The following is a 137181-nucleotide window of genomic DNA, read 5'->3' on the forward strand; positions in this document are numbered from 1 at the left end:
CCCTGTCTAAACATCAGCTTAGCGGTTGCTTTGGAGTCATCTTCTGTAAGACTGTATCTGCCTTTCATCTTCCCACAAGCACTCTTCCGGCCTCTGCAGGTAACTAACATACAGTGCGCTGGTTCCGGTGGCAGGGCAGGAATCTCACAGCAAGGACGTGAAACCTGAGGTGCTGACTTATGAGGAGGCCCTGTTTCCCATCAGCTGGCTGAAGGGTGGATGGCCTCGTTTCTGGAGCTCAACCAATTGCCTCACCTGATGGAAAATGCTTATGAACTTATAAATTACCTTTGAATATATTTTCTCAGTAGAAATAAAACAGATTGCTTAGCTCCCGATGGCCTAAATGTGTATATAACTTTAGATGACCCATTTAAAAATTTGAGATAATTAAGGACTAAAAACTGCATTGAAAGTTCTATTAAAAGAAGAGAACAGTAAAATGCTTTGTTTAGGATGATGAGTTCTGTAACATAAGAACTGCAAATAAAAATAATAGATAAATGGAATTTTGTTTTTGTCACAAAAAAATTGCAGACTGGAGTTAAACAGTGGCCCTATTATATTAGTGCAGTGGTTCCTAAACCTGGCTGCATGCTAGAATCACCCAGGGAGCTTTAAAAAAATTCCAGTGTCCAGGCTGCACCCCACACCGATCAAATCTAAACGTAGGGGTTGGGGAGAGGGTGAGGCCCAGGGCTCCACATTTTCAAAGCTCCCAAGTGATTCTAATGTGCAGCCAAGGTTGAGGACCTCTGCATTGGAGAATAATCCCTACCCTTCTGAAGCTTGGCCTTGCAATATCTACTTAGTGGACAGTTTTCCCTCTCTCATTTCTGCCAGTAAGTTCTTTACAGCTGAAATATGGCATTTAAAAATGATAGATTGGTTGACTGGTTGCTAGATACATAGCCACACACACACAAAAATACATGCACACATATTTTTATTTATTTAACTTAGGGCCCGATAATTAGCATATAAATCAGAAAAACTGAGTGCCTTAGAACTATATTACATATTCTCTCCAAATCTTTAAAGAGCCAAACTCTAAAAGACACACACACACAAATATTTAAGTCATAAAACACACAGACACACACACACACACTCAAACTAATCCCCTTCAGGAACCATGATCCAATAATATATTTAATAGGTAAGATCTCATTCATCAATGTACAAAACAAACAGACAAACAAAACCCCCCTACACTTTGATTAAGACGTGTGCCCTCAGGAAGGGCACGTACAGTTAGAAAGGTTTCTCGGTAGCACTTTGAGGTAGCATGTGTCATAAAGTAACAGAAGTCACAGAGCTGCTCTGCAGTCTCTCCTGGACACAAGAGATGGGCCACCCGCCGAGGCTCTTGGAAGAGGAGCGTGAATTTGTCTGTACTCATGGCCAAAGTCAGCCTGAACACACTTCCTACTCTCTCGCTGTGACCATTCCTCCACTATGCTTCATGCATTGTGGGCTTAGGAGAAGGTAAAGGCATTTTGATGCTTCTTTGCTCTTGGTGTGGTGGTGTCCCGGGCCAGGAGCGCATGTCCTCTTGCCTCATGCAATCCTCATGGGCGGGAGATGCATGCAGCCAGCGGAAGGCAAAGAGGGCGCCGTGGCACCTTTTTAAAATCAGCTCTAACAATTTAATTAAGATGACTGACTATGACGATGTTCATTTCTGAATGTCCCCTCTATGATCTGATCCTTAAAAGGCTCTCCCCTTTTCCTCCCCCCTGAGTACAATATTTTGGGGTATCATTAAGCTTTCTGCCATTTTCTTGGCAGGATGGTGAGCAGAAAAGCTTTAAAAAAAAATCTACACACAAAAACAACAAAAAACCTGGGTGCAGGAGCAACTCTAAGAACAGACTTCCTTTGTGCAAGTTGAAATGACTTGAGTTTACAGTTCAGGAAAACAGCCTGCTTCTTCAAAAAAAAAAAAAAGAGTAAGTAAATATTCAGCTCAGGTCTGCATTTTAAACACAAATATACAGTCCAAACAGTTAAAGGATTAAAGCTACAAAAATGGTCCCAACAGACCTTGGTGTAGGTCAAATTTTTGCCCAATGGTCACAGATTAAAGGGATGTCTAATCCCTAAAAGCCCTTTGTCCCAATGTACTACTTCCTGTTGGAAAGTTGAACCCTTAGAAGGAATCAATATACAACTGAATAAAAATAGCACATGTCCAGGCAAAAAATGGGCATGAGCTGGGCCTGAGTTGCCACTTAAAATTCTATCATTCAGTATCATATAAAATCCTCAAAGGCTGCCCAGAACCAGGGCCCAAGGCATCACTGAACATGCCAGCCACCCAAGTCAGCTGCTGACCCAAAGTCAATGACACAACTCAGCATTAGACTTCAAGTATCCAAGGTGCTACAAGAGCCGGTCCTCTCAGGGACTCAGGCTGATTCTCAGAAGCCCTCACCGCACCCGACCCCACCCCACCCCACGACATCCCATTATACGAAAGGTGAAGCACTGCTTATGGTCACTACAAAACACAGGGGTGGAAGGTGAGGAATAAGAGAACTGCCCTCTAAATATACCAGCCTAACAAATACAAATAAATTCTTAACATTTTGTACAACTACAAGGTGCATGAGCTGGTATTCAAGCAATCATTTTAAACTCTTTCTTTCCTTCCCTCTCTGTATCAAACAGGAAAATGGTTCCGTTGGGTTAACAGTGTCATTTTAAAATGCCATAAATTAAATAAGTTAGTTCACATTTTTCCCCCAGCACTTAAGTTACAGTTAGTCTCTAATGTGCTTTTGAAGTTTGCTTTAACAGCTCCAGGTCTCTCCTGCGGACAGCGCCGATTCTGGGACAACCATATTCCTCCAGCTGCAAAGGTATGAATTGTTCCAGCAGCCCAAGGCCCTGTCCAGCAGGACTGGTAAATAGCTTAGTCCATGATGGTTTAGAGTTTCCGCTGAATCCCAAAAATATGGTGCTCCCTAAAAAAAAAAACAAAAAAAAACAAAAAAAAAACAGAAAAGTTCAATTTGTACAACTCCTCGTTCTAGGCAAGATAATGTTGGAGGTGAGCAAAACAAAGATGGCTATAAAGCAACAAAACTACACCTCCTTACTCAGCAAATGAACTCTTACCACCCACCTCGTGTCCCAAATAACAAACCACATCCCAGCACGCTTCCTCTAACACAGTCTCCTTATTTAGAAAGCATCTTCATGAGCAAAAGAAGCTCAAGAAAAGTCTGGTAGCTGCATTTCACCATACAAATGTGACTGTTGCTGGCCTCCTAGGAACTTTGTAGAAGAAAACAAACACAAACCTTTGTTAGAAAGATGAGCTGGTTTGGCTAATCCCAGAGGTATTAATGAATCTGAAATATTCAACTGCTTTATTTCTCCTCTTGTGCTCAATAGAACAACAGACCTGTATGTAAAAGTTAGGAAAGTCAGAGCAAATTTCAATAATTCCGCATGTATTTGCTGGGTTACGTTATGAAGTATATACAGTAGAGCAGTGATTCCCAACCTTTTCACCTCATGGCACACATAAACTAATGACTAAAATTCTGTGAAACACCAGCAAAATGTATATTTTGCTGATCTGACAAAAAAATAGGTATAATTTTGATCATTCACACAGGACGGCTATTGTTCTGTTGGCTGTTATCATTTTTGCATTTGACAATCTAAGGGAAAAGAGGTCATGTCCCTGGCTCAACAGTCAGGCAAAGCACGCTTTAAAAATTCTTGTGGCACACCAGTTGAAAATGGGTGCAGTAGAGAATAGAAATACTAGATAAAAGCAGAACTCAAAACAAAACAAAACAGAAAGAACCCAGATGTTTTTTCATTCCTGCTATTACAAGTTCCCTGCCCCACCTAGGACCTATGTTGCTATTACAAGAGGTCTCTAAATGTAGGGAAAACAAGTTATTTTAGGTCAGCTGACCTAGTGGATGCTTGGGACACAGACCTTTTATGGAATAAACTATTGTAACAAGGGAAGTTAGTTTTGTTTGTTTCAGATGCTCTTTTTATCTATTTATTAAGTAAATAAATGAACACTAATTCTAAAAAGAAACAAAATAAAATCTGTTCCCCGTGGTTTGGTTTAAATTTTTGTCTTTATTATGCAGTATATCAACACAAATATTCAAATGTGTTTGTGGATTCTCTCTTCTCCTGATCTCTCCTCTGCCAATACCACACTAGCTTAATCACTATGACTTCATGGTTTATTTTAATATAAAATAAGCCCCTTGTATTAACATAATTTGTTTAAAATTTGTATTTTATTACTCTCCCACATTGATTCTTCCAGATGAACCGCACTGTCATATGTGAAATACAATGGAAAAGTGACCAACTGGGACACTAAAGGAAATGTATTAAATCTCTAATTTAGTTAGAATGAATCCATACAGTATTAACTTTCCATCCAGAAAAAGGGAATGTTTCTCTTTCTATTCAACTCTTCTATATCCTATAGTAAAGCACTTATTTTCTTAATATGGGTCTTGACATTTCTTATTACGATTCCTAAGTTTTACATTGGTGTGGGGTTTTGTTAAAGCCTTTCTAACAGCAGTAGTGACTAAACCCAGAATCAGACCACAGGTCTGACCATAGCAACCTTGAGGCCTGACCTTCTTCAATGGTCATAGTGACTCAGGCTGGTCCCATGATATCACCTACAGGTCCCCTCACCCACCTGCACCCCACACATACCCAGAATCCCTAGAAGTCACTGCCAGTTGCACCATAACTTCCTAACATTTTGTTAAGATACAACGTACACACAGAATAGTACTCCTAAGTGTGCAGCACATTCAACTTTTGCAAACTAAACACACTTGTGTAACCAGCAGATCAAGAAACAGCACTACAAGTAGCTCAAAAGCCTTCCTAATAACAACCTAGTGACATGTTAATGAGTTGGTTGTAACTCATAAATCTGTAGGATGTAACTCATAAATCTTACAGGACCTACTATATTGTCCTAAATATTTGTGGTGAGATTTATGTACTAGATTGTTTTAGGTGGAATAAGTGCGTTTCTTTTCAACATTAGGAAAAATCTTTAAATCCTTAAAGAAAATCGAGGCCTGGGAAAGGAATTCCCTGCAAGTGTCTTAAACTAGATAGAGCTACATGGACACATTGAAAATGACCCTCAAATAATCCAGTGATTTATGGGACTTACTGAGATCCGGTTCTGTGATGTGTGAAGAGCACACGTGATTAGACCAACGGAGGATGAGCCTAAAGTTGGATGGGCCTTTAATCCCTGGGAAGTGAATGTGCTTCCCTTTAGTGGCTTCACTAAATGAAGGCTCGTGAGTAAATCAACGTCTGCAGTGAAGCCAAGGGAGCAGGGAGGACTCATCTCCCGGCCTCCAGGCATCTGACCAACTCAGAACAAGAAAGGTTTCTCTCCTGTGCACCTTTCTTCAGAAATTAAACAAAGAGAAACTAATTAGACTAGGGCTCTTAAGAGAGAGACCACATACTCATCTATTGAAAAATCAAAGTACTCTTTTCTAGTCACTTCCAAGTGACCCAGGTGATGAGTTCATCTGCCACAGTCACTGCACGTTGCTGTCTGAGGTTCCATCAGAGGCACAGAGGGCTGCAAAGGTAAAACTGTCTATAAAAATTGTTTTAAGCCCTGGCTCTTGGACACAAGGGTCGAGGGTTCGATTCCCTGTCAAGGGCACCTACCTTGGTTGCGGGTTCGATCCCTGGCCCCAGTTGGGGTGTGTGGGAGAGGCAACCAATCAATGTGTCTTTCTCATATCAATGCCTCTCTCTTTTTCTCTCTGCTTCCTCCCTCCCTTGCACCCTGTCTAAAAATCAATAGAAAAAATATCCCCGGGTGAGGATTTAAAGAAAAAGTTTTAAAATGATGATGAGCTTTCTGAGTGAGTCAGATGCAATGTAGATAAATTTATTACTAAAACAGAGAGAGTAATGGTCTGAATATTGAGCTTTTCTCCTTATACGAACCTTCCCACCATCTGCAAACTCTTCTAGCATCCAAGCTCCCATTATTTTTGTCTTTTATTTCAGAGAGGAAGGAAGAAGGAGAGATAGAGACATCAATGATGAGAGATCCTCACACTGGGGATCGAGCCTGCAACCCAGGCATGTGCCCTGACCAGGAATCAAACCATGACCTCCTGGGTCATAGGTCAACGCTTAACCACTGAGCCACACCAGGCAGGCTAAGTCCCGCTATTGAGAAGCTGAGGTTTACAATGACAAGCAGCTCAGACTACACAGGCATCCATCTGAGATGAGAAAGGAATAAAAACCTTTCAAGAGTCCCAAATGCCCACAGTTGTAAGGGCAGATAAACAAACCAAAGCTCAGGGTGAACCAGGTGTCACCGATCATGTGACTGTCCCTCTGTGGAGCAAGTCTCACCTACCTTGGAGGGATGCCTGTTTTTAAATACACTCCCACGAGGCTGACATCAGCAAGAGGGAAAAACTTTTTTTCCGTCAACCGGAAGGGAACGCTGCAGGCATCCACAATGAGGAGAAGGACACCCGCACTTCGAAAGGTAAAGTCGGTGCCGTTGACCTGAGGACACAGAAACATCTGCTGTCATCACCATCTCAGTATCTCCGGAAGGACTCCTCTCTCCAGCCCAGCCCTCTGTCTTCTAAACCCACAAATCCAGCTGCACAGGATTCAGATGCTACGTTCCATTTACTCTTTCTCTTCCGATATTGGAAACTGTGCCGTGTGCTCACTGACTTTGCCTTGACTGGACTTTACAGACTGGATAAGATGCTCTGAGCACAGCGTGGCAGCCCGCACTCAGCTGAGCAGAGGGACTCTCTCTGCAGGTTCAAGGTCTTCATTCTTTTTTTTTTTTTAATATATATATATTTATTGATTTCAGAGAGGAAGGGAGAGGGAAAGAGAGATAAAAACATCAACGATGAGGGGAAATCATTGATCAACTGCCTCCTATATACCCCCTACTGGGGATCCAGCCTGCAACCCGGGCACGTGCCCCGATCGGGCATGGGCCAACACCTTCACTCTTACACACATACTCTCCCATTGGGGTCACAGCTTTCTAACTCAGCAATCACGTGGCAGCCTCTATCTGCAGCTCAGCTCACTTACTGTCACACTGATTCAGAAAAAATCTACACTCCCCCCCTCTCCTCCCGCAATGGAGTTCAGGTTTGGAACATCAGAGGAGCTAGATTGCGTCATCTCCATCATTTCATCTCCTTTGAAATCAAAATGGAAATATGGTAATTTTACCAGTTTTTAAGCCATGAGTATATTACTACACTGTATAATTTCCAGTCATCCCCTTTAAAAGAACGGTTTGATACCTTTTCCAAAAAAAATGAACTCTAAACACATCCAAATTCATTCATTCCTCAGCCAGAAAGGAATAAAAAGAACTTACTAGACTGAAAAATGATTCAATACTAAATTAAACACGTTTCTGTTTAAAATTTATAAAGTTATAAATTATACCAAAAGCTAATAAAGGAGAAATACAGTCACCACTATCCCTTATCCTCGAAGGGAGACATTATATTTAAATTTCATTTTAATCACTATTTCTAATCTGATCTGCCAGGAAGCAAAATGGCCTTTTCGCTGTGTTTAAATTTATCTAATCCAGAGAATGGTTCTGTAAATGCTTGAAGTAAATTAAGTACCATTTTAGATTTGGAAAGACTGGAAGTGATTCTCTTATTTTTAAAAATCTGACATGGACAACAGTGTGGTGATTGTGTGTGTGTGGTGGGGGAGTGGAGGTGGAAGAGGGCATGGAGAGTATAAATGGTGATGGACAATTCTAAATTAAATTTTAAAAAATACAACAAGAGGCATTTCTTATTTATTTCAAAAAAAATAAAAATAAAAATCTAAATACTTAAAATTGAGATATATTTGGGGGGAAAAATATAAAATGATCTTCAACACACTCAAACTGTCCCACCCCAAAACCTAAAACTTAAAGGAAATATAACACTTTCCATAAAAAACAAATGAAGCAATGCCATGTCCTAGCAAAGGCTCTTCAGGAAATGCATGTGAAAAGTACTACTGGTAAATATGACAAAAAAAACATGTCCTGTGACTTTTCTAGGGTCCCAGGCACCTCATGTATACAGCAAGAGTGAAACAGTGTTTTCAGACCCTGTGGCATAGCCTGTATGAGGTTTTTTGGGCAAAATAATATTTTCTTTAATTATCTAGTGAGTGTATAGAACAGGGAATATAGTCAATAATATATTGTTCAGTGACATGATTACTAGATATATTGTAGTAATCACATCATCCTAATATATAAAAAGCCAGGGGCCATCATGACCAAAACAACCAGACGGATGACCGAACAGCAGGCTGCGTGGGGCGACCAGGCTGGTGGGATGGGGGGGGGGGGGGGGGGGAGTAGTATTGGGGGCGACCAGGCCAGCAGGGGGGAAGTTGGGGGCAACCAGACCGGCAGGCGGGGACAGTTAGGGGTGATCAGGCCAGCAGGCAGGTGAGCAGTTAGGAGCCAGCAGTCCCAGATTGTGAGAGGGATGTCCGAGGAGTCCTGGATTGCAGAGGGTGCAGGCTGGGCTGAGGGGACCCCCACCCCGTACACGAATTTTGTGCACTGGACCTCTAGTAAGGTATATAAATGTAGAATCACTATGTTGTATACCTGAAACTAACATAATGTTGTACATCAACTATACTGTAACTTAAAAATTTTTATCTAGTGATCTAGTATTGCAGTGGGCACCCAGCTCTTACTTCCTTTATACAACTGAGTCACTCCAGACACCAAGCTGGACCTGGAGAGCTTACACATCTTACTCAACTGAAACTCTATGCCTGTTGATTAAAAAATACTCCCCATTTCACCCTCCCCTTTGGTGGGAATATTCTTAACTCAGAGTTGTCAAAAAGTCAAATTTATGTTCCGGAGATGGAGAGTAGTGATGGTTGCACAATATGAATATATTTCATACTACTGAACTGCACACTTAACAAAGATGAAGATGGTGAATTTTATGTTATGTATATTTTAACATGATAAGAAACTGAGAACGAAATAAAGACTAAGGTTGAATTTTTCCCACATTTATGTGGATCTGTGAATGTGTTGCCCACCACTTTAATAAAAAAACAGAGCTCCTAAAAAGACCACGTGAGACCGGGCCCAGGCCCTGGCTGGAAATAGCTGGATGGCTAGATATCTGCTTCCCCAAAGAGCTCTTTATATGGTGGCACTCAAGTCAGCTGGATTTTGGACAGGCCACCTGCCAAGAGCTGGTTAGCACTGGCTGGCGTGGCCCTTTGCCCAAATTCTAATGCTGACACTGAGGCTCAGGCCTGTACTTCCATTACCCCACTTAGCAAAGACAACCAACACTTTGCATCTTCACTTTCCTCCTCGGAAAACTGGGAGCCAGGGAACCTCATACTAAAAGGCCGAGGAAAAATTCTAAAACTCATTGCTCACATGTTAAACAAACAACTTGAAAGTTCCTTTTAAGTTTCAAAAACCAAGGTTAAACACAGTTTTCTACATTTTGATTGCCTGTGGCAATTATTTTTTAACCCAAGATGCCTTTTCTCTTATAAAAATGAAATCTGGGTCGCCTGTAACACTATTAATGAATGAAGAGTAATGTGAACAGTTTAACATTTACCTAAAAGTTATCGATAAACAGACAAAAATTTTTTTAATATATTTACCTAAAAACATAAATGTTTAGGAGATATGTATACCTCCATTGTATCGCTTGCCACCAATAACCAAAATGTGATCACAAACGAATGACTGTTGCCAAAAATAACTGATGTCACCGGGGTGAAACATGAAAGTGAGAAGCTGAAGTAGTGGACACGCCAGGTGGTACTTACAGAGATGACAGACAGGTCTCCGCGCTGAGTCTCCACTTTACTGGGTGACTGGAATTGCACGGGGAGGTAGCTTTTATGAGGATCACTAGTAAACACCACCTAAACAGGGGAAAAGTGCCATATTTATGTCAATTGCATCTGCCTCCAAAAGGATGCCTCAAAATAAACTCAATTATAACAAATTAGTTGTTTTGTTTTAAATGATTTTGAGAGAGAGAGAAAGGGAGGAGAGAAATATCAATGTGAGTGACAGTATCAATCAGCTGCTTCCTGTACACCCCGGGAATCGAGACCACAACCTGGGCACGTGCCCTGAGTGGGAATCCAACCAGCAACCTTTTGGTGTAGGGACGACACTCAATCAACTGAGCCACATCAGCCAGGGCAAACTATTTTTTTCCTGAACTTTTATACCTATTTCTAACCTGTAATTCTAGCTTTTGATACATGCTTAATATGAGAAGGTTTTGTTCCTTGTTTTCTGGAACAATAACAGTTTCAAATAATTGTGATCTTGTTAATAAAATAAATTCTACAAATGACTAAATAAAAGTGTTTTGTATTTACATCTTTGTAAACACTTTATGCAAACAGTCACAAATCTTTTTAAAGATTCTTTTCAGACCAGTATTCTGAATTGGCACTCAAGTCACCCCAGGACTGAGGAGAGTATAGAAGAGAAGTTTGAAAACCTTTAGTAATCTTGTGCATTATCAGGTCTAAATGCAGTATGTATATTTCTGTGGCAATTCTTGCTTTTAAAAAAATTCTCTAGCCCAATGAAATGTGGACACATATCAGAATCCCCTGCTGGGCTTGTTAACACCCAGACTGCCGGGTCCCACCCCCGGAATTTCTGGTTGAGCAGGACTGGAATTGGGCCCAGGAATTCCAATTTCTCACAAGTCCCCTGGTGCTTCTGTTGCTGCTGGTTAGGGGTCCGCAACTTGAGAACCATTTCCTTTAACCCATATTTGTTTATATAAAGATTAACTATTAATGAATGCTACACCTCTTTTGTACTTGGAATTGATCTGACTTCCTTCGGAAGGAACACTGTGCCTGATTTTTGGGTTTCCTTTCATTGCAATGCTTTTTCAAGATCCCTAATTAAAAATATTTCAGGAGAAGTATTTCACTTCTAACTAACTAAAGCCAGCTTTTCCTTTTAATTACAGGTAAATAAATAGCATTTGCTTCAAGATGAAGTGGGGGGGCTCTCCACCTTAAAAAAGAAAACAATTTCCAGGAGTTACATTTTCAGAAGAGAAATTTCACACTGCCAATAAAACAAAGAATTTTCTACATCCCTGACATGTAAACCCAGAAACAACAGAGCAGCAGAATTACATGTGAGAAAGAAAAGATGACAGCCAATAAATCCAGTCACACAGGGTAAACTGATGTATCAGAGAAGGAAGGTATCTTTGTTATAATTTTGACAAGGTTGCTTCTTATGAGCATCACATTCTATAATGGGCCAAAGTTCAGGAGAAACCATGCAACATTTACAAATTGGCAGTATAGATGTTTCCCCCAAAAATGCGCCTACTACAAAGAACCTTCCAACCTTTTTTCAGGCCACAGCCCACTCCTTTACCTGGCGGGTCCCGCAGCCTTGACAGGGTTTCGTGAGCATGGCTGGCATCCGCTTGAGGGCTGACGGCTGCCTGTAATACTGGGGATATGCTTTGGCCATGCAGTTACTGGTATCTTTTGAGTCTGTTGCCGCCTGGATCCTGACTCTTTCGCATCCCTGAGATGAACAGTAACTGTGGCCATCCCTGCGGCCTTGGGCTTTCAGATACAAAAACAGCAACCTGTACAAAACAGAAAGCAATCCATTGGGTGTTAAACTGCCTCCAGAAAACTTACAAAAATTCCTCAAATTAACTCATGGCCGAAAGGTATATTCCTCTAATAAGGTAAATTCTCCCTAAAAGAAAACTACATTATAAAACTAATAAAGTTGTTTCTCTTTCCTTTCTATCCTCCTAAGCCCCTAAGTCAAATTCAATACTCCTTCAGAAAATATTTTGATAGCCTGATTCAATCATTGTAGGAGATATGAAAGTTGATTTCTGGTTTGAATTAAGTTCAACAGGTGATTTGGGAGGATGGAATTTGGCTTGGCTCAAGAATTCCTTGGAAAACTTTATACTTGCATTGAGTTTAGAATTTGATAAATCAGCATGTTTTTATTTTCTTTTTTTTTTGGTTTATAAATCATTTTGGTTTATGGCACAAAATTTGAATAAGAACAGCAACTGTGTTTCGTTTGGCTTCAAGTTAATTCAAAAAGCAATGGTTTCAAATCAATTCCTGCGACATTTACTAAGAGCAGATGGGCCTGAGGTCCTTCTGTCTGTACTTTGGCCAAAATCAAATGAAATGAGCAGTCCACAGACTCTGAATTATCCTCCTACTGCCAAGATGAATGGAAAAGTAACTTCTAGGCAGCAGTCCAACATCTGTCAGCAAACCTAGTCCTTCTAGAGCAGTGGTCGGCAAACTCATTAGTCAACAGAGCCAAATATCAACAGTACAATGATTGAAATTTCTTTTGAGAGCCAAATTTTTTAAACTTAAACGTCTTCTAACGCCACTTCTTCAAAATAGACTCGCCCAGGCCGTGGTATTTTGTGGAAGAGCCACACTCAAGGGGCCAAAGAGCTGCATGTGGCTTGCGAGCTGCAGTTTGCCGACCACGGTTCTAGAGCAAAGGAAGTCAATGTTCTAAAGGCTTGATCAAATGTAATCAATTACTGAAGTAAAAAATTCACATTTTAATATGAGGTCAAGTAGCAATTATGAGGTAAAAATCAGCCATTGTCCCAACATCCAGTAATTTTAGCCTATATATGTAAGGAATGATACAAGCCTAGTTAGCATGGACCTTCTGACAATCAAAATCATCAAAATAAATGTAATTTAAAAAATTAAAATCCCAAAGACCGAGGGATTTTAGAAATACCCAGATGATGACACATTTCCCATCTTTTTACACATTTAATCATTAATTTGTGATCACCAGAATGTCCTTACAAATTTGGTTGTTCTGTTTATTTTTGTGAAAAGTCAACTGGGAATGTGGACGTACTGTCATGTATAGAGTAAAAGCCCAAGAAGGTTAAGTCTAATTAGAAATTGAAAATCAAAGACAACTATGATAAAAAAAAAAAAAAGATTTAAGCTGACCACACTGACTGCTGGAGGGGCCCTGGAGGGCAAATAAGTTGCATCTCATTCAAAGGCTAACAAGGCACTTGCCTGAACCCCCAACCTTGTTCCCCCAAATCAAACTTGCCATCCTCATCCCAGTTTGAACCTTTGTCTTCCCCCAAACATGCCATGCCACATTCTTCCATGCCTCCATGCATCCATCCACATTGTTCTTCACCCATCTCTTTTTCGTCTCCTCCTACTCATTCAAGAGTCTGTCCCAGTGTCACGCTCTTGGGATGTCACTGGTTACCTTAGGCTGAACTTTTGGGTCACCTCAAAAGGCACACTGAATATCCCACAATAGGGCTTTTAGCACTTAATTTCTTCACTCTCCAATCACCTGCTTTACATGCCCACATCCTTCAATGGACTATGCATTCACAGAAGAAATGCATCTTATTTACATTAGTGTCTTTACTAAGGTGCCTAGACAATGGCGTAGGAGCAATATCAGCTTAAGGAATGGCTAAGGAGCATGCTAGTTGCTGGAAGAGTACAGGAGATCGAGCCTACCATCACCCAAAGGCTGAGAGACTGTAACTGGATAAGAGCAGACAAAGCCAACAGGACCCCAGGTGAACAGGATTAGAATTAAAAAGTGGAAAGATGCAGCCTAGAGAAAGTTGAAAGCAAATATGCCACGGTTACACAGTGATTTTTAAAAACTCAAGGTCAACTTGAGAGAGAGCGCTTTAAGGAAGAGAAAAATGAGCTTTCACTGAAATATGAACTATATCATATGCAAATAATCATCTAAAAAGAGTTGTTATAGGAAAGAAATTAGTTTAAGTTTCTATTGGGCCTACTGGTTCTTTATTGACAAGGATAATTTCTCTTTCTAAATTGCCTTAATAGGTATACAACAAACATCTTCACTCAATTCCTACTGCCCAACTATAATTATGAGTCATTCTAGTTCTCTAAGCCTCTAATAGCGATGAGCAGAGAATTACCCACATCAGCTGCTTGTCTAGAGAGCCATCACATCATAGTCTATTCTTAGTTAGGCTGAAGAACCAGTAATTTCTCCATTAAAGAAAAACAGCAATAATTCTCATTTGCTGGTCGCACTGAATTACCCCGTGCCGGAGTCAAAATAGAATTTCCTCTCAGACTGCTTCCTCTGCAATTCTTCCAGTGAATTCACAGGCTCATAATCTTCCATTTTGGATAATGAGCCATTATGCCGCTGTAAAAAGCCAAAAGTAATCTGAAAAATTGTGTTTGATGGATAGCAGAGGCCAACTTGAATCCAGTCATTCCTATCAAGAAAAGAAAATTAAAACATGAATTCACATTTGAGCCAATATATTTGGGGCATTACAGCATATGTAAACACTAGCCATGATTTTCTCCTCCTTAAATTTCTGCTGTGCATTGAGCCACTAATGATGGAAGTCCTGAGCCCTGACCTTTAAATGTTTCCCCAATTTCTCTTATCAATATTTTTACAACAATCACATGGCTTATAGAAACTTCTTGGTTTTGACAGGACTTATAGGAATATGAACAGAAGTTGGATAAGATGGACTTTGACACTGCGAGTGAATAATAAAATTGAGATGGTTGGACATGTAGCAAGCTGGATGAAACACCACTAGCCAGACAGTAGAAGTACACACTAGTAAAATCTTTCCAAAGAATTTTTTTGTCCATAAATACATTTTTATCTTTTATTACTACATTAGGGTAAGTACTTAGTGATAAAATTTCTGAATATAAAAGTATGTGTATTTCTTTTTTTTTTTTTAAATCCTCACTCGAGGATATGTTTTTATTGACTTTAGAGAGAGAGGAAGAGAGAGAGAAACATCAATCAGCTGCCTCCCACATGCATCCCAACCAGGGACTGAACCCAAACCTGGGCATGTGCCCTGACTGGAAATCGAACCCACAACCCTTCAGTTCACAGGATAATGTTCCAACCAACTGATCCACATCAGTCAGGGCAAAAGTATGTATATTTTTAAACCTTTGATGTATATGACCAAATTGCCACTATGTTTTTTTCTTACCTAAGAATCGTTAGACATAAAATTAATATTTTTTATTATTTGCTTTGGGGGGGGGATTTTCTAATTGTGGTAAAATATGCACCATATAAAATTTACCATTTTAGCTATTTTAACTCTACAGTTCAGTGGCATTAAGTATATTCAAAAGTTGTGCAACCATCACCACTACCCATTTCCAGAACTTTTCAATCATTTAAAAGAATTTTTAAACAGTAAGTAACAGGGCCTTAAAATTGTTCACAAAGGTTTCACCCACTAAAACCACTAAAGAATAATTAGAAATGCAGACCAAAATGCATTAAAACATGTTCTCTGTGGTATATTTATAATAGCAAAGGGGGAGTGGGCAGGAGAAAAACAACCTAAATATCTATGGGGAAAGGCAGTAGTTAAATTTTGATATCTCTATATGCTCAGAAAATACTTGAGGGTGGAGAGAGACACTATAATTGTTTATAATGCCTCACCCTGTGTAAGAAAATTATAGGTTATTTCAATTTTCTTTATGTTTTTCTGTATTTTCCATATTTTGTTTAATGAATAAGTCTAGCCTTTATAACTTTTAAAGTGACAAAATCTATGACCTCTCTATAATTTATTAAATTTGGAAAATAAGATGGTCCATCTCTTCCTCTTGTCCATGATGTAATTTTTGCAAACGTTCAGCTAATTAAACAAGGAAAGTCTGACTGAGCTCCAAGCCCATGTGGATTTTTGTAACTTCTGGGTTCGGCCTTTTTTTCACTTTATAACGTTTTCACTTGGTATTTGTTTAAAAGTTACGCATGACACTGACCAGAACCCTATACACAGCATTTGATTGTAGTATCTCGCCTAAAATTCATAACCTGCCAGATATAAGTTTTTATATTTCTTGTAAGTCCTCTCCAACCTCATTTGTTTTTTTGACTGTTCTGCAGCTCACTGACGGGAGTGATAATACCAGACTGGCTTTCAGAAACCTCACCCTGGACACAATGTGGACTACGGAGTGGAGGTGGGGAGACCCAGTAGGACCCAGACAAGAGATGATAATGGCCTAAACTCAACCACAAAGAGCGGAGGCAGAAAAAAATGGAGTGATATCAACGGCATTAAAGACAGAACTGATGGGGTTTGGTCACTGACGAGATGAAGAAATAAGGGGAAAGGAAGAGATAGGGATGAGTCCTGGGACTTTGGGCTTGGTTGACTCAATAGGTAGAGGTGCAACTCTCCAGCAAGGACATAGAGAAGTAGCAACAAGTGTCACAGGGAAAACAGGAATGGTTCTGTGTGGAGCTTGTGCCAGAAACCTCACAGCTCAGAATAAGAGCATCCACCAGGTTCACCAGTCCTTGGAAGTGACCTACTTAGAACTGCATGTCCTAGGTCCACCTCTTCATTTCAGCTGTGTGTTTTAAGAGTGCTCAGAAAAGTCAGCACTTTATGACCAGTCAGGTGAATAAGCCATTTCAGTTTTTCAGGTACATATCTGAACAGTTTCATGGAGTCCCACTGGTTAACCACCACACATGTCTAGACTGATTTAACTCTGTCCTACCAGGCCAATCACTCCTTCCTGGTTTCACCTCCTGTCACACCCTACGCTCCCATGGCACTGCACCCATCGGTCCCCGAACAAACTAGCCCTTCTCCAATTCTGTTGCCTTTGTAACAAGACAGATCGTTTAGTATCGCTTTCTCAGCACAGCCAGGCCCAACCCCCCAAGGCTAGAATTAGGTGCTCTATTCTTTGTCCACTTAAAAACAGTATCGGGCCGAATCCGGTTTGGCTAGGTGGATAGAGTGTCGGCCTGCGGACTCAAGGGTCCCAGGTTCGATTCCGGTCAAGGGCATGTACCTTGGTTGAGGGCACATCCCCAGTGGGAGGTGTGCAGGAGGCAGCTGATCGATGTTTCTCTCTCATCGATGTTTCTAGCTCTCTATCCCTCTCCCTTCCTCTCTGTAAAATATCAATAAAATATATTTAAAAAACAAAACAAAACAGTATCGGTTTATTGATTTTCTTGAGTTTTTTTCTACCTGTATACTGTGAGCTCCTGGAGGGCAAGTACTTTTCTCCCTCATCATCTTCTGGTACACAGTAAACGCTTGAATAAATTAATGTACAAATAGAGCCTTCGACTGTAAATAGTATTATTAGGACAGACAACTGGGAAATCAAGAAGCGATAGAAATCAGGCAGGAGTGGCAAATACCTGGCATTCATGCCACTACTCTTCCACCTCTTACCATAGCAGACATTACTAATCAACCACACCTCTCTCTTCCGTCAAATCTAACGTTGGCCTCAAAAACCTTTTTCTTTCCTAGGTAACTCGGTGCTCAATTGGAACAACACATAGAACTTCTTCCCATCCCAACTAAGGGAAATTAAAGTATTCAGCAGACAATACGAGACCCTATTGTTAAATGGCTTTCTGCACACAATACCCTGACCACAGAGAAACAGAAATGCTTTCAGAAGGATTCAATTTGTGTAATCTTCTGATTCCATCCACATAAAATATACAGCCTGCCCTAACCCGTTTGGCTCAGTGGAGAGAGTGCTGGCCTGCAGACTGAAAGGTCCCAGGTTCGATTCCGGTCAAGGGCATGTACCTTGGTTGTGGGCACATCCCCAGTAGGAGGTGTGCAGGAGGCAGCTGATCAATGTTTCTCTCTCATTGATGTTTCTAACTCTCTATCCCTCTCCCTTCCTCTCTGTAAAAATCAATAAAATATATTTAAATATATAGATATACACATAGTCTCCCCATAAGAGAAATGTAGTACAAGAAATCGGCATCCTTACTTGCTACAAAGGTGGTGTGTTATTATTTTTCTCCACTAGATTCCTACTTGCTCAGCTATGTGAAATAACAGTATTGGGAACATACTTGTTGAAATTTATGAGGTATAGGAATACAGTCTTCGGCGCTGGCCCGTTCCAGTGGATGGTGTAGCCCTTCTCCAGCATGATCACTGGCTGGTACTGGGGGAAGGCAGCCTTCTGATTAATGCCCCGAAGCACCATCGGGTAGGATGGATACTCATCTCGTGTGATGGTCATTGTCAGGTTCTGAGTGCTCCATGTCTGCACATAGACCTTCAAAAAATAAATGAAGAATCATGGGGAAGAGCATGAACACTTAGAGAGCCAAACAAGCATTTCCAGCACAAAGCCAAGTGTCTCTAGTTTCAAGAGAGAGATTCTGTGATCTGTGCCAGACTGAATGAGGAGCAGCCAAATTCATCCTAAGCCACACATACAATGAAGCTTGCTTAAACTGGAATGGTAAAAGCAGACCATGCCTTCTGCTAGCCAAGACCGTCATCATCTCTTCCACCACAACGGGCCAGCTTATTCATCAGAATATAAAACCTTTGTGGTTTATGCAGCCTATCCAAAAAAATCTCTCAATCTGAAGAATGCACATATAAGAAATTAGTAAATTAATGTGAAAATGGATACCCTCTACTCAAATCCGAGAGACTTTCCTCGAACGCAAGAGAGGGGAAAATGTAAATACCTTAGAGTTTGGGCTTGCAATTTTCCATGACCTACATGAGCCCAAGAAGTCATTTTTCAAAGGAAAAAGGGTTATAAAGTACTCTGCAAAAACTGGAAAAACATATTAAACCGAGACAAATTTGAAAGTCCTGAATTTGTTCCAGTGGCATGAGCTCCTTGCTGTGCCAAAACAAAGCCTTCCCTCAAAACAAACCTCAGAACAATTTCCTAAAACAAATGAGTATTGCTCTGGCCAGTGTGGCTCAGTTGATTGGGCAATTGTCCTGTGCACCAAGAGGTTGCCTGCTTCATCCCTGATCAGGGCACATGTCCGGGTTTTGGTCTCGATTCCCGGTAGGGGACATTCAGGAAGCAGCCGATAGATGTTCCACTTTCACATGATCTCTCTCTCTCTCTCTCTCTCTCTCTCTCTCTCTCTCTCTCTTCTCTTCTCTTCTCTCTCCCTCTCCCTCTTAAAAAAAGAAACAAAAAAAAACCCAAAAAACAAATGAGTATCCTGTAACAGATTTCCTCAGAAGTATTAAAACATCTGCAGAATATTGTATTTAATCCACAATACTTCTCTCTGTTTTTCTCTTTTGGTCATTCCTACAGTTTTGTCCATAACTGATTCCTCAATTACACATCTTTTGAAACAGTAAATCTTCTAAACTCTCATTTATGTTTGACTACTTCAATATAGTCCTCTTCTCTACTAATACCACTTAAAAGTTTAGAATAAAGAGATAGGAAATATATATTTTGAGACTAGTGTCTTCAATATATTTAATATATTGTCCATGTTATTTATTTAAATAAATTTGTTATATATAACTAAAATGTTTATATTATATATAATTAAATATAGTTTACATAGAATAGGTTATATAAATGTTAGGTTATATAAATACATATATATATCCTGCCTTCCTCCAAATCCAACAAGGATTTGAGGTAGCACATGTAACCTCAATTCTCCTTATGTTACCATCTTTCGTCCTAAGCACCTTTACCCCTTGGGTCAGCAAAGAGCAGATAATCAATTAACATCAATTTACAAATAGCTAAATAACGTTTGTTTTGCCTTGAGGTCCAGGTGCTTCTATCTTTTGCCTATAAACACATAGTATTATCCATCAGCTCAGTAACAACAACAAATGGCTGCAGATCTGAGCTCCCAGCTCAAATTCCAAATTCTCAGGAGAAAATTTCTAACCTGTAGTCCTATCATCCCAGAGCCTCCTGGGAAGTATCAGATGACTTGTTTCTTTCTTCATCTCCAAATAAAATAGAATTACTACCCTGGTTTGTAAGACAGAAGGATCAGGTTCAAGTCTCAACTACATCATAAACCAAAGAGCTTATAGACCCATTTATAATAATTTTAAAATACAAAGTTTTCATTAGTGAGCACACCCCATTTTAAGACAGACACACAAATGTAACCTTGCATACACATGGCTCGCAAGAAATTTAAAACTGCAGCTACAAAGGACTAAAATCTTTTTTAGTTTTATTTTAATTCTAGAATTTCTATCGCTTCCTGGGTATTGATGAGTCAACTTAATTTTAGGGGATGATTATGACTAAAATGAATGGGAATAAGAAAGCCCACAACAATGAAGCTAATATTACATTAAAATAAACCAGAAAAATCTCTCCAGTCTTTATCCTTAAGTCCTTGTGTCTTATCTATCGATAAAAATCTTTGTAAAGTGTGTTGTTTTTTTTAACTTAAGAGTCATAGCATTCTTTAGCAGTCATGATTCAAAATCAGAAGAGCAATGAAAAATTCTGCTCCAAGAAGCTCCCATTCCAGGTTTTAGTGGTAGAAACCACAATAGCCTCAAGAAGTTGAAGTGCAGGAACCCATGAACACACCCTTGACAGGCAGAGTAGCCAGAGCTCAGGAAGGGCCTTCATCACAGGCTGGTCCTTCCCCAAGAAGAACCCTCCCTATAAATAAGAGCATTTAGCAGCAAACCAACAGGCAGGCTTCTTTCCTGCTTTGGGACTATCAGAGCCCAATTCCCCCTGGAAGATCCCTCGCTCTTCCCTAATTCTCCTGCCTATGCTCTTAATTCTCCTTTTCCTTTATCTTTTCTCTCCCTCAACCGTCTAGTGTTATAAAACTGCTTCCTTCAAAATTCTGGGCAACTGATACCCCCATCTGCAACCTCTCTATCTACCCAAATATCACTATTAAACGAATTGTCGCAACATAGAGTTCTGCTCCTCAAATAATACTCATTGCAGCAAACACTATACCATGTGCCAAGCCATTGGCTAAATGCTTTACATATATCCATGCATTCTATCTTCTCACCAGCATTACCCTCATTGTGCAAAGGAACAGAGTGGTTATTAAATTGCTCAATTCATATTTAAGGAAAAATGAAGCCAGGATTCAAATCCAGGCAGTCTGGCTCAAGTATCTGTGCTGTTAACGTACTACCTCCCAAATTAATCCATCCTCTTCTACTGGGCACCCAGTTAACACATGCACACTAGGTTAATGTTTCCAACGAAGTGTTTCACGGTCTATATCATCCCTTTCCTATTTTCATAAATATTATATCGTAATATAACTCAAAGAATTTCCTTGAATGTCTCCTTGTCCACTCATTTCCAATTCCTAGCTCTGTCTCTGGAAACATCTCACTTTCCATGTGATACTGATCTTCTTGCCCCACAAGTCAGATTCCCATACTTAGCAGTGATAATAACCCTGAATGGAAGTAAAGCTCCCTCTCTGGGGCAGAGCTGCAGCATGGCAGAAAACCTGGCCTAAGCCTCGGAAAAGATAGGTTCTCACCCCAGCTACATCCCAACCATATTTAACCAAAGGCAAATCACCTCACCCCTGTTGGACTCATAGTATTTCCACGTTGGTTTGAAGTGGGGGAGCTTGAAATAAAATTCTACGAGCCCATGGTTCCTACTGAATTTTTTTCTTTCACTTTTTAAAAAATATATATTTTTATTGATTTCAGAGAGAAAGGGAGAGGGAGAGGGAGAGAGAGATAGAAACATACGATGAGAATCATTGATCCTGCCTCCTGCACGCCCCTTCTGGGGACCGAGCCGGCAACCTGGGCATGTGCCCTGACTGGGAATCGAACCATGACCTCCTGGTTCATAGGTTGACGCTCAACCACTGAGCAACACCAGCTGGCTCTTTCGCCTTTTTGTTTCTAGAGAAAATCATGCTTTGGAGAGTGTCAATCACGCTGAAAAGCTGAAGAGCACTCCTCACAGAAGCAGTGATGTCAGGAGCTGGCGAGGAAGGAGGCATCCTAACGCATCCTGGCCTACCTGGGCATAGCTCCCACTGCAGATCACCGCGTTCCATTTGGTAACGTTCACACAGCTAGGATGGCGGATCAGGTAGTTGTCAATTCTTCCCACGTAAGCATCCTTGTATCCTGTCACAGAGCCATCAATGTCGTGGAAAATGGAGTTCTTGTCACCATCCAGCTCACAATCTTCAAACCAGGGGCCAGGCTTTCCGAAGAAGACATTCAGAGAGACCTGAGGGTGGTGAAAAACAAGGACATCACAAAATGAGGGCTCCTGCCGTCTTAGTCAGCACCCCCTGCAAGGATCCTACTGCATATCCATTCCAACTGCTTGGAGATTAAAACAGTCCTGAGTGACAGTTCATAGTTGTCCATCAAGGCACCCAGTCAATCAAAGATGTCCATTAGTTATGATATGCCTGGGGGGAAAATTTTTCCAAAGCCTTGTGGAGTTCAAGTAGCAAATGTTAAACTTCATCTTCGATGTTAAAACTATTCTTCCAGTTAAAACTATTACCTGCTTACCAGACAAAACTAATCTGCAATAAGAGAAATTAGAACTGTGGGAAAGGGAATTAAGCAGTCATACACATTTGTTAAAAATTATAAACTTTAGGGGGTGGAAAGAGATTAACCAAAGAACTTATATGCATATATACATTGCCCATGAACACAGACATTAGAGTGGTAAAGGCCTGGGGTGGGGCAGGAAGCGGGTGGTGGGAGCAAGGGGGGGGTGGGAGAAAGAATATCTGTAATACTGTCAACAATAAAGATTTTTTAAAAAATTATAAATGTTACACTTAAGATATGTTTATTTTTCTGTATATAAATTATATCTTAATTAAATATAAATCTAAGTTCTAACTTCAAAGCTAGTTAATCATTTTATTTTTCTTCAAGTGCTTTAGTTACCTGTTCAATATGTCTTCTCCTAGTTCCCAATTAAAACACAGTCTAAGTATTTTCTTAGTGCGAATAATAAAGTATTTAGAACAGGGTCTGCTATGTCCTAAGCATTTAATAAATGTCAGCTATTAAAATTCCGTGAAGTGCCTTTCCCAGTAGCTCCCATGGTCTTACAGGAGTCCTACACTGAGCCTAGCACAGAATGACATTCAATATTTCCCAACAACAGGCACAGGGGCAAGGAGCCAAGCACTAGGAAAGCCTCTGGATAAAACAATTTGTTTCACACCACCCAGTATTCCTCTTCTTTCCCCACGTTTCTCCTGTAGTCCCCAGCTGTAGACCCCAGACAAGTACAATTCCAGGCAGACCCCAAATCTCTTCTTGGATCATTACACTGAATTTCCCCAAACCATGTCCTTCTTGTTCTTATGAAATGCTACAATCCCTGCCATCAACTTAAGGTTATTTTCCTTTCCAAGATATCACTTGAATATTAAAAAATACCCCGGATCACCTGGGACTTCTCACCTTGAACTCAACGGGACGGAAAGAATAACAAATTTTAAAACTTTCTTTTGCATGTATTTCTGCCCCCAGTCATAAAGACTTGGTATGAATCCTTTGTTTCTGTCTTTGTCTTTGGGGATGTGCTACCCCTCCTCCTCCCACCACAGTAACTGTATAGGACCCAAAAGAACATACTCACATGTGGACCAAACTTCACAAGGGAGAGGTTATTTCTGGGGGTTATCTGCCAGGAATTCTTCATGAGGAAGCCAATAGCACTGGTATACCTATCTGGAGTTGGCACATATTTTTTGAAAGTGCACCTGGTGAGATGAATGGGCCCATCATAAATCTGAAAGCCTCTAATTGGGAATGTCCTGTTGAAAAACAAGAGTTTGTTTAATGCACATGGACCCGTCCCCTGAGCAGCACTTCACTGACTACTTGTTTTATAAAGACAGGTGACTATTCTGTATACACAAAACACAATTCTAGAATCCAGTGGTAACCACGACAAGATACCTGATCACCTGAAATGTACACAGTAGTGGGAAAGGCAAAAAGGCAAACAAAGGATAATTTCAGATAAGTGCTATGGAGACAACACAGAGTAATACGTTAAGTTGGGTAGGAGAGAAGCTATTTTAGAGAGAATGGAGGCCTCTCTGAAGAGGTGACTTTTGCTTCCTTGAGTCCACCAGTTAAGGCCTTTTATCCGGTAACTTATATACTTTAGTTTTGGTTCCAAAATCTCTAATGTGAGAACAAAAATGAATCTGTGCTTAAACAGAGAGAACCTCCTCTCAAGCCTCTAAATGACAGTAATAAGGTGAAATGATATACCTAAAAGTATGGAAGTATAATTCCTGAAGGCTTTTGATGTCAAAAAGGCTAGCTAGATTGAGAAATTGGTTTTATTCATTGTCCTCCTTTCTGTTCAAACACAAACTCCTTAATCATATATTATTAACCATAATTAATGTATAAAACCCATAATATTCTGTATCCCTTAGTTTTCTCCACTATTAAATTCTTTGATGGCATTGCAGAGGATTTCTATAGCAACGAATTAGATTACAACTTGGCAGTGTTTTACGATATACGCTAGCAACAACATCAAAGGGCCTTACTAAAAGTCTATGCATCTGCATGTATCTCTAAGGCTATATCCCCAAATGGTTCTCTTCCCTAGAAAAGGTTGTACACACACAGTAAAATAAAAACTGGATCCATTGACCAATGAGGAATCTGTTCTGGAGAATCTTCCTTAGCAAGGAAGCAATAAGCATTTTGAAATAAAACTGGAGGCCAACATGTAAAATAAAAAGAATGGAATTGACGCGGCTGCCATCATACTGCAGCCCACACCCCAGCCAATACAGCTCTTCTTTCTTTTATCTACACTTGAAAGAGGCAGCGGTAGCCTAAATGTGAAAAGCACAGCACTGAAGCCCAAGTAACAGGGCTGAAATCCCACCTCAGCTACTTTTATTAAGTTATTTATGAAGTGGGATGATAACAATGCCTATCCCATTGGGCTCTGTGAGGGTTAAGTGAATAATAAAGTATCCAGAAGAGGGCCTGAAACATCATAAGCATTTAATAAATGTGAGCTATTAAAATTCCATGAATTTCCTTTCCTAGTAGCTTCCATGGGTCTTATTCACAGGAGTTCTACCCAGAGCGTGGCAGTAAGTGAAGTATTTCTCCAACGACGAGCACAAGGGGAGAGGGGCCAAGCACAGGTCATCCTCTGCTGGTAAAGCCCTTCCACCAACCCCCGCCCGCCCCCATGCCCCCGACCCACCCCAGCCAATGTCCACATGGGATGTGTATGTAACTAAGGGAACGGGGGCTCCCCAAAGCCTGACACTAGTTTTTCTCCAGCGCCTTTTCTCACCAGGAAGATGAGGACAACTATGAACTGTGTCTCAGAACGGAGGATGGATTCATTGGTTCACAGTTCCCTAAAAGCCCTGAAGAATCTTTCTAGTGCTGAGTGCTTTTTTAATGACTCCGATTATTTTGACAGAAAGCATGCCAAAAGTCTACCCCCGGCCCCCCTTCGACATCTGAAACACTTAATTATGCAGCCCTGGTGAGGTTTGGAGTCAGCTTTGGCATCTATCAGCCCTTATTTCCTAGGACTCTCTATTTCCTAGGAAATAGGTAATTTCCTTTTGCCAGTGGCTATTTCTAAAAACCAACATCACAATTTGAGGGAAAACTGACCTAATGTCATAGTTTACGGTTTGGCAACTTTCTGTGGCTCAAGAAAAAAAGGGGAAAAAAAAATCACCAGCTTATATAAAGCCTTTAATAAGGAATGAAAGAAAAAAAAAAAGATAGGTTCCTTCATTATAAAATTATTCGTGAAATCCAGAATTATTATTAATGCTCCAGAATTTTAGAGTGTAATACACAAATACTAAATGATAATAAAATAACAGTTATAATAATAATAAGTTGGGGAAAATATCAGAGTGGGAACCAATCATGCAGAATTATTACAGAAACTTCCAGAAGGATTAGGTTTTCATTTATTGTTTCAATTTAACTCTCCACTGCCAAAGCAATGCTTACCTATTCCTGGGTAATGTCCGAGGCTTCTGGTCTATTCCTCCCATGCCTACATACTTGTTCTGACCACCCTGAAAGCCATAATTCCTACTTTCTCCAACAAAGAGAGATTCAGATACCTCCTGGCTAGAACCTTCATCACTTGGAAAGCTTCCATCACTGTTAAAATGAAAATAACCATTAACCACACAGTTCCAGAAAATGCATATTGACCCTCGAATAAAGGCAAGGTATAACTCAAACAGCTAAAATTTTTCAAAGCAGCCAGTAGCTTTTACTAATACATACTGAATCACCAGAAAGTACCTCTAAACTGTGAACATACCTCTTATAAATAAATACAAATTAACTGCATTGTAAATGAGTGGTTTTCAAATTAGGTTGAAATAAGTGAAATTTAATTTAGCAGCAACAACTGATTATTTTATTCTCAAGCAACAGTACTGTGAACAGAGAGAATAAACTTGCCCTGAATACAACAATTAGAATCTAATGTTTAAGATGGCAGTGAGAGTAACTGACCTGGAGAATAATATTTAACACAAAAGTCCAGTTCTTAAAGACCACTGAGAAATTTGACCAACTTCGAAGAAAGAAAATATTTCATGTGCTCCCAACTTTTACTCCCTTCCTTTTTATTCCCATAATTTTTAAGATCTTTAATGTAATGCTCAAGTGTTTTCTTCTAAACAAAAAAAACCCACATAAGTCTACCCTTCTTAGGAATTCCAGCTATATTAACCTACTACTTTGGCATGAATTCAATTGATCATTAAAAATGTATTTTTGACCCTCAAGTGGTAACAGGAAGCAGGTGACTAATTTATTTTAATGATAACAAATGTATAACATTATGGTGTGTTATCCATAAAAAATTAAATAAATTTTAAAAATCAAGGGTTACTTTACCTACAGCTTTAAAATAATCAGAAGTAATTAATTAATTAATCAGAGGAGAATTTTTAAAAGTCATTACAAACCTGGCAAAGGTTAGTCCTATTCCATTATCTGCAAATCTGTAAGAAAACAGAGATAACGTAAGACTTGAATTTACCACATCATGTAAGAAGAGGTTCCAATGTTTATTCTTCCAGACCACAAAAATAAGTTTCACTTCCCAATAACTAAAAGCACAGACTCCACAGTGAAGGCACCTGGTTCAAATCTCAGCTTTGCCAATGACTAACTGTGTGATCTTGGGCATATTACTCAACTGGACTCTCCCTCAGTTTTCTCAACTATATGTTAAAAAAATAATTAACAACCTTCCTCATAGGACACTTAAGAGCATTACACATACTAATTAATTTCAACCATTTAGATACAGGGCTGAGAAACCTGTTTTCTCCCAAGGGCCATTTGTATATTTATAAGATCATTCACGGGCCATACAAAATTATCAACTTAAAAATGAGCCTGCTATATTTGGGCAAACATTTAATTAACAGCCCTAATACCTTGGCAGGGCCAGACCAAATGACTTCATGGGCCATCCCCCACCCCTGATAGAACAATGGTTGGCACATAGCAAGGAGCATATAAGTATTACCTGGAACTGTTATTTTTATAATTACTTTTAAAAACAATTATATCATGGTAATCTCTTCTAAACTTTTCAACATTAATACCCAAGCTATTTTACAGATTTAATATAATATCATTTTTTGCATGATAACAGGCAGAGATGATAAAATGCCAAGAAGCTAATGTCACTGCCAGCCAGAAAACAATGTTTTTCTAGACTCTTGAACACAAAATCTTAGGTCAATATACATCAGACTTCCAAAATTATACAAATGGAAAAAAGTGAGATGCTTACTGCCTCAAGTCATGTTAAGACATAAGTCAACACACTTACTAAGGTGAAATTTACAACTTTTGTTTTGAATGGCAGTAAGAGAGCATCAAAAAACCTGGAATTTCCAAGAGGAAGGAATAAAATCCAGCTGGTTTCAAAATCTTTATTTAGCTCTCTGACATAGGCTCTGCTTGTTATATAAAGTTAAATTCCCGGTTTCTGTTCAATCTCATCAGAAAACGTTCATGTCACCAGACAAGTTCAGGTCCAATAAAAGCAGCCGAATGAGATTATTCCAAACATTTGCAGTCTGTTAATGCTAGCAAACTTCCTCGGAGCTTGTCCTGTCTCTTAGTAACAATAATATGATTCCAGAAACTATCACTGTATTTTCAGTCTACTGGGTTTTTCAAAATAGTCTTAAAAAATAAATACACCAGTGCCACCAGATAAAACTTTGTAGCAAATACCCACGCTGAATTCTGGACGACAATGTCTCCCCCTCTGACCCAAGCTCCATGGTCATTATTTTTAAAAGCAATGAGCCTGTCAATTAAAGCAGCAACGCGTGGCTTTTCAGGGTCACCATCCTGATGAGGCCGAAACCTTGGGATTGAAGAAAAAGGACTTTTTAAAAAAGGTAATGGCTATCAGCTATTTACAACTGTACACTTAAGTGTCAAAAAGATTTAAATTTGACCAAAACCAAAGAAGTAAAAAAAAAAAACAAAAATCTCTTAAGATACAACTTAAATACATGTATTTCAAATACTGGGAAAAATAATTACATTTATTTATATATGTTTATGTAAATGAAAATTGCTTTCATATCTTCTTATTTTTTTAAATCAACATATTATGGACTAGCTATTGCAGAACATTATAAACACTAAAACCATTAAAAAACGAAACAAAACAAACAAACCTTGGATCAGGAAAACGTGCAAGTTTTCATGAGTTCTTAAGCTCCATAATACTAATATAAACTTACTGAATAAATTATTCATATATTTTAACATACATATATTTGAACTTAAAACTATTATTTTAGTTGTATGTTGGTGCTATATCTTAGATATAAAGATAAAACTGGGTTTAATATCTTAAAAAGGCCTAAATTTAAAATACATTGTATTTAACTGACTTATTAATTATAAAGACTAAAATTTAACTTTGCTTTTTCTCCCTTCTAAAACACTTATCAAGACCTTAATGAAAAGGTAAAAAAAAAAATGGTGTCAAAACTATCCTATATAATAAAAGCCTAATATGCTAAGTGTCCAGTCGTCCAGTTGTCCGTTCAACCAATCAAAGTGTAATATGCTAATGATATGCTAAGGATGCTCAACCGCTTGCTATGATGTGCACTGACCACCAGGGGGCAGACGCTCCGACAGGTAGATTAGCTTGCTGCTGTGGTCCGGCAGATTGGGACTAAGTGAGATGGGCCAGACATGCCCTGGAGCCCTCTCATGGTCCCTCACCAGCTGGCCAACCTCCTGTGTCCCTCCCCACCCCAAATGTGCACTGGTGGGGTCCCTCAGCCTGGCCTGCGTCCTCTCGCAATCCAGGACCCCTCAGGGGATGTCAGAGAGCCGGTTTTGGCCTGATCCCTCAGGCCAGGCTGAGGGACCGCACTGGTGCACAAATTCATGCACCGGGCCTCTAGTCCTCTGTAACAACTCAAATAAATAACACCATAAGGTCACCTATTTTTTAGAAAATCATTTCTAAATTTTACAAAGCTGCAAGGAGGGGGTAGGAGGACAGACAGCAGAGCATGAAACAGCTTTTCAAAACCAATTTAGCAAGTTGAGCTTTTCATACGATCAAGAAACATCATTTGTACAAACGCTACTAACAGTTGCTGGCACACAGTAGGTGCTCACTAAATGTGTATGATGGGAGAAGAGCTATGCATAGAGAAGAGTAAGTACAAAAGCCCTTAGGCACGAGTGAGCTTGGCATGTTTAGGGAACTAACACTTTGGCTGGAGAGTGAGAAGCAAGGGGGAGAGGACGTAAAGGTGGGCATGCACCAGGCAAGGATGCAGTTCTTCATTCTAAATGCAACTGGAAAAGCAGAGAGTAGAATGGTGGTTGCCAGAGACGGGGTGAGGAGGAAATAGGGAGGTGATGGTCAAAGGGTACAAAGTTTTAGTTATGCAAGATAGATAAACTCTAGAGATTTACCAAACAGAATAGTGCTTATAGCTAAAAATACTATATTGTATCCCATAAAATTTGCTGAGAGTATATATTATGGTCAGTATTGTTATTACAAAAAATATTTTTAAATTAAAGAAATAATAATAACAGTCCTAGCTGGTTTGGCTCAATGGATAGAGTGTTGGCCTGAGGTCTGAAGGATCCCGGACAAGAGCACAAGCCCGGGTTGTGGGCTCTACCTCCCAGTAGGAGTCGTGCAAGAGGCAGCTGATGAATGATTCTCTCTCATCATTGATGTTTCTATCTCTCTCTCCCTCTCCCTTCCTCTCTGAAATCAACAAAAATATATATTTTTTAAAAAGGATACAATAATAATAATAAAGGTGGCAAGAAGAAATTTTGGGAGATAACAGATAGGTTTATGGCCTTGATGGTGGTAATGATTTCATGGGAGTGTACTTATGCCCAAACTCAGCAAGTTACATACATTAAATATGCACAACTTTGTACACGTTAACCACACCTCAATAAAGTAAGTAGATAGAAACATATATAGATAGATGTGATGAAAAGTGTCATCAGAAACATGCAATCAGGAAAGTGATATGACCAGATTGCTTTTTTTTTTTAAAACTGGTCACTAGCTGCTACTTGGAGTAAGGATTGTAGAGAATGGACGATAGAAAGACCAGCCTGGAAAGCATTATATCCACCTTAGATTATGTATATGACCCCTTACACTAAACAGCTCTAACCTAAGGGGTAAAAAATCTGACTCGGAGCCATCACCCACTCTTCTGGCATTGTAGTTGCTGCCAAACAGCGTTGTAGTCATTATATAATGTCAAGCAGATGGAAGAGTTGTGGAAAGAAAACTACGCAATGTTCTAAAAAGAAAGCCAAAAATAAAGTACCAATAAAACATCTGATTCTCGGCTGCAGCCATCTCATTTTTTCTGAAATTCCTATCTATATAAATCAATTGTTGACCATTTCCTTGGAAACCCTTTCTTTTCATCCTCTACCCAACTTGGTGTGCAAAAAAATGGTCAGCTTTCCCAATTTCTCATCATCCTCATTTATGAACTTTCAGCACCCTTCCCAACCTTCTCCCTTCATTGTCCTCTGCTTTAAATGTACTTGTTGGCTCTCATGCTATTACACTTTTCGATGAAATTTCCCAATCTCAAACCAAGAATTTTCTTGAGTTAAAATTTCCCATCTTTAGATTCCTGTAATTTCACATTTTGAAAACATAAGGAAAGGCTCATCTGATTAACTATTGAGTCAACTTCCCCTGTGATGAACAGACTGAATATTTTCTGGATTCCATGGGCCCGACGTCTAATTCACTGGCTGGCTTATTACTCACTTGCATTAGAGTTTTATCATTTTTACTCATGTCTGGACTTCATGAATGCATTTGGGCATATTCTTTACATTAGCTTAAACAAAATTAAATGCATACACCAGCTGCCAAATGTCTTGTTACACTCTTCTGTAATCAATTGTTTTCCATAACAACTTTCAAATGGAGTCTAATTCCTTACTAAGATGTATGCAAACCAATAGACACAGGCAACAGTGTGGTAACAGCCAGAGGGAAGCGGGGACAGGGGCTGGGTGGAGGCGGGCAAAAGGACGGGGAGGAACGGGGACATCTGTAATAGTGTCAACAATAAAAATAAAGAAAAAAAAGTATGCATTTAAAAACTGGTAAGAGAACTAATAGACAACAGAGAAAAAAGTACCATTATCATAATATCATATACACATACCCTATAAAAAACTTCTTGGACTATTAAGAATAGATTGTTTTATTGTCGAGTCTTATTAAAATATCAATGAATTCTAAAATATATTTCCACGTCCATCCATTCATCCCCACACACAGATTTTTTTAAGGCAGGGAAGGGAGTCAATTTTTTAGGATTTTTCTATTAATACTAAAATAGCAATGAACACATACCAGTTATAATAAACTCTTTCAAACTAAAAAAGTAGCAGTGACCACCTAGCAAAGATTTCTTTGTTTTGTCAAATAATATTCCCTCTCTCTCTTTTTTTAAAATATATTTTTATTTATTTCAGAGAGGGAGAGAGAGATAGAAACATTGATTGGCTGCCTCCTACACACCCCCTACTGGGGATTAAGCCCACAACCCAGGCCTGTGCTCTAATCAGGAATCAAACCTTGACCTCCTGCTTCATAGGTCAACATTCAACCACTGAGTCACACCAGCTGAGCAATATTCCCTTCTTGTTTCATAATTTGTCATCATCTCTTTGCTCCTTTTTCTTTTTTTAATGTATGTTTATTGATTTCAGAGAGTAAGGGAGCAGGAGAGGAAGATACAAACATCTATGATGAGAGAGAATCATTGATCGGCTGCCTCCTGCACACCCCACACTGGGGATTAAGCCCAAAACCCAGGCATGTGCCCCAACTGGGAATCGAACCGGGAATCAAACAGTGACCTCCCAGTTCATAGGTGGACACTCAACCACCCAGCTACGCCAGCAGGGCTCCTTTTTCATCTTCAGTTTGTTTCTTCTAGTCTTCAGTTTCACATCTTGTTCAGCTATAAGGTATCAATCAGTACCTTATGTTTAATTGAATAATGCCCTCAGTTTTGCAGCTTCTCAAATGCTAATCATTGTTTCAAAATACTTCAGGCTCAACTTGACCTTTAAGAAACGATGAGTAATTTTACTAAGTATACTTTCCCCAGGTTTCTCCTGACCTCACTCATGCCTTATCACTGTGTCACAAGCATCCTGCCTCACACCTAAATTGCCTCATTGACCTCTGCTTCCCCTCTGACCTACAGTGTGGCTTCTAATAATAAGCCTTTCGTCCTTTTCTTAAGTGTCTAGCAACAGACCCTAGCACACTTTCAACGTCTTAAGTTGGTCAATCAACTTGAAGTATAAAAAATAACATTGACACAGTTCCTACTGAATATGACTTTATGTTGCCATCTTTTCCAGAAAGCTGGAGAAGGTGTTTATTTTTATTGTTGACACTATTACAGATATCTCCCCGTCTCCCCCCACACTGTCCACCTCCACCCATCCCTGCCACCCCTCCCCTGGCCTTCACCACTCGGCTATGCATACATGTTCTTTGGCTACGTTTTCCCTTTCTTTTATCTCGTCCCCCCTCACTCTCCCCTCTAACCTGTCAGTCTGCTCCATGTATCCATGCCTTTGGCTCTATTTTATTCATCAGTTTATTTTGTTCATCGGATTCCACATATAAATGAGATCATATGGTATTTGTCTTTCTCTGACGGGCTTATTTTGCTTAGCATAATAATCTCCAGGTCAGAAAACCGTATTTCTATTGGAGACATTTTATTTATTTTGGCTCTCGTATACAGCATGTAAAAGAACTTGGTTGAAAGGCTGATCCATATCCCAACCACGTTCTGTGGTTATAAAGGAGAATAACGTAGAGCCCAGCTATGAGGTGAATCTGAGACTACAAATGACTAACCCAGAACTAGCTTGATCATCACCTTTGAGACCTTTCCCTTTGAAACAGACTCAATCAATGTTCTATTTCGACCACGGACCATAAATTCTGTATGCCTTGATTTTCGGGGATTACAATAAAACATTTAAGCTTAACTTGTATTTCAATGAATCATGTTCTACTTTAGGCCAAATTTGGACCCATTTTTTCAACATCTCTCTTTTTTTCTTGCTCTTTCTGCAACTCTAACATCAACGTAAAACTGTGAAAAGGGGACAGCATTAAAAAGCCCAGCCACAGGACCGAGGACAACAGAATAAATATTTTTCCAAAACCCTCCTACCAATCTTGAGAACTTCATTTTCAATGTGTTACTGGAGAAAGGAACACAATGGCTTCACTCAGAAAGGTTTGCTTTGGCAAAATGAGCTTGAGGGCGATTTACAGTGACAACTCTACCTTGCATTGTTGTCCAAACAGAGGTATTCCCGGGGGTCAGCAGCGCTAGCAATGGTTGTTTTGACACCTTTGTCAATAAATAAGCCAGCCTGGAAAATATAATAATGGACCAAAATAAATAGGAATCCCAAGTTATAGCTATGTAGTATATAATGATTCATAAAAGTAGGGTTTAGATTACTGCATCAATGACAAAAAAGAGCGGGAAGGAATAAGCAGCAAAGCACAGGTTCTCATGAAAATAGCTACTTCCATGGATATTTTAATAATTGAACTCATTTGGTCATTTGCAAATATTTACGTAGTGCCTACCTTGTGGTAGGCACCAAACATTATATTACACATTAACTACAAAACTATTGATACAAACTGGCAGCAAGACTTGCAATTAAGAACAATTACAATCCAATATGAGAAGCACATGATAATGGAAATGTCTGGCAGCACATAAGAAAGGAAGTGGAGTCCTGCAGCTGAACGTGAAGGATGGGGAGGAATTAACCATGCCCAAGGATAAGTTGAGGATGAAGAGCAGGGAGTGGGTGGGAAGCAGCTAAAGAACCCAGAGGCAAGTATTCAATGGAGTAATTTATACGAAAAGTCTGAAGATGACAGAGGGCATAGATTAACATCCGAGAGCAACAACAACAAAGAAATCTTAGATGGGCTGACAGGAAATGTATGGAGGGAGGAAAGGTAAGGAAGAAGGAGAAAGACACAAATGCCAGATGATGCAGAGTTGAGGCGCAAAGAGTCAAGACAATGGGACTTTTGATAAAAGCAATATAATCAACTGCATTTTAAGAAAGAACACCCCAAATGCAAGACGGGTAAGACTGGAAAGAGCCAGGAAAGGAGGTAAGAGATACGGTAGAAGACGATGGCAGTAACCCAGTGACCCAGAGGAGAAACAAAGATGACCTAGACTCTGGCAACAGTACCAGGGGAAAACGGATAGAGTGCAAATTCTTTACTAAGCAGTATTGACACCATTTAGTAATGAATAAAATGTCCAAGGGGGAGGAGGAAGGAGTAATTAAGGTTCATGTGTTTTTAGCCTGGGCAGTTAGGTGGCTAGAGGTTTCGTTCACAGAAACACAGATGGGAATGGGTCTGCTGATGAAAGTAAGGACTTTAGTTTTTATCACATTTTATTTATGTGTCCCTGAAATACCCAAATCATACTCAGTAGGCAGTCACATAGATGTGACTGACCTGGACTAGATTTGGGATAGTCAGTCCCAAATTTAACAAATTAAAACCTAATCATACACTCATTAGTTAGATATAATTATGTAGATATAATTAATAAACTAGAAAACTATATGGGCTCATGATACATGACGTTAAAAAATTAATTGGAATGAGGTGTTTTTTGGTACCACCTATAATCAGAAAACTTCGCAGACTTCCACCTTGAAATGCTACTTTCACCAAAAATTATTATCGTTAATCGAGTCAGCTCACAAAAATCATAACTCTGTGTAAAGTTTTTTTCCTCTCCCAAGTCTTCATCAAGTGATTCTAAGCTCTTCAAATTATAACACACTCAGGTTTTTAAAGGAACCTCTGTGGGTGGGAAGAGAGTAACCAATGAAATATATATATATACACACACACATAACCCATAGGCACAGACAATAAGGTGGTGAAGGCCTGGGGTGGAGGGTGGGGGTGGGCTAGAAGAGGTCAAGGGGGGAAAAAAGTATGTAATACTTTCAACAACAAAGATTAAAAAAAAAAAAGATCCTCTGAGTACTATAAAGGGAAAGTATCCATTGAACTGTGATGTGGACTGCATCAGGATAAAGAATCTGGGCACCATATCATACAGCGAAAATATCAAAGTGCCTGTGAGCACAAAATGAGCCAGATGTATTTATCACCAGCCGGTGAGGGATGAGAGCCAAATACCATGGAAACTGGAGCTCCTAAATGGCCTTTACTTTACTCGACCTGTATCATGTTAAATTAGGTCAAACATTCTTCAACAGTACTTCACTATTCACGTAATTCGTATTAAATACCCACAGGACACTTCATCAGCACTGAGAGAAAAAACACGTTTTTTAATCCTTGGAAGCACATTATCTAAGCAGCAGTTGCCAACCTTTCAGACCTCATGGGCCACTGGTCCGCAGACCACTGGTTGGCGACCGCTGAAGGTGTGCATCCCTAGACACATGTAATGACATTAAAGCCTGGGAAGAAGGAGGGAGGAAGAGGACGAGGACTCATGAATCAAGTTCATTATTATGACTTCCGACTGCATGAGCATGTGCGTGCTAGCATATATTCCTGTGTGTTCTTCAGATTGCATAAGCATGTGTATGTTAGGGTATATTCCTGTGTGCATACACAGAAAACTGTATAGATAGCCTTCATATGGAAGAGTTAGGAGTCTGCTTTTTTAATCTCTGATGACAAGGTATATCTAAAACGGACATTTCTCAGTTGTAACCACTGTAGTCTATCCTTTACCCAGTAAATCATACGTACTAACTGTTAAAACTTAGGAACCTACCTTAAAACTTGAATGGACCCTGTTGTTATAAAATACACCCAACGGAGTAAGTTCTGGTTTCATTAACAGCTGCAATCCACTGGATTCCCCAGTAGGTTCCTTGTGAAATAAATACCATATTCCGGCATCCTATAATTAAAAGGGTAAGATCATTAAAAGCTCCTTTTATAAAGCCACTCTGTGAAAACCCTCATAAACTAAGCACTTCAGGGGCAAGTTTAATCTTTATAACACGAACTATTCATTGTTTCAGGTTAGGAATTGACTATAAAAAGGTGTGCACCCACCTAGCACCTTCAAAGCAGTGCTATCATGCTTTGAGGAAAAAAAAGCAAATTTAATTTTGCTTGCAGGTTTGGACAAAAGATAGAAATAATTGGCTGACAGCAAAATTTATTTTCAAAATAAGTTTCCCATTATTATCTACTTTAAAAAGTTGTGCAGAATTAGAAGCAAACAAGCCTTCCTTCCTTCCTTCCATGTGACCAGGACAGCACAGCCTTTTAGAAATATGGGTTTTTCTGTTTACCTTCAAACCTGATCAATAGATGAGTCATACCTATTAAACAACTATCCGCCAACATGCAGGGCTCACTGACTTCTTTCAAACAACTCCAATGCCCTTCCTATCCCGAGGCAAATTTTTGCCAAGAAAAAAAAAAACACCACACCACACGCATGAATCAGGATGCTGTCTCAGTCTGGACCCTGTCTATTCAATTTCAGTATTCCTGACCTTACCGGGAGCAGAACAGTTTGAAATATTTTGACACTCAAAATGAAATATAAAAATTGAAATGAAATGTTCCTAATACCTGTGACAATTGAAAACCAGCCCAATGTGAAAGACATCTTCATATGATGGAACTTTGATTAAAACAGGCTGTGGAAACTTAAACTTATAGTCCAAAAAGTACGGCACTGATTCAAATATGGAAAACATTTATTTAGTGCCCACTATATGCCAGGTGTACAAGACTATTCACAAAGAATTCATAATTTAATGGGAAATACAGACAGGACTAAAATATATGTAATAAGTACTATATTAGCTGTAAAAAAAAGTCCTTTGGGAGAGAGGAGATGAATTGTGAAAAGCATATGTACCTATGCGCCAAAATGAAAGCAATAGTTAACATTTTCCCCCAAGTTTAAAGATGGTCTTAAAGCAAACTGTTCTGCCCTAGTCGGGTGGCTGAGTTGATTGGAGCATTGTCCCGTACACCAAATGTTTCAGGTTCAATCCCCAGGCAGGTGCATGTAGGAGGCAGGAGAGGCAATCAATCCATTAATGTTTCTCTCTCTGTTTCTCTCTTTCTCTCTCTCTCTCTCTCTCGCTCTCTCTCTCTCTCTCTCTCTCTCTCTCCCCCTCCTTCCTCTCAGTCTAAAATACATTTAAAAAACCACACAGCCCTAACCAGTATGGCTCAGTGGATAGAGCGTCGGCCTGTGGACTCAAGGGTCCCAGGTTCGATTCTGGTCAAGGGCATGTACCTTGGTTGTGGGCACATCCCCAGTGGGGGGTGTGCAGGAGGCAGCTGATTGATGTTTCTCTCTCATCGATGTTTCTAACTCTCTATACCTCTCCTTTCCTCTCTGTAAAAAATCAATAAAATATATTTTTAAAAAAACAAACAAAAAAAACAACCACACACATATCCTCAGGTGAGGATTTTTTTAAAAGGAAAAACTGTTTTGAAAAATGTATTTACCACCTCTACTCCTTGGGGCACAAATCAGACCATTGAAGAAGACATGGAGGGTTGTCTTCTTCATACCATAGCCCTATAAACTGAGGGCACAGCAAAACCTCTAGGGTACAATGGAGTTTGTGGATTGGGGGGTGGAGGAAAGAACAAGGAGGTAGTAGCTGTTTCCTGTTAAACACTGTGGTGTCAGAACAGGTAAAGGGAGCTCTGTAAAAGGCAGCGGAAAGGTACAAGTAGAAAGGGTTTGGTCGACTTTGGGAGGAAAACCCTTGCCAAGACATGAGCTTCCCTGGAGCAGTTTTTCTAGAGGGGAAAAGAAAAAATTCCCAAAATGAAAAGGAAGAAGAACATACATGAAATGGGCCTTTGTTATTTTCTCAACATGAGCCTCAACGAAGGTTTCTGGCAACCTCACCTTTCACAGACTATTTGCAATGTGTTTTAATCTTCAACCCACAACTTCTGAAAACAGCTGAAAGGAATCTCTACTCTGGCTGTTCATTTGTAAAGATCCTGGGGTGAAACTGCTTATCGATCTATTGGCCATCTTTACCCAAAATCTCATCTTCCAATGAGAAACTTTCAACGCAAACCCCATGTGGGACTTGACAAATATTTGATAAAAAATGAATGAATGAAAACCTGAAATGATTAAATGTCCAGGCATCTGGCCTATCAAATAAGAATTTTATGTTTTTAGGGGAAATCACTGATGTGAATTCTACCATCACATAAAGATGCCTGTATTCTATTCATCTCAAAGAAATACTCCCTGAAAAACAATGCTAGGCATTTCTTTCCTTTTAAAATCTTAATAACCAAAAATAATAATAATAATAAATAAATAATAAATAAATAAATAAATAAAATAAAATCTTAATAGCCAATAAATATATGAATATTTAGGTATTGCTGTAAAGCCCACTTTTTTTGTACTATAGTTTTCAGCACAGATATAATTGTAATAGTATAATGTCCTGAAGATTCATTTTTATATTATAAATTAGTAGTTTTAATTCAGACTCAATTGTAAATGTAAATTTCTCCAACCTTACCCAGGAGACATTTCTGCCATCCAAAAATAGTTCATTTGTTCTTTTTAAGTTATTCTTGTTTGTGAAACAATTCAAGGAACACAGTTAATTTAAGGCACACAGCTGAGGTTAGCTGCTTTACCAAGGAGATGAAATCCCCAAGTGCATACGATTAACAAAAGGATGAGCCCCTTCACCAGAGAGACCACTGTCTGTCTTCTACAGAATAATCCATTCCCATGAAGAAAAGCTAAAGCTTTCTTTCGGCATCAACACTAAAAACTGAAATGATCAGGGCCACACCTGACTTAAATATGATAACCCAGAAAGACTATGTATCACACACTAAAATTATACTCTGGAGATGACATGATAACCCTGGGGATTAGCTGACTGCTTCTCCTCCATTTGGCATCTGTCTTACTCTGCACAGAGATACTAACTGGCATAGCTGAATTCTTTTTTTCCTTGACAAGATCATTTTATTGGGACAGTTGCAAAATTCTTTATTTAATTTTTATTATGGCCATGTCTTTTTTTCATTTTTACAATGTGGTACTTAACACTGACATCGTTTCTGTCTATTATTCATTTGGTGAGCACCAGTTAAACAAGGTGAAAACTCAAAAATGGCAAGTTGAGCTAAATTTAAATGACATGACTTGATAAAAATTCATGATGTAGAAATTATTGAGCATTTCAAACTAACTTCAATTTTTTTATTACAAATATTCCAGTGAAATATAAAGTCTCTTTTAAATGCTTGATTGCTTCACTGATAAAAAATAAAATGAAGTCTGGCCAGTGTGGCTAAATGGTTGAGTGTCAACCCATGAACTAGGAAGTCATGGTTCGATTCCCGGTTGGGGCACATGCCTGGGTTGTGGGCTCGATCCCCAGTGTGGGGTGTGCAGGAGGCAGATGACCAATGGTTCTCTGTCATCAATAATGTTTCTATCTCTCTCTGTCCCTTCCTCTCTGAAATCAATAAAAATATTTTTAATATATACTTTATTATGTATAGTTTTAATTATGACCAGTAGCTATTGTAGGAGAGGAACAAACTTTTCTCTACCCTCAAGGTAAACATGAGACAGATTAGCAAGAAAAAAATAACCAAATTTAATACACATGTATGGGAACTTGCATACAGGAGTGAGTCAAAGACTCCACGTGGAGGGGAGGCTCCAAGATGTTAAAGGAACTGAGGAATATAAGACATCCTGAGCTAGGGATGAGCTGAGATGACATAGGGGCTTCAAAAGGTCATTGCAGGATGATACAAGCTGGCATAATTGATTTAGAAGAAATGGAAGAAGCATCTCAGTCACATCTGCTCTCAACTAGACAAGTAGCACCAGAAACCAATAGGATGTAGGAGAGAGATTGACACACATGGAGTTCCATCCATAATGTCACATCCATATACAAGAACTCTGTAAACATGAATAGAAAAACCTGAAAGCACTTAGGTCTTACTTACCTGTGAGCCTGCAGCTGCGTTATTAATCAGATTGTTGTTGGGATGAGCAATCCAGAAAGTTGAAACAGCCCTGCAAAGCATTTTTTAAGGTGATTTAAATAAGCATCATGAAATATTCTGCCCACTAAAAACTCCCCCCAAAACTTCTTCCCCTACAGCCAAAGACCTTGACCATCACATATGAGTTTTTCTCTCTGCCAGTTACTCACATACAGTCAGTGGTGGGCACAGGGATGTAATTCCCAAACACTTTTTCTCGCATTGTGGTGCACATGGAGTTGTTCCTGTCAGTGGGAAGGAGGGTGCCTGGCTTGGTGAGGAGTCCCAGATTGTGGAACAAAGTATTTCTCTGTTCAACACCATCTTCCAAGAAGAAACAATGACCCAGTGTGTCAAACCCAATGGTGTCCTTTATCTGCAGAAACATAAGTGTATAATGTCATTGGTAGCAAGATTGATTGTGGTATTAAGTAAATGTGGTTTAAGTAACAAGTACTATTCAGTGTAGCCTGCTGGGTACAAATGCAAAAAGAACTTTTCATCTTATCTGAAGGGGCAAAGTCAAATGTCAGGTTTTATTGATCTCTTAAGAGAATAATTTGGGTAGCTAAAAAAGGAAGCCTCCTTCACACGGAAAAACAGAATTCTCTGTAAAAGCAAAACAGAGTAAAGGCATGTGGTGCAGAGCTCACTTCCATAAAATTGAGAAGTCATGAGATTTAAGGAGAGGTAACTACTTCAATAATATGCACCCCCGTAATGTGAGCTTGCTCACCAGCAAGCCGTCTGTCCCATGCACGGTGATGCACCGGGAGAAGCTGTGATGAATAGACAGTCCGTCCACAGATGTTCTGTGTCTGTAACCTCCCCTATGGTCCACGTCGCCACATAGGTGAAAATGAACAGGGTACCGTCCCAGCTGCTGCTGGCCCATGTGTTTCAATTCCACATAAGAAAGATGGACTGAAGTAAAATTTTTCCTTATCTGGAAGACATGGTAACCAAAATTAAATGATACATTTCATTACAGGAAAGTAGCAAAATATATTGTTTCATTGGAAATGTCTGAAAAAGATTACATACATGTTAAAACATTTACTATCTTTTGCATCCTATTTTACCGGGTCCCCAGTTAATAATTTAGCAAATGCTCCTCCTTTGCTTAAGTGATTGCTTTAAAGGGCTACGGACTAATAGCACCTTACATTAACAATAAACGAAAATGTAACCAGGAAAGCTGCAGATGATTTCTGTATGTGTGTTTTGATTTGTTCAAATATTTTGGTCAATTCCAGTCTCCTCTTGTTATTTTATTCCATAACTTCCACAATAGTTTGAAAAAGATAGTTCTAAATTGGTCCTCAATATTTTTGTTAGCATAATAGTGAATACTTCAGTTCTTTTAAAAAATTCCTGTGATCCACAATTAGGGCATTCGATATTTTTAAACACTGGATTTTCAATCATACTACTGAAAACAAAGAAATAATACTGACCAACATTTCAGAAATTGGTGTAACAGAAATGTTGCTAATAAGCGTAGCCCACTTACTGCACAAACACTGATTTTAAAACACATGTAGCCAAAATGCAGCCCAGAAGTTCAATAAATTAGGATACAGAGCAAGCTTACCACATAGTAAGTGCTTAATACTTTTACAGAATAAAAATCTGCATATAAAAGATAGTTTTTCAGAAACATAGTTTGTATGTGTATATTGCTTAATCATGTTTTATAAAGAACCAATTGATCCTTTCATACCAAGATTTATTTTTTGTCTCTGTATAATTCATTCTTCCCAATGTACTGATTTAATTTTTCATAAGGCAATTCTTAAACAGTTTAACCTCAGGTCCAGGTCAACTACATGAAGATATAAACTTTCTTTTAATTACCTAAAATCTGCTCTTTGTCATTCAATAGAGAAAAAAAAATATGATTTCTTCTTAATATCCTTATGATTTCATTCCAAAACTTTAAAGTTTTTCCAAATATATTTAGCAACCAAGGTTTCAAAGAACGCATCAAATCCTTCTGCCTACCATGACATGTCCCCCAAAGGTATCATAATCAAAGAACTGGCACTGGTTTTCACCATAGCACGAATCTTCCATTTCTCCTTGGATTGCAACATTCCGGGTGAGAATTCCAACCTCAGCTCTCATGTCTACACCATCTATGATCTCACCCATGTGCAGGAACTGCGGGGTTTCTGGTTGATGTGGGCAAGGGAAAAATAATATTAGAACAAAGAAAACATGGAACTTATGTCAAAAAGACAGTCGCGCTATTCTGTAACCCCAAGACATTATCAAACGTTACTGTCTGCTTCCATCCTTTAATACCTCAGAACCACAGAATCACAGGAAGCAAGGGTATTAGTGATTATCTGTTTGAACCACCCACCCAATTTGACCAACTGTCAAATCCACACACAGAGCTTGCACCTCCCTGAAGTAGCTCAATCCTCCCTTAATCTGGAATCAATAATCTGGAAACTACTCAAGAATCCATATTCTCTCTCCCTGTCCATAAGCTTTTGTTCCACCCCCCGGAGGACACCTGAAAAACCAAATGTACAGTGAGTCCAGAAAAACTAATGGTGTTATCAATGTTGATTACAGGGTGTGAGTTGTTTTTGTTTCTACTTCACAGCTGAAGTAGTCTGCATTTGCACATTAACAGCACAAAAACAACCACCTTTCCCCCCCCACCCCCCCGTCTTCCTATTTTAATATTATGCATTCCTTTAAGTTCCCACTTTGATGGGAAATTTAGAAACTCTTTAATAATGAGCTCCTCTCTGATCTTTTTATTATATAAACTCAAGGGAGAAAATAAAAGTAAATCAAGGAGTTGAGATCATGGAGATTCATTATCATGTAGACTTGTTAACAACAGTGGGAATTTCCAAACAAAATCAATGCCAGATGGTATCGCAGTTTTCTGCGTTTTTCTGTTTTCTGCTTATGCCCTGTGTTATCGAAAAGGAGAAGCACAACACTGAAACACAGAGGACAAGTGCCCAGCGATCCAATCATCCTGTTTTATTTTAAAGCAAAAAAAGTTTCCCTTAAACTGCAAAGCTCTAAATTACTCACTGAGTGAGTACTTACCAAATAGTTTCCGTGAGCTCTTGAGCACAGAAGCAAGGAAAGCAACATAACGAGGGAAATACACAATGAAGCCCATAAATGAGGCAATGCAGGAAGAAGCTTTGCTGACTGTCAGATCAGAATAAATGTCAGCCATTCTTTCTAAACGGTTTACAGCGACAATCTCATTGGGCACTGCTCTCCCTCAAAAGATGTACAAGTGAAGATTATGAGAGGAAATACAGTCTTCTTAAAATACCTTTTTGGCTCCATTTTAAATATTAATAAGATCTACTTTTTGCGAAGGAAGTAGGCACTCAAAAACCATAGATTTTTTTTTTTTTATTAAGAAGATAAATTTCCACTGAAAAATGAATCTAGTCGAATGGCTGGGTTTACTATTACTTGACAGTTTAAAAAGAAGTTGGAAAGGACCTTGGAAAACAATCGATCCACCATGCCTTCATCTTTTATTAAAAAAGGAACAGGCATGAAACATGGTGATGGTGGTGATGATGGTGACTGGGGAGGGAACATATAACTCCAGGAATCAAATCCCAAGAAAAGAGTGTTTCCCAAAAAAGCATTCTGCGCAGCCTGATACCTTTGACTTTGACCTGGAAACGGCTGCACTCGGGACAGGTGAGCAGCGTGAACTCCTCAGCCTGGTACATGGAATAGTCTGTGCTTGCAACCACGATCTGGTCTCCAGGTTTCCAGCTACTGACATCATCAAGCAGATGAAGCTTCACGCCATCCACGACTTCCACCCGGAAACCTGAAAGAGAAACACCTAAACCAAAAAGAAAGAAAGCGATGCATTAGCAGGAGTTTGTTTTTTTCTCCTAATGTGGACCCTCTCAATGATGAACAAATCAACAGTCAAGATAAACACAGTCAGCACATTTTTACTAATGGTCAACATGTGTAAGTCACTCTGTAGATATTAATGAATGAAAGATGCAAACACAGATCCTTGCCATGAGGAGAAAGCCCATCCACTCCTGACCAGAATGTAAGATGCTGAGCGGGTGCTCCTTTAAGACAGTGACTCTAAATAGCGGTCGCTAACCTTTTGGACCTCACGGACCACCAGTGGTCCAGACCACCAGTTGGCAACCGATGTTGTAAAGGACAATGACAGGAGTGAAAAAACACCTCTACTACGTCAGGGAAATCAAAAGGATGGAAATTCATACATGGCACGAGGAATAATACAGTTTTCCTTATAGTCTTGAGCCATCTATTCTGATAAAACCTAATCTGACTAAGTCAGATTAGGTTTTAGACTGTGATCTACCTTGCTTTTCTATGTCTACCAAGCACCAAAAAAAGATACTTTATAAATGTAAAGTGCATTTTTAATATGTTTATTGTGTCCAGATACTTAAGCTCATCATGGAATGTTGTCCAAATAAAAACTTACAATAACAATAGCTAAAATTTTGGGGACTTCACAAATATAATAACCTTTCATGAAAGCAACTATGAGAGATAGGTACTATTATATGTATGAGATGAAGAAACCAAAGGTCAGGGAGTTTGAATAACTGCCAAAAAATGATAGAGCCCAATTTCTTAACCTCCATATTATTCTGCCTTCCCAAGAATCAAAACAGACAGGTAAAGAACAAAGGTCATAAAAACTTCATGGCAGCAACAACCCTTACCCAAAATTTCATATTCTACCCCCAAAAAAAATTATCTAAAAAGGGGCAACTAAATATTAACTTTTTTCGTAAAAATTTTACGTAAATTTCAATAATGCTTTTAAAAGATGACAAGGATGATTTTAAGCAAAAATGCTTTTAAGAAAACTAGATTATCCTGGCCAGTGTGGCTCAGTGGGTTTGAGCGTTGTCCTGTGTACCAAAAGGCAACAGGTTCGATTCCCAGTCAGGGCACATACCCAGGTTGTGGGTTCGATTCCCAGGGGGAGCATGCACGGGAGGCACTGATTGATGTTTCTCACATCGATGTTTCTCCCTCTCTCTCTCTCTCTCTATCTCCCGCTCTTCTCTCTAAAAAAAACAAATCAATAAAAAATTTTAAAAACTGGTAAATACGTTTTGACTTAAGTGATCATTAGAATTTGTTTCTGTATTTCTGTTTCTGTTTTTGAATCCAGAAGGTTGGGTGGGTTGTTTCTGTGTTTCTGTTTCTGTTTTTGAGTCCAGAAGGTTGGGTGGGGAAGATCTGTATTATTCCTCACTTTTTTCCTGGCTTTAGGAGAAAAACCTGTCTAGGATGATCTCCTGTCAGCTATCAGCACTACGGAACTGGAGGCGTGAAAGGAAGTAAGTGCCTCCCCCTGCTTCCTGCAGAGAAATGGCCTCTCTTCCAGAAAGTAGGAGTTGTTGAGACACAAACAACAATCTGCGACAGAAAGCTAGCATGTACCCTTCTCCAGAAGTGAGCAGTCATCAGTAACGTGGAAATGAAAACAAAATTTCCCACACAGGAAGTGTTGACTGAGGTTTGTCAGTAATTATCTTTTGCCTGGAATCTTACTGGCGGCTGTTGTACTGAACTTTTCACACAAATTCCTACTAAGAAATGCTTCTCACCCACCCATGCTTTTGCCAGAAAGCTGCTTTTTCTTGGAGGCAGAAAGCTGAGCTTAATTCCAGCTTCCTCGTCCATAATAATACCATCTCCCCAAACCCAGAAGGTTGCTTTGAGGCAATGTGTGAAAACCCGTTTCATAACGCGAACTCTGTTTTAAAGCAAAAGACTCTCTTTAATGACCATACAAAATACACCATTTATAACCCAAGTCATGTTTGCATCATCATCATTAAAATAGGTAATATTGCCCTGGCTGGTGTGGCTCAGTTGGTTGGGTATTGTCCTGTGCACCATAAGTTGCCAGTTCAATTCCCAGTCAGGGCACATGCCCAGATTTTGGGTTAGATCCCTGGTCAGAGTGCGTGAAGGAGGCAGCCAATTGCTGTTTTTCTCTCACATAGATGTTTCTCTTTCTCTCCCCCTCTCTCTTTCTCTTTCTCTCTCTAAAATCAACTTAAGAAATGTATTTAGAAAATGTTTAGGCATAAGGCCACCAAGGATGAAATATTTCATAGAAAAAAAAAATAGGTAACATTTATTGAGTGCTTATTATACACGCTGTGCTAAAAACGTCATATTCTTCACATTTGATACTCATAACAGCCCTATATGGCAGTTTCTATTATCCCCATTTTTCAGATGAGGAAACTGAGGGTTAGGAAGTTAAAGCCACTTGCCCACCATCACAGAGTAAGTGAAAGGCCGGGGATATGAATCCAGGCATTCTGTCTCCAGAAAGCCATTTTAGTAAAAACGTTCGTTACTCTGCTTTTAAAAACAGAGGTATGAGCCCAGTCTAAACTAAGCCTTTCTGGATAATTAAAGGTATAATGAAACACCTCTTACTCACTCATTTCACATTTGCTTGGGTATAATATTTGGTTGGGGGGGAAAAGGTGATGGGCAAGCACAGAGCTGCCAATGTATACCTAAAGCCAAAATCTGGCAGCAACGTGGGTAGTAAAAAAAAAATTACACAGTGAATATCATTAAGAGAAAAAAGTCAGAAGCACCCTAAATAGCCAGTACGAGGTATTATTCAAACAAATTATAGCTCTTCTGAAAGATGGATTATCATTGAAAGTATATTGAAGAAAATATAAAGACATGAGGTACCTTTGCAATATGGAAAACAGGTTAAAACAAAATGAACACCAAGGGAGGGAACACACATAAGAAAAAAAATACTAGATTATTTGCACCAAAATAATTACCTCTGAATCAGGTGGCAAAAGATTCATTTTTACTTTGTATAACATGTATTCAAAGGTAATTTTACTGACATAACGTACAGAAAGAGAAGACGCAAGGTACAAGATCATGTTCACTGTCACTGAGCGTAAACAAAGACAGCTTATCACATCACATCCAGGAAACAAATCTATTTTCACTAGTTAGCCACACTAAACAGGCTCGAGAACCACACACAAAGTCCAGTTGGTGGTACCCAATCTAGAAAGAACCCTGGAGTCTAAAAGACCAAATACAGTAGGGAAACTGTTGGTTTTACTCTCAAATCAGCTAAGAAATCTTACTGGAATGTCATTTGAATACGCGATCACTTTAAAAAATACAATCTTTCACAATACTTACCCATGTCTTACAAAAGTATACACCGTGCTTGCCTACCTTCAATCCATTCACTATAAGCTGTCACAGCAAACTTCTGACCATCCACAGTATAAAACTCCCTCTGGGCAAGAGCCTTTCCTCCACTGCTATGATTTTCATAGTTTCTCACGGATTCATTGCAAGAAGTGCTTCCACCGTTGATGACACCAACCAATGCCCAAGCTTGCCTGGAAGGAAAAAGAGCCGTGCATTTGATGATTTGTCATGGTCCTGACCCAGATCCCTGGCACAGATGGCAGATCAGGTGTCCTCTGATGCTCATATTTCATTCTTTGCCAGCCCCTACACCTTTTCCTCTATGTGAGGTTACAAGTGCAAACGCTGACTGTGAAGTAAATGGCGTCACAGAGGGAAATGCACATTAATTTTAAAACCCTGTTTACCCAGCTCTGTAACAGGTGAAACACCGGTGACTGACTTGAATTAATGACTGACTTCCATCTTCAGTATACACCCATGTCATTCACCACCCTTCTGGCCACGAACCCATTTATTTTTCCTTCTTTTAAAACCAGCTCTTGTCACCCTAGCCAGTTTTGCTCAGTGGGTAGAGCATCAGTCTGTGGACTGAAGGGTGCCAGGTTTGATTTCGGTCAAGGGCACATGCCCGGGTTGCGGGCTTAATCCCCAGTAGGAGGCATGCAGGAGGCAGCCGATCGATGATTCTCTCATTAATGTCTCTCTCCCTCTCTCTTCCTCTCTGAAATCAATAACAATAAATACATAAATAAACAAAACCTGCTCTTTTCGACTCTGCAATATTCTCCAATCTAGCTGCACAATAGAATCACATGGGGAGCTTTCAGAACACATCTCTGCTCAGACCCAGCACAGACCAACGCAGTCATCATCTCAACAGATGGGATGCACATTAGTAAATTGTGGAAGCTTTCCAGGTGATTTGCAAGTGCAGCCACACTGGAGAATCACTGAGTTAGAGCGCTGGTTCTCTGGTGTCAGCAGTCCCAAAAATCACTTGGAAGGCTTGTTAAATCAGATGGCTCAGATACACCCCGTTTGAAATGGAGCCTGAGAACTTGCATTTCTAACAGGTTCCTAGGTGATGCGGAGGCTTCTGGTCCAGGGACCACACTGAGAACCCGTGAGTTGGAGGTCAGAGCACAGAGCAGTAGTTATCAACCCCAACTGCACATCAGTTGCCTGGGGACCTAACCTCCACAGATCCTGAAGTAAGTGACCAAGGGTGGGCTCTGAGCATCAGAAATTTTTTAAATCTCAGGTGTACAAGTAAGGCTGAGAACCACTCGGTGAATTGTTTCTTAGCATTCTTAAAGCTGTACAATTACTATCCAAAGGACTGTACATACTACATGTCTATTTGTTAAAAGCAATGTATTCTTGAAAACACCATTTTATTTCTGTGATATTGGGATAAACCTCCCAGGGACTTGCTTAAGCTTGTTGCCAAAAATCAATCCAAAAAAAAAACTAAAAAAATTACCTTAAGACTCCTGGTTTAAAACATGAAAAGAAAAATGTCAACTTCCTTCTCTAAAAAATACACCAAATGTAATCTATGCTAGACAGATGGCCAGATAGTCACAGATAAAAGTTAACCAAAGTTATGCCTACATCCTTATAAATTCCACACCCACCCCTGCCTGGATTTAGCTCCTCTTTGGCTGACAACGCTTTATAGCTCTATTTATATTCCTTGACACAGCAGAAAGGATCAAATGAAGAATGTCTCAATGTCTTATCTCCTGTGTGAGAGGGAAGGAGAGGAAAAACAGCAGAGGCTTCCTCTATTTACCAGGACTGCCTCAGCAACTATAAAACAATGTTGTATTCTATTGACACTATCTCCAAAACACTCCTACTTCCCTCCTCCACTTGAGGAAAATGTCAGTGCACCAAAGCATTATCTTCAAAGGGGCATGTTTATGTACACTGGAGATAATGTCAAAGCATGGAACATTGGCAAAGGATCACAACACGGATTCCTCCGCCAAATCAGCAGCTATATTTTCAGGGAATTTAGAAACCAGTAGAGAGAATTAAAAAATAAATAAATAAAATAAAGAAGTCAAACAAAATATTCATGGCTAATGATCACACTGACCTAGAACAATGATGCGCATAAAGAAACAAAAGTTGTAACCCCTGGCGTTACTGGATAAGGAAGCAAAGGAGGGGGGTCTAACTTTGAAAAGGCGCTCCACTCCTAGGTCTAGGAACTATAGAAATACGTGCACATGTGCATCCAGAGGTGGGTAAAAGATCATTCAGTGAAGCACCTATGACAACAGAGGTCCAAACTGGAAAGCCACCCAGATAGCCAGCCGTGAATACCTTGTGGCATAAACATACAACGGAAGATAAACAGCAATGACAATGAGCAAGCATTACATGCAACAACATAGATGACCCTCAATAACAGAGTTGAGCAAAGCAGCCAGACACAAAATATGATATATTATTTGCCCTCCTTTATATGAAGTTCAAACACTTTCGTATTCTCCACCAAATCAGGGCAGTTGGTTCCCTTTGGCGAGTGGAAGGAGTAATCGGTGAACAGGCTGGGCCACTGGCAGTGTTCTATTTCACAAACTGGGTGGTAGCGGCCCAGTTATCACATGGTGCTAAGTCATTACACTCTACATTCTTATTTTGAGCACTTTTCTGTATGTATATTATCTATATATATAAAGACATAAGCAACCATTATGACCAGACGACTAGCTGGTAGCTATGATGCGCATTGACCACCAGGGAGCAGATGCTCAATGCAAGAGGTGCGCCCTGGTGGTCAGTGCGCTCCCACAGCCAACCTCCCACATCTGGCCAACCTCCCGAGGCCCTTCCCCCTGGCCGGCCCTGATTGGGACTGGGTGAGACAGCCCCTATCGGTCAGAAGGGACCCCACCCGTGCACAAATTCGTGCACCAGGCCTCTAATATTTAATTTTAAAAAATGTTTGAAAATACTTCTGAAGCCCTAACCCATTTGACTCAGTGGATAGAGCGTCAGCCTACGGACTCAAGGGTCCCAGGTTCGATGCCGGTAAGGACATGTACCTTGGTTGCGGGCACATCCCCAGTAGGGAGTGTGCAGGAGGCAGCTGATCGATGTTTCTCTCTCATCGATGTTTCTAAATCTCTGTCCCTCTCCCTTCCTCTCTGTAAAAAATCAATAAAATATAAAAAAAAAAAAAAAACACTTCTGAAGTTTTGCACGTTGTTCCCTGTCTGGAAAGACCTCCATTCCACCGCGTAGACAGCACACTCCTAAACATCCTCGCCTTTGGAGAGCCTCCACTGACTAACCCAGGCCAATTTTGGAGTTCCTTTTACTACACTCCCATTGTAGCCTGTAGATGCAGCAAGTGTCTTATTGTTCAGTCCTCATCTACTCAGGTCTCTGTCTATCCACTAGATTAAAGGAAGGCTGAGAGGGTGTCATTTCATCAAATATCTATGGGTACCCAGCTCTTAGCAACTTTTACATATTCCCTGGGTGAACAGAAAGCATTTTTAAAACATTACAGACCCCTTTTCTTTACTCACTTTGTCTTAACTTTCTCCAGAATTTCTGTAGATAATATTTCATTCCAACAACCAGATTTCCAAGGAAAAAAATAATAACTAGATCAACCAACCATCAACACAATACTAGATCGTCTTAATATGTGAGTTTTAGAATCCTCTTACTTTTCACTGCAGATATTCCTTGACTTTACTAAGAACAGTAAGCAGAATTGAAACTTCTGTTTTTTGAATTAAATGTTGAGCCAGCTCAGGGATGTGTTAGGAAATCACGGTCAACTAGAATATGGCACAAGAACCACAAATAGTACAAATGATCCCTACTCTCTGGATGAACTTCCTAGCCCTCCAGCTTGGCCTCACGTATATGCCTCCCCGGACCTGCATCAAGCAAATCAGTTGATCCAAATGACCACCAAAGGATTCCAAAAGAGAAAACTGTACGTGTTCCACCCCACTCAGACTTTTTATTAGCACAAACCTGGGCCCTAACCTTTCAACTCCTACAGTGCCTTGATCAGCCTGAGTCTCATAGGACACACTTCATAAGGTAATGAAATAGAAGAGTAAATTGTCCTTACACTGCATGATTTTTTATTTATTTATTTTTTAGTACCACATCCACATTTCTGTTCTTTTTTTCTTTTTAAATATATTTTTATTGGTTTCAGAGAGGAAGGGAGAGGGAGAGAGATAGAAACACGAATGATGAGAGAGAACCATCGATTGGCTGCCTCCTGCATGCCCCACACTGGGGATCGAGCCCACAGCCCAGGCATGTGCCCTGACCGGGAATCGAACCCTGACCTCTGGGTTCATAGGTTAAGCTCAATCACTGAGCCACCTGGCCGGGCCACATTTCTCTTCTTTTTGCAAGCCTGATGCTACAGTTCACCAAGTGCTTCGTAAGCCAAAGCCAAGAAAAGAGCTTTTGTAACCAGTATCCTGTCCCCCAGGCCCATGTTTCAAAGCAAGAGGCAACCAGTCCTCCATGGCAGTGACCATTCTGACCTGGGGTCAGGCCGTGGTGTGTTGTGTGACTGTGTCCACCCCCGCTCTCCTGTCACATGTAGACTCTCGCACAGAGCTGGAGAAGAAAGTACAAAGGTATGCCCACCTGTAGCCCAGTCCTTGGATCAGCTTGCTTCCCAACCGGTCCTGGATCATTTGTATAGTTCCCTGTAACAGGCTCTTGGCTGCTGAATCTCCAACAGCTATAGCAACAATCCGTCCCGGATCCTGGACCCTCAGAAACTCCTGAAGACGCCTGCTCTCGTTGTGGTATTCGTGGGTATCAAACCTCTCGCTTTCTAAAATCTTGGCTGTGTCTTGGTCAATTACCCTCACATTGAGGCCCCTGGAAAAGTTCTTTTCAAAGGCATAGGCGCCATAGGTCAGGCCCGAGGCGTGCAGAGTTCTCGCCAGCAACGTCCACGACGCCTTCTGTGCCCCATGTAACTCCAGTGTCCCGCCAGCTTCCACACCAATAAATTTTTTGCCAAATGTTGGCATACTTTCACCTTCATCGGACTTGCCATACAAGGCAATTGTCGCTTTGGATGTATAGCGGCATTTTTCTGCTCCAATATGAAGCGCCCCACCATCCTTGATCAGGATGTAACGAGTCCTCAAAGTAATATTTCTGGATCCATCTTTATGGTCCCCAAATACAAGCAGCCCTACAGAGAACAACACTGGTGTCAGCCCACTTCGGAAATATCTTTCTGACATACAGAGAAACAGATTTCACTTGGCGGGGGGGAGGGCGGGGGGGAGAGAACTCTTCCACAATTAAGTTGGGTTTAAAAAGAATTCACTAAAAGTCTCATTAAAAAAATTAAACCTGCTTTCAAAACAGTCAAGGAAGAAATGAAGAGCTCATATTTCAGCACACTAAAAATGCCCATGCTTATGAATTTCAATCCATTCCCTTTAGAGGTAAATCTTTTCCAGAATAGTATTGAAGAGCCGACAAATATGAATCTCATTTTTCCCTGTTAACTTTCTCATTACTCTCCACAGCTGTAACAAAGATTTGGCTGTGACAGTGGTCGGCAAACTCATTAGTCAACAGAGCCAAATATCAACAGTACAATGATTGAAATTTCTTTTGAGAACCAAATTTTTTAAACTTAAACTTCTTCTAACGCCACTTCTTCAAAATAGAGTCGCCCAGGCCGTGGTATTTTGTGGAAGAGCCACACTCAAGGGGCCAAAAAGCCGCATGTGGCTCACGAGCCGCGGTTTGCCGACCACTGGGCTATGAGAATACACCTTCTGGAGCTGTTTCCTTTTCTATAAATCAAGCATGTTGACTTGAGTGATTTTTAAGGCCCTTCTAGCTCTTGAATTCTATGGTTCTACCTTAAGGAACTTTGCATGTCTCCGAGGTTAGAGTAACACCATATCCTAAAGGCTACGAACAGTTTCTATAGAAAGAACATCAAATGTGCCCCATAATAAACAGCAAGCTATTCCACAGACAGGAACCATTACTCGCCTCCATCCTGAATGACTATAGAATTCACTGTGGCATCTGAGGTCAGACGGAACATATCTCCCTCCTTGATAACAACTTGCTTTGCAGAATCTTGTCCGGGATCCCAGTTCCTGAGACGAGGGTTTTGATCTGGGCAATTCTCTGTAAGACAATGCAACATCAATATCCCATCAACCCAACAAAATGGAAGGATACCTTTAGCCCAATCAAAGCACTACCATCATGTATTGCGATCTGAAATTAATGGGCTGATATCTTTGAATTTCTTGCCATAGGATGGAGACCCCACCCCTTCCCACCCAGCAGAGATACATCAAATCCTTTACTTCCTCCACACAGGAAAAAGGTTTCACCACAAAGCTAACTTGCTACCATCTAGTTCGGGTCAAACTCCACAAAGTCAAAATGGCATTCTCCTGAATCATCTACTCTGGAAATGCAATCAACAGGAAGAGGCAAAACTGAATTGTCCTTGGGCCCGCATGTTTTAGAAAAGAAAAGATGTTCACAACAAACATACTAGTAAATAAAAAATGGAAACTGCTAAGCAATATGTATATGAGGTCTTCCCAAGTTCTTTCCTGTGCACAGTGATTCATTAGTAGGTGATAATAGCACCTCTTCTACTCCCAAGGCAGTAGCTGATAAGTATCACTATCTTTAGACATGTACCACTCTTTCCCAACAAAGCTGCAAGAGGCAAATGGCCAAAGGCATGACTTCGCATTTTCAGAGGGGAGAAAACCACAGATGAGAGAAGCCAAACCCAAGATTACTCAGCACGTTGAGTGATAGGAAAGTTCCCCTTTAAGAAATGAGGTTTACTTTACTTCCTGTAGCCCTTTACTAAATGAGAATTTGCCTCTTGAATAGGTGATTATAAAAAGATAAAAGTATTCTGTAATGCCACAGGTATTTAATGCATGAGACCTTTCCTTTCTGCTATAATTTGAAAGAAGGGGCGGCGGGGGGGCATCACACCAATTTGGATTAACTAATGACCATATTTATTGAGGATCCATTTGTCCACTCTATACTAAATACTGTAAAATTTATATATATATATATATAGACACACACACACACACACACACACACACACACACAGTAATGAGCCCACAGCCCTCCAAGCTATTATTAGTCCTGCTAGTTAAGACCTTGACAATTATTTCATGGAATTAATTTTTCTCATAGCAGCTTCATAATCACTGATATTTAATTCTGGTAAATCACTGATCATCACTATTATACTAAGAATAATCCTTAAACTTTCCTTCCCATGGAGGAAACAAGAAATTTTTTGAATGTGTTCTAACTTAATATTAAAGATCTCTTCAACTTTTCTTCTACCTCCCTCTCTTGCCATAAAACATCTAGCTGGAATTCTCCAAAATGTTATATCAGATGCGAATGTATGTCCCATGTAACAACACTGTACCCAGCTATGGAGGAGGAAATCCAGTCTTTTGATATCCAGAGGCTACTACAATCGTTACATAATTCTCCTTAATTGTTTATAATTATTCCCCAGGAGAGCACGCTTCATTGGAACCATCAACAAAAACTCCAGGCTGTTTCCTTCCAGTAACGTTTATTTAATGAGAAAGTGTATGGTCTGCAGAAAGCACTGAAAAATAGCTCGGCCTGCCCCATCTTCCTGGCTACCCACTTGTTGAGCAGTGGGTGCATTATCAAAGTTATGTAAGAGCAACAACCACAGTGAGGCTGACACTGAAATACTTAAGCATACCAGATCTTTCCACTGATATTCTGCCAAAATATGAAACTAAAGAATGTTGATTCAAGGAACCACATCAGCAATTCACTGTCTGAAATGGAATATGAAAACATCAGTTAAAGCCACAGATTTCAGCTGATTTTCCACTAACCTAGCATCCCTTTACTGCAAATTACTTAGAAAGAATAAATCAACAGCAGTGATCTTGGTTATTCTGCTGGAGAAAAGGGAAGGAAAGTCAATGCCATGTGCAATGAAAAGCAACATTACAAGTTCATAATGTGATCAGTCTAAGGGCATGGTCAACAAAAGATGTTGATATGAACATCTCTCTTACTCAGGTATACTTAGAAGTATTGACATACCTCTCCCCAGGACCTTAAAGTCTATAAACCTCTAAATCACCCATGGACACTAAACAAAATAATATTTGTAAGTCTTTTAAATGGTAAAATGCTTCTCAAATGTTATAGCCATTTAAGGAGACATCTAATTTGACAAAAATATGTTGCAGACTAAAAAATTTCAGATAACTATGATGCCCAGTCCAGGCTGCTACATGTGCTTCTTCTCCCACAGAGCCCTCTGAATTTCACATGGATGGACGGGATTCTGTTATGAGGCCGTTCTTTGTTGGTATAGTATTTGGGCCGACTGACAATGAACTTTTCAAAATCACCCAAAATATTAATATATTACCAACTTGGAAAGCAAAGGCCTTTAAGAAATTAAAACCTCCCTACATGATCTTTAACTATGAAGTAATGAGTGATTTTTTAGACAAATATTTCAGAAATCACACCTCCTAATGGATGTTTTCCTTTTAGGATAGACATTGTTCCTCAAAAATGTTCGAGGCTTCTCTTTTGGAATAGTCCCCCTAGCCAGTTGCAAACCACAGAACACAACTTTAATTATTTTCACATATATGTGTGTATATTTTTAATTTTTACTTATTCATTTTAGAGAACAAGAGAGAGGAAGGAAGAGAAAGAGAGAGAAACATCAATTTGCTGTTCCACTTATTTATGTGTTCGTTGGTTGATTCTTGTATGTGCCCTGATCAGCGATCAAACTCTCAACCTTGGTCCATCGAGATGACGCTCCAACCTATTGACCAGGGCCTTCACTTATATGTATAAAAAAAAAAAAAAAAAATCAAACATAGTTTATCATTCCAGTTAGTGATCTTCATCACTAAAAACTTTTGGCAAATGAAGGCCTATCTCCCACAAAGGATGAAATTGTGCTATCATAAGAATTCAGTAAAGACTCTTAAAATTACCATTTCAAAAAGAAATACTCAAGAATGTCTTGAGCACTGGGACAAAGTGACAAAATAGGAAGGAAGAGCCATCCTTTAATTTTATCATTTCCAGTAGATTCCTTTGACAATTGCTCTCATTCAGTGGTTACACCTTATATTAACTAATTACATATTAGTTAGCTAGAGCTAACTTAAGATAAAAGAGCGTTTTAATCTTAATCTGTTTTCTTCCGTTTTTTTTCTTCTAGGATATCCTATCTAATAAAAGAGAAATATGCAAATTGACCGTCACTCCAAGACACAAGATGGCTGCCCCCATGTGGTCAAAGATGGCTGCCCCATGTGGACACAAGATGGCTGCCACAAGATGGCTGGCAGAGGAGGGCAGTTGTGGGCAGTTGTGGAGGGCCAGGCCTGCAGGGGAGGGCAGTTAGGGGTGACCAGGCCAGCAGGGGAGGGCAGTTAGGGGTGACCGGGCCAGCAGGGGAGGGCAGTTAGGGGTGACCAGGCCGGCAGGGGAGGGCAGTTAGGTGCAATCGGGCCAGCCGGGGAACAGTTAGGTGTCGATCAGGCTGGCAGTGGAGTGGTTAGAGGGTGATCAGGCTGGCAGGCAGAAGCCGTTAGGGGCAATCAGGCAGAGGCAGGCAAGCAGTTGGGAGCCAGCAGTCCTGGATTGTGAGAGGGATCCCAGATTGGAGAGGGTGCAGGCTGGGCTGAGGGACACCACCCCCCCCATGCACGAATTTCGTGCACCAGGCCTCTAGTGTTCTGGAAGCACATGTGCACATGCACATGCGCGCGCGCACACACACACACACACACACACACACACACACACACACACGCACACACACACATAGGCACTTACCGTCTGGAGCGTATTTTGAGGATATTCCTAAAATGACTGCAAGTGCAACAAAAAATGAGAAGCTAGTGATAGCAAAGCAAATGAAAGTATTTTTGTGCCTCTTCTGCTTTTGGCTTCCTCCCTGGGCTTGCTGCTCTTCAGGTGAGAAAGCAAAGCTGGCCCGGGCTTCCTGTCTGATGGAGGGACATTTGGCTGAAGCTTGGCTCTTTGGAGGAGGAGGGGGACGCAGTGGGACAACCTTCCCTGGAACATAGCCGGATGAGCGATGGCCATTTCCATTCTGAGGTTGCAGGAAAGCAGGGGAGCGTCCCCTGGAATTAGTGGCATGCATGATACGCTGTCACTGCAAAAAAAAAAGGGGGGGGGGAATAAGAAATGTGAGAATTAGAATGGCTTTTTAAAAAGTATATTTTATTGCAGTCATCATTAAACTTACCATTTAAATCATTTTAAAGTGTATAATTCAGTTGCATCAAGTATATTCAGATTGTGCACAACCATCATAACCATCCATTTCTAGAACTCTGTCCAAACACACTCTGTAGCCTTTAAGCAACAATTCCCCATTTCTACCTTCTCCCCATGCCCTGGTAAACACTGGAATGACTGTTTGAAAATACCAAGTCCACTTACATCCCTGTGTGGCAGAAAAAGGGATTCTATGAAAAGTAACCTCACAAGGTGACCTGATCATAAATTCCTAACCAGGCAGGTCAGGCATATCAACCTCTTTAGTAAGAGATTTATCTTTGCCTTAAGCAATCCCTGTCCATTGTTTCTGTGCATCTAGGTTAACACCCCTTTGAAACACCCCTTTTCAGATCCTTCAGGCAGAGCCACCCTCAAGTGAGCACATAATCATTAACTTTCCTGTACTCTAATCCCAGCCTTGCTTCCTCCCACCTTCTTGTAATCTTCTTTAAATTCCCTGCATAAAAGAAGCTGAAAACTACTATTCTAGGAAGCATTTTTAATATTTTTGTCTGTGGTGATATTGCTTCCAGGTATATCCTGTTTGGTTCAAATATATTTTCATAAAAATTCTCTACAGGTTTGGACATTCTTACCAACACCTAACATATGTGAACAATCACCTTCACTAATCACCTTCTAATATCACTGCTTCTCAACCTGACTGCACATTATAACCACCCCCTAATATCAATGGCCACACTTCAAACAATTAAGTCAGTGTTCAAGCATTTTTATCTTTTAAATGTGCCCCTCCCCGTGTTTCTAATGAGCACCTAGGTTGAGAGTAACTGTTCTATGGCAAATGTTCTCAATTTTCATTGTGTGCTTAAGAATCACCAGGGACGCTTGTTAAAAATGTAGATTCCTGGACTCTCCACCCCAGTGATTCTGGCTCAGTTGGTGCAAAGAGAGCCCTGGATTTTACATTTTTATAACAATATCCTGGTGACACAGAAGCAGGTGGTCATACTTTGAGTATCATTATTCTAAGTTCTTTAAGCTGAACTGTGAAGTTCATGTCATGAGGGCCACAAGGAGGCCCTTAGAAGTTCCCAATAGACAAGCACTGGTGTTTAGTGTTCCATTTCCCCCACTATATTCATCTTATATGAAGCAACTTACGTATTTTTACTTGTATTATCTCTTTTTTAAAATATATATATATAACTTTAGGAAAGGAGAGGAAAAGAGAGATAGCAACAAGAGAGATAGAGGAAAAGGGAGATGAGAGAGAATCATAGATCAGCTGCCTCCTGCACGCCCCACACTGGAGATCAAGCCAGCAACCTGGGCATGTGCCTAGACTGGGAATCGAACTGTGACCTGTTAGTTCATAGGTGGACGCTCAACCACTGAGCCATGCTGGCTGGGCTATCTGAATTATCTCTTAACTAGATACTGTAAATTCATTTAGGGAGGAAGTCTAAAGTCTATATTATCTCTTTAAATCCTCACATTTTGGTTTAAAATAGTAGGCATTCAAATATTATGATATATATATATTATATATATATATATATCATAATATATATATATATATATATATATATATATATATATATATATAGGTTAAGATGATTTAAAAAATAGCTAACACTCATAAGGCACTTACTGCCAGGTCTTATTCCAAACTCCTTATGTGTAATAACTCATCTAATTCACTTAATACAAATCTATAAGTAGATGCCATTATCCCCATGTTACACACGAGAAACTGAGAGCTAGAATGTTTACCAGCTAGTATACAGGAGAACCAGGTCCCAAGCCCAAGTTTTTTACTTTGGAGTTCAGACTCTGAAGAGTTACACTAATGTGTCTTTCAAAGCAATTGAGAGGCAGTAATTTCAAAGAATCCGTTTCGTAAGGATGTAGCTAGAACTGTGCTGAAAGGGCATAGTACTATTTCAGAAATTCTTCATGCAAAAGTTCAGTAGACTACTAGTATACGTGGTTCTTTCCTATCTAAGAGACGCAGGCACACAAAAGACACCCCTTTTCATTTTTTATAGACTTTACTGTAATACGTTTTTGAATGAAAGAATAAGTTTTAAATTAAATTTTACTGTTTCTTTGCTGAGACAGAGAGAGAGAGAGAGAGAGAGAGAGAGAGAGAGAGAGAGAGAGAGAGAGAGAGAGAGAAGGGAAGGAAGGAAAGAAAGAGGTGCTATGCCACATACTGTTCTTACTGCAATGACTGTGGATAATTAAAACATGCTCAATGGCTTCAGAAACGTGCTATTCAACCTCTTCCATTACTTCCCTTCCTCAACAACTAGAGTGTCTCAGTCACTTGACTTCATTCAATACCCTTAAAATTAATCTTCCTCAATTTCTGCCAAAACAATGAATAAGATCCTAGTCCTAAGGGTACCTCCAAATGGCTCTAAACTACAGCAAATCCATTTAACACAAAATGTGGTCATTAGAGAAGCCACAAACAAGTGTTCCCAGGACCCAAATGACCCGGAAATTAATGGGGACAGAAAGGAAATCTAATCAGGAATTGATGCTGATTTTACACAGGGCAAAGGACATTCTCAGAGTCAGTGTGCCTGTCCAAAACACTCGGTTTGTGCGGTGTGATTTCTGAACAAAAGTAATTATTTATGAAGCTTAAGCTCCATGACAAAGGGAAAGCAATGGGATTTAAGGTGCTATTGAAGAAACTACTGCTTGTGCCAAGGAACAGAATGAAATAAAGGATACATCCTGCTGGAACAAATGAGAGAGGATAAGAAAGTCCCCTTTATGATGGTCTATTAACAAAGAAAAGACTAAACCAGAAATTCTGGAGTGCCAGCCTCGCCAGGGTAGGAGGGAATCAGGACTGTAATATGGTCTAAAGCGAGTGGAAATCTTTTGTTCGAGGCTGCAATCATCTGATACTTCATTGTTTCAGGGTGAGAAAGGTTGCTACTTAAAAGGCTGGAGAGGCCTTTTGTGGGAGATAATGTGTCACCAGATGTACCGGCAATTCAATAAAAGGCAGAGAGAGGCAAAATGAAGTCACCCTCCCCCTGGGAATAATTTCTGTCTTCACACAAACAAAAGGGTATCCCACCATGAAAATTCAGATGGTGTCCACCCCAAGTTAAAATGGTCAAGAAATAAAAAATCACGGTTGTGTTTTCCCCATAACCCTTCTGCAAAACTATGTTTTCCTACATACGTGTTCTAAACCCATTAGCTCTATTTTACTGAAAAACATATAAATGGGTAAGCAGCAAAGTCGTTCTTTTTCTAAGTATACATTTCTTATTATAAAAAAAAATCATATGTATGCTAATTTACTCAATTTATTACGATTTTTAAAGATATAAGATACACATACAATGCTTTCGAATTTCACTTTACATTTATGAGTTTACATTAGGAATAGTATTATGAATCAATTACTTTAAAATATATTGATTGCTAGTTACAGATTTTAATTATTCATGGGGGGGAAATGACATTTCCCTCATTCAATAAGCAATCATGAGATCTTGTCCTCATTAGAGGATTGTGGTAGAAACTAGGGAGGATAAATAAAAGATTTACAGCATTCCCAAGAAATGCAATTCCTAAATGCAATTTGAAATCACTTGATTTTTGGCAGAAACTGACCAAGGAAATACTGTGAAAATAGTGTGGTCAGGATCCCAGGCTTTCTCAACAATGACTCTTCAATCCGTAAGGCTCTTAATACTTGTGGCACTTGCTTGAGTTTGAGAACAAAGCAAGAACCCAATAGAGGAAAGAGGATGAAGTGTTTCCTCTGGCTTTCAAGACTTCAAGGAGAGTACTATTAGGTGTCATTTTAAAATTTTTGTTACAGGCCAATGTTTTTACTTAATACACTGTAAATTTATTTACATTGCCTGTCATTTCTAGTGGAAAGCACATACCATATAGAAGGAACTCATCCATATTTAATGACATATTTTAGGAGCTATTACAGCCGGTGCTAAATCCCTAAACACAATCCAAAATGGGAGATAACCCAAGTCATTTATATTGAATTTGGAAATAAATTCCACCAAGGTTTTAAAGCATAATTTTTGGTATTTAGATGTTCCTTGAAAGAGTTTTCTTGTATTTATTTACTCTGGATGGTAAAAAGCGGTAACCCAAAAGTTTTGGTAATAATTAATTTAAAAAATTAAATCATGCAATTAACTTGCATGATTTAATTTAGGCACAGGGAATTTAGGCAAAAAAAAATAAAGTAGATAATGAAAGAACTAAGAATATGAAAGCATCATGCCAACTTACAAGGTATAAATGCAAATGCTGAAAAAGGGGAAGCATTCAAAACCTAATACTTTTGTCTAATTCTCAGTTTCCCTTACAAAAAACACCTTAAAAACTTGCTGTCATTTTAAATAAAATTATTCCCTTGGATAAAGAGTGTATAACCTTAAATAGTAACTCAGGGTGGGAGGGACTTATAGAGTTGGCAGGAGCATTCAATTAATTTATTTGGTAATACATTACAATAAGTAATCACTGAAAGTAATTACTTTTAAATTTCAAAAACAGTAAAGGAGAGCATGATTGTTTGGGCGGGGGTGAACTATAAAAAAGGAAGTGATTTTAAGAAAATTGAGATATTCTCATTTAAAATGTTCAAACATGGTGCTATCGCAACCATGAAGCCTTCTCAGGATTCCACAACTTCCCTGCTTGTATTTCCCTGTCCTCTGTTTAAAACTCTTATTAGATCATCTTACTTTCTGCCTTATGTTTCAATTATCCATGTACCTGTCAATATCCTACACTGACTACAAGCTTCTTAAGAGCAGGAATGTCTTACTTACCTTAGTCTTCCCACAGGGCATTACACATAGTAAGTACTCAATAAATGCTTGTTGAACGTAGATCTCTATCTCTCTTACACACACACACACACACACACACACACACACACACACACTGGAATTTCCCATCTAATCCTTCTTCAACATTTCTTAGAGCCTCTAAAAAATATGTCTAACCTCTCTATATCAGTTGTTCCGATTTGGGAAAAACTGAGAACATTTACTACTTCAAGCCAAAAGTCAACGGGTTAATTTTTACAAAACTCAATCCTAGTTTACAATCTAGGGGGTAAAAGGCATTATTAACAACCCCAGACCAGAATTCTAAAGATAAAGAGCAGCAAGCTATCCAGACAAGCTCAACCTTTCACAATACTTTGTAATAGTTTAACACCACCATGAGATGCCGTAGGCACACAGGAAAAGAGATAATGTTCCATTCCACTTTATCATTATGCTGACATCCAATAAATGCTATCATCAAAGGGGAAGTCTGGAAAGTCTTCTCAATAAGAGATAGCAGCAGTAACTCAACACTAATAAGGGTGCTTTAAAGAGCTAAGTTTTCATGTTCTTTCTAACTGCTGAGATGCTAATATAGAAGACAAATTCACTTCCATGCATGCCTAGCACTTACACACAGTGGTCGAGGACAATTTGCCCTCTAGGCAATATGGTAATGCTCAGTCCCCCCAATCATCCAGCTCCTCCGACCCAACACAGAGAGGGTTCCTCTGCTCAGTGCTGTGCCATGCATACTGGCCCCACCATACTGAACACCTAATGAAAAGGCAATGATTTTGATAGTAACCTGTAGAATTATAGGTTGGATACTGTTTTAAAAATTATGTCCTTGATCATAGAAGAAAAAACACTTGAGATTATGCCAGCATCCTGACTATTCTTACAAGCCTGGCTATTTTCATTCAAAAATATGTTCTCATAACAAGTGCAGGCAGGATTTAAAAGAGCTTACATCAGTCAAATCCTTGCCTGCACAGGAATTCAGCATAAATGGTAGGTAGCTATTTGGGAGAAAATAGACAGATGGGGGAGAGATTAAGTTTACTTTCATTCAGAGATGCGCTTGGTTTTGTGTAAGCACAGTCCCAAATCTCAGGACAGTGCCTTCACACTGCTGCACAAGACCCATTCTCCATTATTACCCTGCATTCGTATTTATCTTAGCCCTTTTGTCTTTTTCTTTCAACTCTTACAAATCAAGATGAGTCACTATCACCTGTAACTATCTGGCATGTCCCCAAGAAATAAGACACTTTGCACAGAAGTTTACTTATTTTGATCCTGGCTCACAGTTACTAAGCTAATCATACCCAGGCCAATGCTTAGAGATAGAAGAGGAATGTACCAACCTTTCATTATAAGCCTCTCTCAATGAAGTGACAGGATAAGGGACTGAGAAATTTTAATTCCATTCCCCTACCTTCTTTCTCCACTTGGTGAATTTAGACTTTTTGATAAATGATATTCCCCAAAATTAAGCTACTAATATATACAAACACCAATATACTCCAGACATCTAGTTTGGTACCATGTATTGTTTGCATTATCTCCTCCTTCAAAAGGAAATTTTCCTAATATATACTAACTCTATTAGAATGTAATAGAGAGAAATCATAAGGAATATTTCAAACACAGAATCCTAAAAACACTACACTTACTAAAAAAAAAGGGGGGGGGGCACCAAGCCTTTGAGCTGGAATAAGTATGTGAGTTGGAATAAGTATTATTTAAAATCAGAAGATATTAGTTTTTTCCTGCTTAGAAATTCACTTTTCAGTTAAGCTCAATTGTACTCTTTGCTAGAAAACTATTGTCAAGATATAGTAAATCCCTGGAAAACAAAAATTAACTAAAAATACTAAGAGTTTGCTTATGTTAAAAACAACAAAACAAATGCTAATGATCTGTATTTAAGGAATTCAGATTAGCAAATTGGTTAACAATCACAGAAGTGAATATATCCTCAGCAACTTATACTGGAATCTGTTAAAATATGGATTCCTCAAAACAAAGAGTGTTTATTTATAATATCTAATGCCCAAAGTAAACCAATTAAACACTTTCCTGTTTTTAAAGTTAATACTTTAAGTGAGCTTTAAGAAATACTTTTAATCCATATATTTCTCATTTATCAAGGTACATGAGGCAGACGTCTAATTTTTCTGCCACAAATAACTCATTAACCCTGTCTCTTTTTTTCAAATCTGTTAAGTATGTCCATGCAAAGCAATCTTGACCCTTAAAGCCAAAATGGCTGATAGAGCAAAAAGGCAGGAGAACATTATCATGGGCAACAAAAGAGAAGCAGGAGAGGAAAATACAGATTGACAGACCAACAGGGTGACAATGCAGAGAGGATGACCATGTAGAATATCTAACACTCTGCCCAGTTCCCCCCACCCCGAAAAAAATTAAAGTATGTAGGCGTCTGGGTAAAATAATTAAAGGATAAACAAACCTGGAGGAAGACTGTTTTTCAACTTGAAAAACTGGAGAGAGAAAAGGGTCCTGTTACCTACCTGTCTTCTGTTTTCACTTGTTTTACTTTTTCCCCATGACTATTCCTCAGATTCCTTTTTCTCCTTAATTCTTTCCTTTGGAAAGCTATGGTTTCCTCTTCTCCCCCCTCCCCCCAATGTTCCTTAGACCATCCCCCGTGGGCCTTGCCCCCCACCGGCTGGGAGGACCTGCTGACAGTGACGGATGGCTGTGCATAGGCACACACACAATGGCAGGCGCAGGCAAGCCATCAGCCTTGCAGCTGGCCTTCCAAAGAAAGAACCCAAACCAAAGTCTGACCCGAGGGAGGCTGATTTAATTAAGGTCACAGCAAAGGGCAGAGCTGCCTGAGTGCTGAATTCTCTGCCAAGCGTCGGGGACAAAGCTTTAAAATACTTCTCAAGAAGAAAGATCCAAGACAGTTATGTTGGTAGAATGTTAAAAGGTAAGGAGAAGGGGGGGACGGCGGGGGGCGGGGGGGAGGGGAAGAGGACAGAGATGTGTCTGATAATTAGGTACAGACGTACCAAAAGTTCATGATCTACTGAGACACAAACATCAAAATGCAGTGACAATAGGAAACTTTAATGAGTATGTTTCGACATGCCTTCCAAACTAAGAAATATTCCAGATGAATAACGAGATGTGCAGACTGAAGGGATCCAGAGCTACCCAATCCAGGATCAAAGCAAAGTTTCTATTCGTGGCAGGGCCAGGATCAGTACTCGAGGGTTCTATTTCTCATATCAACGACACACAGCCTATTTAAATAGAACATTAACCACCAATGGTAAAGTCTTGCCAAAGGGAGAACACATTCAGGCTTGAGCATCTCCTATGAGACAAGGACTCTGCTAGATGATGGGGACCTAATGGTGCAAAAATATGCACATGATCTCTCCCTTTAAGGAGCTGGAAGGCCAGCGTTGATGGGTCAGGAGATGACCCGAGCAAATAATTACCATGCATGTTGGGGCAAAGGCACTGGCTAGTGAGTCCAAAGAGGTAATCACCAGCGTTTATTAAATCCCTATGAATGGAAGAGTTTAAAGTTTTAAGAGCCCTGGCAAACTTACCCAAATGTATATAATCAGACTGCTGCTGGTAATAGCTTCCTTACTTTGTGCGTGTGAACTGAAATCTACCACTGAACTCTGCCACTAAAATGACACCAGACTGTCCAGCGATGACCAATGTGGGGGAAAACAACAGCCTCATGAAGGGTGGCAGGCAGAGTCACCTGCAAATGAGCTCCAGGCCAAAATACAAAACAGTCAGTCAGAGTCCTTGTCCTTCTAGGCCAGTGGTCAGCAAACTCATTAGTCAACAGAGCCAAATATCAACAGTACAACGATTGAAATTTCTTTTGAGAGCCAAATTTTTTAAACTTAAACTTCTTCTAAACACCACTTCTTCAAAATAGACTTGCCCAGGCTGTGGTATTTTGTGGAAGAGCCACACTCAAGGGGCCAAAGAGCCGCATGTGGCTCGTGAGCCGCGGTTTGCCGACCACGGTTCTAGGGCATGTGATTCTCACACTAAAGTGGTGGTTGGACTTTCCATGGCTGAACAGGAAGAAAATATGGTCAGCAGAACAGGCGAAGAGGGGCTGCGTGATGAGCTCAAGTGCCACAAGCACAAACATGGAGCAAGAAGTGCTTTAAGGTTAAAGCCACGCTCAGATGACGTGGTAACGCGGCAGATGGAAAAAGTTACCCATCAGCTAACCATACACTGTGAAGGCCGGCCACATGGTAAGAACAGTGGTGTCTAAATCAGTGCAGGCACTTACAAAAGCAGCAATGACATTAATCAAAAGATATCATTAACCAGGCTGAAAAGATGATTCCTCGCTCATTTGACCGTTTCTGCTATACCTTCATACACCCTACTTCCTACCAGATTCTGTCTGTGAGTATGCCAAGGATGGCTGGGGAATGGCTATTATGACACACCTGTTAAACAATTAAAGCATCCTGGCCAGTTCTGCTCAGTGATTAAGCATCAGCCTGCAGACCAAGGGGTCACGGGTTCAATTCCTGGTCAAGAGCACATACCTCAGTTGCAGGTTCCCCAGCGCCGATTGGAGCACGTGCAGGACGTGCAGGAGGCAACCAATCGATGTGTCTTTCTCACCTTGATGTTTCTCTCTCTTCCTTTCTTTCTCTCTCTCTCTCCCCCTCTCCCTCCCTCCCTCCCTCCTCTCTCTCTCTCCCCCCACTTTCCTTCCTTCCTTCCACTCTTTCTTGAAATCAACGGAAAAAATATCCTCAGGTGAGGATTTTTAAAAAACACAATTAAAGCCACATCTTTTACATTAATGAAGTGCAGTATTTTTTAAATCCTCATAAAGTTTATTTTTTATAGTGGTGGCACTGATGGTATGAAAAAACAATATCATGTGGTTGTGTTTTTTTAACCACAATAAGAAAACCAAACAATGACTCATTTTTCTCATTCCTTCTGAAACAGAAATCAGGCATTTATCTTTGTGCTAAACTTAATCTTTACAACCCTAAAAGGTTAATGATTCATTCCCAACCTCATTGAACGTGAAGAAACTAGCTATTCACTCTTCAGGAAAGTGAGTCACTATTAGTAGAGTCCATTGTGACAACAGAAAATTTGCAGGGGTCCTCAAACTACGGCCCGCGGGCCACATGCGGCCCGCCGAGGACATTGATCCGGCCCGCCGGGTGCCGCTGCCTGTCCTGCTTAGCAGCCGACTCGTCCCGGGCCCGCAGTGCGCATAGGAATTTGTTCATAATTTTTTTTTAAACTATAGTTGGGCCCTCCAACGGTCTGAGGGGCAGTGAACTGGCCCCCTGTTTAAAAAGTTTGAGGACCCCTGGATAGTCTCCAAGTACAACCCAATAATTAGGCAAGAGCCCCCAAATCAGTAACAATTTCACTCTTTGGAGAAACTTGGTACTAGAATATGACCAGGACATCTCATTTGTGGTGGAGGTTCATATGTTGTAAGATACACATCAAACTCAGAGTCAACAAGGACAATTCTTTTTCTCAGTGGATCAATATGGATTGTCTGAAATTGCAACCCTTTCAGGAAACAATGTTCCAATTGCAGCATTAAAGCCATTTTTAAAAAACATATTAAAGCTAAGACTATCACAGCTCTCCGAGGCAAACTTTTCATAACATAAAATCCCATCAAATATTGCCCAATTTTTACTTCTTATCCAAACTAAGAGGGAGTCCCGATAAATATAAAATGTTTACCCACTTGTTTTGATGTTTTAAAAACAAATGTCTTATTATAAATCTGGTTAAAAGGTTAGTCTAATAATAACAGTTTCGAAGCAGACTTGCCTATTAGATCAAAGGACTGATTTGTTGGGAGACAGCAATTCTGTGTTTAAGTCTTTACATAGCTTCCGAGCCTGTTTCACATTTTTTTAAGAGTTGTTTTAATAAAGATCCTATGCCTCATTCATCTTTGTATTGCTCACAGCAATCAGTATACTGCCTTGCATGTCTTGGGAATGCAATAAAATATTTGCTAAATATAGTTCGTGACAACCAACATTAAAGGCTTCCCAAAGCAAGTATAAGGAAAAGAAAAGAACATGCAAACATATTGTTTTATGCTTTTACACTAGGATTCATAACACAAATCTGAATAATGTATCCAGGAACTTGCTTCTTTAAAAAAAAAAAAAGTGCACTTCTACAATATTTGAAATGTCTTTACTATTTATAGAATATGCAAGTAAAGCTAACATTATTTTTACGCTTCCTTTCTTTTTTGACAGAAATGTATTACAAGTAACATCACCCCATACATGCACCATATCATCTGTAAATTCTCCCAAACAAAAAAGAAGTTATAGTATCTGCCTTAAACTTGGGTGCAATGGGTTTCTAAGCTCAAATGCAAAATATTTCACCATTAAAATCACTAAACTGCTAACAAAACCAAACAGTAACAAGTTAGAGTATACTGGAGGGGGGAAAATGCTGACTAGAAATAGGGACAAAGGGGTTCTTGTCCCTGCTCAGCCATTAATTTACTATGTGACCTTACCTAATTAGTTAGCCTCTCTGGGTCTCAACTTCCTCGTTTTAGTATTACTTTTAGGGCCCTTTAAAATACATGCTAAGATTCAGCATGTGTAGCATTGATTTGAAAACTGATTTATATTCATACTGCTTCCCCCCCCCCAAAAAAAAGTCACATTTCACATGACAGTTTTAAATGTCTGAGTATGGGTTTCTATCAATGATAATTTATTAAATTGTCAGATGAGCTTCAGTTCATTTCAAGGCAAAAATCAAGGTAAGTATACTAAAGGCAAGTATACTAAAGCAAGCAGTGCTTAAATATTCAAGTTTCACCGACAGCAGCTGCTGCTGAGAATAGCCTTTCTTTAACTGTGTACTTGAAAATTACATCTCTGTACAAACGGAGAAAACTAGGATGATTTTTAAAATTTACTTTTCAATTACAGTTGACATACAATATCATGTTGATTTCAGGTGCACAACACAGCGAATAGGTATTTACATACCTTATGAAGTGATCACCCCGATAAGTCTACTACCCAGCTGGCAGGGGTGATTTTTATGGTCTCAACAATGCAAATGCATAGCTTTGTCTTCCTTTTATTCATTTAGTTAGGTTAGAGGAAAGCAGAAGGTCTAGCTTGCTTTGAGAGGCCGGGTGAAGACAGAACAGACGCAGACAAGACCCTCTCAATTGATGTACTATACTAGACAGCCCATCCTTTCAATTAGTGCTCACAACCCAAACGCCATGAAAAGATTTCCAGTGTCTGGGATGCCTGCACAAGTGAGGAATGCCATGTAACAATAGCTAACCTCAAGTCTGAAGAATTGCACTATTCAGAAAATAGAAATCAGTGGCTAAGATCCATTAGACTAAATTACAATTTTATATATATATATATATATATATATATATATATATATATATATAGCTTTAAAAAGAACAAATATTGAAAGTACCTTTTAATACCAAAAGACACTAGCTTGTATACACAGCATATGAAATCTAAGTTAAACCTCAAAGAATTCCATAGAGTATTTTAAACTCATTTTACAGATGAAGAAGCGAAGTGTGAAGAATTAGGGGATTTGCCCAATAGCAAATGGTTAGCAATTGTCAGAGCCTTGTTTTAAACACAGTTCTGATTTTAAGTCCTCCAATCTTTACATTTCAAAATGGTACTTTTGATAGAGTTTTCAGTCTCTACTATTTTGTCTGTTTTAGGAATTGTTATATTTCACCAAATTGCTATGCCCTCCCCCCAAAAAAATCTCTGGTCCTCCTTTGGGTTCTTAAAGAATTCTGTGCATAAACACGCACTTACTGGGCCTTCTCATTGTTCATTTCCTTTTCTCCTTGGCTAGACTCATTTCTTCAACAGCAGAGTTTGTCTCATCTTCCTTTATAGATAAGCCACTATGGTCGGCCCTGTGACCTCCCAAGCTTCAACCACTCCATCTAACTCCCCCTCCCAAACAATAAGAACACTCCCCAGAGCTGGTGGGCATTCAGTTTGCTTCCACAGGGCCTGTCACACAATAGGTGATGGATAAATGTTAGTTACTGGTAAATGGATGGTGGGTGGGAGGGTGGATGATGTACTACTCATATTTCACAGCACTTTACAAGGTACACATTTACATACAGCATCTCATGGGAGTCTTAAACTGTGAATTTCATAGGGATCATTTAAAAATCCTCTTTAGAAACTAGAAACACCAATCAGAAAGGATATATGCACCCCTATGTTCATAGCAGCACAATTTACAATAGCTAAGATTTGGAAACAGCCTAAGTGCTCGTCAGCAGATGACTGGATCATAAAACTATGGTACATCTACACAATGAAATACTATGCTGCCATAAAAAAGAAGGAATTGCTACCATTTGTAGGCACCTGGATGGAATTAGAGAACATTATGCTAAGTGAAATAAGCCAGTCAATGAAAGAAAAATACCACATGATCTCACTCATTTGGGGATAATGAAAAACATTATAAACTGATGAACAAAAAGATAGATACAGAGGCAGTAAAGCATCAAACAGACTGTCAAATTACAGTGGTAAGGTTAGGGAGAGGTGGGGGAAATAAGAGATCAACTGAAGGACTTATATGCATGTATATAAGAGTAACCAACGGATGCAAAACATTGGGGGGTGAGGGCATGTATGGGAGTGGGGTGGGGGGGGGCAATTGTAAGATATGTACACATATAATACCTTAATAAAAAAATAATAAATAAAAAAATAAAATAAATAAAAAATAAAAATCCTCTTTAGCCCTAACCGGTTTTGCTCAGTGGATAGAGCGTCGGCCTGGGGACTGAAGGGTCCCAGGTTTGATCCCGTCAAAGGCATGTACCTTGGTTGCCGGCATATCCCCAGTGAGGGGTGTGCAGGAGGCAGCTGATCCATGTTTCTCTCTCACTGATGTTCCTAACTCTATCCCTCTCCCTTCCTCTCTGTAAAAAAATCAATAAAATATATTTTAAAAATAAATAAATAAAAATCCTCTTTAGTGTGGTTCATCACATCATCATTCTCAATGTCAGAAACTTGCCCAGAGGGGCACAGCTAGTAAGTTAACAGTGTTTCCATTTCAGTGTGGCCCACAACTACTTCACCCCCTTGCTTCTGTCTTCTATTTCCAAAGCAGCTGTTAGAGAACAGGCTTGACTTGGTCAGTTGCAACAAGAAAGATGTGTTGTCCCCTTCTGGTTTCCAGTTGTGCAACCTGAGACTTCTGAAAACCTGTGGGTTGCAGGCTAGATCAAGAAGGGAGACTTCACTCAATTAGTTGTCACAAAGGAAATCATGTAAGAAGTTACTGATTCGACTTCCTGTCCACACTCACAGTGACCAATCCTCAGTTTGCTGCTCAGGCACAGGCTGTTCCAGTAGAACAGGTGATGACTCAGAATTCACTTCTCACCTCAGTTTTCTGAGGCTATAAACACACATTCATCAGATAAAAAACATGGGGGTGGGGGGCTGACTTGAAAGCCAGAAGACAGACTTCCGGGTTCCACTCCCACACACTCTGACCTATCCTTTTGTGCAGATTCACAGAAAGCGTAGGGGACTGATGTTAACATCAAGCCCCAAAAGGTGCCACCCAATGTTTACTAAGCAGAGGAAGTTATGCACTTTCTTCAGTTTGCCCAGAAATGCAAACTCCAAAGAGCCCTTTGAATAGCCAATCAAAGGCACACAACCGGAGTGTGATCCCCAGAACAACTTGGAAAACTGCAAGCTCCCTTCAAGGGTCAAACAAACAGTAATAGCTCCTTTCTGGCCAACCAAAGAACCTTAGGGCTCAATATCTTAAATGTGTTTGTTTCTAACACAGTCATTTCCAAGGATTCAGGCCTCCCTCAGCTCAGGTGAAACCTTCCTCTCTATCCCTTCCTCACATTCTCTTCACTTTGTTCTCTGGGAAAAGCTCAGGAAGACAACATCTGCACAAGCTCAGCACGTGCAATTATCAAAATGCATTGTCACACTGAAGCAAGGAGAGTGAATACAGGCCAGTGAGTGGCTCCTATTCGGAATGAAAGTTCTTCAAGTTATTAGGCATTCTATTTCTTAAACCCTACTGCTGATGAAAGGAGACATGCAGCAAAGTCTGTTTTCCTAATCTCACGTGGAGAATTTAAGTGAGGGGTTTCTGCTCCACAGCGAGGTCTAGTGACACACTTCAACCCCCAGCAGAGAGCATCCAGGGATGTCAGGCCCTACGTTGTACTGCAAGGGATGTAGCAACTAGCATTAACTGCAGCATTTTGGGGTCCCCACGATTCCCCCTCATTTGCCAAGACCTCACAACTCTGCATTGGAAAGCCAGGATTACTGGAGTCCTGCGCTAAACTGCACGGATTTTAAAACCTCGCCTTTCACTAACAGAAAGCGCGGTGGGGGCGGGGGCCCACCAACCGCGGGGAATAGTAAAGAGACAAAGATCACCCCAAAGGCAGACGCGCGCGCACTGAAGCCGAGACTCTGCAACACGCATTCCATCAACCTTTCACTGTAGTCGGCTTCCTGTGGGGTTTATTCCCCCAGCCCAGACCTCTCCAGAAAGTTTGAGGCCGTTCACACAGACTTTCAAAGGTCCATTGTTTCCTTCCCCGTAAAACGTAATGAAAAGAGAGAGGGAGCGAACGAAATCACAGACCAAAGGTTCCCAAAGACCCTTTCTCATGCGGAGGATTTACTCCGGGGTATCTTGTTCCTCCCAATCCACAGAGGGGGAAAGGAGGCACGCGGGGATAGTGGGAAATGGGGGAGTGGGGGTGGTGTTTTCCATTTCAGCAGAAATGCCCAAATGCCAAACGGCCGGGAGCAGGGAAGGTGCTGGGGGACCGCAGTCCGCGCTCTCACAGTGGCCCCCAGGGGGCAGCAAGGGAGGCGGGGCGGGGGACGGGTGATCCCCTCTTCTTACCTTTCCCTCCCCCGCTTAGTGTCGGCTAATTCAGGTGTCTACTCGGAGGTCCAAAGAGACGGGGCCGAGTTCTGAGCGTCCCCGGGTCCGGCTCTCCTCTCCATGGCCAGGGAGCCCCCGAACCCCAGCGCCTTCCGCCGCCGCCGCCGCTGCTTTTAGGCAACTGGCAGCCACAGCCTCAGCCTGGAGGTGCAACTCTCCTCCCGGGAGTGACGCGCACTTCCCTCCGCCTCCGCCTCCGCCTCCAACTCCTCCAGACCCGAGCCGCGGGGCAGGGGGCCTCGGCTCGCTCTCTCCCGGAGCAAGGCGCTCAACTTTCCGGGAGGAAGAGGAGGAGAATCGCGGCCGGGGCGGCGCGGACCGGAGCGTCCCCGCGACAATCGAGAGGAGGCGGCCGCAGGGGGCAGAGCGGGTTCCCGGGAGTCGCGCTTGTCCCTAGTCGGCGGGCGCCGCGGCTCGCTAGGGTCGCGCTCTGCCTCCGCCGGCCAGACAAGCGACCCAGCTCTCCAGGGCCCAGGGCTGCGGATTGGGCAGGCGGGCGGGCGGGCAGCTAGACAAGGGAGGTGGAGGGAGAGGAGGAGCCTGCGGCCTGAGGGGGCGGTGGCTGCGCAGGGCTCCTCCCGCCACACCGGCTCCGCGCAAGCCGGGGACGCGGGCACTTAGAGCCCGTCTCTGCGGCGCCCGGGAACCGCTCCCCCGGGCACGGCCGCCGGGGAAGGCTCCCCAACCCGCGCCCCGGCTGCAGCTGCGAGCTCCTACCCTGCCACGCCGCGCGCACCCGCTGGGCTGAATCTGACCCTACGCCCCCTTTATCTCTTGGCTGAGCCTGCCTCTGCACCCCATCACCTGCAGCCGAGCCTCACACTGCGTCCCCATCACTCCATGTCTGAGCTGGACACCGCACCTTCATTGCTCCCGGCTGAACCGAACTCTGCGCCCCATCATCCCCAAAGGGACTTCCACAATTCCCGCAAATGTTCTGTTCGCCCGGCCACCGCACCACTGCCGCCCCCACCTGGCCAACCACCGACGCTGGGTTCTTAGTCCTTTTCCGAAGACCCAGCCTTCTGGCAGCTCTGAATGGCCCCAGCTCCCCGTTCTAAAGGCAGAATAAATATACCTCCGGCTCCCCACGCCCCCTGTCCGCGCCTCTCTGGAATGGCTGCCGCTTGCAGGGGTGGCGCTGAAAGCCACTCCCCGGCGCACCCCAGTGTCTGAGTGCCCCTGTATGGCCGCCCCCACCGGGGCTGGGGTAGCCCAGCCACCACCACCACGCCCCTCGCTGGAGCTACTGTCACGGAGGAAAAGCCTGGCTCCAGCCTTGGGTGCGGCCCGGCCTGGATGTCAGACCCACGAGGTTCCGAGCAAGTGACAGCAGCAGAATTGCCAAATCCGGACCGCCGTCATTCCCTGTTTAATTCGGAATTGGAAGGTTTCCCGTTAGGGAACTCTTTCAGTGAGTACAGTCCTAATATGATTGTTCACTTTTCTGTTCTGTGGGGTTTTTTCTTTTTTCTTTCTTTTACTAAAAACTCAGTCATGTAACCATGACACACCCAGCAGGCGGGAAGGAGAATTTCCTATTTCAAACATATTGGTTCAGGACTTTGTAGGAATGAATGTTTCTAAATCTTAGCTGATGATAAGATGTCCCTGTGGCATTTGAAAATTTTGGATTCCCAAACCTCACACCTACGGAATCAGAAGGGCCTGGAATATGTAAGTTTGAGAAACAGTGCTAGAGAGCATCCTTGAATTAATTAAAGCCTTGCAAAATGGCAGTGCGGTTCACTGCTGAGACCTTAAAGATTCACCCAACTTTGGGAGCCGCTGTCCCTTCTGGAAGAGGGAGGAAAGTTCTCAAAAAACAATACAGATGGGCCCTGGCAGTGTGGCTCAGTTGGTTGGAACGTCTTGAACATCAAAAGGTGGCGGGAAGGCACATACCTACGTTGTGGATTAGATCCTGATCAGAAGCAACCAATCCATGTTTCTCTCTCACACTGATGTTTTTCTCTGTCACTCTCTCCCTTTCCCTCTTCCTAAAATCAATCAACCTATCCTAGGGTGGAGATTAAAAAAATAGTAATATTTTTTTTAAAAAATAAGGCAGATTGTTTTGAATGACAAACTGGAAGGAACAAAGGATGATTTTAGTGGTTCAAAGGTGAAATGTTTAGGACCATGCCTTAAAAAGACGGGACAGGAATTGTGTCACCGTGTATGGTAGGCTGAAAAATAACCCCCCAAAGATACCAGATCCTAATCCTAGAACCTGGCAATATTCCCTTCTATGGAAGCAGGGTCTTGCAGATGGGATTTAATTAAGAATCTTCATTTGGGGAGATTATCCTGGGTTATCAAAGTGGGCCCTAGCTGCAATCACATGTATCCTTATAAAAGGAAGGCAGAGAGGAAATTTGACACACAGAGATGAGAAGATAATGTCACCGTGGAGGCAGAGATTGGGGTAATACAGCCACAAGTCAAGGAAGGCCAGCAGCCACCAGAAGCTGGAAGAGAGGCAAGGAAGGGTTCTCCCTAGCCTCCAGAGAGAAAAGGCCTGGTGATACCTGATTTCAGCTTAGTGAAACTGAATCCGGACCTCTGGCATGAGAGAATGAATGCCTACTGTTTTAAGCCACCAAGCCTGTGGTAATGTGTTACAGCAGGCACAGGAAACAAATACACCCTGTGGCCTGGGCAGTGCCAAATTTACAGAAAAATGCCCATTTTATGAATCTTTATTAAGTGCCAGGCACTTTGCTTGGATATGTTATCTAATCCTCCCAATTAATCATTATTCCAATTTTAGAGACGAGGACACTAGGACTGAAAACGTTTAAGGAGCTGGCCTAAGGTCACACAGCAAGAGCCTAGTGAAATCAAGCCTGTGAATCCCTCAAACATTGAAAATAACAATTAGGTTCATATACATTATTTTAGTGAAAGTTTTTGGTTTTAAAGAGGTCTTACTTCCTTATTCTACATCTATTGCCAAAACCAAGGAAAATGGATGCATTTAGCTGTGCAGGGGGAAGAGTGCAAAGGGTAGAGGGAAATCTCTACCTTCTGCTCAGTTTTGTTGTGAACCTAAAACTGCTCTAAATAAAGTATATTAACCCCCCCCCCAAAAAAAAAAGCGGGTTAATCTTTTGTAGCCTACCTTTGATCATTTATAGACTTTTGTTCTTATATATTTACTAGAGGCCTGTTGCATGAAGAGATTCGTGCAATAGGGCTTCCTTCCCTTGGCTTCCAGCACTGGTTTTCCTCCGGCACGTGGGACCCAGGCCTTCTCTCTGGCCGGAGTCTGCCTTCTTTGTCTGCGCTGCAGACTACGGAGTCTGCAGTCTTTGTCTTCGCTGTGGCTGGAGTGCCACTCCTGTAGATCCCTTTGCCCCCCACCCTCCCTCTCATAGCAGGTGTCCTGCCCCGCCTGACCACTCCATGCCTAGAGCAGCTGGGCAGCTGCCATCTTCGGCCTTCTAATTTGCATATTCCCTCCTGATTGGCTGGTGGGCATAGTGGAGTGATAGTTCATTTGCATGTTTCTCTTTTATTAGTGTAGATCAGGAACATGAAAAAAAAAATCAAAGGAAATTAATGTGAAAGCAAGTTGCAGAGGAGGCAGAACAAGTGAGAGGCCAGAGATTTCTCTGGTCAGTGGAATTAATGTCACCAATTGGGTTCCCAGGGAAGCAGGCTGTGAGATCCAGTGGCAGTATGTTCATTAAGGGATACTCAAGGGGTAGACACCTGGGGAAGCTGGATAGGACACAGAAGTTAAGCTGCAATGTGGGCCCTACAACAGGCTCCCCCGACCCCCTGAAGGCCCTGGAGCTAGCATGGCCCTTCAGAAGTATTGGGCCCACATAGCTAAACCTTTATATACCCTCCTGAATCAGTCATTGAGGAGTGGCATGACCTTGGGCAAGGGGACTCAGCTGCTGAAGCAGTCCCTGCGAGGGCCAGCTGTCAGCAGCACTCAGAGCTGGGCAACATGTCCTCCCTTGAAAGCGGATCTGGTCAGCACATCTCCATGTCATCCATTTACACAATATGTGACACCCTCAGTGTTGTGCTGTCCTCTCCATTGGAGGAGAGAAGCCCCTGGGTGAGTGGGATGTTCAGACGATGTTTTGTTTTCTAGTGGTGGCAGTACTCATTCTTGAAGCAGAAGACACTGGCTCAGAGTTGACACCCTTCTGTCAGATTGCCTAGGTTAGAAGTAGGATCCATACCTCTGGCTATAGAACTTCAGACAAGATGCCTAGCCTCTCTCTGCTTCAGTTTCTTCATTTTAATATGGAATAATGATAGTAGTTAGCACATGGAGTCATTATGAGAATTAAATCTGGTAATTCTGTAAGGGGCTTAGCTACACAGCCCACAAGTGTTCAGCAAATTGTGTTATCGATGCCTCTGGTCACCTCCACGATTGGCTAAATTGGAATCTTACTCTCACAATGACTTTTTTTTGTTTTGTTTTGTTTTGTGGTGATAGGAAACCGAGGGCTCCAGGGATCCAGTTGGAGGAAAAGGCCATGAGAAACATGTCGTGAGCATCACCTCGAGGACTGAAACATTTTTTTTAAAATATATTTTATTGGTATTTTACGGAGAGGAAGGGAGAGGGATAGAGAGCTAGAAACATCGATGAGAGAGAAACATCGATCAGCTGCCTCCTGCACACCCCCTACTGGGGATGTGCCCGCAACCAAGGTACATGCCCTTGACCGGAATCGAACCCGGGACCCTCCAGTCCGCAGGCCGACGCTCTATCCACTGAGCCAAACCGGTTTCGGCAGGACTGAAACTTTTTAATGGTGGGAAACAGCAGCCTCACTCCAAACGTGTCTTATTCTTTCAAACCTCTCTGGCTCTATAGGTGTCTCCCTTTCCTCATATCTCTAAAATGCAATTCTCCCATCCTTTACCCTGGCTGGCCCAACCCTATGCCACTGTGCTTTTCATCTCCTAAGAACTATATGAAATGTCACCCCCTCCATAAACACTCTAGGGTCAGTCTGGGCTCCCCTCGGCTCAGATGGTCGTGTATACACATCTGCTACAACTGCTCCACATTGTGCTATGATTATTAAACAGGTCTTCCCCCGGCCATTCCTGTCCTGCCCACTTCCTCACAACTGCTAGACTGGGCACCTGAGGATTCAGAGATTCACTCTGCACAGTGACACTCCTTGCAGAGTGGATGACAAAGGAGTTTACAGAGCCTGTGGGAAAGCAGAAAGGACCCAATACCAAGATTGGGAAAGAGTTTGTGCACCTCTGCGTTTAGCACTTAGTGCCTCTGCTTGCTTAAGTTTTCCAGCTCAAATCCTTTTAAGACAAAACCTCACTTGACTCTCACCCACTCCTCCCCTTCGTTTTCTCTCAGGCTGTAGAACTTTCTAATTCCAACAAGCAGTGTTTCATTCCATGAGGGTCTGAACAGATTGCTTTTAAATCATGGTCTCCTGTTCATACTTGTTCCCTGTTACACTTGGTGTGTGGGCGTGGAAATGATTCTCCAGGTGACTAATGTTTCACTAGGAAGGTGTTGATATGCTGTTTGTCATCCTCACCTTTATTAAAAGACTTAGAAGAATTTTTCCCCCATTGACCTGGTGCAGTAACATTACGGAATGTTAGTGTGACCTTTCTCTGCTCTGGCTCAGCCAAGTAGATACAAAACCATCTCTTCTTTCTGTATGTCCTTCCATCCAACTAACTCATTTTCACACTTCATCAGCTTGTTAGGAAGACCATATATTTCCAGTTAAACTTTCTGGACACTTGCTCTAAAGTGTGATGTAAGCAATTCTACTACAGCTAAAACTCTGACACGGTCTTTTCAGAGAGAGGGAAAATATTGTTTATTTCTTTTAGGCCTGTAAGTTCTGTTAGGTAACCAGGAATTAAATCTCTTTCGTTTTTTCTCCTTCAAAAACATGACCTGAAAAAGGTGATTCCTGATTCCATACTGATTCCCATCTGACATCTTCAAAATTTGCACAAATACCCTTAGTATTTGTTAAGTATCCTTAGTATTTTTCTATTTTAAGAGCCGAAACTGGGTTTTGCTTTGCAGCTGGCACCCATACCCAAGAACCAGAAGGGACATTTCCCCAATTGCCTCATCTCACAGTTGAGGACACTGTCCTTGAGAAGGGAAATGAGTAGCCTGGGGTCACTCAACTAGAACAAACCTGCTATATTTTTTATTAAGATTTGCTTTTACGATGCCTAAGTTATATGCAATATTGCCACCACTATCTTATGTTTGCTGTATGAGGACTACATGATATATGTAAGCTGAAGAAATACATCTGAGAAATGTAACTTCTTTTCATCATGTTCACATATAGATGTGTACTGAATGATTTTAAATAGTGAATTTGTATAAAAATTGAGAAAGCTGGGTATGTATATAGACTTTAATTTAAAATGATAGCAACATCCTGAAATCATCCATTATCTCCAAGGTTTTATCCCTTCCTTACTACTCATCTCTTCTGGACAACCAGCAAAGAAGCATAAATCCACTTTACCTCGAAGGATTAAGGATCCTATGTGTGCTCTTCAAAGGAGAATAATCAGGAAGGAAAAGCAAGAGTAGGAGTACCTTATTTGCATAAATTCATAGCTGTCAAATTTCCCCAAAATATATTGTATAAAAGCTTTCTGCATTTTCCATAGTTATTTTTAAAAACTAAAAGACAAGAAAATAATAATATATCTCTGCAACAAAATATCAGGGCAACAAAAGAAGTCTCCAGGGAACTTGAGATCACCATTAATTCAAAAATCCACAGTTAACTTCTCAGAAGTTACCAGCAGTCCATCTGAATTCCACAAATCCCTTTCTACATCCCTTCCCGGCCCTCAAAAAAAAAAAAGAACATCAAAGATTATCAAGATTACTTGAAATATCATAACTAACAAAAATCCATCAAATATTTCCCAAGTTTCTAGGAGTACAATGGAAAAATATTGAAAATGACAAAAGTAGGAAAATCTGATTTTATGTTCCATTTGGATGTAAGAATTTACCACACCTTTAAACTGAAGCATTTTTTTTTCCTTCAGAAAACCACTGTCAACATGTACAAGGTGCTTAAAAACCAAGGGAGGACTTTCAACCCTCTCCATGGTCACATGGTCTTCTGTGAATGAGCTGAACACAGCTTAGAAAACTCTGAGCTCAGTTATTTATTCAACAAACACTTACTGTTGCCCTGCATGCCAAACACTGATAGAGTCTGGAGGCAAATAAGACAGCACATGCCAATGTACTTCAGCAGGGATTCCTCTCTCTAATGGAAGGCAAGTGACAAGTGAGCCAATTAGCAAGTGGTAATACAGATTGTGATAAATTCTGTAAAGGAGATAAATAAAATTAGAAATAATGGGAGGGATAGAAGATACACTGATGGCCCTCAGTGAGTCACACGTCTCAGTATTGGTGTTCTTGTGAGGTCCCCCTCCCACAATCACGGGATGTTGCCGTATGACTTGCTTTGGCCAAGGCAACAATGGCAGTGATGTAAGCAGAGGCTTCCAAGCACTTGCACAGGTGGTCCTGGCCGCTTGGAGCTTGGATGGGGAAGGGGTGTCCGGATAATGTTGTCAGAGAATACAGGAGAAGTGATAGTTAAGCTAAGATCTAAAGGATGTTAACCCCAAGAACAGAAATTTGGGAAGAAAGATGGTGAAAAGGGAAGGGCCAGGGCAGGTTAAGTCCTGAGGACCAGGGAATCCAGGCTTGGAATACTGTGGACCCAGCAGAGGCCAATGGCAAACATTTTGCATAATTTCTGCTTGAACTAGTCTTATCCAGATACCAAATAAATCAAGATAAAGTCACAAAGGTGGCTTTCTGGAGATATTCCTCACTTTGCATAGAAATGTAGAAAAATTGCTTGGCTGAAAATAAGCAACAATTTTAGGAAGGCCAGTCAGCTCTCACTTCCATGTGCTTGGAAGCCCTGAGTTGACATGTAAGAAGTCTGGTTACCCTGCTGGAAAACCACACGAAGAGAGTGTCGTGCCCTCACTTTCTTCTTATACTGAGAGACCACTCTGGGGAAGGAGGACGGGATTCACTGCAGAGAGAGAGAAACCTTAGCCATCTCAGTCCCCCTGCTGAGTTCAGCCAGTGCCACCAAATAAATGCAGCCACATGAGTGACCACTGGCAAGAATAGCAGAGAAACTGCCCAGCTGGGTCCAAGCTGGATTTTAGAATCCTGAATAAATGAAATCGTTGTTATTTTAAGCCACTAAGATTGGGATAGATGTTCTGCAGCAATAAAAATCCTCAATCAGTGGTTCTTGACTAGAGACAACTTTTTTCTCCCGGGGGATATTTGGCAATGTCTAGAAGCCACTTCAGTTGTCCTAGTGGGTATGGGTATTGTCGGCATCAGGCATGCTGCTAAACATCCTGCAATGCACTGGACAAAAATATCTGGCCCAAAAGATCGCTAGTGCTCAGGTTGAGAAACTCTGATCTAAACAAAGGGTGTACGCATTCACGATTTTGACTTTCATAGAGTCTATGCCAATATATCTTACCAAGAGCAACATATGAGAATACCTATTTTCCTATGGTCTCACCAGCGGAACTTACAACTGTAGATATAAATACAGATGAAGAGATATGTACCTATCTTTGCCTTGGGGAAAAACATCATAACTTTAACATATATTTCTCTAATAATAATTGAGGATGAGTGTCTTTTCGTGTGTTTCTCTCCTAGGCTGTTGTTCTTATTCTCATTGATGTGTAAAAGCTCTATATGTATTAAGGCAATTATCCCCTTGTTTGTGATTTGAGTTGAAACTGTGATTTCCCAGGTTAGCAGACTGATTTGGAGAAATAAGTGGCCAGAAACCAGATTATACCAAGAAAACCACCCTTAAGTGAAAAAATATGTTTGTAAGTTGAATCAACCTAAGAAACTAACAAATGATGTGTTGAGGAAAGAAAACAGATATTTGCTGCCAAGAACCACACAATGAGGTATAGAGAGAACCAGCATGTGTGAGTAGGGGGCTGAATGGGCTGGAAGCTGCAATCAGGGAAGAAGGAAGCCCCTTTTGAGGCCAGACTGTGAACTGGAGAGACTAAATTTCAAACTGAAGACAATTATTTAAAACAGTAGATGAGCCCTAGCCCGTTTGGCTCAGTGGATAGAGCATAGGCCTGCGAACTGAAGGGTCCCAGGTTTGATTTCTGGTCAAGGGCACATGCCCGGGGTTGTAGGCTCGATCCCCAGTAGGGAGCTTGCAGAAGGCAGCCGATCAATGATTCTCTCTCATCATTGATGTTTCTATTTCTCCTTCTCACTTCCGCTCTGAAGTCAATAAAAATATATTTTTAAAAAAGAAAATAAAACAGATCAAATCAGGCTCTAAGTTCAATCTCTGTTCCCCTTTACCTTCTACACATTTGATTCTTGTCCCTCTCTCATCCCCTCCCAATATAAAAATGGCTACCAACCAGAGACACATAAGCAAGGGTTCTAGAGCCACACTGCTTCAGATCAAGTCTCAGCTCTACCACTTACTAGCTGTGTGACTTTGGACAAGTTACTTGAACTCTCCATGCCTCTGCTTCCTTATCTGTAAAATGGGAATAATCACAGTGTCCACCCCACAGAGTTACTATGACAGTGAGTTAAACGTGAAGCATTTAGAAGAGTACCTGGTACATATATGCATACAGTTCAAGATACTTAATGTTATTAACACGCACTGATACATGTACCTATTTATTCTAGTTCACACAAGTAACACAATAACTCAATTTTTCAGTTACCTATTGGATATAATTATCCTTATTTCAAAGATAAGGAAACTGAGACTCAGAGAAAAATAAATAAGACTCACTTTCTTTCATCATCTTTAGGTCATCTGCCAATATTAACTAAAGTACTATTTTTACAAGGAAAACCTGGAAGAAAAATTTTAGTCACACAGGCAACTAGGAAATCATCTTCAAATATATAGAAGGTTATTGTGAGGACCAGGAGTTAAACTTGTTCTGTTTCTCCAGAGGGCAGAAGTGATATCAATAGGAAGAAAATCAAGGATGCAGAATTTGGTTGTCTTATGAAGAACATGATGTTTTTACTCTCCACTGTACCCCCCAGCTCAGTGTTTGCCACAGCTCTCAGCTCCCAATAAATGAATGAATAAATAAAGTAAATAATAAGAGCTATCCAAAATGGAACAGCCCGCCTCCGGAGCACGCCATCCCGGCTGTGTGTAAGAAGAGGCTACTGCCGAGCACCTGGTGGAGGGTTAGAATAAATGTCTATGGACATTTAATTATCCTGAGTCTTCAGGAAGAAAAAGGATCCGAGCAAAAAAACAGTAAGAGCAGTTCCTCTCAGAACCACTAAGGGACTGAATTCTGACTAAAAGTTCCTGTGCTACAAGAGAAAGTAACCTTTGTCAAATGCTTCTGTACCCATTGAGTTATTATTTCTGTGGGACACAGCTGTCCAGAGGCAAGATTACTCTACTGATATTGTATACAGGTAAAATCAGGTAAAGCCTGCTTCAGCAAGGAGGAAAAAAAAATTAAAAAGAGAAAAAAGGTGATTCGAAAGGGCATTGAGGCCTGGCCTGGTAGCTCAGTTGGTTAGAGCATTGTCCCGATAAGCCAAGGTTGTGGGTTCAATCTCCAGTCAGGGCACATACAAGAATCAACCAATGAATGCATAAACAAGTGGAACAATAAATCTCTTTCTCTCCTTCCCCTCTCTCTCTAAAAATCAATCAATAAAATTTTTTTTAAAAAAAGAAAGAGCATTGGCAACATATAAAGTATTAATAGAAATTAACGATAGCCCCACCACAGTGGCTCAGTGGTTGAGCATTGACCTATGAACCAGAAGGTCATGGTTCGATTCCCAGTCAGGGCATATGCCTGGGTTTTGGGCTGGATCCCCAGTGGAGGGTGTGCAGCAGGCAGCCGGTCAATGATTCTCTCTCATCTTGATGTTTCTATCTCTATCTTCCTCTCTTTTCTTCTAAGAAAAAAATCGACAGTAATAATTGCTATCATTTGAGAATTTATGTGCCAACCACTATGAAGACCAAAGTCTCAAGGGGAAAAATGAGTTATTTTCCAATCCTTGAAGATATCAGAGCTTAAGAGGCCCAAGCTCAAATTCTGACTTAACTATTTAATCGTTGTTTGGGCAAGTTTCCCAAATCCTCTGTGCCTCATCTTTACAGATATAGATGCAGATGCAGATAGAGATATATAAAGTCTGCTGGTCCCCACACAACCCTGTGAGGTAGATACTATTGTATATGAGGGAACTAAGACAGAGCCGCTAAGTAATGTGTGTGAGAATACACAGCTAGTAGGTGCAATGTGAACCCAGGAAGTGTTGCTCTTAACCACTTCACTGACTGCGCATACGCAATAGTGTGAAGGGCATGTTTGACTATTATTGGGTGGGTGCTGGCGTCAATAACCTTGACCTTTCTTCCAGCACAGAGATCCCAGGGGCCCATAATCTCATTATACTGTAAACAGCTAAAGGGATTCAATAGGCAGAAGAGATCCTTTTAAAACGTAAAACAGTAGGCGCCCACACCCGCGGCAGCCACAGGCGCGGCGTCTCCCACGCTGGGGGAAAGCAGCTCTCGGAGGAAACCTGCCAATACGAGGCAGGTGGCAAACCAAAGGCGTTTCCTAAAGCCAAACCCTAGGTGTCACCAGTGTGACAAGATGACCAGTCATCCTTTCATCCGTTCATCCTTTCGCACTTTCATTCGCACAGGAAATCACACCGTCTGCAGCGCCTTGGCTCAGGCGCGCGCTGCGGGGCGCTGACGCACGGAGGGCGGAAAAGGGGTGGGCGGGAGGACACGGCTGTTGGTGCCAACAGGTTACAGCTGGTCCTGCAGCCCCACCGGCTGCCTCTCTCTTCCCTGCCCCTGGCCACGTCTGGCAGCTGCTTCTACCAGGCTCAGGTTGTTTGGACGGAAGTGGAGGGAACCCACATTACATATTTGAAACTTTGTTTTTAGAAGTTACTACGGTAGGGGTGGCGGGTAATAAAGGGTAAAGGGGGTCAAATATATGGTAACAGAAGATTTGAGCTTGGGTGGTAGGCATACCGTGCAATATACAGATGATGTATCATAGAATTGTACCCTTGAAACCAATATAATTTGATTAACCAATGCCACCCGAATAAAGTTAATTTAAAGAAAAGTTACTACCATGGATGTAGGTTGGGGGTTTGGATTTTGAGGGGAAAGAGAAACAAGCAGATTAGTAGTTTATAAGAAGACTTTTTTTCCTTTGTTCCCCTCTGCTTTCAGCAGCATTTAGATCTTATGCTAATTCTCAGGTTCAACGTCATTCAGCTGGAGGAAATAATAAAAAGAATGCTGACTTACAGGTGCATACGAGTGAACAGGATGCTTTCACAAACCGTCTTGTTTGACCCTCATGACACACCTATGGAATAGACAGGACAAGGATTAAAATTCTCCTTACGTAAATGAGAAAAGTGAGGTTCAAGAATATGGTATATACTATTCAAAACAGTATTCAGTTTGTCTTTGAGGAAAAAAAAAAATCCCCAGTATTTAAATTAAATACTTTTGTATGATTAGCCCATGTTATACATAAAGACTCAGCCTTAGTCACGTCCCCCCGCCCAAGCCCAATACACACGCACAAGCACACACATGCACAGGAGCACATACACACAGAGATTATATTTGCTGATCACAAGAGGGGAAAAGTTATAGCAGAGCAAGGAGGGAGAGCATTCTAGATCAAAAGAGGCTTAAAATACACAATAACCTAGAACAATGTGTGATCCTTGACTGAATTCTGATTTGAATGAATCAGTGAAAGTCACATTTGGGATCAAATGGGAAATTTTGAATATGGACTATGAATTAGGTGACATTAAGGAATTATTGTTAATCTTGTTAGGTATGATAATGGGGTATTGTAGATATAAAGAAAAATTTTCTTATTTTTGGAGCTTCTCACTGAAGGATTAGGGGTGAAATGTCATTATATCTTTAAAATACATTTGCAAATAATAATAATAAACATATGTGACAATATATTGACAATTGTTAACTCTAGGTTAGGATATGTAGTATTTGCCTTACTATTCTATTTGTCTATAGGTTTAAATTTTTCATAAGTTTTTTCATAACAAGTTTTTAAAAAGAGTGATTCATTCTTCCTTTTACTCTTGAACATCTTTGTGTGTATTTTTTAGGGCTGAGACTTTTTTATTATTTATTTATTTAGTTATTTATATAGTAGAGGCCCGGTGCACGAAATTCATGCATGGGAGGGGGGGGGCGGGTATCCCTCAGCCCAGCCTGCACCCTCTCTAATCTGGGACCCTCCCCTGCTGGCCATCTTGTGGTGGCCATCTTGTGTCCACCTGGGGGCAGCCATCTTTGACCACATGGGGGCAGCCATCTTGTGTGTTGGAGTGATGGTCAATTTGCATATTACTCTTTTATTAGATAAGATGTTTTTAGAGAGAGAGAGGAAGGGAGAGGGATAGAGAGATAGCCACATCGATGAGAGAGAAACATCAATAGGCTGCCTCCTGCATGCCCCCCACTGGATACTGAGCCCTCAATCCGTACATGTGCCCTGACCTCTTGGTTCATGGGTGGACACTCAACCACTGAGCCACATTGGCCAGGTTAGAGACATTATTCTTTTTTATTTTTTAAGAGAGAGTAGAAGGGAGGGGGAGAGACAGAGAGAGAAACATCGATGTGAGAATCAGACACATCAACTGATTGCTTCATGCATGCACCCTGACCAGGGCCAGGGATCAAGCCTGCAACCAGGCACATGCCCTTGACCAGAAACGAACCTGAGACCCTTCAGTCCACAGGACGACCTGAGACCCTTCAGTCCACAGGTCGACGCTCCACTGAACCAAACTGGCTAGGGCGAGACATTATTCTTAATGTCCAAGATCAGAAAATTATTAAACATAGCAGGGAAGAAAGCCATGCCAACATTGTATTTTAAAATAGAATTATGTCACTGGGGTTAGAATCTGAAGAGAAAACAGAATGTTTTTCACTCATTTGAGAATAACATACTGTGGGGAATTTTTTGGATGGATGGGTAAGACTATGGATATGTGGATGACAGATGGATGGACTTAAATATGTCATATCACTACATAAAGGAACTGGAGTGACTGGGAAGAGGGATGGACTGCTAGATTAATCCTAGATTTTTCTCCTTTAGTATTTTACAGTTAACTTTCACAATGACCAGACCTTTTTAATGTTGTTACTCCCTCTTAAGGAAGAGAAGGGAAAGCTTCAGACTTGTGCTATGCATGAAACCTCTGCCTGATCAATAGTCCTATATTAACAACAAACTGTGGAAGAAGGCATGGTGAATGGTGATAATTCCCACTATTTGAGGAGTTCCTAATCTTCGTAGGAGATACTGGATCTCCTTTAAAATCCAGAAAAATAAACATACAATTCTGGCTCAAGTTCAGGAGCTTCTTGAATCCCCAGAATTCCAACCATTAATTTCATGTAGGTTCACCAAGTCCATGTTAAGAACTCCTAAGCTAAACGGTAGCAGGAGATGACTGGACCTGGTAATAACAGGCACAATTGATCATAAAAGCTGTGAAGGTCAAGCCCAGATATTTCTACTTGACAAAGGGAATCTTAACTACCTTGAATGTAGCTGAAGCAATCAGGCACTTAACATTAGAAAAGGAAGAGAATGGAAGTTAATGAATTTTTTCTGGTTAATACTTCGAGTTAAAACAACACCTTTTACAATAAATAATTCACCATAGTCCCAAGTGGTGAATTAAGGACAAGAGTGCACAATTCCTTACAAAGAAAACTGAGGATGCATTTATTTATTCAACAAATCTATATTGAGGTCCCATGCACACTAGGCCTTGTTCCAGGAGCTGGAGACACACAAAGAACAAAATAGACGAATTTCTTGCCATGTGGAACTTGTTTTCTGTTGAGGTGGAGGGAGGGAAACAATAAACAAGTAAACAGACAATTAAATGACATAATGTCACATGGTAATAAGCACCAGAAAGAAAAATACAGCAGGAGAAAGAGAAGAGAGAGCTAATGGGGAGAGTGTATGACAGAGGGCAGTTAGGGTAGGCCTGGCTGAGAAAGAGATCCTTGAACAGATGCCAGAATGGAGTGAAGAAGTGAGCCACACAAGCGTCTGGGGAAAGAATTTTCCAGGAAAACAGAAGAGGAAATGTACTCCATGTGTTTGAGAAACAGCTAGGAGGCCACTGTGGCTGGAGGGAGGTGAACCAGGGAGAAAATTATGGGAAGTATCCTGGCATCAAACCATGTAAAGGCTTGGGGGCCCTGGGAGGGACTCTGGATTGTGTTCTCAGAGTTGTGGAAAGCTGCTGGAAGGTTTACAGGAGGGCAGTATTTGATCTGACTTATGTTTTATGACAGGTCACTCTAGCTGCTGTGTGGAAAAGGGACAGTAGAGAGTGAGTGTGAAAGCAGAGAAGAGGAAAGAGAAGGGTTATTTTCCATTTCCACATGGTAACCAGAGATTTTTTTTGGTGGCCCTGGGGGGAAAAACTTACATACAAAGATTACCGGGATCAAAATGCATCCTTTAGACCAGTTCATTCTGCCCAGTATGTCACCAACATCCAGCTGGTGGGTCCTAGAAACAAGATGGCAATCACCCACCTAATGTTAGCTGTAATACCATGATTTATAGTAAGAAATATATATTTGGTCTTTGTCACTGTTTCTGGCACAGAGTTTCTAAAACGCTTGGAATTTCCTAAGAGATGAGAGTGACAACAGTATCTTTTGTTATATTAATGAGGGGACTTTTGGACTGCACCTAAGAATGGGAACCAGTTGCCAGGAAAACCAACCATGTGATTAGAGGATTAGAACTTTCAGTCCCACCCCCTAACCTCCCGGGAGAAGAAAGGGCCCGGAGGTTGAAACTATCCCCAATGGCCAATGGTTTAATCAGTCATGTCTATGTAATGAAGCCTCCATAAAACCCCAAAAGGACAGCCCTAGCTGGTTTGGCTCAGTGGATAGAGCATCGGCCTGTGGACTGAAGGGTCCCAGGTTCAATTCCAGTCAAGGGCACATTCCTAGGTTGCAGGCTCAATCCCCAGTAGGAGGCGTGTAGGAGGCAGCTGATCAATGATTCTCTCATCATTGATGTTTCTATCTCTCTTTCTCTCTGAAATGAATAAAAATATATTTAAAAAAAAAAAAAAAAAAAAAAAAGGACAGGGTTCAGAGAGCTTCCAGGTTGGTGAACACATGGAAATTTGGAGGAGTGGCAAGCCCTGGGGAGAACTTGGAAGCTTCCCACCCTTTCCCCATACCTTTCCCTAGGCATTAATTCTATCTGGCTGTTCCTGAGTTATATCCTTTTACAATAAACTGGTAATCTAGTAAGTATAATGTTTCTTTGAATTCACTGAGCCCCTGTTGCAAATTAATTTAACCTAAGGAGGAGGTCGTGAGAACCTCTGATCTATAGCTGGTCTATCAAAAGCCCAGGTGACAAACTAGACTTGTGATTGTCATCGGAAGTGGGAGGGGCAGGGTACAATCTTGTAAGATCGAGCCCTTACCCTGTGGAATATGACACTGTCTCCAGGTAGATAGTGTCAGAATTGAGTTGAATTGTAGGACACCCAGCTGGTGTCTGAAAATTGCTTCGTGGTATATGGGATACTGCTCCCTCCCATTGGTTTGTACCAGAATTGGTACCAGAATATTATTAGCTTTTATCTTCTTTAATGCAGATACTTGCTTGTCTTGCCCTCAGTCTTCCCATTACAAGGTAGGCATAGTAGCTGGGACATAGCAGTCTTGGACTTGGGATCGGAAGACCTGGGTCAAGTCCTGGGTCTGACACTTTACAGGAACTGAATAGATTGGGGAAGTCACGTAACCTCTCTAGACCTCAGATTCTTCACCTGCAAGATGAGAAATGACCTCAGCGTCTTCACAGAGCAGTTATGAGAAGTAAAATTCAAAAAGGTATTTGAAAGGGTTTTGTGAACTTTATGCAAAAACATGTCAATCCAGTTCAGAGCTGGCAGCCACTAAAAGAAGTGAGATGACAAAACAAAGAAATTGTTCTCCCATTACTGTCTTGCACTCAGCCCTGGAGATGGTTGGTTGGAGGGCAGGCTAGGGTTTTGCAGAGTAGGAATAAACAGAGGAGAAAAGAGAAAAAGTGAATGGGAGAGAGACAGAGTATGTGTGAGGGGGGTGGGAGGGGGGTACGTGCATGAAAAAAGGTGTCTGTGTAGCAGACAGAGAAGCACTGTCCAGAGCCTTCTGCAAGGCTTGCAATCAGCAGACAGCCTCCAACTATCAGTCCCGTCAGAGGCTGCCTTAAGTGCAGAGAGCCACCTCATCCAAGTTGGCTGCCAGGGCACCTTGCAGCTAGTGACTGATAGAAGAGGGATCTAAAGGCCTAGCTGTTTTGGCCCAAAAATGACCAACTCTGACAGGCCAATTCTTTGCAACCCTTCCCCCGGAGTTAATGGAAACTCTGTCAGTCCTACATCACACTTCTTCCTCTGCTTTCTCTTCCTTAAAAAAGTGTTGACCCCTCACCCCCACCCCAACAAATATCTTGAAACCCAACCTCTGTCTCACATCTACTTCCAGAGAAACTGGGCCGTCCCAGCAGAGGTCTGGAAGAGCAGGTGGTAAGATGGGGTTTGGAGCTGGATCACTCACTGCCTAGACTGGTACCTTCGCTGAAGCATAGACAGTCTCTGTCATAAACTTTCACTGGTGCTGAATTGAGAAGGTGGACCTGTGAAAGGGAATGAACTAGCAGGCGAAATGAATCAAACATTTGAGACATATGAAAGAAATAGTAGCTATAAGGATAACAGTATTGGATAGTTGCTAAGCATCGTTGATGTGCTACAAAAAGATAGAGAAGAGCTGAGAGTAAAAAAACAGGAAATTGAAAGCCATGTGTAAAGGATAGAGGGCCTCTTTGGTTGCATACAAAGAAGTTCTCATTTCCTAAACTAGAGGGTGGAGAAAGTCAAGGTCCAAGCCCAGGTGTTAACAGAATGGCTGAACTTCAAAGGTGATTAAAAGCCTATCTGAGGAAGCTCTGTTATCCTAAGGTAAAGGCCCTGTTTGGGGAACTAGGGACACATGGGATGGGACATCTTGGCAGACACCCTAGATTTTTTGGACTTTCTGAGGCTGCAGGCGTGGTCCATACCTCCTTATTAAGAAACAAATAATATTGTACCCTAGGATCTAAAGGATTTAGAAATTGTCTCCCGTTATATCTCCATTAATTCACCAGTCTGACACCTTCAGAATGGATCTGTTAGAATGATTGTAAACTACTGCAAACTCAACCACATCATAGCCTAATCACAGTTGCCAGGCCACCTGTGGTATTTTTGGACGGAGAAGAGTAATATGGTCTCAGAAACACAGACTGAAGAGGACCCGTCAATAGACATTGGTAGACAAAGCGCTTCTCTTGGACACACTTGCCCAGCAATATCAGTCGTAAGCACAGAGGATGATGTAGCTCAACTTTTGAAACAAGTCTGCACGTTTGTGGTCTAAACCAATAACATCCCAGCTGGAATGGTACCTGAACCAGCAGCTGAAGTCTCTTTCTTCCTCCAGTCTGTTCTTCCAGAACATCAAGATATCTTTGCATGGATCAAGCTTTATACTTGACCATTTTAACATTATTTTTGTCAATATTCCTGTCCACATTGTACTTCAGTTTTGGATGTGGTTACCAAGTATCTGTTAGCCTTGAATTTTTTGACAGTATTACCACCTCTGGCCAAATATTCGCTTTCCCTGGAAAGCCATATTCCAGCAATGAAACTTGTGTATACCACCTGTATATATACAGGTGTCCCCAAAACATGTATATATACTGTAACAGCTGAGAGCTCAACTGATGTTTCTTTTCAGCCAGACTGAGCTTTAAACAAGGGAAATTCATCCTAAAATGCTACTGGAAGTTTGAAAGTGCAGTTCAAGTACAAACACTGCCTTTATAATAATTCAATGTGTGTATACATTTTTGGGGGTTTGTCCCCCCCAAATGTATACACACTTTAACAGCTGATAACTCACTTAATTTCCACCCCTTTTCACATTTAACTGATTTGAAATAATGGGGAGAGCCAGACTAAGCTTTGAACAAATAAAAATTATAGACTTTTTTATGGGGATACATAAAAGATAAAGTTTATGGTACAAAACCAGCAACAGTTGGCAAATTCAGGGTGCACAAATACTGAACAAAATGATTCTTGATGTTTGCTATTCCATTGTTTACCATTATCAGCAGTGCCTGGACCAGAACAGTTATCAGTTTAAAAACAGGCATTGACAAAATAAATTATTCGTTTCTGTAGATTCTTTTAAATTTTGAAAATGAACTGTGTTAATAAACACTGACTTTATAATTATTCAAAGTGTGTATACATTTTTGGGACACCTTATATATTGTGTAGGGCATCTGTAAATTTTCCAGAGAATAATCACTATTCCTAATTACTTTGAAAACATGTCTAAGCAAATTATTGTAAACTTTTTCCATGGTTGGGACAATGGCAGTACAGAAATTGACTTTGATTTTGCAAATGAGTCTTGCCTGTCCCAATCAGCAAAGGACCTGAAACAGTTTGAATTCACATGTACTAGTAATAGACAGCAATATATATTTGCAATCTCCCCCCATGGTTATATCAACTCTCCCTCTTTCTATCACAATATAGTCCAAAGAGATCTGGGCCTTCTGGACATCCCATAGGACATTACATTGATCCGTTACACTGGTGACATTGTATTGATTGGCCTGGGTGAGCAAGAAACAGCTAGTACATCGGAGGCCTTGGTAAGATACATGTGCTCCTGAGGGTGAGAGAGATACCCTGTGAAGATTCCGGGTTTGCCAGATCTATACAATTTCAAGGGGCCTGATAGTTAGTAAGGTGTGACAGGCTACCCTCCAAAGTAAAAGGTTAATTATTGCATCTTTCATCTCCTACCACGAAGAAGGAAGCACAATGCCTGCTGGGCCTCTTTGGCTTCTGACAACACATTTCCCACCTCAAAGTATTGCTTTTGCTTCTATACTTGAGTGCAGCCAGAGCAGAAGGAAGCTTTGCATCAAATCCAAGTTATGGTGCTAGCAGCCCTGCCAATGAGCTGTGTGATCTGTCAGGCCCTGTGGTGTCAGAGATATGCTGTGGAGTTTACAGCAATCCCCGGTGGAGAATCCCAGCACAGGCTGCCCTCTCAGAGTACTGCCTCTGAGCTGGCCCTTCAGCAGGCTGTTCCAACACTCTCTCAGCATGGCAGCGCCTGGCTGGCATGGTATGTGATGGGACAGTGGTCAGAGACCCATTCCCACATCTCCTTCGCTGTAGAGTCCCTGGACTGACACAAAGTTACAAGGACATTAAACACCATGTAAGCTCCTCAGAGTGGTTCTGGATGAGTCCCAGAATGCAGGAAAAGGCAGACCCATACCCAGAATATGTGGCTATTCCTGAGAAAGAACTGTTGGCCCTTCCAGGAAAAAAGGGACCCAATAGAGTTAACTTCTTCCCTAGTTTCTGCTGCTGGCAGTTGGACATTCAGCAGTGGCAGTCGTGGTCAGTGGGAATCAATAATGCTTGTTCCTGGCATGGTCTACATCCCCACTGCTATGGCCACTTGGTTCATGTGTCTATCATGCCAGCACTTGGGTTGGCTGATGACAGGGGCTGGCTATCAGTTAACTGGCCAGGTAATTTTTTCTATCTGGTTGTTTAGTGTCTCTTTAGTAGCTATTCTCTGGTAGATGTTAACATTTGATGCAGTTCACGCCCACTCCTGCATGAATATCCACATGACCCTACCCAGACCTCTATCTATATAACCTTGCATTCATTTTTCCTTCTAGGCCCCTGGCCAATTGACCAGGCTATGTGCCACTGCCCATGAGTTTGTACATATTCTAACATCAGGCTACTTCTCTTTCTATACAAAATGGATGTCCAAAGGCACCATTCAAAGCTCTACACACTGGAAACACTTTGCCTTGCCATTGTCTTTCTTTAAAAAAGAAAAAATTATTGATTTCAGAGAGGAAGGGAGAGGAAGAGAAAGATAGAAACATCAATGATGAGAGAGAATCATTAATTGGCTGCCTCATGCATGCCCCCTGCTGGGGATTGAGCCTGAAACCTGGGCTGACTGGGAATCGAACCATGACTTCCTGGTTCATAGGTCAACGCTCAACCACTGAGCCACACTGGCCAGGCATGCCTTGCGATTGTCTTTCAAGGCTGCTACTGAGGGGACTGTAGAAGCGACCATCCATTTCCAGCTTGCATTCACACGTAGGGTGCACCCACCTGCAAAGCAAACTCAAACTCTCTTTTCCTCTTTCAGTTGCTCATGCAGAATCCCCCATACAGCCATGGGTGTAAGCTGAGGAGGGGCACTGGGCAACAGTGATAGGTACCACACGGGTTCTGGGTGCTGATCATGCAGCTTACTTGTATCTTCCGGTCCTGCTCATGCTCAATCTGGGATGTAGCACCTTCAATTTATGATGTGTTGCTGCTGGGACCCCTTATCTTATGACTTGGTTAATCTGCCCCAGCTCATGACGAGAAACTTCACTGCATGGTCATTTGGTGACCACTGCTGGGCTTTCTGTCTCTACAGAGCCTCACAGCAGGGCAGAAGTAGTTTTTTAAAGACATATGGTTCTCTATTGCAGATAGCATGATCGTCCTCACAGTTCCCAAGGCCCTGGATTGTGATTCTCCCCATGGGGCTTGCTACAAAATCCATCCAGCATCTTCTCCCACTATGGATACTTCTAACACCTATGGCCAGTATCCTATGGCCCAAATAACCGGCTACTCATACCTCAGCCCAGACCTGCTGTGGAGTGCTTACCTGTACAAGGCCCCACACAAACCTGGCAGTCTTTCATGTCACTGAGTATATGAGCTGAAGCAGCAAGAAAACATCCATATTCCTTCAAGCTTTTATCTATTTTTTATAAACAGGACAGTGAACAGGTTGAACGCTGGAGGACCCAACAGAAGTACTTCAATTTACATGTAGGGACCCAGCCAGAGTAAGTAAAAACTAGAACACAACCCCCTCAAGTCTTTAATTCTGGAGGCATGCAAAAATCAAACTTTCTAGTTGATCAGTCAGGCATGAGAATCCTACCTTGACAAGAAAAATAGTGCATCCTGTTGTCCTCATGTCTTGATCGTAAATGGGTTTTTGTCAGATATTAATACATTGCAATTCTTTAAACACAGGAAGTGGCTAGGGCAGATTATTTTTTCAATAGCTCAGAATGGTACAATGCTTCCCCACTCCCAACACACACACACACACACACACACACACACACACACACACACAAACACACACACACACACACACACACACAATATCTGAGAATATATCTGGCTGTTATGTGTAAAGTTTTCATTGACTCAAATCTACCAGAAGGGGCCAAGCAGTAAGATAATACCCTAATTGTTCTACTATAAATAAAAACCCAGTACTTATTCATGATTATCTTAAGTAAATCCACACTGGAAAATGTTCAGAAAAGTGCAAGCTTCGTTAGTGCCTCTCTGAAAAATGACATTAGCAAGTATGGGTAAGATTACTAAATATCAAGCTGATTTTTTTAACCTGTTAAAAGGTTTGACAGGCCATCCCTCAGTTTCCATGCAGTAGGTATTCTGCAACTGTTGTTACCAGCCAAAGCTCAAGATTTCTGTACTTGGGGTTCTATACTAACAAAAGGGTAATATGCTAATTAGACCAGAAAGACTGGACATCTTCCAGATAAAGCTGCAAAGGCTGTGAGGGCCAGCAGCCTCTGCAGCCAGCAGTGGTGGCAGCAGCGGGGTGATGGGGGTGGCACCTTCCCCTGTTTGCCTGGTTGCCTCCCCTAAAGGTAGGCCAGACTGAGGCTTAGGCCCGCTCCCCTGAGGACTCCCAGACTATGAGAGGGGGCAGGCCTGGCTGAGGGACCCCCACCCAGTGCATGAATTTTCGTGCACCGGGCCTCTAGTTTTTAATAACTTGCTTTGTATGTATTTCACAGTAAGACTATAAATTTCATAAATAAAATATTTCACCATCCTCTAGCTTTGAAGAGATTACTTTAAGTGAGGAAATTAAGACAGAAGACCTTTCATTTTTCTTACCATTGTTCATTTTTCACCTTTGAATATTTTCCTACATCTGTGTGATATATGAATGTTGTGAGAGCTTTAATTTGCCTGAGCCCTTTAGCAAAGACAGAGCAAGCCAAATTCCAGCATATGTAATAGTTATAATTGCCTAAGATACTTTTTTAACATTTGCTTTTATTTTTTTATCTGTTCTATCTTCAAAGATGTCACATCCTTTGTAAAGAGCATGAATAAAATCTAAAATGTGGCATACTTCCATCTCTGTGAATATTTTTCACTTTATTGAAACTTAGAACATAGATTTCACATAGAATAATCTAAAACTATTCATGTCTAATATTAACATTTAATCATGTTGTTTTCTTTTCATTAAAAAAACTAATTTTTTTCATAATGTGTTGTATCTTACAAACTTTGCAACAACATTTTAAAGAGAATTTTCTTTCAAGCACAGTCTTTTTCCTTCTTACTTATGTAATGAATGGAACTATGCAAAAGGGGCTATTGGTTTAAAAATACATGGCAACATAAATGGGCTTTGGTTTTCCCTTGCTTTGAGGAAATTCAATATCGTGTTTTAGCAAGGTTGGCAGGGGTGCCAATGGAGAGAAAAGGAGGCCCTTCTTGCCCCAGTTTCAAGTGTTTGAAACTGAACTTGCATTCTAGGCCATCTTCTATGTGTGGTGGTTGGGCCCTGGCCTTAGAATATTTTACGTGGATATAGAGTGCCTTTTCAAAACATAGTCCTTTAATTTCTTTTTTAAATATATTTTATTGATTTTTTTACAGAGAGGAAAGGAGAGGGATAGAGAACTAGAAACATCGATGAGAGAGAAACATCGATCAGCTGCCTCCTGCACACCTCTACTGGGGATGTGCCCGCATCCAAGGTACATGCCCTTGACCGGAATCGAACCTGGGACCCTTCAGTCTGCAGGCCAACGCTCTATCCACTGAGCCAAACCGGTCAGGGCCTTTAATTTCTTTTTAAAAGGAGTGTTTCGTAATATGTATGGGAAGTAAAAACAAAATGGAAGCAACTCATACCACAATGTGACGTCGGGCTGCTTGTGCCAAATTCTTCATGTCCTCGGACACAGTAATCCTCAGCAGCTGGCTGTCAGGTGATCATTCCAGACCTGTCATTGGCAATGGCACCATGAAAGGAAAATACAAAGTGAGTATTGTCATTTTGCTGCATTCTCTATTAATAAATGTCATGCCAATTGCCTCTCCAAAGCTAGTTCATTGTCAAATAACTCATCATCTGTGACTTTATGCTAATACATGTCTATACAGCACAAAAGAGCTAGGAAATCATGATGATTCAAAAGAGCAAATAGTTTAAATTTTTTTGTATAGATAATTTTTATTATAAACAGTAAAATGTATGTTAGGTCTCAATTACAAACCTTTCATGTTGAAAGGGCATTTAACATGAATTGCTTTAATATGTATTATGAAGCTTTAATAATAATTATTTAATATTAATTATTAAGACCCTCACCATGGAAACAATCCAACACCAACAAATTCTAGTGATCAAAAACATTCTCTTTAAAAAAAAATGTTTATTGATTGATTTTTAGAGAGAGGGAGGCAGAGAAAAGAGAGAGAGAGAGAGAGATCCATGTACCCTGACTGGGGATTGAACTCACAATCATGGTGTACCAGATCAACACTCTAACGGAGCTACCTAGCCAGGGCGATATTCTCTCTCTTTTTTTAAATCTTCACCTGAGGATGTGTTTTTACTGACTTTGGAGAGAGAGAGAGACATTGATGTGACAGAGAAACATTGAGTGGTTGTCTCCCACATGTGCCCCAAGTGGGTATGGAACCAAAACCTAGGTATGTGCCCTGACTGGGAATTGAACCCACAACCTTTTGGTGTACTAACGACACTCCAACCCACTAGCCACCAGCCAGGGCTTCTGTTTATTACTGTAAATGGCAATAAAATAAAATAAATACTATTCAGTATGAATGACAAATAGGGCAACATTTCTACAAAAAAGGGGGGGGGGCTTGAAGAGCATGGCACTGTACATGCTTGCATGACCAGTTTCACTGAGCATGCTCAGGGGTAAAATTTTAGCACCAATTGTTTTGCTCTTCTTAATCTTTAGAAATTAAACACAACTTTTAGCATAGAACACTTGAACAGTAAAGATTATAGCCCTATGTATCAATACTGCTATATAAATTGAAGGTGGGTGGTTTAGTCCTGAGCTGACCGCCCTGACATCAATCCATGGCACCTAAAAGTAACTGTCGTCACATCTGTAACTAGACATTTATTATTCTCAGCAGCAGGAAATGATGAAACAATCCCGTTATCTGCAATAGCTTTTTGCATGAACTCGGCAAGGGAAAGGTGGCAGGAAGTGAGAATGCAGCCAGCTCAGCCTGGGCATCCTGATGTCGGTTCATTTCCCCTGCACAGTCCATATCCTCACGAACAGAGGCTGATACCAAGAAAATCTGCCCACCTTTATTCATCTCTTCCAGGAAACGAGACAGCAATGCCTGTAGTAGTCTAAGAAATGACATATGCTGTGTCCCTAATTCCCCACTCCCACCCCAAATTTCCAGCAGGAGAGAACTCATTCTGGAAAGCCACACCATCACCACATAAACTTTAAAAAATAAATCAAAACATTGCGTCCACCAGGATGACCTCCAACCCACCTCAGAAGTTCTCTCAGCCTGTTATTGAAAAGCAGTGTGTTCACCTTAGGGTCTTTTCTTCCAACTGACCACTCTTGCTGTGAATACTTTCAGCAGAGCCTCTGTGACAATGTTTCCAAAGCATCTTCCAAGTCCTCAACTTCTGTGAACTTTGCCATCAAATGAGTGAAGAACAGGCAAGAGGGAAGAGAAACTTGCTGACAGCTCTTCAGAGTCAGCAACAATGGGAAAGGGAAATACACCACATGAAAACCTGAATGACCTAGAATAAAATGAACTATTTGGAACCCGGCCCCAATGGGGTGAAGATTTCCAACATATTAGGCAAGATAACATCTCACCAGGTTTACTTACACAGATTTGTTCTTTTTATTTAAAAAAATGTTTTCTATTGATTTTTTAGACCCCCCCCCCCCCCTGATCTTTTCCTCCCTAAAGATAGCATCTAGGCTTCAGTTGTATTTCAGCTCCAGGCCAAGAAAATCAGCAAAATCAGACAAGTGACACTGTGGCTGTCTCAGGACAAGCTGCTTTGACTAATGACCTCCTGCCCTGGCTCCAATCAGTGGGGACCAGGACCCTGAAAGAGCACACCTGGAAAGCTGATGCATCCTTCTATTGAGACCCTCCCGGTGACGTCCCCTAAGATTTCCACCTACAAGAGAGAAATAAATACATTCAGGGTTAAGGGCCCAGCAGCCTCTCTCCCAGGGATGCTCACCAGTACCATTTCCTTTCCCCTTCTTCCCTCTAAGGCAGTGGTCGGCAAACCGCGGCTCGTGAGCCACATGCGGCTCTTTGGCCCCTTGAGTGTGGCTCTTCCACAAAATACCATGGCCTGGGCGAGTCTATTTTGAAGAAGTGGCGTTAGAAGAAGTTTAAGTTTAAAAAATGTGGCTCTCAAAAGAGATTTCCATCGTTGTACTGTTGATATTTGGCTGTTGACTAAGGAGTTTGCCGACCACTGGCTTAGGGGCCCCCGGAGACTTGTAACCAGCGGAGCAATGGGGAGTGGCAGCTCGTCCCGGCTCACGCCCTGAGCCTTTCTTTGACTTCTCAGGGAGTCAAAGCAGCCCAGCCTGTGACGTCTTCTTCGCCCTTCCTCGTTTCGCTGCTCTAAGTGTTTTTGCTGCAGCCAATAAATGCTTGCTTGCTTTGCTGCACTTTGTCTTTTGATTGAAATCTTTCCTTCAAGACAAGAACCGAGGTCTTGTCGTCTCACCGGTAACACCAATAGCATATCACAAGAATGGAGGATTTCTTTTAAATATGTGAAGACACGTAACATGGAGGAATATGTAGGATTTCCCAGAAATTGTCCTGAAAGCTACCATTTTTATGCGTGGAATAACCTTTATAAGCATATTTATATAGATTCTAAGAATGTTCATATCTACAGTGGGAATGCGGCAGATTTACAAACAGAATGTGCTGTGTTTGAAAAAAAAGCTGGAGAAATAGATCAGTTTGTTGGAGGTCATGGTCCCCATATAAGAGGCACACACAAGGCATGCACCTGGTACAAAGCAGTGCAGGGAGGAGTGACCCACTGCGCGCTGTTTCACCTTCCCAGCAGCAGCCGGAACTATTTTTGTACATAATGAAGAGGTTACTGGTACTTTAGGACTAAGAGTTCAAACTGTGAGCTACTTAAAGATTTAATGCATACACACCATAAACTTGTGGATCCACTGCACAGGACGAAGGAAAGAAATTGAAGGAGACTGGAGCAAAATTCTGCTTGAGTGAACAGAAACTTTTCATAAGAAGTAGATGAATTTTAGGCACACAGTATGATGAAACATGGGGAATTTTTAAGAGTGCCATTTTTTTAAAGGTCCAATATCTATAGATGAAACATTCCTTATTTAGAATGTGTCTATTTTACTCTAGAGTTTAGTAGTCATTGGTTCTCACAAATGATCACCTGGTTATTATAAATACACATCTTATGTATAAATAAACTTCTATCCATAGCCAGCCTATAAAACAGCACAGAAATGAGGGGGAGGTGGGAGTAGGTGGAGATGGGCAAAGGAGGGGGGAGGGAAGGGGGCCCTTGCAATAATGTCAACACTAAAAAATATTTAATAAAAAATAAATAAAATAAAGCTAACTAACTTAAAAAAACAACAAACAGCACCGAAATGAAATCTGCCTGTGTAGAAATTTGTAAAAGTCATTAAGGGTGGAGATTCTGCACATCAAGTACCATTCAAGACCTGACTCCGGTGGCATGATACTCGGAGCCTTCCGGTCTCAATCAGGTGTGTGTTACAGAATGATTTAGTTGAATTTCCAAAGCCATCAGAAATCATTCCCCAGCCCTTTCCGGAAATGCTGAACTCTGCCAGTAGAGGGCACCATGTGCATACTGGGCAGAGAGAGCCAAGGGTTTATTATTAAGTAGCCTGCCTCTTGCTCTAGGTTTCGTTCTCAGCCAGTGTGAGTGTGAGTGGAGAGCAGAGCTGGAGGTTAGTTGCCACAGTACTTCTGTGGAACGTCAAGCTTTTAGTGATGCCCCTTATTTCAGCGCCCAGAAGAGCCTGAGTCCAGCCTCAGTCCAGTTGGGAACACAGAGTGTACTGGGAAGGATTGTTTTCAGAGGCAAAATGGACAGAGTGGAAGTTGAAGAGAGTCTTTTGTGTTTGAGGCAGTCAATGTAACAAAAGTCAGACCAAGCCTGGGGGTCAGGAGACCACAGCGAGAGCTAAAAAACTATTCATACCTTTCCTCCCACCTCCTGAGCTCTTCTAGGCTGGGCTAATCATCAAATCAACAGAGACAGATTAACAGAGAAATCGAAGTTTTAATACATGCGCATGGGGAATTCTCATAGGCATGAAAATTCCAAAGACAGTGAAGCAACATCGGGTGTATCAGACATTTTTGGACAAAGGAGTAAGGGGGAGAGGGGCTGGGGGCTTGGATTTCAGAAGTGAGAATGGGAGATTAACAAATAGTTGAGCGAGAGGGGAATGTATGAGGCAGAAAATTCTTACGAGGCAACTCAGAAACAATGGGACAGGGGCTATCTAGCTAACAGGCTTGGAGTCTTGCTGGAAGCCCTCTGTTTACCATATTTAATTTAAATTTGGCTAAGCCAACATCCCAAAATCTTTCTGAAGCAGGTTTCTCTCTCTGAATCTGTTGAGCAGGAAAGGCAGGAGGGTCAAAGGTCCTTTCTGAGTCTTTCGTTTTTTATAAACAGCTGAAATCAGTGTGCTAAAAAGCAGCTGCAGGGTGGCAGCACTTGGTTCCCTTCACCTGGTTCTCTTCTCAGCTATACCGACTCCTGAGTAACTTCCTACAAACTAAGAGGGGGAACCAAGTTCCATCTGCATTTCTAAGCTTTGCTTTGGCTTTTGTTATGCATGTTCAATTTAAGAAGGATTCGTATTTCTTTATTTTGCTGTATAATTATGAAAAATTATACTTTATCACTTAAATATTCATTAAGTATTTGGTTGGAAGAATACATTCATACTTTTTATTTATTTATTTTTAAATATATTTTTATTAATTTCAGAGAGGAAGGGAGAGGGACATAGAAACATCAATGATGAGAGAAAATCACTGATTGGCTGCCTCCTGCACGCCCTCCACTGGGGATTTAGTCGCAACGTGGGCATGTGCCCTTGACTGGAATTGAACCCAGAACCCTTCAGTCCACAGGCTGACGCTCTATCCACTGAGCCAAACTGGTTAGGGCACATTAATACTTTTAAAAATATATATTTTTATTAGTTTCAGAAAGGAAGGGAGAGAGAGAAACAACAATGATGACAAAGAATCATTGATCAGCTGCCTCCTGCACGCTCCCCACTGGGGATCGAGCCCGCAACCCAGGCACGTGGCCTGACCAGGAATTGAACCATTAACTCCTTGTTCATAGGTCAACCCTCAATCACTGAGCCACACAGCCAAGCTACATTTATACTTTTTATGCATAGTATGTGTAGAGATTTAAGTTGTTAGTATTTAACAATGCGATGTTAACATAATTCAGATGTAACCATTTTTAATCTAACAAATTACGGCAATGGCTAAGCTTATTGTAGAAATTTGCAAAGTTTTGCACATTTGATTGAATATTTCTTTCAGTTTTTTTAAAAAGCAGGTCTGTAGAGAAACCAATTTGGCAGCATAGGTAAATACCTAAACTGCTGCCTCACACAACAATTTCAAAACTACAACTAAAAGAGAAAACAGACATCATCCAGAATCACAGGGAGGCTGGCTGAGTGGAAATTCTACAACTAGAAGGAAAGAGAAAAGCACACTGAGATTCAGAGGAGCTGCAGGAGACAGAGGTACTGAGACGCACACATGAGGAGAGGACTGGCAACTGAGTGTGCAGCTGGCTTTCTCAAGTGGGAGTGAGACAAAAGCTCCCGACTGCGCTGAACTCAAGTTCCAGGCGAGACTCTGGGGACCCAGATTCATTTGGGGAGAAACTGGACTGTCTGGCAGCGGGCGGAACTCGAGGGCGGCTTTCTCTCAGGGGTGCTTGCAGCGATTACCACGGGACACTGAGACACAGGGGCCTATTAGGGCAGAGCTGACGGGAAACCAATGCTGTCTGCTCCACCCTGAGACTCCGCCCCATCCAAGCTGAGCACAGAGGCTTCTGCAAATTTTGTCTCATAAGGGTGTCTCCAGCACAGAAGTTCTCCCAGCGTAGACACAGCTGATCCCCACAGCCAATTGGCCTGGAGGTCAATTCCTCCCAGTGATACCAACAGCAATCAAGGCTTAACTACAACAAGGCTGTGCACACAGGCCACAAAGGGGTGCACCAAGAGTGTCCACCTCAGGTCACTGGGGAGGCTGAGCTACTGGGCCCTATAGGACACCTAGCACACAAAGCCACTCTACCAACTCAGGGAATCAGCCAAAATGCAGAGACAAAGAAAACATCACAAATGAAAGAAATGGAGGAAAGCAAACGACTGGATATAGAGTTCAAAACCACAGTTATAAGGTTTTTCAAGAATTTTCTAGAAAAGGCCGATAAATTTAGCGAGACCCTCAAGGATATAAAAAAGGACCAACTAGAAATTAAGCATACACTGACTGAAATAAAAATATATTATACAAAGATCTAACAGTAGACTAGAGGATTGCAAGAATCAAGTCAAAGATTTGAAAAACAAAGAAGCAAAAAACACTCAACCGGAAAAACAAAAAGAAAAAAGAATCCAAAAATATGAAGATAGTGTAAGGAGCCTCTGGGATAACTTCAAGCATACCAACATCAGAATTATGGGGGTGCCAAAAGAAGAGAGAGCGCAAGATACTGAAAACCTATTTGAAGACATAATGACAGAAAACTTCCCCCACCTGGTGAAAGAAATAGACTTACAAGTCCAGGAAGCGCACAGAACCCCAAACAAAAGGAATCCAAAGAGGACCACACCAAGACACATCATAATTAAAATGCCAAGAGCAAAAGACAAAGAGAGAATATTAAAAGCAGCAAGAGAAAAACAGTAGTTACCTACAAGGGAGCACCCATTCGACTATCAGCTGATTTCTCAACAGAAACTATGCAGGCCAGACGGGAGTGGCAAGAAATGTTCAAAGTGATGAATAGCAAGACCCTACAACCAAGATTACTCTACCCAGCAAAGCTATCATTCAGAATTGAAGGCAGATAAAGAGCTTCACAGATAAGAAAAAGCTAAAGGAGTTCATCACCACCAAACCAGTATTATGTGAAATGCTGAAAGGTATTCTTTAAGAAGAGGAAGAAGAAGAAAAAGGTAAAGATAAAAATTATGAACAACAAATACCTATCTATCAACAAGTCAATCTAAAAATCAAGTGAATAAAAAATCGGATGAACAGAATAATCTGGTGAATATAATAGAATCAGGGACTTAGAAAGGGAGTGGACTGACAATTCTCAGGGGGGAGGGGGTGTGAGGGGTTCGGGAAGAGACTGGACAAAAATCTTACACCTATGGATGAGGACAGTGAGGGGGGTGGTAAGGGCAGAGGGTAGGGTGGGAACCGGGTGGAGGGGAGCTATGGGGGAAAAAAGAGGAACAATTGTAATAATCTGAACAATAAAGATTTATTAAAAAAAAAAAAAAAAAAAGAACTTGCAAAGGGAACTGGAAAAATCCTTATTTGGGAGACAAAGAAGGTAAAAAGGTATAAATACCGGAAACTTCCTCTGTGACTTTGCCCAGAATTTGAGAGACATTTTCCTCTGGGCCTGCGCATAATAATAATAATAACAATAATAATAATAATAATAATAATAAATGTAACTCCATTTCTCTAAAAAAAAAAAAAAAAAGCAGGCCTGTAATGTATCAAGTTAAAAATGCCAACCTTACCAGAGGCAGAATTTTATATGGGAGGTGGAGAGAAATCTACTGAACAATTGCTGAGTTGTTCAAAATACCAGAGAAAATATATGTGAATGGGCGGATACATACTAAATGGCCCGTTTTTTAAAAAAATAACATTATCTTATAAATGATGGCTGCAGTTGAAGTAGCTCTCTCTAGCTCCTAAGCTTAAGCTGAAAGCAACAGGGCCATCTCATGTCCAGGTTCATTACATTGTCATGTCTCTAAGGAAGACAAATCCTGCTCCAAAAAGCAGCAAAGAGTTACAAGGATCTTAACTCTGAGTCTACTGAGGAGGCAGCAAAAAAGGAATTGCACTGCATGACAGCAAACCTTCATAAGCATCTTCCTTAGTGAACATCCACCTTTCCTTTCCTTTCCTCCAAGGTCAGCTGCTCTTCTATAGTCATTTCCTTAAAGCATTCATCATTCCAGCCTCCTTCTCATTTCTCCTGCTCCTCATATTCTTACCTTGGGTAGTTCCTTAAGGACACTGAAATGTGCTAATACGTCATTGGTGGGAATGTCAATTGGCCTCAACTTGCTGGAAGGCAATTTAGCAGTGGATATCAAAACTTCAAAACTAGAGACTAGTCATGACTTGGACACAACAATTTGCTTTGAAGAACCTGATTATGGAAACAATCAGAGTTAGGCAAAAAGGAGGTTTCTCATTCCATTACTTAAAATAAAAAATAAAAAAGTCTGAAGAGCACTTAAATATTCTACAAGAGGGCCATAAACAAGAGTATGGTGTAAAAATAGAATGGAATACTATGCAGCTGCTTAAGATAATGTTAAATAAGATTTAACAATATATAAAAATGTTTATGATGTATTTTAAGAAAAAATTCAGTAGAATTTATATACATATGTTTTAAAAGCTGTAAAGAGCCCAGCTGGTGTGGATCAGTGGTTAGACCATCAACCCAAGCACCGAGAGGTCACCGGTTCAGTTCCCAGTAAGAACACGTGCTTGGATTGTGGACTAGATCCCTGGTGAGGGGCATGCAGGAGACAGCCAACCGATGTTCTCTCTCATCAATGTTTCTATCTTTCTCTTCCTTTCCCTTCTCTCTCTTAAAAAAAAAAAAAATCTGTAAAGACTATATAAAAAGACTTCTTGATGATTTCCCCAGAATGGTAGTCTAATCGATGGCATTTATTTTCTTTTTTTTTTTTTTTAAATAAATCTTTATTCAGATTATTACAATTATTTCTCCTTTTTCCCCCCATAGCTCCCCTCCACCCCTTTCCCACCCCACCTTCTGCCCTTACCTCCCCCCCACTGTCCTCATCCATAGGTGTATGATTTTTGTCCATTCTCTTCATGAACCCCCCCATACCCCTTTCCCCCTGAGAATTATCAGCCCACTCCCTTTCTATGCCCCTGATTCTATTATATTCACCAGATTATTCTGCTCCTCACGTTTTTAATTCACTTGATTTTTAGGTTGGCTTGTTGATAGATATGTATTTGTTGTTCATAATTTTTTCTCTTTACTTTTTTCTTCTTCCTCTTCTTTAAGAATACCTTTCAGCATTTCATATAGTACTGGTTTGGTGGTGATGAACTCCTTCAGCTTTTTCTTATCTGTGAAGCTCTTTATCTGCCCTTCAATTCTGAATGATAGCTTTGCTGGGTAGAGTAATCTTGGTTGTAGGTTCTTGCTATTCATCACATTGAAAATTTCTTGCCACTCCCGTCTGGCCTGCATAGTTTCTGTTGAGAAGTCAGCTGACAGTCGTATGGGTGCTCCCTTGTAGGTAATTAACTGTTTTTCTCTTGCTGCTTTTAATATTCTCTCTTTGTCTTTTGCTCTTGGCATTTTAATTATGATGTGTCTTGGTGTGGTCCTCTTTGGATTCCTTTTGTTTGGGGTTCTGTGGGCTTCCTGGACTTGTAAGTCTATTTCTTTCACCAGGTGGCGGAAGTTTTTGGTCATTATTTCTTCAAATAGGTTTTCAGTATCTTGCTCTCTCTCTTCTTCTGGCACCCCCATAATTCTGATGTTGGTACGCTTGAAGTTGTCCCAGAGTCTTCTTACATTATCTTCAACTTTTTGGATTTTTTTTTTTGCTTTTTGCTTTTTCGGTTGAGTGTTTTTTGCTTCTTTGTATTTCAATTCTTTGACTTGATTCTTGTGTTCCTCTATTCTGTTTCTGGGTCTCTGTATAATATTTTTTATTTCAGTCAGTGTATGTTTAATTTCTAGTTGGTCCTTTTTCATATCTTCGAGGGTCTCGTTATATTTATCGGCCTTTTCTAGGATATTCTTAAAAAGTCTTATAACGGTGGTTTTGAATTCTATATCCAGTCGTTTGTTTTCCTCCATTTCTTTCGTTTGTGATCTGATTCTTTGACCCCGCATTTTCACTGAATCCCTGAGTTGGTAAGGTAGATATTTGTGCTAGGTTTCCAATATGGCCCAGTGGGTCTGCCTCCCCAGTTAACCTGATGTGGACACTCTTGGTGCACCCCTTTGTGGCCTGTGTGTACAGCCTTGTTGTAATTAAGTCTTTATTGTTGTTGGTATCACTGGGAAGAATTGACCTCCGGGCCAGTTGGCTGTAAGGATCAGCTGTGTCTATGCTGGGAGAAGCCCGGTGCTGGAGACAGCCTTATAGGATTAGACTTGCCAAATTGCAATAGCCTCTGTGCTCAGCTTGGATGGGGTGGAGTCTCAGTCTTGGCTTCCTGTCAGCCCCGCCCCTGCGCGCATGTGCGCTTTCAGTCCTCCGCCTTCCCCAGCTCGAGTCTCCGCCTGAGAGTCCAGACTCCCCCCACAAGAGCGTGGGTCCCCAGGGGCTCGCCTGGAACTGGGGTTCACCGCAGTCAGAACTGGGGCTCGGTGCAGTCAGAATCCTCTGACTCCACTCCACTAGGGAAAGCCTGTGGCAACCCCCGCAGCCCCTGTGCGCACCGGCGCGGCGCGTGTGCGCACCCCCAGTCCTCCGCCTTCCCCGGCTCCCGAGTCTCCGCCCGAGAGTCCAGACTCCCCTTACAAGAGCGTGGGTCCCCAGGGGCTCGCCTGGAACAGGGGTTCACTGCAGTCAGAACTGGGGCTCAGTCAGGATCCTCCGACTCCCTTTCACTAGGGAAAGCCTATGGCTACCTCCGCAGCCTTTGCGCGCACTGGCCCGTGTGCGCCTTCAGACTTCTGCCTTTCCCAGCTCACGGTCCGAGGCTTCCTTCCCCCTTCCGCCAGAGGAAGCCAGCCAAGCTCTCAGCCGCCCTTCCTCTCTGCGCGCACAAAGCCCCTTTGCCGTACCTCCAATTCTCTGTGAGCTTTTCTCCTTCCTTCTAGTTGTAGAATTTTCACTCAGCCTGCTTTCCTGTGGTTCTGGATGGTGTCCGTTCTGTCTTTTAGTTGTAGTTTTGAAATTGTTGTGCGAGGCAGCAGTTCAGGTGTTCACCTATGCCGCCATCTTGGTTTCTCCCTATTTTCTTCTCTGTATTTTTCTGCACTTTCTAAATTTTCTACAATAAACATGTAGTACTTTTGTAAATTAAAAAAATATATATTTCTTTTTTTTGAAGCCAGACATTTCTCAGGTCACTGTCCAAATGTGATAATGACAAGTATTTAGGAGAAAGTTTGATGCATAATGAAATCTTTTTTAGGAGAAAAATTGCAACAGTATTGCACTTGTGTTCAGATCACACTTGCTGGTGATCACCCAAGCCATTTGTCATCCTTGGCTCTGGGGCCAGTAGAGTCTCCTTTCCTTCAGCAGCTTGTAATCCAAGGAGGAGCTCCTCAGTCGGCTGGCCTGGAGCCACCCCGCTGTCTAAAACCCTGTTAGAGGAGCAGAAAGGGCAATTCCTCACTAACAGGCAGATGGTGAAACATCCTCTTGGCTCTTGTAAATCAAACCATATTGGTGCAGACACAACTGAAAAAAGGCAAGCGAGTTCTGCAAAGTCAGGCAAAATGAGTCCTCTTACACGAGAGTGTTGTGCCCTGCCAGCTGGCATTTCCTGCAATGCCCTCCGCCTGTCTCAAGGGCAGATAATGGCCAAAAGAGTCGAGGCCATAAACTGGAGTCCCGGAGATGGGCTTTGAGCCCTGTGCATACGGTGTCAGGAAGAAAAGAATTCCATGTGACAGCAAAGCGGAAAGAGATCTGGCTTGTGAATTAGCAGCACTGGGTGCTAGTTATGTCTCTCCCATCTTTGAATTTCAGTTCCTTCTTCTGTAAAATAGTGGGGTGGGTGGTAGATAGATTCAATGAGCTATAAAGTCGCTTCTAGCCTCCAAAAACTTTATAATGATGTACAATGAAGTCATACAATATACATTTCATTAAAAAAATTATTCGATTCCTATTGTACCTGGCAAGCAGGAGCCAAGGTAAAAACAAACAAAACGCCACTTGCCCACCCATAGGATTCACAGTCCAAAGCATTAGCAGATTTCTTAGTTCTGATGTATATGTAATTACTAGAGGCCTGGTGCATGACATTCATGCACTGGGGGGCCCCTCAGCCCAGCCTGTGCCCTCTCCCAGCTGGGGACCCCTCGGGGGATGTCCACCTGCTGGCTTAGGCCCCGGGGCCTAAGCCAGCAGGTGGACATCCCCCGAGGGGTCCTTAGCACTGCTGCCACCACCACTGCGCTCGCCACCCATGAGCCCGGCTTCTGGCTGAGCGGCACTTCCCCTGTGGGAGTGCACTGACCACCAGGGGGCAGCTCCTGCATTGAGTGTCTGCCCCCTGGTGGTCAGTGCGTATCATAGCGACCAGTCGTTCCGCTGTTCGGTCGATTTACATATTAGCCTTTTATTATATAGGATTTTATTCACTATTCCATTTATTTAAGAGAATGTTTCTCACCAAGATTGAGGGGTTTTTTTTTGTTGTTGCCAACTGGATGACCTTGGAAAAAAGTACTTAACTTCTCTCAGCTTCAGTTTCCTCATCTATAAAATGGGACTCAAAATAGCACCTACTTCCTTAGGGCAATGACAGGGAATAAATGACTGAAACATGCCAAGTATGTTCTCAGTAACTCATTGTTATTTGTTCTTACTATAGAAAGCATAAAAATAATTTTAATATCAGTTTAAACAGAGCTCAAAATCTTAGAAATTTAAATTAAAGGGGACTTTACAAATAATTTTGTTTCCATCGTCTCATTTAACTTAAGGAAACTCTGACTCAAAAAGGTTGAATAGGGCCCTGGTACCCCCTAAGAGCTATTTTATTCTCTTTATAATCCTAGAAATTAATTAGAAAATATAATGTACGTTCCTGAGAAACTTGTTCTTCAACTTCCTAATTCATGTAGAAATTATTTCTATGGTTTCTATTATTTTGAATCTTCTCTTTGCTGCTTTCTGAAATTTGACTGCTACTTCAGAATGTCTTTTCAAAAAGAATCTGACATTTGGCAGAAATAGCCCGCTTGATCTTGCCCCAGCGCCTTCACAAAATCCATTATGACTGCTCCAAGTAGACTTCAAATCGCCTTCACTGTGTGTACTAGTATATGCTATGCAGCCTGCTTTCTCCCTTGGTTTTTCTAGCCACCCTGGCGAGTTAGAAAAAATAATTTCAAGTTGAGGCAAGCCAAGTGTGCTTCATTGACTTCAATCAGACAAAATACCTTCCCTGGATATGCAACAGTGTCTTCAGAGCAATAAGATCAAAAGAAAGGGAGCTCATAGAGGATAAAGATTAACCAAGCAACCCTGGTCTGTGTGGCTCACTTGGTTGAGCATTGTCCCACGCACAGAGAGGTCGCTGGTTCGATCCTTGGTTAGGGCGCATGTGTGAGGCAACCGATGGCTGTCTCTCTCTCTCTCTCTCTCTCTCTCTCTCTCTCTCTCCCCTCTTCCTTTCTCTCTCTAAAATCAATAAAAACATAAACATATTTAAAAAATACTAACCAAGCAAACTCACATTTATCCTATGCTTTCCACGTGCCCAGGGACTCAGTTAAGCCTCACAACAACCCTATGAATTAAATATTACTGTCCCCATTGTAGGTGAAAGGCTGAGGATCAGGAGCAACTTGCCTGAAGTCACACAGCCAGGAAATGATGGAGTTGGAATTTGAATCCAGATCAGTATGTTTCCAAACTGTAAATCATCCATGTTCTCTCTCAGCCATGGTCTTCATGACATTCAATTGATAGTGTACCTCCTAATGCAAAAATAAATAAATAAACAAATAAATAAATAAAGTAAAAATAAATGATTTCTACAAGATGGTGTAGTTGTTACCAGAGAATCGAACTTCACCATCGCTCATCAGAGCAAGGTTCTTGCGATATCCTTAGAAAATGAATTTTCTAAGATTCACACAGGAGAATGAAATGTGGAAAAGGCTTTATTTGTGTAACGTTACAGTTCTCGGGATGCAAACCCCTGTCCCTTAAGCCAGTCCTGACCAAGGGGCAGCTGGGGTTCCAGAAGAGCCAAAAGCAAGGCCAGTGTCCAGAGCTTCCATCCCACGTTGGAGCTGGGTGTGGCTCAGCATCCAAGCTAATTCAAGTCCGTTAGTCCATGGTGGGGGGTCCCACGTGGCCCTCAGCCGTGTGGACGCAGGACAGCCCAGCCCCTGCAACAGGAGTCCCAGGACCCTGACGCTTTGGAGCCAAGAGAACATGCTTCTTTGTCTGGAAGTTTAAATATTCAGGTTTTGCTGCTTGCAGTGGCCATGCCTTCTCTGGCCACTGACTTGCTCCCGGGTGTGACTGACAGGGAAGCACCTTCCCACATCACCCAGACCTTACTGGGCATCTGTCTAAACTGCCTTTGTCCAGTCCCTTCCCCTGGCGATCGGAATGTTAAATGCAGGTTTTTGGCAAAGCTGTATAAATGGCATACCTATATTATCTAGCCTTCCCTTTCCCCCTTTCCTGTTAAATAATAACCAGGTTATTACAATGCCATTGTAGTCACATGTCTGGAGAAAAGAAACCCATTATGCAATTCACTGAAAGTGTGTTGGATGTCTAGAAGTTGCTATCAAGGTATTGCATTTCAATCATGAAGACTCATCCCAAATATAGTACGTGATGCTGCAGTCCATCCTAACAAGGTTTTCCTGTTGTGTGTATTATGATTCTTGTGACATAAGAAAAGAGAGAGAAAATTAATGGATTAAGACAAAGAATGTTCATATTTTGATGATTTATAAAGTACATCTTAAGGCCTCTCTCGTCCACTGCCCCAACATATATTTTATTATAAAAAACTCTTACCTAAATCCAATCTCCTTATAATTGATCGAGTCATTTTTGTGGCCTTTTTGAAGGTTCTTGTTCTTCACCTCCCTCCTCTGGCTTTTTTTCAAAGCGTTTTTCCAGTCCACTTACAGTTTAGCACAGATGTAGATGCTGGCCGGCTCCCAAAATCTTGTTGCTAAATCATGACTCCTCCACTCCCCCTGGACTGAGTAATGCCAAAGTAGAAAATGACTTCAACCCACAGCAGAATCTGTGCTGCTGCCAGTCCAAGTTAAGCCCGAAGGAATCAATTCTATTTGCAGTACTTCTTTTTCATTTTCAGTTCATGCCAAGGAGGTAGAGTACACCACATTTTGACGATTTATAGCATGCATCTGAAGGCCTCTCTCTCGCCTACTGCCCAAACATTGTTACTTGTCAATTCCCCTGACAGGAAGAGCAGCAGAAAGAGCAAAGTCTTCAGAAAATCTGAAGCAAGCAGATCAACAGGAACTCAACGAGAAAATAAAATGGTTCTTGAAGAAAATAACTGCAAGTCATGTAAAATGTGAGTAAGTTAGAGTATATGACCCGGAAGATTAATACAATGTAACTCTGCGTTACTCACTGTTCTAATGTCAGCTGAATCATTTTCCCATCACTGATAAATACAGGAAACTGTACTGTGTTGATGAAGAGCAGATGAGCAAGGGAAGGGCTGTCAGTAACTCAGACCTTTATGACGGCATAACTATTCCCGAAAACCCAGGCTCAAAAACCTGTATCATGCAACAAACAGCGGGAACTCAAAGGGACCAAAAAATATTGCTACCACCTTCAATTCCAGAAACATCTGGAGAATATCCACCGTGGAAAGGCCTCGGCAAGGTGCAGCTGACATCACTACAGATCAAGCAGAGGCACCAAGTAGTATCCTGATGGCAAGTCCGGGGCATCAAAGAGCCTGTCTCTTCAGGGTCCTCTTTCTCACTTGCTTCAATATATTTAGACACGAGCTCCCCCCGCAAAAGGGCTCGTGGACCTCATTCATTTAATTAGTCACCAAATATTTGCTGAGCTTCTATGAGGAACAGGCACTGGAATCGATATGGAATAAGAAGGACAAGATCCCTGCTAATATGAAGCGTTCATTCCAGAGTGTCCCCAACAGGCATAATTGTAAACATGCAATTTATTTAGTCAGTGAAGAAAATACTCAGCCCTCACAAATGGTATTTCAAAGCAAATGTATATTACTGCCAACGCCAAGATTTTTCTCTTCCAAGGGATCTCCCTCCCCCTTCCTTTTTTTTTTTTTTTAGCCACAAAATGTATTGTTTTTAATGGTAGTAAAAACAAGCAATGAATCCTAGCTGGTTTGGCTCAGTGGATAGAGCGTCGGCCTGCAGACTGAAGGGTCCCAGGTTCAATTCTGGTCAAGGGCACATGCCTGGTGGCAGGCTCAATCCCCAGTAGAGGGCGTGCAGGAGGCAGCCAATCAATGATTCTCTCTCATCATTGATGTTTCTAGCTCTCTCTCCCTCTCCCTTCCTCTCTGAAATCAATGAAAACGTATGTTTTTTTAAAAAAGGCAATGAAAACTTGGAACTTTTAGAAGGATCATTTATTGCTCTCAAATGTGCTGAGCTTGCCCTACCTTAAAAATCCGCACAGAATGAAAACATAAGAACTCAAAGGGGACACACATTCACTAGTGGGGCACATTGGTCTTTGACTTACATACCTCTCAAAAAATAACTTGTTTGTTTCTATTAACATTTGATGAATTTTGACAAATAAACATGAAGAAATAAATGTAACGAACAGTCTTAACAGGAACAAGCAAATGGAACAGAAAATAAAATGTAACTCTAGGGGAACAGAATTGGCCCTCCCAAAACAGGCCTCTTTGGCGTAAGGATTATCTTGGTCTGATTCAGCTTCAGAAGTTGCAGACACAGAAGTCTGAAAACAGAGTAAAGGCTCCTTTTTGAGGGAGTTTACAAGGGAAATCTCCATATGCAAAGGTGTCTCCCTCTCTCTAGCGGGTTTCCTCCAGAAACCATCACTTTGGAGAAGGTCGGACTAAATCTGTATCACAACCTTACCCTTCTTTACCCTGCTTTTCCTGATAACCTCCCCTAACTGCACCCACCCCCAATATGTTTTCTTTCCTTCCTTCCTTCCTTCCCTGCTCCCTTCCTCCTTCCTTCCTTCCTTCCTTCTTTCCTTCCTTCTTTCCTTCCTTCTCTCTCTCTCTCTCTCTCTCTCTCTCTCTCTCTCTCTCTCTCTCTCTCTCTCTCTCTCTCTGTCATTAGCTAAAGATGGTATTTAAGGTGGTAGCTGAGCCATTTCAGGGAGTTCTCGGTTTTCCTGTGTGTCTACACCATGTATATAGGAGGTATACAAGCTATTAAACTTCTGGGTGGTTGTTTTTTTCTTGTTAATCTGTTTTTTATTACAGGTGGGTGTAGGGAAAGAAAAGTAATTTTACTTTTTCCATTCTAAGATCTTAGCTGAAACCCCCACCTTAAATACCATCTTTAAGCTAATGACCAAAAAAAAAAAAAAAAAAAAAAAAAATGGGGTTGGGGGCAGTTATGGAAGGTTACCAGGAAAAGCATGGCAAACAAGGGTAAGATGGCCTTTCCGATTTAATTCAGACCTTCTCCAATGATAGAGTTTCAGGAGATTTAGTCTCATCCTTCTCTTCCTGCTAGAGAGACGCCCTTAAAACTGGAAATTTCCGGTACATCTACACAATGGAATACTATGCTGCTGTAAAAAAGAAGGAATTCTTACCATTTGCAACAGCATGGATGGAAATGGAGAGCATTAGGCTAAGTGAAATAAGCCAGTCAGAGAAAGATAAATATCACATGATCTCACTATTTGTGGAATATAATGAACAACATAAACTGATGAACAAAAATAGAACCAGAGTCATATAAGCATCGAACAGACTGTCCAACCTACGAGGGAAGGTGGGGGGTGAGGGGGTAAGAGATCAACCAAAGGAATTGTATGCATGCATATGAGCATAACCAATGGACACAGATAGGGTGGGTGGATGCTGGGGGGGGGGGGGGAGGGGGAGGTGCGGGCATGTGCTGGGGGGTGGGGGCGGCCAGGAAGAGGTCAATGAGGGAAAAAGAAGACTTATGTAATACTTTAAACAATAAAGAATTTAAATTTTTTTAAAAACGGAGATTTCCCTTATAGATGTAAATGCCTCTTACAAAATAGTAACTTCTCTTTTCAGAGTTTCTCCTGTGTCTGCTGTTTCTTTAAAATAAGCAGGTCAAGTTAATCCTTATTCCAAAGGCATATTTTGGGGTGGCAAATTCTGCTTCAGGAGTCTCAGCCAAAAGCATAGAAGAGCAGAGGGAAAATTATTTTTCCTCCTCTACTTAACTATCTTACAAGGATGTTGGACTAAAGTGGACCCTTTTTATAGGTGAGGAAATGGAGACTTCCGAGAGGACAAGTGACTGGCTCTAAAACACAGACTTAGAGTAAAGAAAGGAGGTCACTGGGTTGGAGGGAAGGCGATAAGTAACAATGATGACCACCAGATGTCAGTCCCTCCCCCGCATCAGGAAAGGCTCACTTCCTCCTCATGGGGAAATACTTTTTAAAAACAAATTAGGAAGAGTGGCTAGGAGCCAAGCTTCAGCTGGGAGCAACAGGAAGCAGCCGCAAATAAAGAGTCATTGTGGCCACTTCAAATGGCAAAAGGTGACAAACAAGCATGGCCTGGCAAATAAAGATGTCTATGGGCAAAGAGGACAGAAATCGGGATCTCAGGCTCTGGGATGCAATAATCAATAAGAAATGGGGGGCTGTTCTCCAAGAACTCTGAGTTTATTAGAGAAAACAGTCTAATTATACTACATGAGAAAAGGACACAGGAGTCAAAATGAGAAACACAGTCAGTCCAGGGAAGTCTGGTGATTAATTCTTTCAAATAGCAGAGGCATTGCACAGGAGGGATATATCCTGGGTATCTATCCTAATAAAAGGGTAATATGCTAATTAGACCCGGAGACCTTCCGGACGTCCTTCCGGACAAAGCCATGGTGGCCGGGCCGAAGCAGAGGTGGTTAGGGGTGATCAGCCCAGGAGGGGAAGGCAGTTGGGGGTGATCAGGCTGGTGAGGGGGGCAGTTGGGGGTGAGCAGGCTGGTGGGGGGGCAGTTGGGGGCAATCAGGTCAGCAGGGGGGCAGTTGGGGGCAAGCAGGCTGGCAGGCAGAGGGGTTAGGGGTGATCAGCCCAGGAGGGGAAGGCAGTTGGGGGTGATCAGGCTGGTGGGGGGGCAGTTGGGGGCGATCAGGCCAGCAGGGGGGCAGTTGAGGGCAAGCAGGCCGGCAGGCAGAGTGGTTAGGGGCAATCAGTCAGGCAGGCAGGTGAGCGGTTAAGAGCCAGTGGTCCCAGATTGTGAGAGGGATGTCCGGCAGTTGGACATCCCCCAAGGAGTTCCAGATTGGAGAGGGTGCAGGCCGGGCTGAGGGACACCTCCCCCTCCCTGTGCACAAATTTCATACACTGGACCATTAGTCCTATATAATAAATGCCTAATATGCAAATCAACCGAACGGTGGAACGACCAGTCGCTATGACACACACTGACCACCAGGGGGCAGATGCTCAGTGCAGGAGCTGCCCCCAGCCTGCAGGCACCAGGCCAGCCAAGGTGGGTGTCAGTGGGGGGCCCCCTCAATCACCCTGCCAGTTGCCTGCAGAGGGAGGTGACTGGGTGGTGGTAGGGGGCAGGGCTGGCAAGCGGACAGCACCAGGCTGGCCAAGGCAGGTACCAGTGGGGGCCCCCCAATCACTCCACCAGTTGCCCCACAGATTGGCCCTGATTGCCGGCCAGGCTTAGGGATCCTTCCTGTGCATGAGTTTTGTGCACCAGGCCTCTAGTTGAAGTATAAATAGGAGTTTTCCAGGTAGACGAGTGGGTGGAGACCCTAGCATTCCAACTTAGAGAGCAGCAAGTGCAAACATACTGAATTAAAATCACATATTATGGCTGAAGCTTAAACACCAAGGGGGAAAAACAGTAGGAGATGTGTCTGAAGAAGTAGGCAAGGGTTTTGGATATTACACTGAGGAAGTCAGTGAAGTGTTTTTTTAACTGCAGAAACTCCATGTCTTTAACATGACCCTTTCTCCTTTCTGTCCACTTCCTTTTTTAATCACTAAGCCCTTAGGACATCAGATTCTGGTCAGTATCAAACGGTCTTAAGAACAAAGCCTCAGCCCTGGCCAGATGGCGCATTTGGTTGGAACATCGTCCTGTGCACCAAAGGGTCAAGGGTTCAGTTCATGCTGGGGGCATATACCTACATTGTTAGTTCAATCAATATTCATCTCTCTCTCTCTCTCTCTCTCTCTCTCTCTCTCTCTCTCAGTCAATGCGGGCGGGGAAGGGAGTCAATGCGGGCGGGGAAGGGAGTCAATGAAGTGGCCTTAGCCTGTTTGGCTTAGTGGATAGAGTGTCAGCCTGTGGACTGAAAGGTCCCGGGTTAGATTCCAGTCAAGGACACGTGCCCGGATTGCGGGTTTGATCCCCAGTAGGGGGCGTGCAGGAGTCAGCAGATCAATGTTTCTCTCATCATTAATGTTTTTACCTCTCTCTCCCTCTCTCTTCTTCTCTTAAAAAGAAAAAGAAAAAGAAAAAAGAAGGAAAAGGAAAAGTCAAAGGGTGTCCTCGGATGAGGATTAAAAAAAAAAAAAAGAGCAAAAGATAACTTAACTTCAGTTGTGTTTCAGCCCCAGGCCCATGAACAACCTGACCCTTCGGACCATACCCTCAGGAAACCAGACGGAACAATACCTTGGCTGACATAGGACCTGATGCAATGATCAACTACTCCCTAGCCTGGTCCCAACCAATCAGTAGAGACCATGACCCAACTCCTTTAGCCACCACTAGTAATGATTCCCCCCCTATACAACTCATTCCCTGGAAGCCAGCGGGGAGCCAAGTCTGTGAGCACGAGCTTACCTGTGACTCTGAGCTTGGCACCATTTCCCCAAATAAATAAACCCTTACTTCCTTGGCTGCAAACTCCTGTTCAAGTTTGATCGGGCTTTAAAACACACGGGCAAATGAGCCCTGTTAGTCCAGTAAATGTTCTGTTTGTTTGTTTAACTTCATTTTTTACAGTCATCTCAAACTTTCAGAAAAGTTGCAACAATAAAAAGAGTACAAAGAACCCCTGCCTATCATTTACCTGAATTCACCTATTGTTAACATTTTGTCCCATTTACTTTACCATTTTATCTCTCTCTGAAGAACAAGGAAGAAAATGGAATCTGGGTTTGGGGACAGGGTTACTGAGAGGCAGAGGCCCCGCCAAGACAAAGTAATGGTAACAGCACAACAATATGAATAATTTACATATTTTATATGTTCATCATATGCTAGGCACTGTCCCAAATGCTACATGTATTAACTTACTAAATCTTCACAACAACCCTATAAGGTTAGTCCTTATTAACTTCATTTTACAGATGAGGAAAAAAAATACCTTGAAAGAAAAGATGATGGAGTCAGTTTCTGAGTAGTAACGTAATGCCAAGAAAAGCAGTGTTTCTAGAAGTGTCCAAGAAACAGGCAAGAGAAATGTCAGGGCCAGGGGTCAAGGGATTGTCTTAGAAAATGTGGAAAATTTCATTCACTTCAGGAAATGGCTTGCCACTCTCCAAACCTCCAACCTTATCCTGAATGCTGAAAATCACATTAATTTTATGTGTGTGTAACGCCAGAAATTACATACATATTGCTACGGGAGGAAGTGGGGGATGGGGTGGAATTCTTGCGATATCCCGAGAAAAGGAGTTTTCCGAGACAGGGGAGGGTGTGATATTGTGGAAAACTTTATTTCTGTGGAATTATACCCCTGAGTTTCCAAAGTGTTGTTTCCCTAGTCCCACCAAAGAATAAGTCCCATTTTGCCTTTAGCAGGGCTAAAATCAGAGCCCGTGTTCAGAATTTCCATTCCATATTTGCACGCGCCAGCCCAGCGTCAGGCTAGCTTAGCTTGTGCTCCCAGCTTCAGTCCATTTGTCTATTGCATGTGGGGTCCGCATGGCTGTGGGCCATGGGGCGAACGCAGGGAAGTAGGACTAAGAGAGCCCCAGGAGCCAAGAGGAACCAAGAGTCATGAGAGAGAGAGTTACTTTGCTTAGGAGGTTAGGTAGCCCCAAATTGTTGTGCGCTTGCAGTGGCCATGCCCTCTCTGGTGTGGCTGACAGACAAGTACCTTCCCTGTGTCACCCCCAACTTTACTGGGCACGCCTCTATGTCCCTTTTGTTGGATCCCTTCTGCCAGTGTTCTATGGGGAATTGGTTGGTAGATCCCTGGGGAGTGCAAAGTCTCAGCTTCCTGGTGAAGCTGCCCAAATGACATGCCTTCCCTTTGCTCCTTCCTATCCTATCTAATGAAAGAGTAATATGCAAATTGACCGTTACTCCAACACACAAGATGGCTGCCCCCATGTGGACACAAGATGGCCAGCAGGGGAGGGCAGTTGGGAGGGACCAGGCCTGTAAGGGAGGGCAGTTGGGGGTGATCAAGCCTGCAGGGGAGGGCAGTTAGGGGTCACCAGGCCTGCAGGGGAGGGCAGTTAGGGGGGACCAGGCCTGCAGGGGAGGGCAGTTAGGCATCAATCAGGCTGGCAGGGGAGTGGTTAGGGGGTGATCAGGCTGGCAGGCAGAAGCAGTTAGGGGCAATCAGGAAGGCAGGCAGGCGAGCAGTTGGGAGCCAGCAGTCCTGGATTGTGAGAGGGATGTCCGACTGCCCGTTTAGGCCCGATCCTACCTGGATCAGGCCTAAACGGGCAGTCGGACATCCCTCGAGGGGTCCCAGATTGGAGAGGGTGCAGGCTGGGCTGAGGGACCCCCCACCCCCGTGCACTAATTTCGTGCACCAGGCCTGTAGTTATTAATAACTAGTTAATTACAATACTGTCAATATCACATTAATACAGTTTTAGCTCACAGAAAAGAAAATTAAACCCAAAATATCCAAGAGTAAGAGGTGCTTCTAACCAAAAATTCACTTCAAGTTATATAAAGTAAAATAAGGTACGGAAACAGCAAATCAATTTTATTTTTATGTTAATATTCAAAATGGGTTTATATCACTGAGATGGAAATCGGCATCTCCTAGGCGCCCCCTTGTGGCGCAGTTAATTGATCCCCAAATTTATCCGATGGACATAATTCACCTGGAGAACTTTCCCAGGCTGCGTCTGCAAACGATTAGAACAGGGTAGGAGGAGGTCTGTGTTTTTCAAAAGCTCTCCCAAATGATTCTGATGACAGCCATTGTAAATACCAGCAGCGTAAATTTTCTTTTTGGTTGTTGTTCACCTGAAACAACTTCCAAAACCAAATTTTTAGAACCAGGAGGAAATTTAAAGATGATTTTGTCCCGTTGTTTAATTGAAAAACAAAAACCGTGAAAAGGCCGAAACCAAAGATGTGAAATAGCTTGCTCAAGGTCACAGAGAGTGTAAATGGCAAAATCCAGAGCAGAACCTAACATCCCCCAGCTCTGAATTCAGCGTGATTAATTGGAATAATTCTGTCTTATCCAATCCATCTCCACATGTTTATCCCTCAACTCACAGAGAGTCCTACAGTGTCCCTAAGCTCCACATCGCTTCTAAGGAGAGCACAGACAGAGTTGCCAACAGATATTCTTTGGAGAGAGAGAGAAACTCTCCTTTTTAACATTTGGCATATCTTAAAGATTGGTTTCAAAAAAGCACCAGGAATTAAGCAGGATGAAATATTCCCTACAGAACAAGCCACTTGAACAGGCATTCTCTGCACGTCACCAGGGTTTGTCTATGTCTGATACTGAAGGTGTGCACGAAGCAGGGACCCTCCCCACAAATAGCGCCTGTTAATCCACATTAAAGTTTCCTTCTTTGGGTCTTGAAATTTGAAGGTGAAGCTGAAAAATGCAGCTTCCCGGTAAGGGGAACAAGAAAAACCACCTTCCAGTCTGCCCCTAGGGAAGGACTAATTAATCTTCAGAGGCAAAGCGCTGAATGAGGAAGGGAATTTGTGGGGGAGAGTGGGGAGGGGGGGCTGACAAAGTTTGTTTGCCTCATCATGTTGCAAGGTTTGATTCTGTTCATCCCCAACATAATTCCGTTTCTGGGTCTGTTCACTCTGATCTCTCTCAGTGCCCATAGCCACTTTGAAAAGTTCTCGGCTTATATAAAACCTGGCTTTTTTCAAAAGTCAGACTAGCAGCCTGGACATCCCCTGGGAGCTAAAATGCAGAACCTTAGGTCACACCCCAAACCTCCTGAAGCAGAATTGACATTTTAACAAGAACCCCAAGTGATTCATATGTACATTAAGGTGTGAGAACTATTATTCTAAAAAACAAATTGCACGCCCTGGCCAGGTTTGGCTCAGTGGACAGAGCGTTGGCCTGCGGACTGAAAGGTCCCAGGTTCGATTCCGGTCAAAGGCATGCACCTTGGTTGCGAGCACATCCCCAGTGGGGAGTGTGCAGGAGGCAGCTGATCGATGTTTCTCTCTCATCGATGTTTCTAACTCTCTATCCCTCTCCCTTCCTCTCTGTAAAAAATCAATAAAATATATTTTAAAAAAATAAAAATAAAAAATAAATTGCACCAGAGCTGGTTTGGGGGGAGGAGGGGAGTGGAGTGGAGAAAAGGCAGAACTGAGCATGGAGTCAGCAGAGGCAGCTGCTCTCATATACTACCCAGCGTCTTTCTCACACACCGCTATTTTCCGCTATTGAGCATTGTCAGCAACAACAAATAAAATAATAACAATAAAATAAATGGGGGGGGAGGGGAGGCAGGGAGACAAAAAAGAAAAAGAAAAAAAATAAATTGCAGAATCCTGTGGCTGTGAGAGAAACAAAAGGTTACTGAGGCCAGCTCAGACTTTTCTCCACTGCATTACAAGCTAGGGTTTTATGGAAAGTTTCCATGGTTACAAGAAGCTTAATTATGTTTTGCTAACATTGTTGAATATATAAATATTTTAAGCTTGAGGACTAACGCAGAACTCAGTTTCTTTCTCTCCCCTTTACATTGCATTCTTAACTTCCCCTACGGTGGGGCATTTGTTTCTAAATGCGACCAAAGAGAACTATTTCCAGCATTGTCCTTCGAGGTAGAAAATGTAAGATGCCAACAGCTCTGTCTGTAAGGAAATATGTGGGCTGCTGCAAATTACTTGGTTTTCTTTATCACTATATCAGTAACATGAAGACACTACTGTCTGCTCTGTCTCCCAAGATTAGTAAAGAAGCAAAAGAATGGCCAGTCTCTGGAAATAGCACTGCTGATTGATTACTTAGCAGTGGTCGGCAAATTACGGCTCGCAAGCTGCGGTTTGCCCCTCTGTTGACTAATGAGTTTGCCGACCACTGCATAAGGCATTACCCTTACCCAGAAGTTTTGACTTCAGGTTAAAGACATTAGTACATTTTTAAAATGTTTTTTTAAGTGTTTTTCCCTAAGGCAGTGGTCAGCAAACTCATTAGTCAACAGAGCGGGCCGCAGTTTGCAGACCACTGACTTAGTGGATCCAAACACAAGTGTAGGAGTCACCCTAGACTTTTCTCACCACCATTTCCTTCCAGGCTTACCTCAGAACCTTCCCTTTCTTGTATCCTCACTGCCACCAGTCTGGACCAAACCGCCTTAACCAGTGACCCCTGGCTCTCCTACCCTTCGAATCATCATATACCCTGAAACTGGAGGGTGTTTTGTTTAAAGGCACATTTTGAGCCCTGGCTCAGTTGATTGAGCCTTATCCCAGGTTGCAGGTTCAATTCCTGGTTTATGGGCTCGATCCCCGGGGCGGGGCGGGGCGGGGGAGGAGGAGGAAGCGCGGCATTCCGGAGGCAGCTGATTGATGTTTCTCTCTCTCCTTTAAATCAATAAAAACAGTTTTTTTTTTAAAAGGCACAATTTCAATCACAAAATTCCCCTACCTAGAACTCTTCAATGACTTTCAAGAGCCATTAGGGGAAAGTTTAAAATACTCACATGACTCATTCTGCCTTCAGATCTGGCCCTTGCCACCTTCTCTCTGACCTCTTAGAGGCAGACTAGTAAGAAGCTAGGAAAATTCCTTGGCAAGTGGCATAGGGAAACTGAGACAGCGAACTGAACAAACTGGCTGAGCAATTTACAGCCAGAGACTGAAGGTCACCTCCCTAGAGATAACATCTAGGCCTCAATTGTGGTCAGGACAGCTGCATTGATTAATGAATCCTGCCCTGGCACTGACCAATCAGTGGAGACCATGACCCTGAAAGGACCCTGCCAGAAAGCTGAGGAATATTCTACTGAGACCCTCCCCTGAGACCTCCTATAAGATTTCCACCCTTAAAGGAACCCTGAGCTCTCCCCACTCTGGAAGCACACCCTCCCCTTTCCCCTCATCTTCCCTCTTGTCTTTCCCCACAGGCATCCTAAACTCTAAGGGACCCCATGTGGCTTGCAACCTGGCAGCAATGGGCAGTGGCAGTCCATTCAGGGCAAACCCCCTGAGTCTGTCCCCAGCGCCCCCTTTTCTCTGACTTTGGGATGAGCCAAAGCAGCCAGCCTAGGCTCGTTTCCCCAGCCCTTCCTTATTTCATGGTCCCCAGCTTTAATAAACATCCTCAAAAATTCACTTGGACTCCTATTGTAAAATGTTTCCTGCACAAAGTCAAGAACCAACACTACCTGCCTATGCAGACCCCCTCAGGGCCAGGTCCCCTTTCTGGTAACATCTTCTCTCGCCTCTCTGCCTGGGGCAGGGAGCAGGGGCAGGCTAGAAGGGGTCCATGGGGGAAAATGGGGGACATAATGTAATACTTTCAACAATAAAGATTTTTTTAAACCTTTAAAAAGATATTTTTTAAAAGAAATTTGAAAAATAAAATAAAACACAGTACTTATAGAACGTCATCAGAAAACAACATCTGTCTCCCACTGTCCCTTAAACCTTTCATGTGACTGTTTCTTCTCTCATCCTTGGATGAAAATGCCAACAGTTTTAATAACTTTTTGGTTGCCTCTTGGGTAATTGCAAATATTATGGTCACTTCCAGTGTCCAGCACATTATCAGTTCAAAATTTTAAAACATCTAGTCTCATACCACACCACACTTGATTTAAAATTAAATGGTGCCCCTCCGTATGCTAGAGCTCAATGTGTGCAGGACACTTATGGAGGAAGGGGTTGGGACATGGTCCCATCTTCTCATTTTCTATCACGTAGAAGCAGTGTAAACTGGTCCAAACTCTTTAGAAAACAATTTGCATTACTTTATCAAGGTGAACATATGCATCCCCTACCACTCAGGAATTTACTTCTAGGAAGCATTTACCTCAAGAAACATACTGACAGAATGGTCAATAGAGCACATTATGTTCTTACAATGGGATACTGTATAGCAGTGAAAATGAATGAACCATAGCTCTATGCAACAAAATGGATAAATCTCACAATCGAAGCAAGCTGAATTGTAGAATACATATAAAGTTTTAAAACAAAATTATTAATATTTTTCTACATACATATACAAAGATGTAATAAAACCATAAAGAAAAGGAAGGATAACCAAAACACAGGTTAATGGTTACTTCTATATATATGTTTTTATTGATTTGAGAGAGAGAGAGAGAGAGGAATGGAGAGGGAGAGAGAGATAGAAACAGCGATCTGCTGCCTCCTAAATGCCCCATACTGGGGATTGAGCCCACACCCTGGGCCTGTGCCCTGACTGGGAATTAAGCCAGGATCCTTTGGTTCATGGGTTGAAGCTCAACCACTGAGCTGCACTGGCCATGGCTAGTGGTTACTTCTGGGTCAAAGATACAGTGAAGGCCCTGGATGGTGTGGCTCAGTTGATTGGGCATTGTCCCATGAACCAAAAGGTTGCAGGTTCAATTCCTGGTCAGGGCACATGCCCAGATTGTGGACTGAATCCCCAGTAGGGGGTGGCCTCAATCCCCAGTAAGGAGCATGCAGGAGGAAACCGTTGTTTCTCTTTCACGCCCTCTCCCTTCCTCACTCTCTCAAATCAATAAAAACATTTTTTTTTAAGAAAAAGAGAGATACAATGAAGAAATAATACACATAGCTGGGTGATAAACATATGTGTTTATTATATTCTTTAAATTTATCTAAATTCTATCTATATTATCTATATACATAAAAGCCTAAATGACCAGATGACTGGATGACCTGACAACCGGCCGGTAGCTATGACATGCACTAGGGGGCAGATGCTCAATGCAGGAGCTGTCCCCTGGTGGTCAGTACACTTCCACAGCAGGAGCACTGCTCAGCTGATAGACGCACACCAGATGCAGGGCTCACGCTGGCAGCTGTGAGCCTCTCCCATGGACACTCCTCCTGTGCACCCGAGCAGTGGCAGAGGCAGGCACAGTGGGGCTGGGATGAGCGGGATTGCGGTGGACAGCAAGCTAGAGCCAGACGAGCTGGCAGGTAAAGCCAGGCTGCGGCAGTGGCGGGGAGGTCCACTGATCCCCACAGGCCAGGCCGAGGGACCCCACCGGTGCACAAATCCATGCACCGGGACTCTGGTATAGATATAAATGACATATCTATCAATGATTTTATATGTACAAAATATTGGATAAAACGAACAAAAAGTATAGGGTACTTATTTCTCCCTTTATTTGCCATAATCAGTTGTCTCTGTTATTTCAAGGTAGATCCTAGATTTCTTTTTTTTTAAAATATATTTTATTGATTTTTTACAGAGAGGAAGGGAGAGGGATAGAGAGTTAGAAACATTGATGAGAAACATCGATCAGCTGCCTCCTGCACACCCCCTACTGGGGATGTGCCTGCAACCAAGGTACATGCCCTTGACTGGAATTGAACCTGGGACCTTTCAGTCCACAGGCCGACGCTCTATCCATTGAGCCAAACCGGTTAGGGCAGATCCTAGATTTCTTGAACATCAACCTGTTTCAAGGCTACAGTCTCAGCTCAATTCTGAGGAGCCATTTTGCCTACAAACTAAATCTGGTTGAATCAGACAGCAGGGAAAACAGAAGAATAAGAAGTATTTTCTTATTCTGGCTCCGCCATTTATCAGCTGTATAATTTTTGGAGTCTCAGCCTCAGTTTTCTTGCCTACAAAATTGGACTAACCACTCCATCCTCATAGGGTTGCTGTGTGGATTAAATGAGACAAAGATGCACAAAGTACTAGGTGCATAGTAAGTGTTCAGTTCTTTTCCCATCATAAAAGAAATAGGTAAGAGTGTGTGTGTTCAAAATGGTGTACAACTATTATTGCTATTTACAAGCTAAGTTTAAGCCTGGGCATTACTGTAGTCAATTCATTATTTCACTCAACAGTCATGTGTTCAATGGTTACTGTGCACCAGACATTCTGATGATAGATCTGTAGTTTCAACCTTCCATGTGAAAAATGGCATCCTTTCTAACCTCAGGGGTAGACCTAATGAAGAGATTTCTAACCCAAGCCGTGCATAACATAAGGATGGAGTTACAGAGACTTCGGCTGTGGGCAAGTATAATGTTTAATAAATAATGAAAATATGACCCTTGGCGCCAGTGTGGTACTTAAGGCCATTCATACTCCCTGCCACCGGCTGAGTCATTGTGAAGCTGGGGAAACATGAGTTCCTGAAGCTACCTGGAAGGCTGGTTATGTCATCTCTGGTTGAAATGGATCCTGAAATGTATGTCATCTCCTGGGGGGTGGGAGTGGGGGGAGAGGTTTTAACTCCTGGAAGTGAGCTATTATTTTGTTCCAGTTTGCAAAAAAGACCTATTAGACTCCATTCCCAGAAACTGTCTCCTGAATGACTTAAAGCAGGGCTAAGGAAACAGAATGCATATTTTTAATTGATTCTGTCTTTCTTTGAGCAGAGCTTCAAGTAGCCTAATAAATTTTTAAGTTCCCAAAGAGCTGGTTGCATTCAGAGTGACTCCAGAAAACACATTCTAATTTGGGATGTCACCACCATCGCTGCCATAAATCATCACAAACAAAACTGCTGCTCAGACTAATTGGGGGCTTGATGAAAGGCTGTCCTCCCCGTCCTTGTCCGCCTCCTCCTTCTTCACTTTACTGGGTATCAGTTCTCAAAATTAGGGATATGAATCTGATCTATCCTTCTATTAGTAATTCAGATGTCAGGTCAGAGAAGGACCACAGGATTTCAGAGCCGGAAGCTGGAGCTCGGAGCTCCTGCATCCATTTTCAAGGTCATGATCTTAGTGCGGGGCTTCTCAAACTGCAGTGTGTGATGGTGTCACCGGGAGGGCTTGCTAAATGACAGATTGCTGGCCCCTATGCTCCGCGTTTCTGATTCAGGATATATGGGATGTGGCCTGAGAATACAAATTTCTGGCAAGTTGTTAGGTGTTACTGATGCTTCTGGCCTAGGGACCACAGTATGAAAACCCCTGTCTTACCAGTAGTTCATTGAAGGACAAGGTAGAGAGACCAAACCTCAAGCAGTCCAAGGTGGCTCTTCGACAGGACACAGGTTTATGCTAAAGTTACGGAATCCACAGTTTCCTCCTGAAACCCCTTTGGAGGTAGAGCTAAACTTGTGAGCTTTGGAGTCAGATAGTTTAGCTTTGTGCCTTTGAACAGGTTACTTAGCTTATTTGAATCCCAGCATCTTCACCTGTAAACTAGGAATTATTAGTTCTAACGATTTGAGACTTCTGAAGAAAAGTTCAAGAACTGACAGAGTTTGAGGACTGTAAGCCATTAATAAGTATCTAGTTTAGCTTCTTCACTTTTTAAATATGGAAACACATATGCAGGGAAAGTGTCTTATCTGAGATCGCATAGCACATGGCAGAAAGAGGAACAGAATCCTGGTCTTTTAATGCACTTTGTTTTGTTTAAATCCTTCACATTGGATGAATACTTCCAAACCACACACTTTAAAAACACTTTTATAGCGGAAGACCATTTGTATGGCAAGATGTGGACTTAAGACAAGCACTTTAGTGAACCATATTTGCCAAGTTCTGTGATTTAATCTACTTTTTAAAATACTGTTTTTTGTACAATGTTCCACATTATACTTATGCGGTGGAACTCAAAATATGGGAAGGTAATAAAGAATTTAGTCTGCTCACCCTTAACTATTAAAAGAAAGCATATAGCAAGTGTCCCACATTGATTTTTATTTTTCCTTACCAGGGATTTTCAAAAAGAGCTTTCTTTGTGGCATAATAGTGTTTTGCAAAAAGGGTTGTGACTATTTATAGATTTCTTGTCTTTGCTGTTAAAAACGAGTACATTTGGAAAAGGAGAGTTTAGTAGCTGGGAAATCAGTTTCCAAATAAAGGAGGTAAAGATTTTAAATGCATTAAGAAAATTATAGTAAGCGTTTAAAAGAAAAAAAATGCAACTCAAAGGACATTACTCACTCAAGCCGTGCTTGTTGACGAGTGTGCTAGAGTTAGCTAAAACTCCTCCTCTAGTACACAGTCCTGGGGTGCAGTGGTGTTGAGACTTGCTGAATTGAGTCAATGGCATTAGCGAAGCCAGTGCTTTGGCACTGTGACCAGCTCATCATCATTTTCACTTTTGAAAATATTATTATTTTCCAAAACATTAGTTAACATTTTAATGAAGCCAAGAATAGTGGGTCAGTGTTGTGGATTAAGAAACCCGCATAGGCGCTAGCCGATTTGGCTCAGTGGATAGAGCATCGACCTGCGGACTGAAGGGTCCCAGGTTTGATTCCAGTCAAGGGCACATGCTTGGGTTGTGGGCTCGGTTCCCAAAAGGGGCATGTAGGAGGCAACCGATCAATGATTCTCTCTCATCATTGATGTTTCTATTTCTTTCTCCCTCTCCCTTCCTCTCTAAAATCAATAAAAATATTTTTTAAAAAAGAAACCAGCATCGAATGCCCAACTTGTATGGCTTAGTGGTTGAGTGTTGACCCATGAAATAAGAGGTTATTGATTCGATTCCCAGTTAGGGCACATGCCTATTGGGGGATGCAGGGAACAGATGATCAATGTTCTTCTCTCATCAATTTTTCTATCTCTCTATCCCTCTCCCTCTCTCTCAATAATAATAATAATAATGATAAAACATATAAAAAAAATAAAAAGAAACCAGCATAGGTTTTGGTTCTCCCTGTTATTTGTCTTCATGTGAGTCCACTGTTTACAGCAAGTTCACCACTTGGTTTATAGTAAGACTAAGCCCAATGGTATATTTTATAACATTTACTTGATCCAATGAATTTATTTATTTTTAAATGTGTGTGTGCAGTACCTAATCATTTTTTTAAAAATTTGTTGATTGATCTGAGAGACAGAGAGAGAGAGAGAGAGAGAGAGAGAAGGAATCATCGATCTGCTGCTCCACCCACTCATACACTCATTGGCTGATTCTTGTATGTGCCTCTGCTGGAAATCAAACCCAAAACCTTGGCTTATGGGGATCATACTCTAACCAACTGAGCTACCCATCCAGGGCTGATCCATACAAGTTAAAACTCTTATTCTGAGAAGAGATATATTCACTAAGTGGGCACTAGCTGGCTAAGCAGACAAGTACTGATCCTCTTCTCCCAACTCTTTAGTTACCTGTTTCAACTTCAGGACCCAGATTTAATCAGCGATGCAGCCATTCCAAGACAGCAGGGATTTTCAATGGCCATGGATGGACATCCTGATGTCACAGATCTGAGGGGAAGTGAAGAGGGGTTTGTTCACAGCCGAGGGACAGGGGATTGTGCACATGAGGAAACCTATCTTATCTGCTCACCTGATAATATCCTGCACTAATTGAAAGGTGCAGTCCCAGGGAGATAATAAAAAATCCCTTTAAAAAGCCAATTTGAGACCCCAGCCAAAGTTTGCCATGTGTCCTACCTTCGATGATTTGGAGCTCATGGTAATAGGCCTGGGTCTCTGAAAAGAAATTATTTTGAAGTGATGATATAAATTATGTATGAGTATCAATTGAGTATCCAAGCATAATGGGTTTATGGAATACAAGAGAACATTTCTTTTGAGATGCTGCAATACTGCTATTGTTAGGTTCAGAGCCCAGCTGATTGCTTACAGGGAGCCTTTGTGCAAATGTGAGAGAGGCGCTCCCTCTGGGTGATGCAGCCCTGTGGGCACATGGTTTGGCAAGCAGAGCCTGGCCTGCAGCTTAGCTCCCTTCTGTCCCATTAGCTGGGTGCCTTTGTGTAATGCACACATGGCTCCTCCCGAAGTGGCAGCCCCAGTTGCTATTTGAAATGTGTGCCAGCAGAAAGGGTTTCAGGGCCTGGAGTGCCGGGGGTGGTTGTTAGAGAGTGCGAGAGTATGAACTGTCACAGAAACGTGACAGTGCCTTCTCTTTCCTCAACTCAGAGGTTATCCTTAAAAGCTAGTTAGTTAAGCTCTAACATGCCCTAAAAGCAGATGGAGCCTGCATGAAAGAGAACAGAGATCTTATCTGCTGGTATGTTTCCTAAAGGAGCTAAGCTGGTGGAGCCATACTTGCCAAAGCAGAAGTAAACAGCCCAACACCTGGGACATTTGGATTTCTAGCACCAGAGCTGTCTCTTTGGCTGCCTGCTGCAATGTCCCGGGAAGGGGAAAACTGTGTTGTGTTGGGTGTGAAGCTAAAACCTTTTTTTTTTTTTTTTTTTTTTTTTGTAAATGATGAGAGGGAATCATTGTTTGGCTGCCTCCTGCATACCCCTACTGGGGACCAAGCCCGCAATCTGGGCAAGTGCCCTTGACCGGAATCGAACCCAGGACCTTTGAGTCCGTAGGCCGATGCTCTATCCACTGAGCAGAACTGGCCAGTGCAGAGCTAAAACCCTTTATATCCACCAAGATGGACTGGAACTTTGAGTGGTAGTGGGGTGGGGGTAAGGGGTGGGGGGAGAAAATCCTGAGGTTGGAACTCTTATTCCCACCTGGCAGTAATGAGAGCACCCCATCCTTTGTCCCAGGTTGTCAGTAACAACCTTATTGGGAGCCAGCACTTCAGCCCCACCCAGTGGTAAAGAGGCACCCCTCCCTCCCAGGTGGTATAGGAGGGGGCTGAGTGGGAGGCTGGGATTTTTATCACAGTCCAGCAGTAACTGCTTTTCAGCCCCTGTAGTGTCAGCAGAAGCCTAGAGTGGGGAGCCCAAACTCCCACCCCCACTAGCAAGAACGAGATGTTCTTCTGCTTCCCAGGGCTCAGCAGAGGCCAAGTGGGGATTCTGGGTGTCCACATGTGACAGTAATATAACCAGACATCACTACCCTTCCTCCCCCCGTATGGTGCTAAAAAAGGTTTAAATGTGATCCAGAATCGCATAAGAGAATGGCAGAAATGTCCAAGATGCAACTGAAAATCACTCATATCAGGAACAGGAAAACCTCAACTTAAGTGAGAAGAGACAATGAATAGATACTAATACCAAGATTAAGTAGATGCTGGAATTCTCTAACAAGGATTTTAAAGCAGCCATCATAAAAACCAAAATGCTTCAGCAAGGAATTCCAGCCACACTTGAAACAAATGAAAAAATTAAAAACTTCATCAAAGAAATAGAAAATATAAAGAACCAAATAAGAATTTTAGAACTGAAAAATGCAATAAATAAGAAAAAACCTCAACTGGATTAATAGAATGGAGAAATCAGAGGAATGGATCAATGAACTTGAAGAGAGAACATCAGAAATTACCCAATCTGAACAACAGAAAGAAAACAGAATGGAAAAAAAGAAAAAATGAACAGAGCCTTAGGGACCTGTGGGACTAAAACAAAAGATAAAAGATAACATATTTGTGTCTTCAGAGTCCCAGAGGAGAGGAGAAAGTGCAGGGGTGAAAAAGTATTCAAAGAAATAAATTTTGCCCCCCCAAAAAAGACTAACTTACAGATTTAAGGAATTTGGCAATTCCCCAAAAGGAGAATCTAGTGCCAAGCCTTGTCTTTGGAAGGAGCCCTAAAACAGAAGTCAACTACATAGTCAGGTGGGTCACATTAGAAAGAAAAAAAGAGAAAGAAAGAGGGAGGAAGGGGGGGGAGGGAGGAAGGGAAGGGAGAGAGGAAGGAAGGAAGAAAGGAAGAAAGAAAGGAAGAAAGAAAGGAAGGAAGGGAGGGAGGGAGGGAGGGAAGGAGGGAGGGAGGGAGGGAGGGAGGGAGGGAGGGAGGGAGGAAGGAAGGGAGGGAGGGAGGGAGGGAAAAAGGAAGGGCGAGCTTGGCCGGTGTGGTTCAGTTGGTTGAGCATCGTCCAGCGCACCAGGTCTCTGGTTTGATTCCAGGTCAGGGCACATGCCAGGGTCATGGACTTGATCCCCAGTAGGAAGCATGCAGGAGACAGTTGATCCACATTTCTCTCTCTCATCAATGTTTTTCTCTCTCCCTTGCTCTCTCTGAAATCAAACATACAAAAAATTTAAAAATTAAAAAAACAGAAAGGTTGAGAACATTAATTTATAGCAATACTGTCATAGCGTTAGGCACAGTACATCTATAACAATAAAAGGGTAATATGCTAATTAGACCATTAGACTGAACGTCCTTCCGGGTGGCATTCCGGATGTCCTTTCAGACGAAGCTGGGGCCCGAGCGAAGCCACCCGGGTCCTGGGTGTCTGGCAGCGGCAGCCGGAGGGAAGCAGCCTGGGTCCCGGGTGCCTGGAGGCAGCCATCATAAAAGCTAAGCCCGGGTCCCAGGTGCCAGAGGGAAACCGGTGCTGGCAGCTGGGGGAAGGAAGACCTACTCTTGCACAAATTTTCGTGCATTGGGCGGCTAGTTAAAAATAAAAACTTGAGGATCAGTGGCTTAGTTTAGAGAAGAGTGCATCTGCTAAGCAAACATACAGTAATGCAATTCATTCAACTGGTGAACCACTGCAGTGGTTTGGGAATGATTTTTGAGGAGAGACTGATTTTCATAAGCCACTAGTATGACTCTGTTTACAACTTTCGTATTTATTTATTTTCTATCTTCTTAGTCAGATTGAGAGTAAAATCAGGATGTGAGCATTTAAAAATAAACTAATTGTTATTTATTTAATGTATTTAATATTAAGTATTGTTTAAATTTGACATTCGAGTGAAAATACCATTCAGAATGGTGTGGGTTTTGTTTGCTTGTTTTTAACTAAACACAATAACCACATATATTATTCATTCCATCTGGAAGTAAGCCCATTCTCTTTGCCAGCTTCTATAATCAAATGACCCATAAGATCCCTCTGACAAGTTGTTTGAATATTTATTTTTCAATGTATATTACACAGTATAGCTAATATTCTCCAATGACCTGAAAAGTGCTTATCTACACATATATAGCCCTAATATGCAAATAGACCGAACGGCAGAACAACCGAACAACTGAACAACCAAGCAACCAGTTGCTATAATGTGCGCTGACCACCAGGGGGCACGTGTGGAAAATGGCGGGTGTTGGCTGCAGCAGGATGGTGGAGCAGGTGAGTGGGGGTTCCAGACCAAGGCAAGGCGCCGGTCACTGTCATCGGGGTGAGCCTTCAGTGGTTATTGAAAATTCTTTGCTCCCATGCATTGCGGTCCCGCCTGGCACTCGAAACTGCTGCCGGAACCAGCTCCGCTTGCACCCGCTGTTGGCGCCAGCCCCAATAGCTCCACGCCGTCAGTAGGTGCGAGTGGGGCTGGCGCTGTCAGCATGTGGGAGCGGGAGCAGCCGGGCAGGGGCACGAAGGATGGGCTGAGACCCTCCCCTGTGCCCACAGCAGTCCGGCGGCCCACAGTTCCTTTCAAGGTGCACTGGGCCCCTCGATGGTTAATAAAAGTCTTTATTCAAACATTATTTTTTTTAGTCCTCACAGCAAGCCAACAGGAAGAACGAAGAGATTCAGAAGATTAAGGTTGGTGCTGGATCCCTCCCTACTAGAGACGAGTGATGCAAATGACACAAATCTGATATCCTTTCCACTAGCCACTTCAACAAGAGGCCCAAGACCTGACTCTCTCATCTCTTGGGGAGTTCAGAGAGATTGTGTTCATCCAACAATAGTTCCATGGCATGGTAGAAAGAACCTGAGCCTTGTGAGAATTAGAGGGCAACTAATATTTATTGAGTGTTTACTATATGCCACGTAAGTCCATTCTATGGTGTGCTAGAGCCAGCCTGTGCCAGCTCATATAGGCTTATGAGAGGCAACTGTTAAATTTTCAGGAATTTGGCCAGTCATTTTTTAAACTGTTGGTAGCTTGAAATTGACAGCAGAAGAAATAGTTATACCATGAAAATAGCCAAATGCTACAAATCATGGCTCTTCTATCAGCTCCAAGAGCTGATTGTTAACCACTTACTAGCCCATCACCGCAATCACTTTTTTCCATTATGTTATGTTATTCTCCAAACAATTCTGTAAGGTATTTGTTAGAAGGTGAAGCTTAAAGATGGAAAACAGACTCATATTGCATGAGTAACATGTCCAGATTTTCCCAGAGCACAGAAACAAAAAACCAATTCTGTAACTCCGTGTTCTTTCTACTTACATTGCTACACCTTTGAGCCAGGAAATGTAAACATACTTGGTGCCTTAACACTGACTGACTGTAACCTTGGATTAATAATAATTTACCACTGTGAATCACCATTTTTTCATCTGTAAAGTTGGGAGCTCTGAATGGCTTAATATCCAAGGTCTCTTTTGGGTGTAATTGTCTCTGTTGTTCACTAATTTTACCTCTGTCCTACTATGGCAGAAACGCTAATAACAAGCCCCTACTAAGTGGCTGTTAGAACAATGGATTTGTACCACTATGGGCTTCTTGGGACTTAAAGCTGATACTACCAGATTTTCTTAGCTCAAATATCCACTATCAAGGACATGTAATAAAGGAAATGTACATAGCAGGTTAAAATTTGACAGGGCAAATTTTAACCTGTAAGATTAGCTGTTTTGTTTTTCACAGCCTTTGACTGAAAGTTACCCACTAGCACCGTCTAGTCCCAGAAGACTAACCAAATCCTTGTATCATGGATGGGTTCATCCCTAAGGACAACTATGTAGATCTTTGCTTTCAAAGGATTCCGCAAGGAGATTAAAAATGAAGGAAGAGTGCTTCAAAGATAGAAGAGGAGAATAACCCATTTTCAAAGATGGAGAGAAATGGTGAGTTTGTGAGGTTTAGGCTGTTTATGGGTTAGTTCTGAGAAAGGCTGCAGGTTTGCCCATATGGACCAGGCAGTAAGTGCCCTGCCCTTAAGGCCCCAGCAAAGTTACTAATAATGAGGCACCCATAGAGCTTCTAGCACAACCACTAGTCTTTGCATGGACTGAGAAGTAATTTCTGAAGCCACCATAGGCAGAACCAGGATCTCTGTATTTAGTTTAGGAAAGAAGAGTTCTGAAGTTTGGCCAGTTGAATTTGGTGATGAGACCTTAGACCAAGCTTAATCTGGTTATCATGGGGAGATATATATCTGTTATCTACAAATAACTATAATTTATAATATGCAAATATCATCAACAAAGAGATTCCATGATTCTATCTGTATAGCAGAGTCAGGGGGAATGATCTTAAGTGCTGGCATCATCATACTTCCTAGGGAGTATTTCAACTCAGGTCTTCCAAGAAGCAGATGGAATTATATATGCAATAGATTTACTGGGGAGAAA

General features: G+C 41.7%; 1 protein-coding gene across 3 annotated transcripts; it reads right to left on the minus strand.

Moving 5' to 3' along the window:
• Positions 1 to 930: 930 nt before the first annotated feature.
• CEMIP2 (cell migration inducing hyaluronidase 2) lies at positions 931 to 75103 on the minus strand. 3 transcript variants are annotated; one of them, XM_080669265.1, is made up of 24 exons: positions 75031 to 75103; positions 57751 to 58093; positions 53878 to 54018; positions 52495 to 53056; positions 47869 to 48038; positions 44276 to 44464; positions 42619 to 42788; positions 41351 to 41560; positions 40785 to 40990; positions 40576 to 40645; positions 36350 to 36478; positions 33826 to 33914; positions 28195 to 28326; positions 26903 to 26938; positions 25926 to 26081; positions 23542 to 23719; positions 21940 to 22155; positions 18011 to 18219; positions 14193 to 14375; positions 11489 to 11708; positions 9889 to 9987; positions 6419 to 6573; positions 3309 to 3412; positions 931 to 2969 (listed from the first exon to the last, which is right to left on the minus strand). In XM_080669265.1, exons 2-24 carry the CDS (start codon positions 58079 to 58081, stop codon positions 2773 to 2775), a joined length of 4152 nt encoding a protein of 1383 aa, XP_080525391.1. In that variant the 5' UTR covers positions 58082 to 58093; positions 75031 to 75103; the 3' UTR covers positions 931 to 2772. The 3 variants fall into 3 exon arrangements, with proteins under 3 accessions (XP_080525391.1, XP_080525390.1, XP_080525392.1); XM_080669264.1 differs by lacking the exon at positions 75031 to 75103 and adding an exon at positions 74016 to 74504; XM_080669266.1 differs by lacking the exons at positions 931 to 2969; positions 3309 to 3412; positions 6419 to 6573; ... (1 more) ...; positions 11489 to 11708; positions 75031 to 75103 and adding exons at positions 13643 to 13726; positions 74016 to 74154.
• Between the last annotated feature and the right edge of the window lie 62078 nt (positions 75104 to 137181).

The sequence above is a fragment of the Plecotus auritus genome (assembly GCF_963455305.1).
Source record: "Plecotus auritus genome assembly, chromosome: 5".
NCBI classification, from domain to species: domain Eukaryota; kingdom Metazoa; phylum Chordata; class Mammalia; order Chiroptera; family Vespertilionidae; genus Plecotus; species Plecotus auritus.

Bases quoted from the DNA above. Each gene is read 5' to 3' on its own strand.
- CEMIP2 (XM_080669265.1), bottom strand. From the start codon at position 58,081: ATGCATGCCACTAATTCCAGGGGACGCTCCCCTGCTTTCCTGCAACCT. The intron at 26,939-28,194 runs GTGGGTATTTGC...GTTTTCTTACAG, and splicing joins ATTGTCGTCCAGAATTCAGC to ATTTGCAGATAATGGAATAG. The intron at 22,156-23,541 runs GTGAGTATGTTC...CACCACCCTCAG, and splicing joins TTGTGAAGTTTGGTCCACAT to GTCTCTCTGAATGTCTTCTT.